General features: G+C 41.8%; 15 protein-coding genes, 2 long non-coding RNA genes, 2 other non-coding genes and 1 pseudogene across 23 annotated transcripts; 11 read left to right on the forward strand and 9 right to left on the reverse strand.

The window, feature by feature from the left end:
- Window positions 1-5946: 5946 nt before the first annotated feature.
- On the forward strand, window positions 5947-12040 carry LOC115674740 (transcription factor TGA2.3-like). The gene is made up of 11 exons (XM_030597235.2): window positions 5947-6460; window positions 7457-7560; window positions 8221-8294; window positions 8395-8589; window positions 8814-8891; window positions 8969-9028; window positions 9176-9253; window positions 9342-9393; window positions 10064-10335; window positions 10645-10893; window positions 11542-12040. Exons 1-11 carry the CDS (start codon window positions 6354-6356, stop codon window positions 11686-11688), a joined length of 1416 nt encoding a protein of 471 aa, XP_030453095.1. The 5' UTR covers window positions 5947-6353; the 3' UTR covers window positions 11689-12040.
- A 2346-nt stretch (window positions 12041-14386) lies between these two features.
- Window positions 14387-15847, forward strand: LOC115674590 (uncharacterized). Its single transcript, XR_008818939.1, has 2 exons — window positions 14387-14528; window positions 15463-15847. It is a non-coding gene; the product is annotated as an uncharacterized LOC115674590 (transcript).
- Window positions 15848-19441: 3594 nt separating this feature from the next.
- LOC115674736 (microtubule-associated protein 70-1-like) lies at window positions 19442-25614 on the forward strand. The gene is made up of 11 exons (XM_030597230.2): window positions 19442-19804; window positions 21040-21125; window positions 21880-21945; window positions 22047-22217; window positions 22568-22738; window positions 22842-22997; window positions 23106-23252; window positions 23906-23977; window positions 24058-24585; window positions 24683-24870; window positions 25285-25614. The coding sequence occupies exons 1-11, from the start codon at window positions 19585-19587 to the stop codon at window positions 25301-25303; spliced, it is 1824 nt and encodes a 607-aa protein (XP_030453090.1). The 5' UTR covers window positions 19442-19584; the 3' UTR covers window positions 25304-25614.
- Window positions 25615-28024: 2410 nt separating this feature from the next.
- Window positions 28025-30979, forward strand: LOC115674606 (UDP-glycosyltransferase 76E2-like). The gene is made up of 2 exons (XM_030597045.2): window positions 28025-28619; window positions 29729-30979. Exons 1-2 carry the CDS (start codon window positions 28133-28135, stop codon window positions 30688-30690), a joined length of 1449 nt encoding a protein of 482 aa, XP_030452905.1. The 5' UTR covers window positions 28025-28132; the 3' UTR covers window positions 30691-30979.
- Window positions 30980-35550: 4571 nt separating this feature from the next.
- On the forward strand, window positions 35551-45276 carry LOC115674765 (DNA gyrase subunit B, chloroplastic/mitochondrial-like). The gene is made up of 21 exons (XM_030597269.2): window positions 35551-35794; window positions 36148-36292; window positions 36524-36604; window positions 36718-36831; window positions 37561-37617; window positions 38092-38193; window positions 38896-39046; window positions 39163-39239; window positions 39451-39561; window positions 40575-40645; window positions 40970-41111; window positions 41222-41320; window positions 41448-41576; window positions 41714-41828; window positions 42648-42715; window positions 43601-43714; window positions 43812-43928; window positions 44024-44077; window positions 44163-44268; window positions 44436-44566; window positions 44928-45276. The coding sequence occupies exons 1-21, from the start codon at window positions 35670-35672 to the stop codon at window positions 44994-44996; spliced, it is 2178 nt and encodes a 725-aa protein (XP_030453129.1). The 5' UTR covers window positions 35551-35669; the 3' UTR covers window positions 44997-45276.
- Window positions 45277-46568: 1292 nt separating this feature from the next.
- LOC115674831 (uncharacterized) lies at window positions 46569-51151 on the forward strand. The gene is made up of 3 exons (XR_004004980.2): window positions 46569-46740; window positions 46843-46928; window positions 50775-51151. It is a non-coding gene; the product is annotated as an uncharacterized LOC115674831 (long non-coding RNA).
- On the reverse strand, window positions 47651-52552 carry LOC115674830 (uncharacterized). Its single transcript, XM_030597342.2, has 8 exons — window positions 51552-52552; window positions 51343-51475; window positions 50787-51002; window positions 50342-50497; window positions 49949-50201; window positions 48968-49362; window positions 48469-48585; window positions 47651-48240 (listed from the first exon to the last, which is right to left on the reverse strand). Exons 1-8 carry the CDS (start codon window positions 52550-52552, stop codon window positions 47905-47907), a joined length of 2607 nt encoding a protein of 868 aa, XP_030453202.2. The 3' UTR covers window positions 47651-47904.
- On the forward strand, window positions 51298-53782 carry LOC130140958 (uncharacterized). The gene is made up of 2 exons (XR_008818925.1): window positions 51298-51338; window positions 51434-53782. It is a non-coding gene; the product is annotated as an uncharacterized LOC130140958 (long non-coding RNA).
- A 3252-nt stretch (window positions 53783-57034) lies between these two features.
- On the reverse strand, window positions 57035-60121 carry LOC115674843 (pentatricopeptide repeat-containing protein At1g80270, mitochondrial-like; annotated as a pseudogene).
- Window positions 60122-67398: 7277 nt separating this feature from the next.
- Window positions 67399-70897, forward strand: LOC115674805 (F-box protein At2g26850-like). The gene is made up of 5 exons (XM_030597320.2): window positions 67399-68577; window positions 68755-68834; window positions 69210-69382; window positions 69513-69587; window positions 69842-70897. The coding sequence occupies exons 1-5, from the start codon at window positions 67912-67914 to the stop codon at window positions 70027-70029; spliced, it is 1182 nt and encodes a 393-aa protein (XP_030453180.2). The 5' UTR covers window positions 67399-67911; the 3' UTR covers window positions 70030-70897.
- Window positions 70898-71465: 568 nt separating this feature from the next.
- On the forward strand, window positions 71466-76958 carry LOC115674651 (rhomboid-like protein 20). Its single transcript, XM_030597111.2, has 8 exons — window positions 71466-71673; window positions 71783-71883; window positions 72292-72432; window positions 73232-73298; window positions 74268-74416; window positions 74518-74619; window positions 75642-75764; window positions 76620-76958. Exons 1-8 carry the CDS (start codon window positions 71649-71651, stop codon window positions 76785-76787), a joined length of 876 nt encoding a protein of 291 aa, XP_030452971.2. The 5' UTR covers window positions 71466-71648; the 3' UTR covers window positions 76788-76958.
- Window positions 76959-77212: 254 nt separating this feature from the next.
- LOC115674650 (uncharacterized) lies at window positions 77213-82820 on the reverse strand. Of its 2 annotated transcripts, none has more exons than XM_030597110.2 (7): window positions 82663-82820; window positions 81567-82057; window positions 80054-80106; window positions 79854-79918; window positions 79665-79743; window positions 78375-78680; window positions 77213-77864 (listed from the first exon to the last, which is right to left on the reverse strand). In XM_030597110.2, exons 2-7 carry the CDS (start codon window positions 82001-82003, stop codon window positions 77710-77712), a joined length of 1095 nt encoding a protein of 364 aa, XP_030452970.2. In that variant the 5' UTR covers window positions 82004-82057; window positions 82663-82820; the 3' UTR covers window positions 77213-77709. The 2 variants fall into 2 exon arrangements, with proteins under 2 accessions (XP_030452970.2, XP_056177517.1); XM_056321542.1 differs by lacking the exon at window positions 82663-82820 and adding an exon at window positions 82599-82619.
- Window positions 82821-88938: 6118 nt separating this feature from the next.
- Window positions 88939-90796, reverse strand: LOC115674715 (transcription factor bHLH106). The gene is made up of 2 exons (XM_030597200.2): window positions 90301-90796; window positions 88939-89606 (listed from the first exon to the last, which is right to left on the reverse strand). The coding sequence occupies exons 1-2, from the start codon at window positions 90634-90636 to the stop codon at window positions 89181-89183; spliced, it is 762 nt and encodes a 253-aa protein (XP_030453060.1). The 5' UTR covers window positions 90637-90796; the 3' UTR covers window positions 88939-89180.
- Window positions 90797-95373: 4577 nt separating this feature from the next.
- Window positions 95374-98840, reverse strand: LOC115674714 (probable auxin efflux carrier component 1b). The gene is made up of 6 exons (XM_030597199.2): window positions 97264-98840; window positions 96563-96839; window positions 96376-96461; window positions 96135-96292; window positions 95971-96047; window positions 95374-95802 (listed from the first exon to the last, which is right to left on the reverse strand). Exons 1-6 carry the CDS (start codon window positions 98393-98395, stop codon window positions 95736-95738), a joined length of 1797 nt encoding a protein of 598 aa, XP_030453059.1. The 5' UTR covers window positions 98396-98840; the 3' UTR covers window positions 95374-95735.
- A 19526-nt stretch (window positions 98841-118366) lies between these two features.
- LOC115665453 (hydroxymethylglutaryl-CoA lyase, mitochondrial-like) lies at window positions 118367-120201 on the reverse strand. Its single transcript, XM_056302352.1, has 3 exons — window positions 120007-120201; window positions 119756-119919; window positions 118367-118586 (listed from the first exon to the last, which is right to left on the reverse strand). Exons 1-3 carry the CDS (start codon window positions 120109-120111, stop codon window positions 118388-118390), a joined length of 468 nt encoding a protein of 155 aa, XP_056158327.1. The 5' UTR covers window positions 120112-120201; the 3' UTR covers window positions 118367-118387.
- Window positions 120202-122430: 2229 nt separating this feature from the next.
- LOC115665452 (uncharacterized) lies at window positions 122431-123296 on the reverse strand. The gene is made up of 2 exons (XM_056302485.1): window positions 123123-123296; window positions 122431-122866 (listed from the first exon to the last, which is right to left on the reverse strand). Exons 1-2 carry the CDS (start codon window positions 123270-123272, stop codon window positions 122573-122575), a joined length of 444 nt encoding a protein of 147 aa, XP_056158460.1. The 5' UTR covers window positions 123273-123296; the 3' UTR covers window positions 122431-122572.
- Window position 123297: 1 nt separating this feature from the next.
- LOC130134749 (uncharacterized) lies at window positions 123298-123847 on the reverse strand (the record flags this gene model as incomplete). Its single annotated transcript, XM_056302408.1, has 1 exon — window positions 123298-123847. A coding segment is annotated over exon 1 (534 nt), but the record flags the coding sequence as incomplete, so codon positions are not given.
- A 3252-nt stretch (window positions 123848-127099) lies between these two features.
- LOC115674873 (uncharacterized) lies at window positions 127100-129750 on the forward strand. The gene is made up of 3 exons (XM_030597392.2): window positions 127100-127530; window positions 128709-128938; window positions 129238-129750. Exons 1-3 carry the CDS (start codon window positions 127179-127181, stop codon window positions 129514-129516), a joined length of 861 nt encoding a protein of 286 aa, XP_030453252.2. The 5' UTR covers window positions 127100-127178; the 3' UTR covers window positions 129517-129750.
- A 677-nt stretch (window positions 129751-130427) lies between these two features.
- Window positions 130428-130530, reverse strand: LOC115674895 (U6 spliceosomal RNA). Its single transcript, XR_004004987.1, has one exon. It is a non-coding gene; the product is annotated as a U6 spliceosomal RNA (small nuclear RNA).
- A 236-nt stretch (window positions 130531-130766) lies between these two features.
- On the forward strand, window positions 130767-136700 carry LOC115674763 (uncharacterized). 4 transcript variants are annotated; one of them, XR_008814262.1, is made up of 10 exons: window positions 130767-130937; window positions 131087-131360; window positions 131804-131996; window positions 132144-132323; window positions 132774-132854; window positions 132943-133106; window positions 134290-134426; window positions 135369-135484; window positions 135588-135667; window positions 136347-136466. XR_008814262.1 is itself a non-coding variant. In XM_030597264.2 (9 exons), exons 2-9 carry the CDS (start codon window positions 131125-131127, stop codon window positions 136593-136595), a joined length of 1356 nt encoding a protein of 451 aa, XP_030453124.2. In that variant the 5' UTR covers window positions 130768-130937; window positions 131087-131124; the 3' UTR covers window positions 136596-136700. The 4 variants fall into 4 exon arrangements, 3 of the variants coding, with proteins under 3 accessions (XP_056158355.1, XP_030453124.2, XP_030453126.2); XM_030597264.2 differs by lacking the exon at window positions 135588-135667 and having other exon boundaries at window positions 130768-130937; window positions 136347-136700; XM_056302380.1 differs by lacking the exons at window positions 132774-132854; window positions 135588-135667 and having other exon boundaries at window positions 136347-136700.
- The last annotated feature ends 353 nt before the right edge of the window (window positions 136701-137053 follow it).

The following is a 137053-nucleotide window of genomic DNA, read 5'->3' on the forward strand; positions in this document are numbered from 1 at the left end:
CCAGTACATCGACTAATACCAAACTTCCTGGAACATCTCGATGCTCATTCCAAACACAAAAGATAAGGTGTTTAGTGCTCTTTCTTTTTCAAAAAAACTCAAAAATAAGAAGCTCGAAATTAGCCACTCTCTCTCTTTTTGTAGCTAATCGAATCCTTCTTAATGAAGAATAAAGCAGCTGTTCCTCTTGAGCATGAAAATAATTGTTTAGTCTTAAGTGATCATTAGGCTAATAGTTATACCACTGATATGAAATGGCATAAACTTTGTCTAGTGAACGCACGGATGTACATATGATTTTCGTGTTCGAAACTATAACTAAAGGGGCCGAAACATGTACCCAGAAAGCCCAGTGAAAACCTACGTAAGGACCGCTTGATTTGGATTTGGGCTGCACACCTCTTCATTGTCCAGTCACTCCCGCCTCAACACTTCTCAGCAGGGGCCTTTCTGGTGCGCCTCGTTACAAGACCCAAGCTTGCACCACACACAACCCTAATCGTGCTTTCCGGAATTGAAATATATCGGGCGCGAAAGATACCACAAGTATAGTGTGTTGGAGTTGGCGAATACTTCGGGGACCCTTGTTTCTTACACCAGGTACGCCCACGTGAGCTTAGGGAAACTAAAGTGTTATCCGACGACATATAACCCCTGCGTGCGGAATGCGGGGGTTCAGGGCAGTGCCCTCGACACGGGTGTCCCGCTGCCCGGTCAACGGGCGGGGGTTCGGGGGCAGCGCCCCCCGACGGGGGTTCCTGACGGCTGCCCCGCTCGCCGGTGAGCGGGCGGGGCTCGGGGGCAGCGCCCCCGAAACCTCAACGGGTTTGGGCTTTTATTTAAGCTGGCCCGTATGGTGCGAGATTAAGAGATTTCGTATAGGTTTAGGTTTTTGGGCCCGTTTGGGACACATATATATTTTGCTTGTTTTTCTAATCATTGTAACGAGTTGAGTGGCTGTAAACCGAAAATATAGTGAAATCTCTTTGCAGGACGTAGCCCTATTCGAGGGTGATCTAGGTAAATTCGTGCATTGTCTATTTTCTCTGATTTCTGCGTGATCGTTCTGTTTCGGTTCTCCATGGATCCCTTGATAGTGATTCGAACCCGAACAACGAGTGAGGAAAACGAGCACGCTTAGTGCTTGAATTAAGTCCTCGGAATTCCTTCGGGTGCCGCATTTCTCGTGCGCCAGAGAGAGATGGTACAAAAATGAACTCCCCCGACAGTAACGGCGGCAATGGCTAATGTCCGCATTTTTTAGTTTATTGAGATCCGGTTTTGTGGAAGTAGCTAAGGAAATTGAGATTTCTAATGCTAGCAAGTCGAGCTTTAAGTATGGCGAAAATAGGGATAATGGCACCATAAGTGTCATAACTTTTGTATGATGCTCACTTGAGTGCTATAACTTTTGATCAATTGAGTGTCATAACTTCTAAAAAACGTTCACTTAAGTGTCACGACTTTCAATTGATCACCGAAGTGCTACAAATTTTCAATAGCATTCACCCAAGTGCTGGGAGTCCGACGTGCCTACGCATTTAAAAAATTTATGACAATCAAGTGATCGATTGGAAAATTACATGACACTTAAGTGATTGGGAAAAAAGTTATAGCACTCAGGTGAGCTCCGTATATAAGTTATGATACTCAAGCGATCAAAAAATATATGGCTCACATATAAACGAGCGCTGTATGAAAATTATGACATTTGTAATGAAAATAATATGTATTTTCACTTTTCATTCTAAAAATTGCATAAAAAGTCTTGCCATGTGTATCCAATCAAGTATGCGCTGTGTAAAGTTGCGGTTTGGTTAGCTCATGTTGGGACGTCAACGTGGTCGAATTCCAGCTTTCCGCAGGAACCTCCCGCTAGGGTGTTGTTGTTTCCCTTTCCTTAGCTGACAAAAGTAGGTGTCTACTTTGTTCATATCTTGTCATGTCGTGAATCCTTGGCTAGATACCTCTTTTGTTTGACCATAATGATAATAATAATAATAATAATAATAATACTTGATAATAACTTTTTACTTTTTTTTTTCCAGCTTTTACTTTTAAAACTTCAAATTTAATGGCCTATTTGTTTTGAAATTAATGTTCCCAAAAAGGGCAAAAGCCACTAAAATTACTAAATTTATGTCTATTGTGACATATTAACTTAAATTTTTTTCTGCAATACTAAAAATCTCTAATTTATACTCGTGTGACACATTTACCTTTTGTAAAAATTTTATCAATAAAAATCGTTAAAAATCTATCTATATGGACGCTAGAAAGCAAAACAGTGGCGCCTACATGACTTAAGCGAAATAAAAAACGATGTTGTTATAACAGAAAAATCATCTTACTGAAACTTAACGAAGGGAGGATAAATGCGTTATATGGATACAAGTTTGGAATTTTTTACGTCACAAGAAAAAGTTTAGAGTAAATGTGTCACAATGGGTATAGTTTGGGGTTTTCGATGTCACAAAAAAAGTTAAAGGTGAAAGTGTTAGAGTGGGCATAAATTAGATTTTCTGTGGCTTTTTCCTTTAAAAAGCCATTTTTTAATGAAAATAATCGTTTGAAAATTCTTTTCAGCATGACGACCATTTATGCTGAAACGTTTTCGTTAATTATGAATATAATTTTCGTTATTTCATTTCCGTGAGCAATGTAAACGTTCATCTTTAGGGGAATACTTTTCGAATTATTTTATGGATGGCTTTTGAGTGCGAGAGTCTAATGCAATTGATATCTAAAATGAACTAGTATTCAGAAATATACGTGAATATCGAAACCTGAAAATCTGAGATAATTGGACATTTTCATGATTTGTAATTTTCTTTCACCGTTCCGCCACGTGTCCCGCGGCCCCACGTCTATCGCATGGTGGCGGCGGCGGCGCTGCATTTCGTACCATTTTCCACGCGAGTGAATTACCCCCATTTCGATCCGACCGAAGAAAAAAAATCTCCTCCTTTTTTTTTTCCTTTTTCTTTTTTGCAGAAAAGCCCATCGCCCCCCACCTTACGCGGTTTTATCCTTTTTTGCCCCCTCGTCTTTTCCGAATTTCTAATTACCTCCCCGAGATTCGCACCAACTTCCAGGAGTTGACTCGAATCTCCCCATGCGCCTCAAATTATTAACTTATCATTTCAGGTGCCCACTTGAATTTTCTTAATCATCATCAAATCAGTGCCCGGTCATGCATGGTACATGCTCCATTATTGCAATCAGAAAAAAAATATAAATATGCGGGTTAAATTTCTATATCGTGGAAATGATATAATAAAAAAATTATCTTTCCCGGGACGAAAGCAACCAGCGTATTTTTCATATTATTTTTATTATAGCCGTGACGATAGCCAATTTCATGAATTCTTCGGTACCCTTGGCATTTAAATATGAATTCGATTTTTCTTTATGCTGTTGGATTGCATGCGAGCATACTTTGTCCAATGGCTATGGACCGACTGATAGGACCTCTAGCGATTATGCTCAATTTTTTAGCTTATCGTGATCATTCCAGGCCCATTGCATGGCTAGCCAAAGCCTCATTCGATGCTCGTGAATCGAGAAATTTGCATATAATCGAGAAGAATAACTCACATACATCATTTCTTGAGAAAAGAAGTTGGATTTTTAACATGATAGAACTTCTCAACAAGTAATCTTAGTATATAAGTTAATAGAAAGTAGAAATAACGCTACTCAATACACTTTAAAAATAAGGAAAAAAGTTATAAAAAACTCTAAATTATGCACACTGTGACATAAAAAACCATAAACTATGCCCGTTATGACACATTTACCCTAAACATTTTCTTGTGATGTGAAATACGCTAAACTTGTGCTTTTGTGCCATGTTTTCCCTTCGCTAAAGTCGCCAGATAATTATTCAGTCAAAATAATATCGTTTTTATTTCTCTCAAGCCATGTAAGCGCCATGTTAATAACGTTTGCTTTTCGGCGTCAATGTGTACAAAAATTTTTAACGGTTCTCATTGACGGAAGGTAAATGTGTTACACAAGCACATGTAACATTACCAAGTTTAATTAAGTCACGAATCTTTGAAAACCCACGTACATATGAACTTTCGAGGTCATCTAAATCATTGCAAGCTGTCGTGCCTTTCAAAGTCGAATCAAGCAGGCTATCATTCCACTTTGACAAATTTTTTTGGTCGCTCAACAATGTGGGGGGATTGTCCACATCAATTCCTCGTCAGGAGCAAGAACCACCACAAAGAACCCGGAATTGCTCACACGACAAGAGAGTCAAAACAGAGACCGATCGGGGCACTGCCACGATAGCAGCAAAAGACAATCGCAACGAGAGCTGCAAAATTGTCTTTCCAAAGAGGCGAAAGTGGAAAAGGGTAGGAAGAACGACTGTCCATTTCCATCCGCTTTCGAGAAATCAGTATAGGGGGCGGTGGTGATGGCGGTGGTGATGGCGGTGGTGGTGGAGAGAAAGAAAAGAAAAAGGTGAAAAATTCGGAGGAGAAAAGGACGCGATGAAAAAGGAGATCGTCAATGCGCCAAAGCCTCACGCTTCTTAGGCTGCGCATGACAACGATTTTGTGCCCGGGAACAGATTCTGCTCAGAAATGATTTTTTTTGATTCTGTGCCCGGAATTGATTCTGAGCATTTTAAGGCGTTTGTTAACGGTCCAAAATTCCATCCCTAGAATAAAAAAAGAACAGAAATGCGTTTGGTAACGCAACAAAATTTCTTTTTATTAATAATATTTTTAAATATTTTAATATTTCTTTCTTTTTTTCTTTTCTTTTTTTCTTTTCCTCCTTCTTGGCCATGGCCTGCTCGCCGGCCATGACCGGTAAAATATTTTTTTATTAATAATATTTTTATTAAAAATATTTTTTCTTTTTTTTGGCCATGGCCTGGTCGCCGGTCATGACCGGTAAAATATTTTTTTTATTAATAATATTTTTTATTAAAATATTTTTATTAAAAATATATATATTTATTTTTTTTGGCCATGGCCTGGTCGCTGGCCATGGCCGGTAAAATATTTTTTTTATTAAAATATTTTTATTAAAAATATATATTTTCTTTTTTTGCCATGGCCTGGTCACCGGTCATGGCAGGTAAAATAATTTTTTATTAATAATTTTTTTATTAAAAATATATTTTTTTCTTTTTTTTGGCCATGGCCGGTAAAATATTTTTTATTAATAATATTTTATTCTCGTCAGATCCGGCGAGGGCGGTCCTCGGGCCGGACATTAGAAGCTACATTAAAGATCCGGCGAGGGCGGTCCTCGGGCCGGACATTAGAAGCTACATTAAAAACGAAGAAAAGGAAAACGAAAAAAATTGATTCTCAAAATTGTTCCCAGAATCAAGAAGCTACTTTTTTTTTATACTTGAAAACTGATTCTGGGAACAATTTTTGACAAAATTGTGTCCAGAATAAAAAAATTAAACAAACGCATTTCTGTTCCCAAACTGATTCTGAGAACAAAAGAACAGAAGCAAACACTGTTTGGCAAGTTGTCGTGCGCAGTCTTACCGACTCTCTCTGGCCTTTTGCGCTCGTTCTCCCTCTGCCCCTCTTCCCTTGTCCTTCCCTTTCACCAGCCCAAGAATCGCAGAGTCGAAGAGAACGAAAAGAGCTCGAACTTTCGCAGGCGGGTCTGCTGAAAATTTTGCAGAGCGAAAGGGAGGGAGATTTTTCCCCATTTTCGCTGCGTCCTTTAACCCCTCTAACCCCTCTCGTGCGCGGGAGTCAGTCTCGGAAAGATACGTCGTCCCCGCCGTGGACCCAAGAAAGTCAAAGGGAGCCCAGCAGCAGCAACAGCAACAGCGATGGGTGGTGGGTTCTGCTATTTATCTCTGAAATTAGGGTTTTCTTGATTTTCCCCGCCCCCCGAGATTTCTCAACTTTACTTTTTCTCCTCCCTCCCTCCCTCCCTCCCTCCCGGCACGCCTAGAAAAGCTACGAGGGCTCTGCGCCAGTTCCGTACGCGGGGGGGGCCGCTTCAGTGTGTAGCGCGGTACTGCTGTTTCTTTTTCAGGTGGTGTCTAGCTTCTTTGCGGGGATGCCCTAATCATAACCGTCGGCTGGCGGGGTGTTGCGGAGATTCGTGTAGCTCCCCCTGAGCTTGTCGTCCTGTTGGATTCGGTTGGGTCCGATCGCGAGGTCTCTTTCCGTTGAAAGTTGCGATTTTTATGTGGGGGCGAGGAAGCTTGGGCTGGTAAAGTTCGAAACTTTTTCCCGAGTTCGGCCTCCAGGGTTGCGTTTTTGGAGGGGATAGAGAGCTGATTGAGGCGGGACGGGTGCGTTCTGGTCCGGTCGGCGTGCGTTGACTCCGGGGGGTGGTCGTGGTGATGATGATTCATGGGTAGTAGAACTAGAGTTGGCGGCGGCGGCGGCGGCGGAGATGATGGCAGAGTTGTGAACGGCATGCCGAGCTTCGTCCCTCAACTACCCACTCCGAGTTCCATGTAAATTTTTTCCCTCGTTGCTTTGTTTTTCCAGAGATCTCGCGTTTTTCTGTTTGCCCCTGTTGAAATCGTGACTACACGTGACTGCTTGTGTTGAATTCGTGTGCCTTCTACCGTGAAGGGCTGGCTATGTTCTTTATATGGAGTGGTTTTCTGTATAACTAGAAGAAAATTCACCTTCCTTTTTAAAGTTGCTGGAAATGAACAAGATGAAATAGGAATCTGAGTTTGGGAATCGGAAAAGGGTAAGCAATAGCAATCCATGTCTTAGTTTCTTTTGCAGTTTTATCGGGTCTTTTGGGTTGGTGGGAGTGTGTTAAACTCGGCATTCTCTCTGCTTCTCCATGTTTAACTGCCACACAATCGGTAGTGATCTGTTTGCAATCAATTTCTCAAGTAAGTACGGGGTGTGATTTCCTTAGTCAAGTCAATGTTTCTGGTTCGTCTTTTGGATTGCTACTTCATTCGACTTCTCCAATTGTTGGAGGGGGATAAATTAGCCTGGCAAGTTCCTGTAAGCTCTATCCAGAGAATTCAAAGTGTTAATGGTTATGAACATATGGGAAAATAAAAAGGATATAGTAAAGTAGCTTGGCAGTGGAAGACTTTGCCTTATCTATATTCTGTTCCTATAGCTGTGGTGGACTGCAATTCGATTCTGTTCATCTTGAATCGATAAGGACGTTCTGTTTATTGCTTCCCTAAAAGAGAATGTGTATTCTTCTTTGAGCATTGCTCATTTAGAAATTCTGTATCTATCGTCTATGAAATGAGGAATCTCGATTCGCTCATATAAATGCAGAAATCTCTATCATTGGGTGTAGAATAAATGCTTTTTTGAGATAAGAAATTGCTCTGTCGCTGTGTTTTGCTTCTCTCCTGTCTGACAATAATTTTAATTGCCCTGGAGTGTGGCCTTCTGTTATTTCTTGTCATTCTATGAAATATCGTTTAGCTTTGAAAATCAATACTTAAGTGGGGGTTTATGAAATTTAGGGGACCGGAAGGAAACTCCATTCGTTCTTCTCGAATTACAGACTTTGGAACGCTTGAGCAGTCTCTTGGATTCCGCATAGAAGATGCAGTTGACCTCAGCAGAAGTATGTGCCTGTGCATATGTTTTATTATCCTCTGCTTCAATAAGTGCTTCTACAGATAGTCTAATACACAAGTTTACTTGAATGTCAAGAAGTTGATAATTTTACCAAATGGATGATGTGCAACAGCCATACAAATATCTCTCTTTACTTTCTGCTGCATTGAGCTCATGAACAATGAATCGAACTCTTGCTTTACGTCGGGCCTGCAGCACGTGATTGCATGTTCCCCACCATTTAGGTTAACTGCTGGTGGCTGATTTGCTGATCAATTCGTTTTGGTTCTGTATTTTTGTCCACATATTGCTTCCCAAGGCCATGGTCCTCTGAGGTGTCATTTGTCATTCGTCGGAGCTGAGGCTCTGCTACTATTATTAGCACTTTAAAACCTTATCTGCCAAGTTGTGCTCGAGTTTGCGCTAATTAGTATGAATTGACTAATTACAGGGTCTCATACTTTCAATTTGGCAGTTTGTTCCTGCGGACATTCTTTGTAGCCTGTCTTGAGAGTCAAATCATTGTTTTGTCTTAAATACCGATGATAGCACCTTGTTGTTGATTTGCAAATGAATAATAAGTTGCTAACACATGTAATTTTCGGGTTTATCGTCCCTCTGTGTTACTTGAGCTACATTTTCTATTGGGTGATTTTGTCGCCTGCAGATCCTGTCTTCAATCAGATGAAATCAAGTGCCCAGGCTCTTGGGGCTGATGTCCAATTTGGCTCTTTGAATAAGGTCAACTTCTCACTCCTGTTCATGCATTTTCTGCTATAGTTAACGAGAAGTGACTTATTTGTGTCTCTTCCTCTCTGTTCTTATAAATTGTGGGATTCAGTCCCTTTCATCCTCAGACAGAAATCTTTCTGCGAATATTGTGGGGTCTCAGACACTATCCATGCATAGAGAATCACAATCAAACCTAGTGTCAATGCCTGGTGCTCATCGTGAGAACTGGGGGGATTCCACGATGGCAGATTCCAGTCCAAGGACAGATACGTCAACAGACGACACAGGTGACAAGAATCAGAGGGTGACGTCTCCTACACCATCTCTATGATTTTTTAGCTTACATCACTCCATTTGCCAATTTCTTTTCAGAATGTTGCGGTATTTACTATTTTGATTTGACAAGTAACTAACATCTGGAGTTAATGGCACACAAAAAAAAGACAAACATATGGCTTCTTTCGGCAATATGGTGTGGTGCATGATTTTTGATTACTGTTTTTAAGTCTTGTGTACTCAATCATGCAGTTCGAAGGGGGTCAATTGGCTGTTGCAGCAGCTTCTGATTCCAGCGACAGATCAAAAGAAAAAGCCACAGATCAAAAGGTGCAAATTTCATTGTCTGTCTCAATATCATCTCAGATGGGGATTATGATTGCATGATTTACCATCAAATTCTGCAGACTTTACGCAGGCTTGCTCAAAACCGTGAAGCCGCCAGAAAAAGTAGATTAAGGAAAAAGGTAGTTCTCACATTTAGTTTTTTTGCCATTAGCGGAAAAGCTGAATTCTCATCCAGCTTCGTCAATCATTTTGTACTTAAAGTGTTTAGCAGCTTGGGTAATAGTTAGATCTATGTTTTCCCATTTCTATTTTCATCTGATTTGCAGGCATATGTCCAACAACTAGAGAGTAGCAGGCTGAAACTCACCCAACTAGAGCAAGAACTGCAGCGAGCCCGTCAGCAGGTTCAATTTTGTATTGCTCTGTTTGACTTATATAGGTAATGTGTATCCCCTTTTGTGTTTAAATCAACTTAATTGTCTATATATGTAGGGCATTTTCATTTCAAGTAGTGGAGACCAATCCCATTCAATGAGCGGAAATGGTACTTCAACATTTTCTCATTCTCTCTTCTCGTAATGAATTTAGTTTTCTTTGGTTGAAATTATAATGTGCTAGAAAACTATATGGTGGTGTTGTTTTTGTCATTGTGAAATGTGAAAATAGCGTGGAGTGGTTGCCAATCTTGTAGTGATGTACATAAATTTTCCAGAGCATAGGAAGCTGTAGACTTGAGAGTAGCAACATTCTGCTGGCAATGGAACTAAGCTGCGAAAATAGGAAGCACAATTCAACCCATCCTTACACAGGCTTTTTGCCTTTTTTATCCTCTTTGCAAAAGCCAATAAAGGGGTTGAGGCATTTTTGTTCATGATGTCTCAGTTGTGCTTTGATGACTGATCAACATCTTGAATGCTCAATATTTGCTGATTCTGGCTCCCTGAGGAACAAAATTAAAGCAACTAAATTTTTTTTCCTATCCCCTGCCATCTAAAGGTACAGGTTCATTCGCCAATTTTTCACAGAACTTCCATGTATCGCCTGATATTGGTGTTTTTTGCAGGATCCATGCGGTAGAATCTTAAGCAGTTTTCATGTGCTTAATAAGTAATTTGTTGGTCTTTTATTTCCTGGAATGATGATTCTTGGGATGCGATTCCCCAAGTTGCTTTTATCAGTAAAAGACCAGAGTTTTTGATTCCATCTATCCTCAGGTGCCCTGGCCTTTGATGTTGAATATGCACGTTGGCTAGAAGAGCAAAACAAGCTAGTTAATGAGCTGAGAAATGCGGTCAATTCTCACGCTGGAGACACTGAGCTACGGACAATTGTTGACAATGTCACCACACACTTTGATGAAATCTTTAAGCTGAAAGGCACTGCAGCAAAAGCTGATGTTTTCCACATTTTGTCTGGAATGTGGAAAACTCCAGCAGAGCGATGCTTTATGTGGATTGGTGGGTTTCGCTCATCTGAAGTCCTTAAGGTACGGGACATATTCCTTAAGCTCATTTCTCATTTTCACTCTTATACAGGAGAAGTAGATATATTCACGGTGTGGCCTTTTTATGTTGAGGGAACTTTTGACTGTTCGTAAACTGCATAAGGTTAGAACTTAATAGAGAATGTGAGCTGGTGCAGATGTGCCATTAGTGACAGAATTGGCTGTTTCTCTTGTGCCTTGAGTTCGACCCTTTGGATATTCTGAAAATTTTTCAGTGAAAGCTGGCTTCAATACAAACTGTGGATTTTCCGTTACCAAGTCCATCTTGTTAACCAATTCGCCGTTTTGCAGCTTCTTGTGAATCAATTGGAGCCTTTGACCGAGCAACAGATGGTGGGTATTGGCAACTTACAGCAGTCATCCCAACAGGCTGAAGATGCTCTGTCACAAGGGATGGAGGCATTGCAACAATCTCTTGCAGAGACATTAGCCAGCAGCTCACCTGCGACGGCAGGACCTTCCGGGAATGTGGCAAACTATATGGGCCAAATGGCCATGGCTATGGGCAAACTTGGAACTCTCGAGGGTTTCCTTCGTCAGGTATTAGTACTTCTAGTCTTCCTTCATTGCTCACTTCGGTGGGTCATCTTTTTGTTGGGGGAGGCATCAGGTATTTACCTAAACTCCCCTTTTCATCAGGAATTGCTTAATGTACAGACTAACAGGTTGGTTTGTGCTGGTTATGGGGAAGTCTTTCAAAATGATACTAATCTCTCTATCTGTCTATTACAGCTCTTGGTACAAGGCTTCGTTACAATTTAGCTTGCGGTGTCTATATTTGAATGCATTGTTTTGGTATCTAGTGATTGCCAAAATGGTGTACATCTAACTGAAAAATGAACAATGAGTTGTACGAGCGATCAAGAAATTGCCTAGCTAATAAATGCAGCTATTCCTACTATTTTTTTTTTTTTGGTCAGACAGCTATTCCTACTATGAGTCAGTACAACGGAGCAATTCCTTGCATGTTTTCATATGACTTGTATCTACTAAGAAAATGTCCAGACGTTAGCTGTTTCATGAAGGTGATATGTGTTAGCATTTGTTACTGCATTATGGTTCTACCTGTTTGCCTTTGTAGAAGAGACCTACTCCTGGATTGGACCCCTCCCGGGAGATGTTTTTTTTAGTGAGACTCCTGGGAGATGTTGATGCCCATTTATTTGCTCTTCTTTGTTTAACTTCCAGGCGGACAATTTGCGCCAACAAACTCTGCAGCAAATGCACCGAGTTCTGACAACGAGGCAATCCGCACGCGCTCTTCTTGCAATAAACGACTACTTTTCCCGCCTTCGAGCGCTCAGCTCTCTCTGGCTTGCCCGGCCTCGTGAGTGATAATCCCATGGAAGGCGAGGTCATATAGTATTAACCTGTTGAAATCCACTGCTGCCCCTACTACACGTCCTGACAGGAGACAATGCAGATCGCCTTTACTCTGCATAGGTCAAAGACCGTTGAATGTCCAAACTGCAATGCGACGATGATTAGCTGTTGTAATTATAGACTCATATGTCATAACACTATAACGATGTCAGTGTTCGTGCTGTTGTAACATTATAGCGATGTCCTGTTTGGTTCTTGTGGAAGTCCTACTGTATTCTGTTTAATATGCATTAACTTTGGGGAATAGAAGTGGGAGTTGTTTATGTCACAATGATACTGTTGAAAGATATCAGCAAGTTACAAACCGATGTCTGTGGTGTACTGGGGTTAGAATAATTTCTCAGGCTGCTTAATTAATCTGCTCCTTAATGAGTTCTTGATGCAGTCTGAACTGAAGTGAAATCTTTGTAGACTGATTCCTTCTCTTTCTTGTGGTCGTGTTAGTTCACAGCTTCCTCATTCATGATGACTTGATGAGAGCTCATATCAAGTAGACATTTGAGTTCAAAGTGCATGAAGTACCTCATTAATCCATAAACAATTAAGATGCCGAGTTAAATACCGAATGGAAAATACTCCGTTTGAGCCATGGACTGGCAATTCCTATTGTGTCGGGTCGAAACAGAAGTATAATACAAATATATGACTAATCAGAACACGATGCGTTAAATAATTTGACTTGAACATGACATGCCTAGAAGAGCAAGTTATAAGACACCGCACAAAACCCGGTAACCGAACGTGTCATCATGTGAGGTATCGACGTGCATGGTACACTAACAATACGAATACATATTAATGTGTGCACACGATAGCTTGTTTTAGCACATTTCTATAGTAGCTTTCATTTCACCTTATAACTAGAGTGTATTGTTAAGTTATTTTTTTTAATATATTTTATTACCTAATTGTATCTCTAAATATGTTTTTATCTTCACCTCTTGTTCCTTATCTTTAAGATAAATTTAAAAGGAATGAAAAAATCGCTTGATGCGTTAAAAGATTAACAGCGCCACGTCGTATCAGAACAGTGCAGTAATCTAACGTTTACATTTGTATTCAAATGGATTAAACAGATCAATTTGAGTCGGATCGCGATTTTTATCGCGACATTAACACTTATCGGTTTGTACAAACTCAAATATCATGTCATGTCGTTTGGTAGGGTATAAGTAGATGCAGCAAAAGAGCGTTGAAATGGAACAGCCCGGGCATTTTGTGACTCAAGACGGCCTACTCGATCATCGTTCTCGTTCGGCTCTTGGGGAGTGCGAAGAAACCGCAGAGCGAGCAGCAAGGAGACGGCATTCGCATCCCGATCTTCAGCCAGGTAAATGAGCCCGAGAGTGAGAAGAGAACCCTCCTCCTACCTGTTCATCAATGGCCGTTTTGGCGGGTATCCGTTTTCTTGTACCCAAGTAGAAATTTGTAAGACTGTCGGTGCAAGATGCTCATCAATCCCCAAAAAGAGAAAGACCCACTTGTTTTGATCAGACTAGAAACGCAGATTTTCCTTCAAAATGAATGCGGAATTTTGTTTCGAGTCTGACACAGCCTAGCCAGAAAGAATGCGTGAGGCGGGCAGCGGGCAAATGTGGTTTTTGACTTTCCCAGCTATGAGCTGTCCTGAGCAACCGAAGAGGATGGCGACCCGAAATTTCCGTAATGCGAAAAATTTCTTATTTGTGTGGCCTGTTCTTGATGATGTTTGTAGCGTTTCTATATAATCTAGGCTCGGGCGAAAGCGGTGAGGGTTGGTGATCCATCCGTTTGATGAAATGCGCATGAGAGTTATGCGTCCATCTTCTTTTCTTTTCTCTTTGGCACAACTTTTTTAGCATGGGGTTCTGTTGTCATTTGCTGGGGCTGGTACGGACTTGGGAGAACCATACTCAAAAGCTTGTTGTTGAGGCGGGAAAGATTGATACCGTGTAAATCTTGTATGGATGTCCCTTACAAAAATTACAATTTGGATCGTTGGATCAGCCATGCTTCCGTTGTCCTGGGGCTGGCAGTGAATAGCCTTAACTTGTCCCAAGGTGAACTCTGCGATGCTGGTGTCACTAAACTGCAACATGTGACTGCAATAGGGATTAGGGAATGCGCACGGTGAACAGCTTTGGTACCAATCGATATGACCCTTGGGAAGATGACACCATGATAGCTAGCTATACAGGTGGGATAGCTCGAAGGCCGCATAATACCATATCAACATGGGCCCCTTTGTTTGATCAAAGTGAAGTAGCATAACCTTGAAGACTCTGAATATATTTCTCATCAATGCCTCTCTGAATATATCTAACTCGATTTTCTACTCTTCCAATGCGACCCTACGATTTGCTAAGATTTTCGTCACTGGGGAACTGAGATTGTTGGTCATTTGTTCTATCAATTTACATGTTGGGGCTTGAGAGTGGAAGTCGTCGTATAAGTTCGATTCTCTAAAACTTGTCTCGTCATTGTCACGCCTCTTCTTATTCAATCATTTGTGTTTCTTCTATTCTGCGCACAACATAACAAACGGATGAAGGCTTATTTACTTTACACAGTCTGTTAATTATCCAAGGAGTGCGAAGTTAGATTAATTTGCATAAGTATCAATGGTTTCAGGTCTTAACCTGGAGTTTCAAATCATATTTTTGCAGAGAAGTATCTGATTACTTGGTATAATGCCGCATAAGACCCGCCCCATGACGGCGCTGTTATTGTTTACTGGAGTCAACGCAGTTTTGGTTTCAACTATAACTCCAGTCTATGACTTCGTCTGCTTTCTACCTTACTGGGAGAGAAGGGTATGGTCGTTTTTCATTCTCTTTTGCATTGACTCTATGGGATTGTTTGTGAAGAGGGGAGGGGAGAGAAAATTCTTTCACAAAAATTTCAAATTTTTAGCCATTTTCCTCATCCTCCTCCCATTTTCCCTCCCCTCCCCTCTTCCCAAGGAAAGCTATAGAAAAACTTATTATTGAGGATTGTGTAATAGCTGATATCTGATTGTTTGATAGAGAAGTTGATCTAGATGTGTCATTTCTGAGCCTTCTGCATGATGTCAGTACATGGTTTTATTTGGTAGAATGTATCCTGGTTCTGGTACATCATGGCCTTTTTTGGGAAAATAATTATATCAAAGGATCCATCCAATACAGCCTGGGCTTCAAGTTTTGTTTTCGTATACGCGCATCTAGCCTATCAAGTTCTTTGATATAATAGCGTGAACAGAAAATGTGGGATACAAGAGTTATGAGTGCTACTATTCATCTTGCTCACATAAATCTATTTAATCATCATAACTATCTGCTGGATCCAAATGAGTAATTAGGTTGCAATATACTCGTAATTTAGCTCCATTGACTATTTAGATGCTTTTCATAGAAGAAGATTATGTGTTCTGATTTTCCCTTCGTATTATGCGCTTCTGTCAAGAGTATTTCTAGCTTAGATGATGAAGCGGTCTCCATAGGCTGGATGGTGTTTACCATCCATTTAACATGAACACTGCTGCTGTAACAGTTGTATCATATTTCGAAAAAGTCGAGACATGTGACCGAGCCCTGATGATACGCTTGTGCTATTGTTTCCTGTGGCCTATGGGTGGACTATATACAAACTATTAAGATAAATGCAGAATAGTCCTGTTTATCTTGAAATTGCGATACATTGCAAAAGACGCCCAATATTGTATGTACATCTATTCATCGTAACATCCTAATTCTTTCCTTGTTTCAGAGAGAGCGTCGTCGTCAGGAACGCGAAGCTGCTCTAGCTAAGAATTCTGGTGCCGGATCGACATAGAATCAACTAGATGCCATGTCTCCCGTACTGGAGATTCTGTTCTTTTTATCTTGACCTATCCATACAAGACGTTCACATCATTACCAGGAGTTCTGATCGAAATCACCGAACATGCTCTCTCTTTACAAGGCACCGGTTGATTACCATTTCTTCCTGATTGAATGTGCAATTGCAGCTGTACATATAATTGTTGAATTCTATTGACATTTCACTATGGTAGGTTCTACTGATTCGATCGAACTGATTCTACCGATAGTACTAGTGCAGTCGATTTCTGTTACTCCATATGGGAGCTTTTACAGAGCTGTTTTTCAACAAATCTATTAATTTCTATCTCGAGTTGCCTTCTGCAGTATCTTTTTGTGGGCTGAACCTAACAAGCTTCCGAATGGCAAAAATCGTAATACCACGGGTCCGAGTGTCTCCTTCGTCAAGATAGGAACCTTCTCCGGTGCATAATAAAGTCGAAACGCACGACCCAACTGGTATTACATTAGGCTGTTCATCAGGATTGGCTCTTCTAGCAGCAAAAGTTTTGAGGAGTTCTCTGGAAGTAAGACTCGAATCTTGAACCGGTTGTGCTGACATGAAGTGCAAGGAAAGCAAAGGTACATGTGCCCCTGGAACGTGAGGATGCTGCTTTGTTAGGGCAAGTAGCACTAGCAGTAGCAGTGGGGGATCCTTAGTGGGTACAGCTCTGGTCTCTGACAAAATCAAGGAACTAGCATTTTGGTGAATTGGAGGTCACTGTATTGGGGAACCTACCAAACGTTGCCATTCTCCCCCCCCACCCACAGCAGCTGTACCCTCAGACTTGCAAAACTGGGATTATTCCAAGGGCGTGTCAGTGTTGGTTCAGAATCAGTGCGCCCCATAGCTTTCGAGTTCTTCGGCCCCTATCCAATGGTTGAAGGCTCGTTTATTTTGTAAAAAATAATCGCTTATATCAAAATAAACAGGCGAAAGTATTTTCATACAATATATATATATATATTGGTTGTCTATTGCTTATCATTGGGATGGACTTTATGAATGGGCCTTAGACAATACTGCTCTCCAGCGGACACGTGGCCACGTGAGAGACGATGCTGACGTGCCGGAGCAGCATAATAATTAAAAAAACCCCCCCACCCCAAAAAAGGGATCAGTGGAGCGCAGCAGGTGGGGGCCCACGGAGAATGTGAGCTGAAGCTTCCGTAGTAATCCGTTCATTTATCCCCCAATAATGCACCCACGCACGCACGCACGCTCGCATTGGCACGCACGTGCGCGGGCGGACGGACGGCTGACCCGCCGGGTTCGTGCCGTATTCGTACCGTATTCGTACCGGCTACTTGCGGTTGCGCCTCCTCCTGTAATTAACTACAAATCCGATTTCTCGTTTCATTAAAAACATAAAGAAGGAATTCATTTATGACCCAACGGGCTACTTACACGTCTCTCTGCTCTTAAAAGCATATCTACCTATTTTCGAGCTATACCAAGCATTGAAAACGCCGACTCGTTCTTTTCTTACAAATTTATTTTAGAACGTGGTTTTGGATTTTTAGGTGGTTTGATATATATATATCGGCTCAGGTGCTTTCGGATGGTGTGAGAATTTGAAGTCCCGGAGATGTGGTTTCGAATAGAAAACGGCATTTCCTTGAAACGAACGATGATACCAAATCGGGTAATCGAGAATGTTACTGCTTAGGGTCGGGTAGGATTTCCGATTGGGACGTCGGGGCGACCTTCGATTTGACGGTCGAGTTGGGTCGGAGTCTTCGACAGCAAATGATGACAGATAATATAGCCACGCACACAAAAAAAAAAAAAGAGAAAAAAGAGGATATCTATATGTTTTCCGACTAAAAACAGATGTGTCGGCCTTGGTCCTCACGTGACGTTCAAGCGGGAGCTTCTCTGAAGTGAAGGGACGCGCGGCCACGCGCGGGAGGGAGAATTGAGGGAGGAGCGCGTGCGATCTCCCCCCCCCCCACACCCCACCCGGCGCATGTGCGCCTGTCTTCCGGTGGTCCCCACCTCCCCCGCCAATTATTATTATTCCCGCTTTTTCCTCTTACCAATATTCTCCTGCCCCGCCGCCCCGCCGCTCTTATCGTGTTCCCTCGCTCCTCCCGCCCCTCTTTGATCATCGGACGGTCTCCTTTTCTTTAATCAGAGCCGTTGATCACGTGCTCAGAATGATCAACCCGATTAACGGTGATTTGCGGGTTCCTCCAGATAAGAATACGCTCTTTACTCTGTTTGTCCTCCCTCCGGATTTTTGCTAACCCTCGTGTGTTTTTTTTCTCCCCTCTTCCCTTTGGTAGAGAGAACGATGTTCTCACCGGTTTAACAAGAGACGCGACTAGCGTGGATACGTTTCTTTACTGGAAACAGCCTCGCTTTTAAATGGGGGTAAGCTTCGGCCGGATCTCGTGAATTGGTTCGGACGCGATGTTCGAATTCCAGACGGGCCCCACAACGGCGGCGGTTCTGGCTTCCGGGCTCGCCTCCGCATGGAAAAACTTTGCGAGCTGCCCGGAAACGGGAACGCGACCTTTATCATCTCCAACGCCCGCGTGTTATTTCGATGGAGGGATAATGACACAAATAGTCCCTAAACTTTGACTCAATGTGCAATTTGGTCCCTGAACTTTTAATTTGTTCAATGTAGTCCCTGAACTTTAATCTAACGTTCAATTTGGTCCCTGAACTTTTGATTTGTTCAATTTAGTCCCTGAATTAATGGAAGGATTATATTGAATATTTTCAAATAGTTCAGGGACTAAATTGAACATTAGGTTAAAGTTCAGGGACTATATTGAACAAATTAAAAGTTCAGGGATCAAATTACACATTGAGTCAAAGTTTAGGGACTATTTATGTCATTTTCCCTTCGGCGGACCACGTTGGCATTTTTTATATTTTATATTTTATTTCTCCCTGATCGAGGAGTGGGGCCCGCCGGGGCAGTCTCTTGTTTGTTGTTGTTGTTTTTTTTTTTTTTTTGCTTTTTTTTCCCACGAGGTGCGGACGGAAGATAAGAGAGATCATCATGATCGATGGAGATGATGATGCTGATTCGAGTAATTTAGCCGCGGTCGATTTCAATCAGACGGCCGCGATTAATCCCGCAGGGGGGGTGGTGGGGACCATCTCCCACCTGTCTCCCCCTCCTCCCCCAAGAGTCAATCGTTGGGTCCCCCCACCGTTTCGTTTTTGAAAATCAAAATCCCAAACCCCATCATCTCCCTCTCGTCTTAATCGTACATTACCATATGATGCCCACTATCCTTGTCTCCACACAAAACCATAGGACTTTAGTGCAAATTTGAAAACACGTACGTTCATCTTGAATGGTGACAGATTCTGAGTTCAAATCGAAATAGTCTACTGCTCTTGATGACTCGGGGGTGGGGGGGTGTTCATCCCGCTATTAGGCAAAATGACTTGCATTCTAAGAATCGGTGGAATTTAGTGATTTGGGTGAAACGAAAGATAAGCCTATTGGTAAGGTTTACCTTATTTCACTTTATTGGGTTACTCTAAGATTCTTGGTGTTTTGATAAGGTTTACCTCATCTAAGGTGGGTAGTGCTACCTATGCAGGTTATGACGCCTTGTTTTAAGAACTCAGGCTCCCGATTCTCTCCTTTGTTGTTTTCCTTTTTGGGAGATGACATGAATACGAAGAGAACTTACATGGAGATCCCTTTATCATATATGAGAGTTTCTTCTCCTATCTCTTTTCGAGCCTTTTTAACGTCGTGCTCGGGATCAAATCTTGAAAATTTATCTAAGCTGAGAAATTCAAATTATCGCAACCTAATAATAATGTTGATCTTAATCAATCGGTCAATCAAATCCCCCCCGCCTGAACATCCTTTTTAATTCTCAACTCTCTCTCTAACAAATCATGCAACTCTCTCTCTCTCTCTCTCTAGATACCAAAATCACATCACACCCAAATCTCTCTCTCTCTCTCTCTCTCTCTCTTCCTCTGTGCGACTGACTTTGGCATCTTCAGCTCCGGCTCCAGCCGTCGCGGCCGCGCACCGGAAGATCGCCGATGGCCGGCGCCCACATTGCCAACGGCGAGGCCGCCGAGCACCCCAGGCCGGCTGCCCTCGCCTCGTCCGCCTCCTTCAAGTCGGCCCGCCGGAAGCCGAACGGCGGCGCCCCCAACGCCCCGCCGCGAGCCGGCTCCGACGTCGACGACCTCATCACCCTCCTCCACGGCTCCGATCCCGTGCGCGTCGAGCTCAGCCGCCTCGAGAACGAAGTCCGAGGTCGGTCGCTCCGTGTTTAACTTCTCTTATAGGACCTCCCCCTCCCCCTTGTTGCGTTCGCGCGTCCCGTCGATCGTCCTCGAGCGTCCGTGTGTGGCGGCTTTTCATTTCTCATGCTGCATTTACTCGTGTTTAGCGGTAGTACCCGAATCACGCTGTCGAAACGGAGGTGTATTGATTCTCCGTTTCTTTTGACTCAATTTTGGAGGTAGTTTGAGCATTTTGAGTTTCTGGGTACTTACAGTGGGTGGGACTTGACAACTAGATTGGTCAAGCTGCGTATGTTTGAGTGCGGATGTGCAGCGAGCGAGCAATTCATCGGGGTTGATTTTCGCACGAATCGATGGTGCAATCTGTTCTAATCAAGCAATCGTATCAGTAGACTCGGTGGAGGGCCGGATTATGAAAAGAAATGTCTGGCTTTTTGCTGGCTTTTCTCCTCCAAAGATCTTGCAGCATTAGTCACTTCAGGAATGCAATCGTCGTTTACTTATGCTAGATTTGACCTGGCAAACATTTGTATAACTTATCCATGCGAATGTGATTCTTCTCACGCTAGGGTGTAATGCATTTTGTTCATCCGCGTTTGGATCGTTTTCTCCCTGTTACAATCTTACGAATGCTGATTCCTCTTAACCTTTTCCCCGCAGAGCACACCACGTACATATTCCTTTTTCTGCTCTTTAACATGTCATGTACTTCATTCTGCATTTGACCACGCGATGGCGATGAAATGCTTTGATCTCCCGGTCAGTGAACGTTTAATGTGCTGTGTTTTTTGGCTCTTTTCCACCTGCCAAACCCCATAATGAGGCATAATGGATGCCCTAGTCTAAGAGGCTTGCAGGAATGAGCCATCTCTAGAGATGTATTTCAATAAGCATTGGAGGTCAAATTTTTAGACTTGTTCAAGAAGGAGGTTGAGATTCATTGGACCCTCGCGTTATTAGGCTTTGCCCCCTCGATGTCCAGCTCTTTGTCAGAGCAGTGAATGGAGGAAATAAATAAATAGGCTTTCCTTGAAGTATATTTCTATAGTTCTTAAATTGCATTGTTTTGTCTAATGTTTGTTATGATTGCGTTTCATGGATTGGGCTTAACTCATTACCTTGGCTGAGCTTCTTAGAAAGATTAGAAGATGTCAAGGAAATTATATCCTTTTGATATTCTCACTGTTGACTGTTGAGCGCATCTGATGTGCAGCAATCTGATTAGTTTTTGTACTCTATTCACAGACAAAGATAGAGAACTGGGGGATGCACTTGCAGAAATTAAAGCTTTGAAGTATTCTGAACGTCTTAAGGAGAAAGCAGTTGAAGAGGTACTTACATACCCTTAATGCTCTACAATGTATCTTTTTTGTGAGATGACCTACTACATGCAATTATTGTATGAGCTGACCAGCTCGGGTCATTACCTCGTAGAAGAGTATTTTTGATTTTGGCTTGGTGAGAACCGAGAAGGAATCGTGGTTTCTTACAACGACGACTACTTTTCACTGAGTAGGGAAGGTGAAAAACGATTGAAGTATTGGGGCTAGACAAGTTGCCCTTGTAGATTTAATCCTCGGTTTCACCCTGAATTCGACTATGATTTAATTGTTGATCTTACCTAGGTTTCCGTTTAAAGGAAATCGAAATTCTTGATCTCGCATGATGGCTTGATGAAAAACATGCTTCTTCTTTGTATCTAAGAGTCTTATATCCCTTCTTTGGGCATTGGGAGACCAATATTGGTAAGCATGGTGGTCTTGGAAACTTTAGTTCTTCGGCACTTCTCTATAAAACCAAACTGGTGCCTCTGGTATGGCCTGGAGGATAAACCAGGCTGTCTGATGTTCTTTCTGGTGCTTTATTTGTTACGATCTGTAGCTTTGCTTTATTTTTCGTGTAACCTCATTCGTCTTAAACTTCTGATGTTGCTCGTGCTTATTCTGTGTAAAATTAGCTGAGGATCCTAGGCAGTTGCATCTTTCACCTCTTTTGCTCTTTGGGATGCTAGATGTTTTCATGTTTTTGAGCATTATCTAATGGTTGAAAATTTTTCTCATCGTCTTTTGCAATGATTGACATCAGTTGACTGACGAGCTGAACAAAGTGGACGGGAAGCTAAAAGTGACAGAAGCTCTTTTAGAAACCAAGGTATGAAATACTATTGTGACTTGTCGCTTGCTTGCAATTCTTTTCCATATCAGTTTAAGGACGTGACCATCGAGATGAACTAATGGGGATCGTGTTTACAGAACCTTGAGATTAAGAAGGTAAATGATGAGAAGAAAGAGGCCCTGGCTGGACAATTTGCTGCGGAAGCTACACTTAGAAGAGTTCATGCTGCCCAAAAAGATGATGAGATGCCTCCAATTGAGGCAATTATTGCTCCACTTGAGGCAGAGCTTAAGCTAGCTAGGCTTGAGGTATATGTGGGAATTTGATCAATTGCTTGCTATGTGCACTCCATCGTCTTTTGTGGTGTTACTCATGTTCTGTTCTGATGAGACATCCAGACATCCTGAGATCTTCTTTTCTGGTTGTTTAGAGAGAGAGAGAGAGAGACATCCAGACATCCTGAGATCTTCTTTTCTGGTTGTTTAGAGAGAGAGAGAGAGAGAGAGAGAGAGAGAGAGAGGGAGAGGGAGAGGGAGAGGGAGAGGGAGAGGGAGAGGGAGAGGGAGAGGGAGAGGGAGAGAGAGAGAGAGAGAGAGAGAGAGAGAGAGAGAGAGAGAGAATTAATTGTCTTACGTTGTAAGTCTTGCCTTCTTGCTAGGCTGCAAGGTTGCAAGAAGACAACAGAGCACTTGATCGGCTCACAAAGTCCAAGGAGGCTGCTCTACTTGACGCTGAAAGGACTATTGAGATTGCTTTAGCGAAAGCAGCACTGGTGGATGATCTGCAGAACAAGAATCAAGAACTAATGAAGCAAATTGAAATTTGCCAGGTGTTTTCTCTTTTGAGAATAATTCTTCTTCTTCATGAGATGATGTAGATCAAGGCTCTCTCCAAGTTTGCAATTATTGACTATATCTTGTGCTTTTTTGCAGGAGGAGAATAAAATTCTGGACAAGATGCATAGGCAAAAAGTTTCTGAGGTTGAAAAGCTAATGCAAACTGTTCGAGAGCTTGAGGAAGCTGTTTTGGCTGGTGGAGCTGCAGCTAATGCTGTTCGGGATTATCAGCGACGAGTTCAAGAGATGAATGTAATCTCTCTTTGAAGCTTCTTCTTTCCGTCTAAAATGTCGTTGAATGCTTTTCCATATTCAGTCACGAACATATGAAGCTTTTTCTGACACTGAATCTTCACATAGGAGGAGAGAAAGACCTTGGAAAGGGAAGTGGCCCGTGCAAAGGTTTCTGCAAACCGAGTTGCAACTGTTGTTGCTAATGAATGGAAAGATGGCAATGACAAAGTTATGCCTGTAAAGCAATGGCTCGAAGAAAGAAGATTTTTTCAGGCAAGTAAATGGCATTATTCCATCTTTAGCAAGCACCGTGTTCTTCTTAATCTTTTTCTGTTCATCCCCTGATTAACTTAAGCCGCTGAACATCAAATGCAACAACTTCTTTTTTTTTTGTCTTACCTTATGCTGCCAAAGAAGCAGCAAATGTCTCAACAACTAGGGACTGTTAATGATATAGTGGTCAGACTCTTTGCGCTTGCCGCATTACCATATGGTCTTGAAAGGGTACCTAGGACACCCACGTACAGAGCCATGTAGGTGTTAACGTTGAGAATGCTGGATTGATTACATAGTCCAGATATTAAGGACCTTTTAAATGCCCCTTTAATGCAATGCTTTTGTCAAAATGGCGAAAAAAGCTGCTGTGCTTGAAATTTTGAAAGCATCAAACAGCTCTTCAATTTTTAAGCCTCGAAAAGTTCTTGATCTTTAGTAGGTTTCTAACTTGCATTTCTCAATTCAAGTGCATCTAGAAAGCTCTTTTTTGGCAGAGATCTTTTGCTAAGTAGACGGAAGAAACTTCTTTAACGACATTGACTCGCGTTCTTGGAACTTCTTTTATTCCGAGCATCTCGAATCATCTGAAGGGTAATCAGGGGAATTTAATTTATAAAGCAGGATTTACTGATATCTTCTTATATCAATAGGGTGAAATGCAACAGCTTCGGGATAAACTTGCTGTAGCCGAGCGCGCTGCAAAGGCAGAAGCCCAAATGAAGGTGCAAAAATCATCAATTATAGCGATAGATTCCTTTTTGGGCAATTAATCTTGATGGCAGGCTGGTTCAATGATGCTTAGGAAAAATACCAACTGCGATTCAAGGTTTTGGAGGAAAAGATTAAAGGATCTAATAATGGCAGTGCTCGGACGCACTCAGAAGGAAAGAGTACTAGTGGACATTCAAGGCGGCTGTCTCTTAGTGGATTGGAGCAGCTGTCCAGACAGCACTCCAACGGCTCTTTACAAAAGAAAGCGTCAAATGCACCGACTAGCCTGCTACGATCCAACAGTGCCAGTATACTGTTGAGACATGCAAGAGTGTCATCTTCATTTGATGGTGGCAGCAAGTCCCTGGATAAACTGATGCCAAATTCAACTGATAGTGACAATGCCACAAATAGCGCAGGAGAACAGATCAAGAGCAACGAGATGATAGGTAGAGTCGAAGAGATTGCAAATGGGAATCATAATGGAAAAGCGCAACCAGAAGATGAGGACTTTGTATCGGGAACTTTGTACGATATCTTGCAAAAAGAGGTTATAGCCCTGAGAAAAGCTTGTCATGACAAAGATCAGAGCCTTAAAGAGAAGGATGACGCTATAGAGGTTGATGGATTTGCCTCCTATACTATGATTATTTATGCTTTCCTCATCACTGGTTTTGTCTCTGAGTATTTGATATTTGCTGTTGTTGAATAAGCAGATGTTGGCAAAGAAGGTTGATACTTTAAACAAAGCAATGGAAATTGAAGCGAAAAGAATGCGTAGAGAAGTAGCTTCCATGGAAAAGGAGGTTGCTGCTATGCGTGACAGCAAAGAGCACAATAGTAGGACGAGACGCCTCAGTGCTCCCAGAGGGGCTGTGAATTGCACTCAATCAATTTCTGCAAGGTAACTGATTGTAAGCAAGAGAGATGAGCTATTATCTTTTCTGATTATTTAACAGTTGAAATCATAAAACAGTTGTTATGCCTTGATAAATACTAAATGCACTTTGTGACTTCAGAAAACAGTGCTTCTTCAACTAAATGAAATGTTGGGACTTCAAAATAAGATGCTACTAGATGTTGAAGTCGCAAGGAGAAAAGTTTTTCAACTTGTGCTGGTCTCATCAATTTTAAAGATGGAATTATACTATAGTTTACTGAGTCGGAAGGTCAATTTGCTTAAGAATTTCGCTTAGTTTCTGATCAATGCATGCACCTGACCTCTACCTCTTGTATGGCCAATATAGAATCGGATATTTCACTTTGGAGGTGAAAAGTGGTCTTCTGAATTACTTCATCCATCATGTTCTGATTACAGGAATGCGCGGAACTTGTAGGCTATATGGTTGGCATTTCCACTGAGTTCCTGCCGAGATAACTGTCGAGCAATTTACGAATTAGTGTGGTTTTGGTGTGATCATCCATGTTTGTCGTCCCTTCTCCAGCCAGCCAGTCAATTTGCAATGGCCCGACTTCTCTTTCCGATTGAGGATTCAAGAATCTTGTACATGTTTGTATCTATATAGCTAAGGTCAAAGCTGACTCGCTCAATTCGCGGGAGCCAGATGGAGGCCCGCCCAAAATATTGTGGTAACTCAACTCCAACTATATAAAAATATAGCACAAGTGCCTTTTCTGTTTGGTTAAATGCTCCTCCAGCGATGTAATGCAAATTGATTGCAGATCGGGAGAAAGATAAAAAAGAGATGCTCCTCTTATGTTCATGTTGTTTTTTTGAGTTCTTTTTTTCCTTCTTTTCGAGACGAGGCTGCTAATATGGTAAAGAACCGTCGTAGTTAAATTAAGACGGTCTTTCCAAGGATTAAACTGAGAATCTGGTATTCGCCCACCGGAATTTCTTCGTAAAGCATCTTTTATGCAAGGTGTGCAAACTGCTAAGAGCATGCACGGGGATATACCAGACTACATTCCAGCATATCTAGACCGTCGTCACACATATCCGAGGGATTTAAGCATACGGTTTTCGAAACCCAAGTCAAAAGATGTCCTTGTTTTGCTAGTGACCACATCGAGGGCTCTGCATTTATAATTTGTTGAAATCAGCGCATGTTACCGGTGATTCCCGTCACGACCGAAAGCATTGCATTTCGAGAAGCGATGCGATCTAACGTTCTGAACCACACAGAAAGATGCGGGTCTCGTATCTTCTGTATTGTAATAAGGATTGTCCACATCCACCGAAGGCGTATCTGTGCATATGCGTTTATACCCAAAAATGATCCCTTTTTTTGTTGTTGTTGTCATAATCGAGAAATGATAAACTTAGTCGACATTAGAAGAGTTTAGTGAACAACAGAGGTCATGTACATCAATATCGACGTGTAACCGATGGGTAGCAATATTTTTGGGCTCTTTTAGACAAGTGTTACTGGATATCAGTTATCTGGGATGAAGTTATCGACATTGATATTGACGTGCGATTGATGAGAGCAATTATCAATTATTTGAAGATGAAGTCATCGAGATCAACGTCAACGTGCTGCTATCAGTTGTTTGGGGATGAAGTCATTGACATCGGCGGGTAACTGATGAATAGCGATATTTTCGAGCTCAAGTGTTTCTAGATATTAGGATATTGAGAAGTCATTTATTTATTTGAATTGTCTAACCTCTGTCTGCAATCGTCGATTGTAGGCTTTGAATAGTACTCTTTGTAAACCCCCGATCAATCAACAAAAAATCCGTTATGTTTTATTGTTATCTTTCAATTCCCGTAATTGAGCAAGTTGTAGTTTCAGATCTTCGTCATCGATCAAATTCCGGCGTTGTATTTCTCTATCACCTTATCTTGTCGCTGATTAAATTCTGGCAAAGTGTCATGTACTTTGTCGTCGATTAAATTCCAATGAAACATATTTGTTCCTATTGATTCATCGAGTCTCTCATCCAAAATCTCCATAAAACCTGTCTCTTTTTTATAAAAACTGAAGAAAGTTATTTCATCAACGATACAATCTTGGCAAACGTCGATTTTCGTTGGAGACTTTGACACTGCTCCTCGTCATGGATCGAGTAGAGGCCTTAAAGGGCCATTCTATTTCGAACTACTCTGCGATGCTTCTAACTTTGGCTATCATGCATCTTATTCACCCATAACTGAAGTCACAATCAAAAGAGAAATGAAAGAAAGAGAGAACAGACAACCGAATCAGAAATTGAACTTAAATGAATCGCTTGCCCTTAGTTTTCACGAAGAGACCCCGACCAAGTGGACCCAAAACACCACGCCCGGGAAGCGCTGGATGTGGTGGCGGAAGAGCCAAATTTGTCCCCAACCATGTGGCCCTGCAAGGCTCCAATATGGGTTGCCACGTGAAAAGCATATGAACTGCAAAGGCAACAACGTGCAATTTGACTGTGATGTTGACGGAGGAGAGCCCATGATCTTTCTGCGTGGTCCCTGACCTCCTTTAATGCTGAGTTAGCTCCAAATGCAGACGCGAAACTCAAAGAGGGATCCTAGGTAGGTGCAATTGATTAATTTCTCTGTCCAATTCTTTAGTCCATTACGCGACAGGTGAGGTTTTGGGTCTTTTGAGGGGCCATCCTCGGAAAGACCAAATTTTTTTTCTTTATTTGAATTATATTCACTTCGTCAGATTACTTCCTATCGATCTTTGCAGACATTTAGTAGATGGCAGAAGACGTGATGTCCAAAAGGGTCCTAGAAATGATGTGAATGTGACTTCGTTTTCAGTTACACAAGACAGTTTCTCTGTTCATGAATCTGTCTTTCATTACAGTTCTTCCCTGGGATAATGGAATGGGGGTTTGGGTACCATTTTGTAGAGATACAGCTGCCGTAAATGTCACGAAGCGCATCCCACACGATCCGCATATGCGACACTGTGTTTTATTCTCTACACGAATTATAGTCGAGCATCCGGAAGATTATGCAACCGTCGAACGTTCTTCTAAGGTCGAAGGCCACGGCTTTACATCGAGCGGAACTTCTGGATCTTCTTTGATGATAGATACAAACACTGTCGCAGCTGTGCTTTAATTTTCAAAAGGTTCCTACCAAGAACTTGTCAATCATCTTCACATCAAGCATTTGGCCCTTCCTCTTGACAAAAGACACTACCAAAGGTTTCTACGAGAGGAACTACTTTTTTGGGAAAGAGCATCGGTTTACTTTCCAAGACATGGACGAGAATAGAAAGAGAGATGGAAAGCATCATCTTGTCCTCGTTCCATGTCCTCTGCAAGGGCACTTGAACCCGATGCTCAATCTAGCCAGCATTTTCCGCTCCAAGGGTTTCGCGATAACCCTAGTTCTCGTGCAGTCGGCCTCTCCTCTCGTCGCAACTTCTCGGGTATCCGATGACTTCTTCCTTGAATCACTGGGTGGGTCTGCCGACGACATCTCGGATGCTCGCGGCTTGGATCTCATGCGCTTTCTGAATGAGGTCAACTCGAAGTGTAAATTGCCGTTTCGAGATTGCTTAACGCGACTGCGGATGAATCGGCTGAGAGATTGTAAGCTGTGCGTCGTCCATGATGCCATCATGTATTTTTCGGGAGAAGTCGGTGACGAAATGGAGATCCCTAGAGTGGTCCTGAGGACCAGTACTGCAGCTAATTTTCTTGGCCTTTCAATGCTCAATCAGAAGGCCTGCCTTCCAGCTCAAGGTAAGCGATGGATTTTGTCTTGTCTGTTAGTATTTGGCTCGTTAAAAACCACATAACTAGTTGCAAAGAGTGACATACGGACCATCGTAAACTTCTAAGTTATATGATTTGTTTTCATGCTAATTTTTGAGGAAGACTTTCATGCGAAAGTTTAAACTTTTGACTGAGAGACGAGAATGCGCATGTATACGAGTATAATATGCTCATTTTCACTCCACAGCTTCTAACAAATTTGGTTGCCAATAAAGTTGTTAAGATATTTCACAAGATCTATAAATGATGGATTACGACTATTTATGTGAAAATCGTTAGATATGTGTTGTTTAGAAGAGTAATTATGTTTTCAATTTTACCAATGTTTCAGAAAAGTAGTAATGTGACTATATATGGATCTTTAAAGCTAGAATGGTAAGTAAAGTCTTCATTTCTATATGCTAAAATTTTAAAATCTAGAAATTTCTAGTTTAATCATTTTAAACTTAATTATCTACTATTGGAATCTTTTCTATCACTTAAATAAGCTTAAAAGAAAAATTCGAATCTCGAAATATCTTTCTCGTTCGACGCGTGTAAATAATTTCTTCCATTAATCAATAACCCAAATACTTTGTAATAAACAAAAATTGGAAAAATCTTTCAACAGTCAAATTTCAAATTTCTCAGCACACACAATGCGTGTCAACTTTTGCCATAAAATGAGAATTAAATTGATACTTATGATATGTCAAGTCGCACTGATGATATGATTTTATTGTTCTGGACTGGAACTCTCTAAAGATCCTAACACATTAAGATCTCTCATAAGATTGATCCGTTTTTTTTTTAATTTTTCAATTCAGATTCTTGAGATTTTAAGATTTGAATTGGGATGTTAACACTCAATAGGTTTAGTGCTTCTGAAATTGAGTATTTCGAGTCACCTGAAATCATGTGATCGAAACTTTCTTGTTCATTTTGTGGGCTTAACTTCATGCATAGTTTGTCCAACTTTGGACAGATTTCACATTATGATTCAGTCTTATATGTCTGTAATCTCTGGTGGGTGCAAGCATCATAGCTCTAGCAATTTCTCATCTCTGATAATCAACTCCCACGCGTGTGGAATGCAGAAGACGGAGCAGAAAAGGCCATCCAAGAACTGATCCCATCAATAAGAGCGAGGGACATGCCGGTCTTTGACAAGTTCTGCCCAGAAACCACAGAGCGAGTCCTTGCCCAGATCCATGAATCCACAAGCACAGCCTCAGGAATCATATGGAACACTCTGCACACTCTTGAGCAGACCCTCCTCCACCGCATCCAGTCCTCTCCCTCCCCTCCCATCTTCCCCATTGGCCCTCTCCACAAGTACCAAACCCATGACCCTCATCATCATCATCGCTCTCTCTTCACCACCGAGACTAGTGCTCATCATGAGGAAGATCGAATCAAGTGCATGTCCTTCCTGGACACCCACCCCCCGGGCTCGGTCGTCTACGTGAGCACTGGGAGCCTCGTCAGGCTGAGCCGGTCCGAGCTGGCCGAGATTGCCTGGGGCCTAGCCAACTGTGGCCAGCCCTTCCTGTGGGTGGTTGGGCCGAGCTCGGAGCACAACGATGACATCGCACAGCTCATCCCTAGCGGGGAAGGGGTGTTGGGCGCTGCCACACATTGTGATCATCGTGCTCCGTCGAAGCGGGGGCTCGCGGTCGCATGGGCCCCGCAGAAGGAAGTATTGGCACACAAGTCAGTTGGGTGCTTTTGGACACACAACGGGTGGAACTCGACCCTGGAGAGCATGACTGAGGGGGTGCCAATGCTGTGCTGGCCTAGGGTTGGGGACCAGAGGATCATCGCCGGGTTTGTGAGCCGGGTCTGGAGGGTCGGCTTGGAGTTGGAGTGCGATGGCGATGGCGGGTTGGAGAGAGAGAGGATTTCAAGGGCCATCGAGAGGGTGATGGTGGGGGAGGAAGGGAGGGAGATCAAGAAGAGGGCGTTGGAGATGAAGGAGATGGTGGAGCTTGCTTTGAGCGATGGCGGCTGCTCTTCTCAGTTCCTAGGCAAGCTGGTGGATTTTATCCACCTCCTCTAATGTAATCAAAGCATATGTGTCCTCAATTACGAACTGAAAGAGTTGAATTTTGCAAGGGATAGGCAGCGACAACGTGTGGTTTTGGAGCTGCGGAGCTTATTTACCGTCATCGCTCGGAAAATAGATCAGAAATTCCCATACACGACGGTCGTGTTGTGTCTGTCATCCGTGCATAATACAATTTTTCGGTGCAAACAGATATCAAAATAGATGATGTTGGTCCATATGATCCATCAGACTATGTAATAATTTTTTGTTGTTACAATACTATTATGTACCTTGGCGTGTTCCTAGGTTGTCTTCAGGCGTCTATTTCCTCTTAGTTTCGTCTCTGTCGCTAGAGAAGATACTAAACAGTGGCCTTTGCATAAAATAGAGTTAGTTGTATCTTCACTCCAACTCAAAACTCATATCTAACCATACCTGCATTTCTTAGGAAGCATCCTAGACCTTTGAATCTAAATAAACTAATTCAAGACTATCTCACGTACTTTCCACCCAATTTCTTCAAACGCGTTTAGCGGATTGACTTGGAAAAGATACAGAAGGAGTTAGTAGCCAACAATTAGGTATATTCAAACCGGAAAGACAAGATTTCGGGTGTGTTGATGATATCTCGAATCTAACTTATTAAATTACATTTTCACTGTGGTCAAGAACGATCATCCGCATTTCAAAGTTTAGAACCAAATAACGGAATGAGAGAACAGTATATCCTCCGCCCAATTCAAACGCTTTTGAGACATGATATTGTACTTATGTTCTTTTCTTTTTGGGGGAAGAACAGCATTGGTGCCAAAACTTGTGTACGGAGGCCACTTTGGTGCCAAAACTTTCAATCGGATTACTTAAGTGCTAAAAGTTGTGAAAAACGATCACTTAAGTGCCACTTCACGGAAATCCGACGTGGCATTTTTTATTAATTTCTCAGGCGATGTGGCTCATGGCACGGAAGTGATGTGACACTTCTTTTTTTTTTTTTCTTTTTCTTTCTTTTTTCCTTTCTTTTCTTTTTTTTTCTTTTCTTTCTTCTTATTTCCAATGGCCGGCGTCCGGCCACCGGCCATGGCCGGCCTCGCCGGGCCTCACCTTCCTCCGGGCGAGGCCGCCGTGGCCTCGGCGAGGGCCGGCCTCGCCGAGGCCACGGCCGCCTCGCCGAGGCCACGGCCGCCTCGCCGGCCCTCCGGCCTCGCCGGAGGAAGGCGAGGCAGCCGTGGCCTCGGCGAGGGCCGGCCTCGCCGGATCTAGCGAGGCAAGCCCTCGCTGGGCTCGCCCTACCTGTGCGAGGGTCGAGGTCGCCCGGGAGGCGAGCCTCGGCGGGGCTCGCCTCGCCAGATCCGGCGAGGCAGGCCCTTGCCGAGGCCACGGCTGCCTCGCCGGGCCTCGCCCGGAGGAAGGCGATGCCCGGCGAGGCCGGCCATGGCCGGTGGCCAGACGCTGGCCATCGGAAATAAGAAGAAAGAAAAGAAAAAAAAAGAAAAGAAAGAAGAAAATCAGAAAAAAAATATTTAAAAAATTGAATTATACACATGAAAATGCCACGTGTCATTAAAATTTAAATATAAAAGCCACGTATTAAATTTGATCGGAATTTCTCGCCGTTGGCACTTAAGTGATCCAAATGAAAGTTTTGGCACCAAAATGACCTCCGTACACAAGTTTTGTCACTAATGCTGTTCTTCCCCCTTTTCTTTTTGGATATTATAGATATGATTGGATGGTTTTTCAAGTCAGTATTCGCACAAGACAAAATTCATATTTTTCTGATAAGGCTAAAGGCAAGCCGTTCAAGTTGAGATTAAAGTATCAAGTAACATGACCCCAGGATGTTGTCTTGAGCAAGAATTAAACCCTAGATGTGACACCTCACGCTTCTTTGACGCGTAAAGTGCTGGCTTTTACCACTCAAATACCCGTTGATCAGTTAGTTTCTTGATTAATAATCAAATGCATGAATTGACCCTGTCCAAGCTTCATCTCTCTATATAATAGTCTGCTTACACTGTACCATCTTCTTCCAAGTTGTCCAAATACACACAATTCAATGGCTACCCCAACTTTGAGCAATCCCAGAAAACCCTTCTTCAACCTCTTCCGCTACGGCCAGATACAGGTCTCGCCAGCGGAAGCCCGGATCACGCTGCTGCTTTTGGTCGCCGTGACCCTGATCGCGTTGCTCACGCTCTTCCCAGTCGGAGTACTAAATCCTCCTGGTGCTGTACGATGGCAGGACGCCGCCAATCATCATAACAACGGCAATTATCCAGGGCGTGTGATGTATTACTATCTCAAGAACGCCTTGTACGTATTCATGGTCTTGTTCAACACGATGGCGATGGAGCTAATCCGGAGCACCGTCGTGCTTCTGTTCACATCAATGTTCGCAATCAGTTTATTCCTCACCTGCACGTCCTCTTTTCGCTCGGCGGAGATATTTGGCGAGACAGATTCCGTGATGCTGACATGCGCAGCTTCTTCGGTTTTTGCCGTTACGCCCCTCGAAGTCGGCAAGTTTCACTGTGTTCTGTTCGTAGCATTTTTCCCAGGTGTTGTACGTAATGTGATCCAGGTATTCTGCAGAGTGTAGAGGTCACGAATTGGGTCCTTCTGTTTTCTCTTTTAAGGGTTAGAAGAAGACTTTGGCAAATTTGTCGAGCAGGTTGAACTTGTTCACTTCGGCTCCCGTTTTGTGCCAAACTTAGCTTTAATTTTTTGCGACCTCGAGCCACTGTAAATATTTGTCTCGATGCATCAATCACCACAGAACCGATCCATCGGGGCATGCCGGGAAGCCGATGGGCGCGAGGATGAATTGGCTGATATCAGTAAGCAGAAAAGTGGAGAGACTTCATGATCTGCTGTCGGTCAACACTAACCAGCAGTTTATTTCTGGGTAGGAGAGTCTTAGGAGACCCACTTTCGATATGTTTGTTCATTTTAATGCATATAATGGAACATTTACCTTATATTTTCTGCTGTGTAAAGTTAAATTTCGCAGGTTACTATTTCAGAGAATCAGATATCTTCGCAAAGTGTCCTTACATAATAGTTATCTTTTTGTAAATGTGCTATGCATAAATACTGAGTCAAATTTAGTTGAGAGTTGTAGAGAATACCATAGATGTTCTAAATTTCAAAAACGATCACATGAGGTACAAATTCTTTTGCATTTCACATCCTCGCAATGTCACAAAAACAGGACGTTTGGTCGAAGTTGTTAACTCAAGAAGCATATAAATTACTTAAGAACGAGAAAAAAAAATTTCAATAACTTAATTTGTAGGGGTTGATGTACAGTAATTTTATTGATAAAAATTGAAACAATACACCAATAGAATGCGTCGAGTATCAAAAGCATTAGCTCTTGGGTCTGTAATTGACATAAATGTATAGATTGTTTATTTTTATGACAAGAAGTCCATCTCAAAAAGGTATATCGTACCATAAATTGGTGACCAGGGACGGATCTATAATGCTTTCTTAATGAGGCAGATACGATCCACTATTGCAAAGAAATTAAATACTTTGATTTAGAAATAGAAGTAGTGTAACTTATGCCTTAAAAATCAGATAAGAATAAAGATGTAATTTCTCTATAATGATGGCATTTTACATTTTTTTATTGACTTTTATCGATTTGCAAGGGCAATTGCTCTTAATATGACTTATCTATATATATATATATATATATATTCCTTTGAGACATTTAATGGAACAAACTTTAATTCGAAGGCCACAACATTACTTAGAAGCCTCCAAAATCAAATATTTTGTCATGAGTTCAAAAAAGTGAGCGGCGGCCACACAGAGCGCATAAATCCGTCCATGTAATTGTGGAATTATCTTGCATTTGATTGTGTGAAAAATCGAATCCGTGTCGTGCGCATGAACCGCAAATATAAATACATATTTTTTCAAGAATATATCAATAATAGCCGTCTCTAAACTCTGAATTAATCCAAAATTGCACCCCAATTTAGTAAATAATTAAATAAAAAATATGAGCACCACGAATTGTCACCGGTGAAAGAGTAGGGGTGATTGATTTCTTGGTGGTCCGGTTCCTGGGTGGGCTAACAGATTTCTTTTTTATCTTTTCAATGTTGAAACAAGGCATAGGAATGAAAGAAAATGAAAACCAATGGCCGAATCTCTCAGGAAATGGCCAAGCGCTACATTCCCTTAATGCTTCATAAAAAAGACGAATTGGGTAACGAGGCATGAACGAGATGTATGAAGACTATTGAGGCAAACACTCGACCAAGCCGCGAGAACAAAGAGAGAGCGAGAGTCGATGAGATGCGAGTCAGAGAACAACCAAAAAAAATTCGTAGACGAGATAAAAAGAATTCGAAATGGTGGACAAAGAGCAGCACGAAAATAAAAAAAAACAGAGCATTTACGTCAATGAGATGCGAGACAATGAGTGAGAGTTGAGCGGCCAAAAGCAGAGCAAGAGAGGTAGGTGAGAGCCGAGCGAGAGAGAGATTGAGATCGCGAGAGGGAGGCGAGTTGTGACAGCCAAGCTAGAGGGACGTAAGGTGAGCAACACAGATTAGGGTTTTGTTTAGATTTGAGAAAGGGAACGGCTCAGGCTGCGTGCGAGAGAGTGCGAGAGGCTTGATGGGTTCTTACTTATTTTCTAGTTTTTACAGATTTTCAAGAATAAAAAAAGAAAAATAGCAGGTCCGGTCCGGATGGGCAGTTCCACGCATGAAATCGGGAACCGGACCGGTGCTCTCGAGAATTGGCCAGAACCGATTAGTTCGGGCGATTCCCGGTCCGGTCAGTCCGTTTGGCTCGCTCTTTACAAAGGAGAGCCGGTAAGGGTTTTACGGCGAGGGAGGAGGGAAAAACGAAACAATTCGGACAGACAAAAGAGAGCGCGACGAGGTTTTGTCTTCGTCCTCACGAAAAAAGAACATCATCAGTTGGTTTATAAAAACTCGGACAAGGCTTCTTATGGTTCGGAATCTCCAATGGCGCTTCTCCTGAGACCGCCTCGTCACCTCAGCTTCCGGACCATGGCTTCTCGCTTCCTCGCTCGCTCTCCTCTCCACTCTCATGCTCCCGCGTCTCGCTCCTCCGTCTTCTTCAGACCCAGGTCGGTCCTCCCTCCCTCCCTCCTCTTTACCCTTTCTCGCGTGTTCGCGTCTAGAGACTTTTCTTCTGCGCGCGAAGTAAAGCCGCGAGCTTTCGGTTGGAGCGATCCATCTCGCGATGCTGTTCGGGGCTTGCAGTTGATGGGGGAGCTTGGCAGGGTAGTGCTCGGTGATGTGTTGGGTCGTCTCGCTGGAAAGTCTCTGCATTTCGGCCTTCGAGTACCGATTGTGCTGGATTACCAAGTGTCGTTTGCTTTAGAAGTTCGTCTTTTTCGTGGCCGTGGAGCAAGCATTTTTTGCTCTTCCCCTGTTCATTGGATTTTGAATCGTTGTGTTCGTGTGTTTTTCGATGCAGAAATGGCTATCCATTGAGGAGAGTAATCATTCAATTGTCGAGCCGTCAGGCAGGTTTTGTGAGGGCGTTCATGTCGACCAGCGCTGTGACTGAAGGTTTTCAAGGGAGCGCAACCTCAAAAACTTATGGGTCTGAGCAAATTCAGGTTATCCATACGCTATAAACTTCCCCAAATCGGTTCACGTGCTTACATTACTGTGCTGAGCTATTCGATTATTGGCTTTAAAAGTTGTATAAGTTTTGACAGTTATATCCTGGTTCTTTTTTGTCATGGATGAACTAGCGCGTGTTGTATTTTTTATGTTTTGGTTTGCTTATTCATCTTTGTCATTGATGCCTGCATCGTCAACTGAGCATTGTGTACTGACTTGTTTAGGTATTGGAGGGCTTAGACCCTGTTAGAAAGAGGCCAGGGATGTATATTGGAAGCACCGGACCGCGTGGTTTGCATCATTTGGTATGGCCATTTTTCCCTTTTCGTCTGCAGTTGTTGTACTAGTACTAGCGAATCAATTTAGTGGATACAAATTGTCGATATATGACAATTCTCTTGTTTTTGCGGTCTATCAGGTCTATGAAATACTGGATAACGCGGTTGATGAAGCTCAGGCGGGATTTGCTTCCAACATAGATGTTGTTTTATATGCAAATGGCTCTGTGAGCATCACTGATGATGGGCGTGGGGTATGGATCCTATCTGTGTAATTTCAGTAGATACCTTTCATATCATGCAACTGAATTAGAGCTTTTGGACTGTCTACTTTCTTGAGGACGCACGGTGGACATGTTATTTTTACTGCTTGATAGTTGCTTGCCCTCACGAGGACAATACCGTCTCCATTGTTGATAAATAAGCTAATTGAATGTGGGAGCATCTTATTAAAACGTTTTTTGTTACTTGCTTCTTGACATAATCTTGATCCACGTTTTTATGGTCCAGTTAAGAACCTCTTGCAAGAAACTCTGATACTCAGTGTTACTTTGCTCTAATATTGAATCGGAGATGTCATTTGAGCTCATGTTCATTGACCAACTTGAGTTCCAATTGTGACCATTCTCAAAAGGATTATGTTCACAAGTACCCCTGGGGCACTTCTTAAGCAATTAATTAAGGAGACTTCGCAGTTTTAATGCATTGATTGTCTTGTGTATGTGTAACCACTGCACTGAAAGTGAATCATTCATTATTTAGTATGCTTAACAAGTGCACCTGGGGAACTAGTTAACAGGATCCTTTTCAAAATGGACTGTACAATAAACTTTCTCTTGGTGCTTTGGCTGGTCACTCAACCAATAGAGTTCTAGACCGTGTAATTTATAAGGAGCTGCAGAAGTTTGAATTAAGAAACTAGTCATTTCACTTTTATTGGATAATTTGTTCTGCTAAATTGATAGCATTTCTCAATATTGCAGATTCCGATAGACTTGCATCCTGTGACCAAGAAATCTGCATTGGAGACTGTGCTAACGGTAATTTCTCATGAACCAATATATAATCTTAAGCTGTTTAAGAAGATATGGATTGTCAAGAAGATGCCTGAATTGAGAAGGACGAATATATTCTAAAGCATATATAAATGGTTTTTTTTTTCAAACGATTAATGAGTCAGATATTTGCCCGATAGTATGCTAAAAAGTTCTATTGTGAGATTAATTTTTATGTGAATTATGTATTCCTGCATGTTGTGCTTGCACATGCATTCACACGTGTGCAGGCTTCTTGTTTGGGACGTGTTATTGATATGCTTTTTGTTTCATGCTCTGATTATTTCATATTTTGATTCAAGCCTTTTGGCATGGATCTATCTGTATGGGCAGAGGTTTAGGTGGTTTGGAATTTTCTGATATTTGTCATTAGCAAGGGCTATTCAGCAATTTCTAACATCCTTTATCATTGAAATAGTAACAGAGTATAATGTATCTCACTTTTATTACAATCTGCAGGTCCTACACGCAGGAGGTAAATTTGGTGGTTCTAGTAGTGGCTATAGTGTCTCAGGTGGTTTGCACGGAGTTGGCTTGTCAGTGGTTAATGCGCTGTCTGAGGTGAGCCTTCTCTTTTCTGTCAACTGATCCGCCTCTTTGTTGCTAGAGGAGATGCTTCCTAAACATTTATGAGGTTATCTGGCAGAGAAGATTAAGATGTTATCTTGTTTCTATTATTGGTAAACAAATTGTTGGTCATAGGCCTTACGGGGGAACTGACCCAGGCACCTAGACATAGGTAGTGCAAGTCATATCTAGAAATGGTAGCTTGGCTCAAGGGAGGTGTGTGAGATCTATTGTAGCCCGTGTAATTGAAGTATAGCCTCGCTGAATTACTGAGCATTTCTCTAGAAAATCACGTAAGTTTTCCTACTCCACTCCCGATATAGGTTTCAAAACATGGACCGGGAAATGAAGGAGAAAGGGGGATCTATTTAGTACTTAAATCTCAGGATCTATAAGGAACAATCACAAACAATGTGGATAAAGGCTATGCCTTGTACTTCCTCCACTGAAATACAGGTTTAGCGTTCTCTAAAGAGTGTTAAAAAAGATGGTAGAGAATACTCACAGGCTCAGAAATTTCTCTTTGAGCCTACAATATGGTACTCTTCAAGGTTCTAGTTTTGTGGGATTGATAGAATTTTTGTCCAAAATAGCTCAATGATCTTTCTGACAATCTCTGACATGCATTCTATCTAGGTTTGCATACTATTTTTTGTTTTATCTTAAAAGTTTAATCCTGTAACTTGCTGGTGTCAGGCATTGGAAGTTACTGTTTGGCGTGACGGAATGGAATACGAACAGAAATATTCTCGTGGGAAACCTATGACAACTTTAACGTGTCATGTGCTTCCACTTGAATCAAAGGATCGTCAGGGGACACGCATACAGTTTTGGCCAGACAAAGAAGGTAATTCTTGACAACACAGCATGCCTACAGGATTACCTTGTTGGAATTTATTTATACTTTTCATGCTTTATATGTGCTGACACATGCTCCTTTGTCTACTTTCTTCACTGCTACAGTGTTTACGACAGAAATTCAATTTGATTACAATACTCTAGCTGGGCGAATCAGGGAGCTGGCTTTTCTAAACCCTAATGTATGGTTTTGCAAAACTTTGCTTCATAACATTGAGTATGTATTATGTTAGCATGCATGTACTCAGCGGTTATGGCCAATTTTCTAGGTGATGCATTTGGGTAGGCAATATTTTTCTGGTTCTTTGTGTAGCTCGCATGACTATATGTGAAAATCTTAAGGTTTTTATGTTATCTTTTGCTCAACTATGTATTGTGATTTGGGCTTTGCAGCTCAGGATTACTTTCAAAAAAGAAGATGATGATCCGGAGAAGATTCAGCACAATGAGTACTTCTACGCAGGAGGATTGGTTGAGTATGTGAGCTGGCTAAACAATGACAAGGTATGCCTGCCTTTTTTACTCTCCCTTCTGCTTGCCAAGAAATGATGGTAATATGTAGATTGTTTATCGTTCTTGATCTTGCTTTCAAATCGTCTTCTTGAAGAGGTTAACTTCAATTACTAAAGTTACTGAAGAAAATTCTACCTTTGTCTGGATCTTTATGAGTGAGTTAAATAGAAATTCTCCTCTAGTGCCCCAATGGGTGGGGCGGGGTGGGAGCAGGGTTGCGTCCTCTAACACCTGCCCCGTGATAAGTTAGATGGCCCTATATCCACTTCATGCCCCGGCAGGGCAAGGTTGTGTGCCCCATCCCAACCCCTCGGAGCATTCAGGTTTCACCAGCCCATCTGTCTCACTCCATGTTTATGTTGAACTTAACTCTAATTAATAGAAGAATGAAAAAAGAATGATTATCAATAAGTAGACCAATGAAAAAAGACGACAAAGGCCTATAATTTGTAACCATGTAATATAAAACACTAAATACTATTATTTAAAATAATTAAGGTGTGGGCTGGGGCGGTTCATGGGGCAAAGATGACTAAATCGATCCACGCTCCATCCAATATGTGGGGTAAGAGATTTGACCCGATCACCCCCCTTTAAAACCCACTTGTTGCGGGTTTTCTCTGCCCCATTAGGGCAGGGCAATTCGGGTATCTGATGGGGCGGGTTAAATTGCCATCGCTAGCCAGTGCTCTTCAGCTAACAGAGCTGTTGAAAAGTCAGACTGTTTGAATTGGCAAACCTTAGTCGGAGATGATTGGATCAGCTGAACATTCATTGAGCTGTCTGTGTCACTTCTTAATTTTGGTTGACACTGTCAACTTACTTCTCTGTAATCTGCAGTTCTTCAATGCTGATTTACCTCTGATGTGCTCAAATTAGTGCCTTAACTAAAACCATTTGAAGGTCCTACATGAAAATCCTTCTTGCTTCATGTTAATGTATGTGCACCTCTATTTTTTTTAAGTCGTGTCTACTGAGAAGTCCCTGACAGTTTCTTGACGCAGAAACCACTTCATGATGTCGTGGGTTTCAGGAAAGAAATAGACGGAGTCACAGTTGACGTTGCTTTTCAGTGGTATGCTTCCTTTCCTCTTCTTATACTGATTTAAGGATTCAATTGTCAAACATGTAATTTGGGATTACATTAACTTTCCTATTGCCATCTGTTGGTGCATTTTATTAATACTTGGAACTTTTATCTAGTAAATATATTCTCACTACTGCACTGTACAACAACATTTTGGTTACCACAAGATAGTTTGACATAAGATGATTTTGGTTACCATAAGAGTGGTGATGTTGTCATATTCAACAAACTGAGAGTCCCTTGTATTCCTTCCAACCGTGAGTAGAACAATAACAATAGTTAACCTTGTTGTTTTCATGCATTGTTGGTTAGGTGTTCAGATGCATATTCCGATACAATGCTTGGATATGCCAACAGTATACGGACGGTTGATGGTGGGACTCATATTGATGGTTTAAAGGCTTCATTAACACGAACACTCAATAACCTTGGGAAGAAGTCAAAGGTTATCAAGGTGTGCGCCTTCTCTGGCTGGTTTTTTTTTAATAAGCATATGAGATATGTGTGGAAGAGGAAAATAAATGTATTTGTCACATCTAAATGGACAAATTCGTTTGTATTCAGGACAAAGACATCAATTTGAGCGGTGAGCATGTAAGGGAGGGTCTGACATGTGTTATCTCAGTCAAAGTTCCAAATCCAGAGTTTGAAGGACAAACGAAGGTATTGTCTACTGCGATATTCACTTGAAAGTTCATATGGTTTTTTCACCAGAAGTTCTCTATCAATGTTTCAACTTGGCAGTTGTTTGTATCAGTTATACTTAGCTGACTGCTTTTTCTTCCTTTAGACAAGGTTAGGGAACCCAGAAGTACGCAAATTGGTTGATCAATCTGTGCAAGAGTATCTTACTGAATACTTAGAGTTGCATCCAGATGTGCTTGATTTGATACTTTCCAAATCGTTGAATGCCCTCAAGGTGCAGTTACACTTACTTTGCTGGAAAAATGTTATGTTTTGTTAATTGTTGTTAAGTGCACAGACTGTGGAAACAGTTACCAGTATCTGTGAGCTTGAAGTTTGTCTGATTTCCCTTGTGTTGCTTTTCTTATTTAGGCAGCTTTGGCAGCCAAGAGAGCCCGAGAGTTGGTGAGACAAAAGAGTGTTCTGAGATCTTCATCTCTTCCTGGGAAGCTAGCAGATTGCTCAACTACAAATCCAGAAGAATCTGGTAAATTGTATTTCTCATGTAAAGCTTTTCATAACTTATGATTGTGACAATATTATTTGATGTCAGATATTCCAGTTCTTTCTTTTTGTCTTTCACATTAAGCTGCCTAAGTTTTATTTCTCCATGAGTTATTAAAATGAATAACGGCTGTTCTTAAAGATGAGGAAGATAAATTACTTGTTCCTTATCTCTGCATATGTATTAATATAAATCCCAAGGATGATGTATCAGGGCATAAATGTTATCATTCAGCAATCTTTCATCTATAATTGTTTCCTTCGGAAAAGATTTCTCTAGGGTTGTGATGAGTGGTTGGGTATTTGGAATTATCAGCAATGGATATAGAAGTTTGTCTTGATATATGATCGTGCAAAAGCAAAGGTCGGAGTTCATTGGAGATCCTTTGTAGCATACAGTATGCTGTTTGCATCAGTTTTGCAGTTACTGTGAAGCTCGAGATATGTACTTGAAAATCCCACATTTGGTAGATGATAACATTTATGGAAGCGTCTTATTGGCACTTCCTTATGAGAGGATGCTTTAATTATTCATTGGAAGTAGTTTGCAGCCTTTCTTCACTGTGGAAGTCCATTCACTGCAATTACAATTTCTTGACTTGTCACAATCAACTATGGCATTCTCCGATCTTTTTTTTTTAGGTTGCATTCCTCTTTAAAAATCATGTTAAAGCAAAGAATCTCTAATCCTTATCCACAAGGATATTGGGATGCTCTGGGAGGACTTGAAGTTGAAAAAACACCTTCAAGATTATGTTGAAACGTGTAAAAATTTGATGTCTGAATGCTCGACTTTCTACAGAAATTTTTATAGTTGAAGGGGATTCAGCTGGTGGAAGTGCAAAGCAGGGCCGGGATAGACGCTTCCAGGTAAGATTTTGGTTCATGTGACCTATTTTGTGTCGGATTTTTTTGTATGTTAACTTGTCAATACTTGTCAGTTTTTGCCATTGTGAGCTTTTAGAATAGCGGCTAACTCTGGTGATATATATTTTGGATGATTTTTATTTGGAGTGCTGAAGCTGATTCAGTAGAGGTTCTATAGCATTAGCTTGGTGACAAATGCTCTCACCTTTGGAAACAGAGAACCTGAGTGACTGTTGCTTGTCGGATATTTGGGGTTGGAGAAGTTCTAACAGCAGTGTGCCTTAGAAATGTGAAATGATTTGTCCTTACAGAGAAGAACTGATCGTAGAATTTTTATATTTTCCATAATTAACAAGATGTGTAGTTCTACTGTCTTACTATTGATCATTGATTGGAGAAGTTGTTTAATGGAAACTTGATTAGAAAAATCCAACCACAATGGAAATAGGTGTCCTTTAGGTTTATAATCTCTCTCCTTTCAGTATGCTGATTTTCCCGGTGTGGTCAAGAATGTCGAATCTTTCTTTGGAGGATTGTACACCTTTGGCAGGGTTGTGGACTGTCTTGATGATTGGAGTGTCTTTGCAACAGGCAGTCAAGTATTTTGAGGCATTGTCACCTCTTGAAAGCTGTGCAGTTTGTTTCTAAACGTCTTTTATGTTGTGTTTATTACAACTGTGTTCTGGCTGTTGGTCTAGCCTGATCTCTGAGTTCGTTAGTTTTGGAATTGCTACATCATTCTTTTTGTTCTTTTGCTATAACCTGTCATCAGCAAGATGCTGTAGTTATCTGGAAAATCTGCATCTTAATTTGCTCTAACATGCTCACTGTAGTTTACTAAAATGCAGCTTTAATTTTCGTGTTTACTATATAAATATGTTTTATCAGGCTATCCTTCCTCTAAGGGGAAAGATTTTGAATATTGAAAGAAAAGACGAGGCAGCAATGTACAAGAATGAGGAGATACAAAATCTGATCCTTGCTCTTGGACTTGGAGTGAAGGTCATAAAATTTCTTGTCTCTATCGACACATTTTCTTTCCTTTCTCATTTCTTGAACTGAAAAGCTTACTCTGTCTACTTGATTTACTTGATTAAAGGGAGAGGACTTCAATAAGGATTCTTTACGGTATCATAAGATCATCATTCTGACAGATGCTGATGTAGATGGTGCTCACATTAGAACGCTGTTATTGACCTTTTTCTTCAGATATCAGGTGATTATTCCTTTAAATTTGTTTCACTTGAAAAACCAAACCGCAGAGATGTTAAATTTACTCCCAACATACTGAACCGGCCTTTTTGTCTGCAGAGATCCCTTTTTGATGAAGGTTGCATCTATGTTGGAGTCCCGCCATTTTACAAGGTTTCACTTATTTGTAATCCATCTTGATACAGTGTATCCAAAGTGGACCGTTGCTAGCTTTAATTTGCTTCTATTGAAATGTCAGGTTGAGAGGGGGAAGCAAGTTTACTATTGCTACGACGATGCAGAACTTAAGAAGCTTCAGAATTCCTTCCCTCCTAATGCATCCTACAACATTCAGAGATTTAAAGGTGAGAAAAGTCATGGTAAAAGTCGCAATTAGGGGCATGATGATGTAAATGAGAGCCACTATTGGGTTTCATCTTTGCATTTCAGTCTGATTCCACTCAGTGAGTCTTGAACTTAAATCTTGCTTGGAGGACAATGCTTGTTCACATTTCCACTGATGCTGATGTAGGTTTGGGAGAGATGATGCCTTTGCAGCTTTGGGAAACGACAATGGATCCTGAACGAAGGCTTCTGAAGCAGTTGGTGGTGGAGGATGCTGCTGAAGCTAATGTGGTCTTCTCCTCTCTCATGGGTGCCCGGGTATGTGGTCATGTGTTCGTAGTTGGTTCTGCTTACCCTTAATAATGATCTCGCTTATAATTTTTCATGTGTAGAATAAGGCTTCAGTTACTGTAAATCCTTGAAAGATTATCGTCTTGCAATTACTGAAAATTTTTTTGCGAATACTGACTGGAGATAAGCTTTGGGATATTATTCACTTCCCTGATGGAGCCTTGCTGAAAAGCAGTCTATCCAATGTGAAAAGTTAAGAAGCTTAGGACAACTACAAGGGCTGGTCGAACCCTTTTTTCGGGCTCTGAGGGCCAAGCATACGTAAACTCATTCACTGCTATAATATTTGTCCTTTGTGACTGTTTTAATCCATAATTTTCCATATCAGGTGGATGTCCGTAAGGAACTTATTCAGAAATCTGCAGCTATGGTCGATGTTGATCAGCTGGACATTTAGAGCCTCAACGGTAGATGGCAGATTGCTTCAGTCCAATACATTGTACGAAGCTAACAAGCAAATTTTAGGCTTCACCTTTTGCATCTTGGCACATTGGGGCATCGAATCTATGATCATCAGCTTTCGACTATAGCACTTCTTTGTTGTATTCTAAGGAAGAGGGATAGGGCTTTGCATTCTTGTGTAAATTCTTAATTGTTCTATACTATAGGTACATCGAAAATGTGCTTTTTTGAGCGAGACATCTTTTAAACTTTGGTGCACGTCATGATTTCTCCAACCATCGTCCGTGCTTTGACGGAGTGACGCGTGCATTGGGTTCATATGCTTCAACTTCGGAAGTCTCGAGACTCCAATTTTGCCAACTCCTTGGCTCAATGCCCTTGGCGGGTGATTTTTATATCTTACTTCCACGGCCATTAGGTGGCGACTTTGTATCTTATATCGAGTCAAGCGTAAAGCTTGTTACCCTCTCAAAAACATATGGGCCAACCTTAGGGCTTAGATGATGCTCTGTGATGAATTCCAAACTGTGGTTGTGCTCTAGTAGCTCGAAACGCGTGACTTGGTCTGGTTGCCTTGCTGTTTAATGTTGGCATTCGCTTATGATGGAACGGGCCGGTTTCTTGATCAAATCCCAACGAAGCGAAGCATTTTCGTTTTCTGTAAAGAGGGATCGCATTAACAAAAAGGCCCATTACATGGAAAAGTTTCTAAAGAGTCATTGTTGTCCTTCTTGGCGAGCTTCTGAAGAGTCATCCTAGGAGAAATTGCAGGGTTTTTTCCTCCTCCTTTAGAGAAAATACCAACAACATTCATGAGATTTCATTAATCGTTGCTCTACTTTTGAAAATTATCAGGTACGTGCCCGAGATTCATCCTTGGAAGTCACTTTGCACCTTCGCATTAATCATTCTCTATGTAATGCTATTTTCTTTTCGGTAACGACCATCCTACAAATGTCAAGTCCTCGCACTCATCCAGTACATTCAAAACCAAACTGCCTAAACCCACCAGCAAAATGCCAAAAAATGTATGTAAGGGGGCCATTGGTCATTGTAACACGGGAGTTTTGCTTAGAGCCACGTGGATGCTATTTGTGAGAACGGAGGTATGTAATTGGTCATTGAGCCAAAAGTGAGGTGTGGTTTTCGCATTGTCCGAAACCCATATCCGGCACTAAAATCTACAATCCGTCATATGTAAATTATCTTCTAGAAGAACATAAGCTAATTCTTAGGGAAAGCATAGCTTTATCACGGTTAACAAACCGACGGGCGTTTTGGTTCTTGTCACAAACAATCCCACTTACCAACATCTTGGATTGGGAAAATCCTCTCAAATCTGCTAATGTTGATATAAGAGCTCCCACAAGTTTCAAAAATCTGCTGAAATTTTTCTGACTTTTGCCCCCAATTTTATCCAAAGATTTTGATGCGGAAATTGTACCAGGTCGGGATTTCTCGAGCGTACCAATTTGAGGTTTCCGACAATATTAATTGGTCAGAACAATATATATCTAATCATTTTCCTAGTCCCTTAAAGAAGAGAGAGAGAGAGAATATTCCGTGGTCGTATCCGGATCCACGTAAAAGAGGCAGAACAGAGCATCAAAATTCATCTGGCTTTGTCCTTTCCATATGTATATTTCTCTCACCTGGAAAACCGCCATGGTTGGTCACTTCCACGAGCTCTTCTTCCTCCTCCTCCTTCCTCCTAGATCCCGGACCTTCGCTGCTGCCCTGTAAGCTCTTCGTCCCTCGATTTGTTCGTTTGAACTTGAACTGAAAACGAACGGCCGTGTCAAGTTTTTTCGTCCATTGACTTTTCTGGTTGTTGATGCCAGGCTATTGCCTCCCCTGATGTTGCGCTGCTTCTGTTCGTGTTCGATTCCGTGGAATGACCAGAAGTCGTGATCATTGGATGATGTGGGTACGTAATTGTCGGACTTTTTGAGCTGCCACTGATTGTCAAGAGCTTAAAGTGAGCATTTTTCATGGCTGAGATTTGATCCTTGGAGCATTTTGGCTTTTTTTTTAATCTTTGAAGTCGGTTCGGGACTATGGGTCTTGTTCAAAAAAATGGGAACTAATCAATCTGAATAATGCACCGCGTGCGCATGACATTGTGATCAACAGTTACGATCTCGAGAGCATGTAGGAAGCCTTGTGGGCGACTGTAGTCTCATTAATTTCTGCCGTTTATGAGCAATGTAGATTTCTTAATCGGGGTACAGTTTGCTAATGCTTGCCAATTAGTTAACTAATGAAGGATTGCCGATGCAGACTTGGCAAGTTCCTAGAGAAAAAGCTTTTATTTGGAGATTGTGTTTGCGGTTTTCTCTACAATAATTCATCGACCGTGTAGTGTGTTGATCAAATGGTACTTTCGGGTAGACAGTGCAAACTTGTATGGCAAGGAAACTCAAATGTGGCAACTAGAGTTTTGGTCGGAGTACTTACCAATTTCTTCAAAATTAAACTATTGCATCCCATGTTTGTGATTTTGTGATGGAAATTAGCATTGAGTTATGTCGTGCATCTCCTGGATTATATCATGATGGTGTAGAACACACCGGATCTTCATTGTGGGTGGGTTTTATGCGGAACAAAGGTATTAACATATCATAAGGAAAACATATTTGACTTGAAGGATGCTACAGGCATACTAACTATCCAATTATTGCACTTTGAACCCCTCTGGATGACAATTTGATTAGGTTATTTCAGCCAATGTCTGAATGATGGAAGTAGAGAAAAGATTTTGATCATACATGATTTTCTACAAATTGGCTTTATCATGAACATGTACAGGATTTAGCAAAGAATGGCGAACATTTCACTTTTCTTTCCTCCTCCTCCTCCTATCTCTCTCCTTCCTGAATCAGAGGCTGTTGGCTTTCGTCTCTTCAAAATATGTTCAAGTTTCTTAGGTTCTTTAGAAAGGTCTCCCCAACTAATGAGCCAGCCTTAACAAATACAGCAGGCTGGCCAATTGGAGATTCTACCCAGGATTCAGAACCTTGATTTGTATATAACTTTCCTGTCCAGATATGTTGCCATGGACTACTTTCTCCAACCGGAAAGTATGCTTTGACATTATTCTTGCCTTTGTCAAGCACGGGAACTACAAGAATCTCTGTACCTACCAAGAACTGCTGATAAGTTAACTTATGTACATTGTCGTCCTCAGGATAGTGGAGGAATAGGTGCCGGCAAACAGGTAAGCCCTTTTGAGCTGCTTCCTGGTTTAGAAAAAAGTGAGGGTTTCAGTGAAAGTATGAGGTTTTGGACAGTGTATCCATAACTAAGAGAAGACATAATATCAGTTAAGCAGGAACGTATTTTACTGATGTTTCATTAACTAGAATATAAACTATTGTGAGTGGTGAAATCATTTCAACATTTGCTAATATCTATTTACCAGTCATAACCATTAAGATGTGAAGTTTGAGCTGAGTTCCAGATAATACCTTGATGAGTTGGATTCTGTAGAACTTCCAAGCACTGTATAGTTTGGCAAAGCGTGCAAAATGTGAGAAGGTTTTATGGTTTGAGTAGAACTGGCTGTTACAGGATGGCTTGTTTCCCTGCTTGCAAAGATAGATTGAACTTAATACCTGTTTCCCAGGGGACATTAAGAGGATAATATATGAAGAACTAATACTTTTCATTATTTAAATGAATATTGGTTATTTTGGCATTATATACCCGACAAGTTGTAGTTCCATGTTTTTTAAGTGATTCTCTTTATGTGCTCAATGAAGTTGAAAGAGCATCACTCTTTTCTGGAAGTAGTCTCCTAAGAAGTGCCTGCATGTTCTTGGATGGTTGGGGGAAGAGGGAGTGGAAAGCTGCCTGATATGTAGGTTATCCTTGACAGAACATATTCATCTCTCTTCTTTATGCATAAGTGGCAGTGCAATATCCACACAATCATATAGATGAATTCAGGAAGCAAATAATACTTACTTCATGGGTCCGGAATACAGTGGTAAAAGCATTCAACTCCATCCAGCGCAATAGCAGCTCTTCACTTCTTTGATACCTGATTAGGGGTAAGCTTACTGCACAATAGCCTCCGGTATCACTATGGTTAAAAGCATATCCAGAGAGTCCGCTGCTCAATAGGCCGACAACTGCACTCTTGATGCCATCATTAACTTGCCAGCTGACCATTTGGTCTCCTTCCCAAAACAGCATTCCCCATTTAGGACTATCTCTGAATCCAGCCCTCATAAAGAAAACCAATGCATCTTCTGGGTCTTCTCCCTCTTCGTGGTTGCTCTTCCATTCGTCCACAAATTCTCGGTTTATTTTGGCCCATAATTCTGGATATCTATTATGAGCCACTATTGGATCTTCACCTGAAAACATTAATTCCATGGGTGTTGTGGAAATTAAATATAAATATAGCTAGTTACAACATCCTGTAATAGTAGCGTTATCACCCTCATGTCTATGCTTTGCTATGTTTGCAACAAGGGTTTCTGACTCTAGTTCCCTTCCATCGGTCGGGTTGTGAAAGGGAGGACGTGCATTGAGGAATCAGGGGATTAGAGTATTCAAAATACTTGCATATTGTTGTGAGTATAATCAATTTGTGATGCTTCATACTATTTACCACGGAACAGTCTGAGGTTTTGGGTCAGAAAGATTGGAATGGAGATTGATGGTGATATCTTATCTGTGTTCTTACATGAAGAAATTAGTTCGGAGAGTGAGTGAAGCCTGCGACTTGCTGAAATTCCATTTCCAAAAGTAGGTTATTGAGCTTTCAAGGGGGAGACGAATTGGTATTAGCTGTCCAATCACAGTGTTGCCTTCTGGTAAATTATCCCAATGGGAAGAATATTGGATTGAATATAGAAGTTTAGAGTGAAGTTAGGGGTCACATGAATGCGATAAAAGATCTAGACTATTTTTTTCAAAAAAAAGCTGGCAGTTAAGAACCTGAATAGAGTTTGGCATCCACTGGAAGGCCTTCGCCAAAATCTGCCATCCATCCTCTGATTCCGTCGTCCACCATATCTTGTAAAATTTGTTTAAACCAACTATCTGTATCTGGGTGAGTCAAATCCAGCATTCCAACATTGAAAGCTGTATTTGGAACCATGTATGGTTCCCCATTCTTATCTCTCACCAAGATGCCCAGTCTTTTTGCCTCCTCAAACATATTCTTCCTCCTGTTTGGGTTCTCATCGGTCTGCAAGCAGGAGAGAAAGCTTCTTGATAAGTTCACAAGCTGAAAATCTATTATGAGTGGTTGGTGATATAACGAAGATCTTGATTCCCCATTGAGATAGAGGAAGAAGTATGCTTAACAGAAGGTGAAGGGTTACGTACCGGAGCCAGACAGGGGTTGCAGTATGTCATCACTCTAATGTGCTGAGCATCTAGATCTTTAATTAATTGTTGCCATCCCCAGTACCTTGTTGAATCCACTTCCCAGTTCCACCAGAGTTGCGATCCGATGAATGTCTCTCTATGCCCAACCCAATCCTGAGGAACGCTACTGAGTCATTACATTTGGATGGAGGGAGCTTTATGTGTGTTAAATTGTATTGTGTATTGATGATGGTTGGCGCTGGAGTCCATGTTTTCTTCATCATCTTAATTATACATTATAGTCATGGTGTTCAACTTCACTATCTGTTAAAATCCTCGTGTTAAGGTTGTTATCATCAAATGGAAAGTGACCACTAAAGTCAGTGACATCGTCTTTGATTTACTGAAATTGGATAAGTCTTTACTGTTTTTTGCTAATTTCTTTGTCCAGCCATGGCATTACCTGCAACCAGAAGGCAGAAATGGGAACATCATAAGCCCTCAGTTCATCCCACACATGGCGAACCATATGTGTGCCACCCTGCATGCCAACTACAGCTCCAGATATAATCCATTCAGGCAGTTCAGGGGGCCTCCCAATAGTCCCTGTGAAGTGCTTGAGGAGCTCAGTGGGTGAGTTGCCGTGCACTAGACTTCCTTGGATTGAATTATCATGTATCTGCCAGCCCAGTAAAAGAGAGGATGAAATTAGACGGGTTCAGGACGGTGTATAATCTCCACTGTACACTTAATTTACTGGACCATTCGCCTGTGCCTATACAAAGTACGTGACTCTTACCCAAAAAAACAAGTACGGACATTTTTTTCTCTTTCTTCCGTCTATTCTTCTAAAACAAACTTTAGTTTATCTTGACGGCGGCACAAAATAATGTTGATAGTCATTGAAGACAGCATTGTAAAAGAACCCACAAGTTATTTATCGCTCTAGTGTGTGCAGGTTTCGAGCTAAAGTTAAGTGGTGAAGGAGAAAGAGGCAAACATCGGTTATCAAGAGGTACCTGTATCTGGACTCTATCATGTCTTGTTAGATCAAAAATGGAATAGTTGTATCCTTCAAGATAAAGAGATCTCATCTTTGATGTCATGTAGAACGGTGAAGGAGCATAAGTTGTACTCCAATCACCCCCAGCCCTGCAACAGAAGTGAAATGTTCCAATTATTTCCATGTGTGATCAGTCAATTCACGACAGAGCTTTATGCTACCAACCTGTGGCTAACCAAATTAGCTGCGAAAGTTATTGGCTGATCACCTCGTCCAATGCCCTGTTCTTGTACGAAAATTGGCACCCTTCGGCCTTTAAAATTCATGTGAGAGAACTGCTCCCCGAAACCGTAGAATTTCTCACTTTTTTCACTGGAATAAGTGAGAAAAATCCTATTGAATTCTGTGGACTCTGGAGGCTTCATTCCAACTAATTCGTCCTCAGCAGAGGAAACCGCAACATGGTTTCTTGGCCTTGGAAAGAACCAACACCATCCGAGTTTCTTCTTCCGAAGCTGGCCCAGCTTCTGCCTCATGACCCGACGCCTTCTCAGACCAGCCGGAGAAATACTCTGGCTGTGGCCGAAGTTGGGTTTGCCCAGCCTCACCTGAAACCCAACTTGGTTACTGCTTTTCTGATCAAATAACACCCAGTATCTTGCATAAGTGCAATCCTTTGTCAGCGTCATGTTCTTACTCAAGGTGGAGTCTTGAGGCTGCTTCTTTTTCTTACTGAAGATCCTGCCACTTATTATCAGGACAGGAAAGTCTTTTTTTTTCACATCAATGTGATCAAATCCTACACATCCCAAAGGGAAATCAGGATCGGTGGCGTCCAAGAAACGGTCAAAATGATCGATCACCCTTATGTCTTCGACGGTCTGATGATCACAGACCAATCGGACTTCCCTGTTCTTGACAACAAATGATCCTCTGCTTTCTTGAATCTCTGTTTCGGCCAGAGCCGCAGAAACAAAGGCTTGTCCGGGGATGGTGGACCATAAAGACTTGTCAGGCTGCGATCGGTGAGAAACCGAGAGAAGCCCGCCATTCCTTGACTGCCAAGTGAGCTGAAAATCTTTCCCAATTGGGAAGAGCTGGTGCGACGTCAATGTTAGCGACTCACAGAACAGAGTCCCCTGAATGAAAGGCAGAGACTTTGGAGCAGAAGGGAAGGGGTTGTTGAGGTGCCTGTGGTGCTTCTTGGTGATTTTGAGGCTTGACATTTTCTAGGGAAGTCGAACAAACAGGATATAGAATCGATGGATTCTCGAGTGCTTATTTATACAGACTAGGGAAGGAAAATTCAACCAAGATTCGTATTTTCAGTTGCCGAGCGAATTTTTATTTTATATGGGATTTTGTCCGATCTTCTTTTCTTGGTTCCACAGTGGGGACAAAAGTGCCTTCTCTGGATGTGGATGAGCTCTTAGAGACGAAAGCGAAAAAGTCGATTTTGACTCTGGGGCGCACGCCAGTAAATGCGCCAGCTGACTTTCCTCTTGAATGGCTCTCTCTGCCCCGAATTTACTTGCAATTATTCCCCTGCCTGTTTTCATTCTTTGCCCCAGCTGGTGGACTCTTGATGCTAGAGAGAGACAGATAGACAGCTAGACAGACAGACAGACATCGTCGTCTCTGTGGAGGATGAATGGATTGGGATGGTTGATCTTATGCCTTAAATTTTACCGAGAAAATGATGCTGGAGATGCTAAATGGGTGTCTGTGGAACGACGCTGCAGGCTTTTGTAGGTGTTTGAACAGAACATATTTTGTGTTGAGTAAAGGGTGAAGGGTCTATCAATTAGCAAATCGAGAGTTATTCCTTCTCCGATATTCCATGAGAAAAGCCGAAATTGCGTGCAGGGTCTCTCTCGTCCACAAGTTTAGATTTTCTTGGTGCCGCCGACCACCTGCACCGATAACTCCTTGTCTTATCTCCAGCGTCGGACATTGGATCTAATGCTTATGTTTAAGGCAATCGTAATAGCAAAAATCCTGATTTTCATGGAGGAGATAGCTGGGGGAGGTTCACAGGCCACCTCGTTTCTTGGGAAAATCAAGAATTCTCTGGAAATCTCATATTTACCAATGCATCAGCGGACTGTGACCTGGAATTGTGCTTGGACCTGGTCGGCCTGTGGACTGTCGAAATGGCCTGCAGAAACGCGTTCACTAGAAGGTCAAACGGAGGTTGCGATTGTAAAGCAACTGAAGAGGCCTTTTCTAGTGTTAGGTCATATTCATATTCTAGAAAGTTAATTTCTAATGAGTCTTGGTTAAAGGTGAGCGATTTCAGATTCCGTACAAATTTTAACTAGAACCTAAAACTTATTATGCATACTCTGGAACTTGAAACTTATCATGTCACAAGTTCCAGGGTCGGTTTCAAGTTTTACCCAGGTTCATCTATAATATTAATTGAACGAGCAGTGAATCATTATTTTTAATGATCATCACTTGTTGTTACAATTCATGACTACAAATTATATTTAGACACAAAAAAATATGAAATATTAACAAAGTAAAAATTTCAGTCACAAAATGGAAGCTCATTATCGGACGCTATGAAATACTGCAGGATCACGTGAATACGTAAACCAAGAAAAACACAAAAACTTGTTTTAGGTTTCACCAATCTGGAATTTATCCGTCGAAATAGGTTCCTCAATTTTTGGAATCTAGAACTTATCATGCATACCTTGGAACCTGAAACCAAATAAATTCCTATCGGTCTGATTATTCAGTTTCAAGTTCTACTCTAGAATCATACTTACCCCTAGTCTTGACTAGAGATAGGCACGTGGAAAACACGAGCGGGGCGCATTTTTACTCTAACGGGTTTCATTAAAAAGTGCCCAAATCAAAACATTTCTCGTTGGGTCTATTTAACAAGTGCCTTCGGGACGTCCTTAACGAAACCCTTGTGCACTTCTTGCTTTGTTCGATGAGTATGTGCGGGTGTTAAGTTCTCCGTTCTTACTATTTTTTTTCTTCTTTCTTTTCTCTCTTCTCCAATTTCTTTTTCTTGTTCTTATTCAATCTTCCGATTTCTCTTTCATAATTTGCCAGATTCCACATTAGTCGGTCCCTTCTGACATATATTGGCCGGTGAATCTCGACGTTTTTCGAGGCATCATTCGCCCTCACGTGGGGCAGCAATGAAAATCCCCTCTTTTTTGGGTCTGAATCTGCTTTTGCATGCTGAAAGTGAACCTGGACATCAACTGGGGTCTCATTCGCTTGTGGGTCTGTTGCTGTTTTTGGGGTCTGTCTAGGTTTTTACTTTTCTTCAATGTCGTAAACTTCTTTCTCTGAGGCTATTTTCCCTTTTAGTCAATTCAAAATTGGTTGACTATATGTAGAAGTTCAAATTATTATTTTATCATTGTCTCTGGTTTAGAAAATTCAACAAATTAACCACAAAATGAACTACTCATTTTCCCTTTTTCTGCTTCCCTTCCATTACTGGCTCAAAAGCAATAAGATCCGGTCAAAAATGAGCCCCTCGAGTCGGGTTCTAATAATTCATGAAAGAGATATCATATTCAGAGTAATCTTCTTTTGGCACAAAAGCAAACACCTAGTCTAATTCATATATTGATATATGAAGTGACGGTCTTTTAGACTATGGTCAAATGTCGAATGTAACTAATTCATTTAAATGCCGACTTACTATTAGTCATGTCGCTCTAATTATTATGAACTTTTTTTAGATCGGTTTAGTACGCTCCATATTACCGATTCCATGAAAAACTCTCGACTCGAGTATAAAGTCACGGTCACAATCTCAAAAAACTCAATAGGATGACGCTAATCACTGGATTTCGTGTATCTTTAGCATTGGTCGAGCTAATTTATTGTTACTGTGCACAGGGCTCTCGTGGATGTAATGCATCTAACCAGGTTCGCGTCAAGATTCACTCTTCCTGAATTGCATGTAGCGATGTTAACGGGCCACGTTCATTCCTTTCTTCACGTCACCGAAGTCCCAATGCTTGCAAGTCTGGTGCTTGAATCTGACCGTGATCGAGTGCATGGTGCAGAAGATGTCTTCGATTCGGAGTGTACAACGTCCATTCTGACGTCCCAAAACATAAAATCAAGCCCCATGGATGTGACCAAGTTCTGTCCATCGCTTGTTGTTGAGGAGGGACAAAGCTTTGTCGGAACACGCATCATCCACCCAAGTCAGTACACTTTCTCAGAGGAAACAAGAAATAATAACTACGTGGATGGTTTCGAGTAGAGAGCTAATTTCGATTTCAGGATGATTGCTATTCATTATGTCTCTGAAAAATTAAATGCGTGATCCGGGATTGCAAGAAAATATGGAATTGCTAGGGAACGACATGGTATATACGTTATACTATGAATGTTTTCACAAGCGAATATGAATGAACCTGTACAAAAAGTCGAAAAAAACGAATGTCGAAGTCTCCTTTTTGTGAATATTTGTCTTCGCCGCGAAAAAGAGCGAAAATGCACTGATGGGAAGTAAGGAAGAAATCAATCAATAAATTCCCCCGTGTTTTCTGTTTATAGATTTGGTTGGCACCTGTTAACCCAAGTCATTCAATAGATTACACCACTGCTGCATATCTCTTAACACTGGAAAAGAGTTGCTACCAAAAGATTTTGAAGTAGCACCAACGTTGGTGCTCGTCTTCCATGTATTTGGCAATTGCCAAATGGCTCAACCGTCCCATTTCATTAAGCGTCATGTGTAGCCTCCTCGATCATCCGTCGAAATTGCCATTCAAAAATTCATCAGAATGAACACGAACACCTCCATAAATGAATGACCAAAGCCATGAAGATTGTTAGTACAATTTATGAGCCTCTCGATCAAATACCCACAAGCTGGATGGACATTTGAACTTTTTATTATACCTGGAGAGACTCGACAACGAGTCAGGTTCGTTTGTTCTTTCAAAATTTATACAACTAATTCGACAAAGTGGAAGCATCAGGATTCAGGACTCACAGGAAAAACTAGCAAAACTTCAGCAGAATCCAATAATGTTAAGATACCAATGAAGAAACAGTGGCGACATCAACCCCTTCCGGAAGGTGTCGGGAGTTGGGGTTTTGATGAATTTATTGGACGTCGCGATAGGCTCGAGATGGGATTTTCCGTCTTATCCTAGGTTGATCAAATACATGATGAGATATTCCACAATGCGGAAGGCTTTTAATCCAACCTTATTCGATCATATCTTAATCCATATCCAGACAACTAAACACAGTCTTAATGAATTGGATTTCAGTTTTATACAACAAGCTTATTATTTATGCTTTACCTGCCTTTTCGCGAAGCCACAGCAAGTGCTCCGCACTCGAAAGCTATTTTGTTGCAGTGTGTATAAGCAACGCCTTTAAGCGGTCTCATCTGTGAACAGTCATGGGTCTTCTATTTTTCCAATTAATGCACCGTGTAGATATGTTTTCTTTCCATCCTGTTACCAAGGCTAAAGTCCGATGCATTCCGAAAATGTGACATGGGCCTAGAGTTTCGCTTTCTGAAACCTAAAGAATACTATAATATACTGGCGTCTTCATCCATCTTGAGCGAGTCACACATTGCTTGAACCTCAGTGCAGAGGATATGGCAGAATAAAGAGGTGCGCGAGGTTGTCGTCAAAAGCAAGACGAGCTATCTTTCCATGCAGATATGACGATTGAAGAACATTACCGAATCCGGTCTGAGCACAAAGACGAGTCCACTTTGTATCGTTCTTACAATTCATCTTGAAAACTAAAAGCTCCAAAAATATGCTTAGATTCAACATGCCGAGTGCTCCATCGAGAGGAGACCAAAGTAGAAAATCGGAGAGGCAGAAGAGGCTCATCTCCAGATACAACTCGTTAGCTTGTTCCTCTCAATCGGTAAAAAAGCAGAAGTTAGATGAACAAATTTAGGCGGCCCAGGAAACATCAGTCCAACAAATTCGAGTCACTCGTGCTTTTAAATGGATTAACCCAAGCCAACTGCCTCGCCAAGTTTTTATCTGGAAATATATCATCTGCTTCCATCCTCTCCCGAAGCCCATAAGCTGGAGCTTTTGCATTTATATAAGCCGTAATTAGGAATCTAAAGAGCCGTGCTCGACCAACATAACCAGCCTGCCTTGTTTGGTGAAAGATCTTCTCAGACTTGTGGACGTCGCCCCTTTTCGCATACTCCTCCATGATGGCCATCATAGATGAGTACATTGGCTTCTGCGGGTTCTTCTTAACCGCCTTCTGCAAGAAAGAATCGGCCTTTTCAACTTCGCCCGCTTCTACGTAGAGCCTCACGAGAGCATCCCAAATCAACGGCCCAATATCATACCCGCTATCTGACATGCGTCTAACCAGATCTTTTGCTTCGTTCGGCATCTTATTGTCTACATACATCTTTAGGAGGACCAAGTAAGTCTTCCAAGGGATCCTATATCCTGTTTCCATCATTAAATTGAAAATCGCTTCTGCTTCTTTGATATCCTTCAACTTACCCCAAGCTTCCATTGCGGCACCAGACACTGATAGCGTTGGCTTTGGCATGCAAATTGCCCAAACTCTTCTCACTTCATCCGCTTTTCCAAGCCCTGCGTATAGAGGAAGCACGTATTTGCAAGCTGGCCTGTGTCTTTTCAAATCCCCACCTTCCATCTCCTTCACGATAGCCTCCACTTTCTCCTTCTTTCCACCAGATAAATAATGCCGAGCCAAGCTAGCTTTTGTTACGAGGTCAAATTCCATACCTTCAGCCTTCATCGTTTCAACAATTTGATCCATGCCTTTCAGATCATTTGTTTGGCCTTTGACATTTATTAAGAGCCTGTAGGTGAAGGGAGAGGGCTTAACATTTTCCTTCTCCATCAGCAACAATACATCAGTGATCTTCTTCTTGTCATGCCTACTGTAAAGCAGGAGCAACTGGTCGCAAGCAAATGATGTCAGAGCAAATTCTCGATCCCTCATTTTATTGAAAACTTCCTCAGCTTTTCTGATGTTGTTCGCCACGACACAGTTTGCCAACAATGTCCTGTGGACTCTTTCTCCCCGGAAGGATTCTGGAATATTCTCGACGTAGTTCTCTGCCTCTTCTAATCCATGCACCTTGGCAATTAAATCAACTTGAGATGCATAATCTCTCTCAGCAAAAGGGAAATGGCTCTTCAACCACTCTGAAAGCTGCAAACCGACATTGTGTTAACAGGTATCTAATGAGCAGCAAATTCAAAATCATGCCCGCAATGAGATTCAGGAATACAGAGTAGGGGGGCACTAGTGACTTAGAAAAACCGTAGGCTAAACTACAATGTGGAAAAAAACCTAAATTAAAAAACAAATAACCCTTAGAAGAAAAGCAGAGCAAATCAAACCACCTGCAAGGCCCTCCCATACATTCGCCGGGAACGAAGGTTACTCATGGTCAATGATATCTCATCCCTGCCCAAATCTTTCCCTTCTTCTAACCACTTATCAAGGACAGTCCGCAAGGAATGACTTGAAGCGCCAACGATGGCCTTGAAGAGCGCTGAAGAAGCTCCTCCCAATGATGCTCCCTTTGTAGTACCAGTCTTTCTTTCCAGTTTTTCCAAACTACTTCCAGAAGACTCTTCATCATCATAATCAGAAACCTCCACCTCTGAAATCAACTCATCATCGACGTCTTCTTTGCTCACTGAGATGGACTTGGTACTAATTGATGCTCCAGGTTCAGCTTTATAGTCATCTTCCTCTACACAGCTTCTTCCATGAGTTTTTGAAGAAAAACTCAAAACCCTCACAGATGGTTGTGAAGAAATATCGCCTGCATGGTAGAAACTCTCTAACATGGTGAGCCTGAAAATGCCTGCGACATCATCCGCGTAGCTTCCTGATTTAAGAGAACTGGATCGCGCTAGTGCCACCCCAAAACTGCAGTTTCTGCATATTCGAGGAGCAAATCACACAGTCATTCCAGCGTGCATGGAGACACAAAAATTCTCCAGATAAAAACTTCCAAATAGGAGCGAGTTCAAGAGAATAAAAAGAACGAAGAAATCCTGAGATGCCAGGAGTAGCTGCCTGGGACAAGTTGTGCCATTGGCCGCTGCCTCTTAGCGTCCATAAATCTCTCGAACGCGACATACGCAACATTCGAAAAAATGTTTCGGACCACAGTTCTAACAATAACTTCATTGTCCAAGCACGAAAAAGACGGCACCTAAACGAGGATGTACACGACCAAGATGGCCTCCAATCCACAGGGGAAGTACTGAAACGAGTAGGACGATCATGCGACTAAACTAAAAACGCCTTCCCATCGTCCATTTCCATAGTTACAGTCCATTTTCCGCAAGCACGCCTAATTTACACCTCAAAAGACGTCAACCCATTTGATTGTTCCACTCTCTGATCCTGATTAACCCAGCATCCTAACGACAACGCAGGAAAAAGGGCTCTCTTTGATTGCTCCGAAAAACCCACAAAAACAAAGAAAATTGTCGTCTCTCTAGCAAACGAGTGTAAGAAGTTAACTTCAACCCCAACCGAGCCAAACAGCAGCAAGCTCATTCAGTCCATAGCTTTAGCAAATGACCCATTACATCGGATGAGACTAAATAAATGAACAGACACGGATCGAAAAGGAGCACAACAGAGAAGCAACGAGATGAGAGAAAGGTGGCTACTTGAGAGGACCAGAGGCTCGGCGAAGCGCCCACATGCTGACCCGGAAGCTTTGTTGCTGGTCATCAGCTACATCATCTCCTTCGGAATCGAAAGAGGGTTTCTTGAACCAAGTGATAAGGAACTGAATCCATCAAAACATGTTACCAGCATTTGGCGATTAGCAGTTCATTTCACAGGCAAGGTCTTAAACCCTAACGCCCTTTTCGTTTTCACTCCTTTTTTGGGTTTTTTTCCGGTTGCAATAACAAGGGAAAATGATACAAATGATCCCTTATTAGGTCCTTAAATTTTTAGTTTATTTATCATGAATCCTGAACTTTAGCCTAATATACAATATCGTCCTTGAATTTTGAATTTGTTCAATGCGGTTTTTGGACTTTTGATACATATTCAATTTAGTCTTTAGATTATATGAAAATGTTCAATGTTGATCTTGAATTACATTATACATTTTCCACATATTTTAAGGACTAAATTGAACATAAACCAAAATTTTAGGGATAATATTGAACAAATTAAGAGTTTCGGGACTATATTACATATTGGAATAAAATTCATGAACCATATTGAATAAATTAAAAGTTTAGAGACCACATTAGATCAAAGTTCAATGACATTTTGTATCGTTATACCCAACAATAAAGACAATATACACAATTCAACATTATTTCTCTAGTAAAAAAGAATTTCAATGTTTTCCAAGCTCATTTCCAATGATCATAATAATTTTTCGTTAAAATAAGACTTGGCCGTGATTCAATTTAAATTATTAACTTTCAGAAATAAATGTATCAAAAATCCTACGACTCGATCACCTTTTCGTGATAAATTTCAAAATTTATGGTGACACTGCTCCCATTTTGGAGGGTTATTTTAAGAATCAATCATTTTTGCCTTCATTCCACAATGGAAAGCTTGCAACTGCCAAGCACAATATCTGGTTCAAATCTCTATCACTTTACTCTTGCCAAAAAATTACCAACATCTATTTTCGAAGTTAACTTTGAAACATTTTCTTTTGCATATAAAAAATGTAAACCTTTTAAGTGATAATACCTATTCTATCGAAACTTGTATTAGTGAAAAAAAAAACAAATTGTACAAACGTGTAGCGCATATTTGAGGTCTAGCATCAATAAATTAAACATCGATGAATTTTGAATTCCAAACCAACTTAATTTTTTTTTTTTTTTTTGGTAAGGTGAAACCAACTTAAAGTTCATAGATACTAAATTGAGAAAGTGCTTTCATATTTATTAGATTACTTTCCTGAAATGACATGAGGGTCTCTCGTCGCAATAAATCAAATTATCAATATCCCTAAATTGAGAAGATCCAAATATCCCTAGTTACGACCATACTTATCATCTCATAATACGCGTTGTGTCTTGAAAAATATAGAATTACTCTTACCCATTATTTCGTAATATAAATTATACGGTATATACGAGGGAATTATGAGGTGAGCGTGTATTTTATTTTAAAATCAATGTTAGCACGAACATCTAATAATTTTTTTCCAGCACCTAATAATTTCTGCCGTGTGAAGAAAATTAATTTCGCATCTTCCAGCATATATGGGCCGAAGTGGCTTGGGCCTAGGCCCAGCCCATCTCTTCGGTGATATTGGTATGTAGTTATTTGCTGACTCGTAATACAGATACAATTATCCGCCTTCTACTATTTCATGGGCCCAAAAGAAAAAAAAATAACAAATTGAAACTTTATTATTGCATAAACACCTCTGATACATCAAATTATATGTAATGATCGATTGCATAATTTATATGAATTCACATAGGGTAACTTATCCAAAAAATGTGATGGCAAAAAACTTGGAAACACATCGATCCTGCATATCTCTACGGATATTGTTTGGAATACCTGTCGAATTAATAAAAAAAAAATTTATATGAATCGAATCCGCTAATTGTGAACACTGCAAATTAAGGATCGGTCATATTAGAATTCGAGCATATGACTATTGTGTAATAATAATGATGACATTAATAATAGTCATTTTCTGTGAAATGAACGGATGATAGACATGAAATCGGCTTCTTTTTTTTTAACAATAAATTTCGAGATCGGGAATATTTAATTTCGCTATTGAAATCACAAAACAAGAAAAAGAGCGAGAATTGGCTTTTTAACGCTGAAATTCCAAGCATGCTGCATCATCATTTACTATTCACCACCCGATCGCTTTGATATATACAGAATTAGAAAGATTTAATTTGCTCAACCCAAAAAAAAAAAAAATTCGACCACCCGAGGCAACGGCCGAGCGGTACGGATTGAAAAGCCCCGAACGACAATGTCACGAGCTAGCTCAATACCCACTTATCGTAGCTAGGGCGTGCTTTTTGTCACTTCGATCAACGCCCTCCAAATCTCGAGCACCTCCGTGCAGCTATGGTAACGAGGCTCGTGTACCTCGAACTTCGAGAAAATGAATCGACCGCAAGAAATGATTAGTAAACCTCTAAACATGAACCCGACCCGAACCGACCCGACCCGAACACAACCCGATTGTGCGACTATATCATGTTCGGGTCTTGTTTCGGGTCGGGCCAAACACATATATTCATTGTTTCGGGTCGGGTCGGGTATCATGAAAACTCGACCCGACCCGACCCATTGGCACCCCTACCTCGAAGTAATGGGTCCCGGTGTGGTTGAGTAACGACCCATTTCGCAATCCTACATTCCAACGCTCCGCGACAGGTCACGTAACTCTCATTGAAATTTCGGAGGAAGTAGGCTGCATTAGTTGCCCCTCAACGTCCAAGACGACTTTTCTTACAAATGAAATGGACGTTCTTCGTGGAAGGCAAGCATCAAACGTAGGAAAAGAAATGTCGGGGAAAGATCATAGGAAGAGGAATGTTCTTTCCATTTCGTTATGTTCCATTCCAAACTAATGCAATTTAATACTTGCGTGATTTCTTTTTCATAGCAAATCGTTTTCTTTAAGACACATTTCATTTTCAAGGACCATTGGAATATATAGATGTCGAGTGACGCTATATATATATACATCGTTGTTGCTTTAGAGGCCATGCCACATGACTATCGATGACATCGACGAGCGCTCATTCCGTAACACGGTCTAAATCAAACTTGCTCATGATGTGTAGGCAAATATGCTTATACAGAAACACCCACGATGCATGCGATTGTGTCCGTTATTTTCTTCGATTTCTTTTACATGATACGACCGCGTCGATTGTTCAGGCCATGAATTACCAGCAATAGGCACGAGTCGCATTGCTATCGTGCCATGCAATCCGGTCGGTATTCTTTGCATTTCTAAGGCAATTATACATTCGTAAAATTGTTAATCTCACTCCGAATTTCGCATGCCTTTTGCGTCAATCAACTTCAAAAGTTTTCATTGCCCCCTCTCCTTATAGATTTTTCGGTTCAATAAAGGAAAAGTTGTCGGGTGGTTGACCGATCGAGCTTAGACCAATACTGAACATCGACCGTGGACCACGGTCTGTCCAAGCACTACAAGAGAGCCCACAATCCCCATCTGATACTGAGAACCTGGCCGGTCGATTAATGCATCAGTCCCCTATAGTACAGGCAATGCAAGCTAGGCAAGAGGCCCCATAACATTCATCAGACCCTAATTTGTCTCAGCCATAAAAAAAAAATGCTACATGGACCGGTTTTGTTCGAGAGCTAACTCGTGCTTGTCTCTCATTCAAGGGAGAAAATTACCCAATCAGTCCCAAAACCTATTAAACAAATGCTAAACCGTTCCTAAAACTTTTCGATTTTGCCAATTTAGTATTAAACCTTTGCGCGAAATTCCAATGCAGCCCTCCTGGCCGATTTTGCGCGTTCTAGCCATCGTCGGTCGTCCTACGCAGCACACCGCCACGTTAGCGGTTTTAGACGAAAATTGGTCAAAAGGACTACATTGGAATTTCGCGTAAAAGGTTAGGACTAAATTGGCAAAATTATAAAGTTCAGGACTGTATTAGCGTTCGTATAATAGGTTTATGACTGATTGGATAACTTTTTCTTCTTATTCGGGCCCGTGTGTTGATAATACCCCGGATACGGTTCCCATTCCTTTCTGCCCAAACAGTGGAAGATCCTTCATGTATTATTGTATACACATGAGATGAGCCAAGGAGTTGTTAAATCAGCAAATTTGCCACTACACCAAGCAGTGAATCAAAAGATTTGGATGATATTCTCTCAACACTTTTGGGCAAGATCTGGATTCCATCAATTGTTTCATGGGTGTCGCGTATCATCATACACCACACACACCACCCAATTGAATAACACAAAGCAAAATTTGAAAGCGATGTAGCTTGTGCTAGGTGTCTTAAGTTCTAAAGACCCTTTTATGCTTCTAGACTATTGTGAAGAGTGGAGATTAGTAGTAGAGGGTCCCAGATTTTCAATTCCAATCCCACTCATTTTGCAATATGCTCTTTTCGCCTCTTTTGCGGGTCAATTTCGCATTTTCTTAGCCATTTGGCAGCCCGATGTGGACGCGCCAACCGGCCTCAATCGGAAAGCTCAACCAATGGCCTTAAATTAGAACCAAACTTGAATCGTGGGTCATTTCGATTTCAAGACAAATCTCGGATGATCTTATCTCTTCTTAGACAATTGAGCAGTGCGATCGATAACAGCCAGATGGGCTAAGGCATGAATAGTTAGCAAGAGGAAGAAGGGTACTGCACGAAAGGTAATTCTCGGCATGATTAGATCCCGAATACATCGATAACCCTTTCCATTCAACGAATATTATAGGAAGTTAATTTCGGCACGTCAAGCATTATTGCCGAATATCTAGGCATGGAACTTTGATACCACGTGCACAAGCCGAGGGAATCGCATAAATTCGAGTACATTTGGTCGACCACAGGCCATTGTCTCTAGATCTGGTTCACGCAATTGTTTTATGGCTATGATTTGATGGATCCTATGAAGGTTTTCCTCTTTGTAAACAACAAACACGTAGGAATCATAGGCAAATCACATGGCCCTTTTCTCATCCAACCGCCCACCCACTTATTCCAAGAAAATAGTACTTTAAAGTTCATTCTCTAAGAGTAAGATAACCATGGGTTATCGAAATTTGCATATTTAGTTTGGGAGCTAAAAAAGATTTACCAATCGCATACCAGAAAAGAAAGAAAGAGTACATGAAAAGGATTCACCGAAAATTCTAAAGAAGTTAGTTTGTCCCCGTCGATGCGTGAATTCTAGGATCAATCGAAATGATTTCCAATTTGGGTTTCGACTTTTTGTAGGATAAAATAATCATATTTACCGATTTATCGACGAGTGCTACCTATACCAGAACGGTGGTTAAGATAGGTGCTACGGGGTCACGATTTTTCCGAGGTCTATGACGAGCTGGGTGCACAAGAATGAATGTTCTTTTGTGAGATGTATCTGTGAGAAACCATGAAATCGATCTACCTACCTTCGTATTGTAAAAGGAGTTCCCAATTCGCGTGCGCATGCAGTTATTTGTTTCTCCTTCCCGTGTTAAATTTTCCCTCCATGCCCTGTCGTGGGAAGAGGCTGGAGAGACTGACCAAAACTCTGATTTCCAAGTGAAAATGTACATAAAATTAGGCAACCACATCCAACTATTGTGTCTCTTTACTTAAAAACCATTCGATAAACCAACAAGGTTGGCCAACTGTATAATCTAAGATCCTTTATTATTGGTGGGTGATGAAGTGGCCCATTGTAGGTACATGATTATCAATAATACCGACGTTGTGTAGTTCAACTAAACATCTTTTAAGAGCATCATTGGTGAATAGGACTTGACAAACTATTCGAAGGGAGAGACACCTTGTCTTGTGGGAATGGGAAACCGAAAGGATCTTTCCATGTGATATCACAACCATAAAAACTAATCCTTCCCATTTAAGTTTTATCTCGTTCGGCTTTCGGTTCACGTGAACTTTTCATCGGAGCGATTTCATTTCAACCAATCTATGCGGAAGTGGATAACCATTAACCGATCAGTCGCTTAGCTTCGTTAACCACGTCGATTGGCTGTGACACTATTCATTTGGCAAGGTGCTATTTGTCATTAGACTTGGGAATATCCACAAGCATAATGCAAGATGCGTCCTCATTCTTTCAACATTCAAGCGTCGTGTATGGTCATTAATTAGTTAATTATGCATCCTCATTATCCTCTCTGTTCATCACATCCTTCTTGACTAATAATAATTGAGGGACAAAAGCCCATGATAATGTGAGAAAAAAGGTAAGAGAGAGAAGGGCAAAAGTTGAGGAGGACAAAGGGAGATGCAAAGAAAAGTTGAACCAAACGGTAATTGTGGCTCTGTCCATAAAGGCTTCTGTCCCCCATGAAAGAGATCATGGGTCTCTATTTAATCCGAAGAAAAAGAAAGTAAACAAGAAAAGGGATTGAAGTGGATTCATAAGCTGGTCCCGGTGGTTGAAGGAAACAACTTAGGATAACATAGGAAACATCATATGAAACGAGGCCAAACAGAGGGGAGTTCCCAATATATTTTGTGATGACCAATGGCATGCTTGGACACAAGATTTGAGAAGATGTCACAATCCCATTTTTACATTGGTGGGGGTGATTGGAAAAGGGGGCAACTTTCATGGTTGTGGTAAAGAATAAGGACAAGTGGTGTTGGAGTTTGGTGGAAGTTAGGCCAAAGATCAGGTGGTGTTTTTATGGCGTTGTGACAGATCGCTTTTGACCCCCACCTAAAGAAAATTTAAAGACAGGTCCCCTTCAGTGCTTTAAACCCCCAAAAGCCCATCAATCAGATAGCTGTCCTTTCCTTTTGCTTTGGAGTGAGTGTGTTTTGAAAAATCATGGGTTGTCATGAATTGAGAAGGACCCACTTCTTGTTCATTGCCATTTTGTTCCTGCTCCATTTCTCTAGCTTGGTGAGAGCAAACATTGAAACTATCGAACATATCATTAACAACGGCAATTCACAGGCATTTCCCTGTTGATGGGAAAGAAAAAAGATCTAAGGCCCAATTTCTTTTCCCCACTCAAGTCTTGTAAACCTTGACTAGTGCTCTCTCTCTCTCTCTCTCTCTCTCTCTCTCTCTCTCTCTCTCTCTCTCTCTCATTCAAGAACATTTGTTTTTCCATAGAAAGCTCTCATATTTTGAGGTGGGGTCTATACACATGTTCACTCCATTCTTCACGGTGGCTCTGTTGGGATCTCACAAGTGCAATCTGACAGAAGCTGATCTTTGGATTCCATTCTCATAATACTTTTGCCTTTAATAATGCTAAGTTTATTGATATGAATCTGTGAAACTTAATTTATAATGTGAAGTACTGCGATTTGAATATTGAATGACTTTCTTGTTTAAAATATGTTTGCTGTTTATTACATCATTTTTATCTATTGGTATTGTTCAACATTACTCTTCTTTCTCTCTCCGAGCGCATCATGAACCGACAGGTGTCCCCTCAAACTCCTCACAGTTTGGACCATAACCGGTAGGGAGGAATTAAATTCGGTGTATTGGATGCAATGGATATAATCGCATATGCGTGTGCCTCATATCTCAAACCAGTCTGAGAAAGAAAGCATTGCTTTGTTCCTCCTTGTTGGCTCCCCTTTTCTCTGTTTTTCTGTGGTATTCTAACCACCCAGCAATCAAACCTTGTCGGTTGCAGTGTCCTGTGCATGTCCCTTGGGTTGTTATCAAAGCCCTCGTTCTCACTCCACCACAACCTCGATTTTGCCAATGAACGCAGACCTTGGCCCATCTTTTTTTGTCACCATACAAAACAGGACTTGCTCATCATACTTTTCCGTCGATCCTTTACATAGTATAAATAAATCCCATTGCTTCCATCTGTTTCAGCTTCAGTTCATGCCTACCCTGCAACTTTAGCCATTTCCACAACTTTCAGATGCTTCTGTTCTTTGTCTCATGCTTCTCATTCATCCTAATCTCTAGATCCATGTCTTGCAAGCCACTCTTGCCCATGAGAAACCAGTTGACCCTATTGTCTCCCTTCTTGTCTTGGGGACAGTTTTCAAGCTTCCTCATGTCTTTCTTTCACAGAATCAAGCTGAACCAGGTCCTCATGATGAAGCCACTCAAGAAGATGACGACTGGTCCATCTCAAGTTCAAGACTTTCCTGGGGAGGAAAAGGCTTCCCTGTTGGACTTGCCTGAACTGACCTTGGACTGCATACTGGAGAGGCTCTCACCGGCTGGGCTGTGTAGTATGGCTGAGGTTTGTAGCTCAATGAGGGAAAAGTGCAGGAGTGACCATCTGTGGGAAAAACACATGAAGCAAAAATGGAACAGATTGATTGGTGATGCTGCTACAAGAGAGTGGCAATGCCAGCTCGCCTCAAGAAAGAGGCCTAGCCTCTATGGCCTGGACAGGAGAAAAGGGTTCAAGAAAGATTTGCTTTTTAGGGTTTGGCCCTTTACTTGGATGAGGCCAAATTTGGAATGTGGCACTAATGAACCAAGAGGTGCTTTTCCTGTTGATTCCATCATGGGTTTGTATCTGTCACTTGAGAATGGCAAGTTTTGGTTCCCAGCTCAGGTGTACAATCGCGAGGTAAACTTGGTTTTGATCATATTTTTTCTTCTAATTTCTGGTTTAGGAAATTGAAACTCACTGCTCAGGTGGCTCAATTACTTCTGAGCTGTCTTGATTGGTTTCAAATGAACTGCACTTTCTTCTCCTGAAAATGTGGAATTGTATATTGAATTTCATTGCTTTTCTGGATTGCAGAATGGGCATTCTGGGTTCATGCTTTCATGCTACGATGCTCATGTCAGCTATGATTCTCAGACAGACACTTTTCAGGCAAGGTATGCAGACAGTGACCTCCTATGGAACTTCTTCAATCTTTCTTTCTTTCCATTCTGGAACACAAGAATCTTTAAGACAACAGGTTTCTTTCCTATTCTTTTTTGGGTATCTGCTTCACCAAGTAGACAAACTCCACTTTTCTGAGCTCAGATCTATGATCTCCCAATCTCCTATTAATCAACTCGTGCTCTGCATCCTATGCCCTGGTGATATAGATACCCACTTGGAAATCATCTCATCTGGTTAATAATTTTGAAAGGGATTCTATATTATCAGAAAAATTGATTAGGAAAATTGCATTTTGCTTTCTAAATACTGGATCGCATCTTTTATTCCTAAATCCTAAAAATGTAATATGTTGATTTTCGTTACAGGTATTTGTCACATGGACGGCGAACGGTGGAAGAGAACATACCGTGGGATAGACTCAGAGCACCCCCTATTAATACTCCACCGCACGAGCTTCATAACTCAGATTGTCTAAATGACCTGAGACCTGGCGACCATATCGAAATCCAATGGAGAAAATCCAAAGAGTTTCCCTATGGTGAGCGCCTGCATGATGGACTTAAATTTTTACTCCCCCCCTTAATTCGGCAATACCATATTCATGCGCTTAACGAAATTCACCTTTTGTCGATTGTCGATTGATATGATCTATTCAATGTGGTTTGCAGGTTGGTGGTATGGTATTGTTGGCCATCAGGAGTCCTGTGACGGAAATGAAGATCATTGCCGATGCCATTATAGTGGTGAGAAACCAGGCCAGATTTCGGCTTTTATTTATGATACAGATGATTACTGATGTTGCTACATTCTGAAAATTGAGCAAAAAGATGGTCAAGATCTCCAGGCTGAAGTTAGTATTAGACCTCCTTTCTAGGAAAAGCATTAATCAGGCTCCCACATTCTTCATTATCCCCTTAATTATAGGGTTTCCCCACAACTTGAGTCAGTGCTTGACATGTAATGCTACTGGAATCTCACGATAAAGCCCTTTTCGCAGATAATGTGATGTTAGAGTTCAACCAGTACCCAGCTGACTCGAGATGGAGAAGAACGGTCATAAACCGAAAGGAACACCGAGAAGCTGGAACCGAAGGTAATGGCTTTTATGGAGGGGTTAGAAAGCTTTACACGAACGAGGAAGTCTCAATGTGGAAGAAGCTCCGGCCATCTCATGTAATGGAATAGTCCTTAGCAGCAATGCATCCTTGCACTCGACAACTCTGTACATAGACCATCTCTACCTTTTTGCTCGACTCGACCAGTCCGAAACATGATTGGTTTTTCGAGCCTAGGATTTCTAGGGTGAGAAGATGGACATCGGGCTTCATTTTTCTTTAATGTGTAGAGGCCTCGTACGACGAATGTCCATGTCTAGCATTTGAGCTAGGGGATGTAAATGATTTGTTGAAGGAAAACTCCCATTTGTAATCCAGGGTTGCTGATTCAGTACATATCTGTATCAATTGAGCTGAAAAGCATCCTGGTCTTTTCAGGTGCATCTTTCGGTGCATTTACATTCACTGAAATCTCTATCAAACAGAAATGCCTTTGACATATGCAGTTATCATTATAACATTAGGACTTACAATTGTGGATATTAAACACCAGAAATGATGGTATTGCTGGTACGTCTGAACACGCTTAGCGGAATATCCAGCTCCCAAGCTCATCGCAGATGACAGTCGAAGGAAGATTTCATTTCGGCCCTGTTTACAGACTCGCGATCGTCTCAAAGTCGATGGATGCCGTTAATCACAGAATTCGCCGCAATTTGCCCGCGCGATCAGACACTGATAGGAAATGGCCAAGAAAAGAAAGCTTGTGTCACTACTAGATGAGAGTGGCATCCGTCTCCAAGGCAGAGAATTCATTCACCAAAACATGCACTGTACATGGACAAATGCGTCCATCTTTTGGTGCTTTCTGTTGCCCCGGATTAAATGTTGATTCATTGGGTCTTTTGCTCTTCTTTGAGGGGCCTTGGGCCTAATCCTAGTTTCAGGCCAGCATTTTCCTTTACACCATGATGATCAATTTGCGTTTTTTTATGGTCTTTCTAGTAGCCATTAGGAGTAACCATAGTAATGGGACAACAAATTCACTCAGAACTAGAAGAAGGGTGCTAAAATCTTTGCCAAGAATCAATTTTTTCCGCTTCCCATTGAACCGAAAAAGAACTTGCTTTTGCCATCAATACATGAGATCTTTCTAGTAGCCATTAGGAGAACCATAGTGATGGGACAACAAATTCACTCGGAACTAGAATAAGGGTGCTAAAATCTTTTCCAAGAATCATTTTTTCCGTATCCCATGAAACCGAAAAAGAACAAAATTCATTGCTTTCGCCATCAATACATTCGTGCGCGAGAGAAAAGAAAAAAAAGATCGCTACAAAAGATTGAAAGTATACTATGAATGTTCTGAAATGCGACAAATCTGATATTCGAATCAGATATCACACACAGCCATGGACAGATCAATTTAGGTGATGTCCCAAACATTATCCGATACTATAATGTTTCATTAAAAAAAGAAAAAAAAGGTATGTCTGATGTTTTTCCTACTTGGGAATTCCAATGAATTCGTTTTCTCGCGTTGAGCGCTAGTAAGTCCAATTTCTTTCTTTCTTCCTTCCTTCCTTCCTTTCTTCGCTTTTCTCGAGCGAGTCTCTGTACATCGCCGCTCGCGAACGCATCGAGAACGAAGCGCGCTCCCGTCAATGCTCATCGACGGAGGCGGCGCCGGGGAAGAGAACTGATCCGAACAGAACGCCCCGCCGAAGCGCGCCGACCACCGCCGGGAAGATGAATGGCGGCCCCTCTGGTTTCAGTACGCACCTTCTCTAGCATCTCTCTGCTTTTTGCGTGTTGTGGCGCACGCGATTGTAATCCGTCGATCGGAGCACGTGATCTGGGTGTTCCGTTTTCGTTTGTTGTAGATAATGCTCCGGTCACCAGACCATTCATCGTTGCTTCCGCGATCTTCACCGTCTTCTCCGGCATCCAGGGTCGTGCGCACAAGCTCGGATTGTCTTACCAGGTGCCTCAAGTTTTGTTTTTTTCTCTCTCCTACGTCTCGATTTGAGTGGTTCTTTCTGCCCGTTTTTATAATTTTGCATTTCGTTCAATTGAGTTTTTAATTCTCCTGTAACACCAGTTGATGTCAGAAAGCTGGTGTTTTGCTGATCATTCACATGATTTTGCTTAGTTTGAAGCAGGATCGGATGTTGAATAGCAGTATGACTGTATTTATAATGAGCATTCTAGTTGAATTGGCGACTTTATGCTTATATTGGGGCTGTCTGTCTTCCATTTTAGTTGATGGGAACTTTGCCTAGGAAAGGGACTTACTGTTTGCATATTAGATGTTAATACTGCTTGTACTAATAGCATAGGGTGTTGCTTGCTTTAAATTTTTTTCTTTTTTCTTTTCTCATCTCGATGGCAGGATGTATACCAAAAAGCTAATTTCTGGAAGATAGTAGAGTCGGCATTCGCCTTCTCATCTACACCGGAGCTAATGTTCGGGCTCTACATGCTATACTACTTTCGGGTTTTTGAAAGACAAATTGGTTCCAATAAGTACTCGGTGAGTCACCTTTGCTTGATTTTTGTCCTCGTGAAAAGTATGTTACGTGTCTGTTTTCTGCTGAAGGTTAGCAGGAAAGTTGAAACAGATATCTCATTTCATACGTACATTATGAAAATCTAAGCAACTTACAAAAAGTGCACTTTGAGATGTAGTATGACACATTCATGACCTTCAATTAAGTACATCGCATTCAACTAAAGAAAAAAATAAAGTTTTGAGGACATGCTCTATTAAGAGAGGAAATGAAGTGCCTGTCCAATTCATAAAATTGGCTTGCCTTTTTTTCTTGTCCATGTGCTTTCTTCTTGAATTTCATTGAGTAGTCATTTTTGCTATAGTTAGAGAAAGACTCTAATTTTGTGCTAATATGGTGTAATGCCTCCCACTGAGGTAATATCTTTCTAAGAAGTGGACAATAAACAAAGAGAAAAGAGAGTGCTTGTAGAAGACAACACAAGACAACTCCTCTCTTGTAAGAGGAAAGTTAGACCATTGAGCTTTGCATTGTTGTTGCAATTATACTGTTTTGTGAAGAGTGTGGTAGGCTTATTGGAATCACAACGTTAGTGAGTTATGGGAGGGAAAAATGAATAGAAATATGCTTTTTGAATATCTTACTTACTTTCGGAAGGTATAGTGTTTTGGAAGGCTTAAGTCGTAGAAGACAAGTTCCTTTCTTTTTGTTGGTAGAATACTGGCATGGACACTTCTGCCAAGATTTGCTAACTTCGATGACCTTGACTACTGTACGTGTGTCATCAAGTAGATGTCTTACATTTACCCCGTCGTATTGTAGGTCTTTATCTTGTTCTCCTCCATAACATCGATTTTATGTGAAGTGCTTGCACTTGCACTCCTTAAAGGTATGCACCAAAAAATATCAAGGTCAATATTTCTTCCAATATTCTTTTTAGTCTGCTTCATCCCCCAGGCATTTAAGGTGCTTATAGATGTTTGGAAGAATGAGCAAAGAACATTACTTTTGGCACTTTGCTGGGTGAGAGAAAACTATTATGTACTAAAGTTTTTGGTACTTTAATATTAAGTGCTCTTTTATGCATATTCTTCATTTAACAGGTGCTTTCAATTCCAATTTTCAAAAGATAATGTTTGAAGCCTTTAATTGGAACTGATTGTCATTCTTTTTCTCATTTCTTAGGAGTTTTATCGGCTTATGCTCTTGGTCGGCCAAAAAGAATCCACTTATACTCTTGATTGGGATGAATCATGATCCGCTAGTGCTTTTTTATTTTTTTATTTTTGAAGAAGATAATTTAGTTAAATAACAGAGATGTCATGAAATATTGCATGTAACACAATTTTTTCTGATGCTTAAAGATATATTACTCAGAAGTCAATTTTACTTTGAAACTATTGTTGTTTTCAGAAATGACTTTGATTCATTACATAGAGAACTTTAAACGTTATGTACTGGCATATTCTGGACTTGACGGATTTAGACAATGAAATCATGTGCGCACTTTTGATCGATGAAAATGTAATCTGAAAAATGCTGCTTGAAGAATTAGGTTGTTTGAAGAGCATAAGAGAAGAATTCTTTTGGAGTGATGACATGTTAAAGGCCTCATTCTCTTGAAGAGGTTTCAGGGCAGTGCTGCTACCCATTTCTTGTTTAAAGTGCTAAAGCTGTTATTATTAATTCTCTAACCATCTTCTGAGAATTAATATGCAACACTGGATTTTTACTCATGTTACTTTTAGACAGTTGCATTCATGGGCCATTATTTTTTAAATTTGGAAGAAGTTGCGATATCTGACGTTATGTTGCTGTCAATTTTGGTTGAAGTATTTATTCCCGTTTTTCCTCGCAGATACCTCCTTAAAATTTACTCCTGGACCTTATGGTCTTATATTCGCATCATTCATACCCTTTTACTTGGACATTCCGGTATCGACGAAAATTAGGGTATTTGGTGTCCAATTCTCAGATAAATCTTTCATTTATCTAGCTGGTCTGCAGGTAAAGTTTGGTCTTTGTCGTACCTTTTTAATCCCCTTTTTATCTTGCTCTGTATGCCTCTTTTTTCTGCTGCAAACATTTAAAGAGTTTGTGTCTTTCAGCTTCTGCTATCATCTTGGAAAAGATCTATCTTCCCAGGGATTTGTGGCTTTGTAGCTGGTTCGTTGTATCGCTTGAACTTCTTTTACATCAGAAAGGCAAAGGTTGTACTCTAACATTGTTGGTGAACAATTATTTACTATGCATCTCTGAAATTTTTACATTTAGGAAATTCAGAAGTGAGCATATCAATGAACTGTGAGCTTGTAAATGCATCATCTTAGTTTTTTAGGATGCTTGATATTCTCCATATACTTGATAGTAGTGCACTGACCCTGATGAAGTGCTGTGCTAACAAAAGATGAACAACCTCCTCACCCATCCTCACTCCCAAGTCATTTTTGGAGGCGAGAAGCTCTGCCCGATGTATGTATGATGATTTAGCAATACTCGCCTATATTCTCCATATACTTGATAGTAGTGCACTGGCCCTGATGAAGTGCTGTGCTAACAAAAGATGAACAACCTCCTCGCCCGCCCATCATCACTCCCAAGTCATCTTTACACAAGCAGTCTTTCAAAGAAGATGAAAAGCCAAAAGGGAAAAGAAAGCTCAGTTCCCTTGCTTCTCTTTCTTGTGAGATAAAGGGTGATGTGAGGATGGTAAGAGTATAAGCAGAACATAAGGCTTGTGAGAGATATCTTCTGTCCACGCTCTTCGAGTATTGTCTTTTACCTGTCTCTTTTTTCCACTCAGACTTCTCTTAACAATTGGTGGAACTACATGTAACTGCGAAATTTTTCCAAGAATCTTTAAATCATTGGATAAATGTTATTGCAAAAGATTCTGCTGGCAGCACATCATATTTTTTCTTCTTTGGCTTTGTCAAGGCATGGGGACGAAAAGGGCTCAGTTAATGTTCTTTGATGTGCCAATCTTGTGGATGCCATGTTGGGAGTCATTGGGGCGTATTTTCTCCATCCATGTATAGCGATGTCAATGTCTTTCATTAATAACTGAAATGCAGAGTCAATAGCTCTATAGCCCAGTCTGTGGCGTTGCTTACTAAATGTAAATTTTTCAGTGAAATTTCACAATTGTCAAATTTATGAAAGCTCATATGGCTTAGCCATTTGCTCCTTATAATACTGACTTTGGTTGGTGCCTGTCTCGTAAATTTCTCAGTTTCCAGAGTTCATTTCTTCATTCTTTGTGCGGCTTTCATGGCCGTCTATTGGAAGCATGCCTGCAACATATACTAGGAATGTCATGGGAAGTTTGCCATCCCGTGCAGTTCGCCCAGTAGAGGTGAGTAAGCTTTAAATGGTTTTTTAATGTATTAAGATTTCCTCTGTGAAACTTATATGGCCAATTCGTTTAAATGTTCTGACTCAGCTTATCTGCTTGATCTCATCATTTATCGTGCATCTCCTTGGAGTCTGTCGTTGAATTTTCTTTTGTGTTAAGTTGCACTTAATTGCACCCTAGTTTACTAGTTAGATGAAGTTGATTAGACACTGCTAGTGCAATTTTAGTAATCGTAGTTTCAAAATGCCTACTACGGTTCTTTGAGAATAATAGTGGCCCTCTTAAATGGTGACCGTATCAAATTGTCATATTCCAATTTAAAGTGGCAGATTTAGAAATTTGATTAGTATGCTTTTGTGTTCCCGTTTTAAGGGACTTTTGGGTGTGGTTTTAATGGCATCACCTCTTTGTTTTATCTTGGTGCATTCAAAAGCCAGCAATCCCAAAAACCAGGAAGGGGAAACTTCAAGCTAGGTTTGTGCGAGTCTGAAGTTTCTAGTCATTAAATATTTCAGCTCAAGTTATTAAATTACCTCTAGGGCAGAGTCATACTTACCGGAAGCTTAGAAGTCACGGCTTCCAGAACGCTGATGAAACAGGATGCTAAGTAAATCATAAGTCTGTAAACCCAAAGAAGCTCTCAGTGTGTAGGAGGCAGTGAATGGTAACTCCATTAGCTTAGAAACTAGTGGAACAGCTTGAAAATCAGAGTCTGCCTTTCACTTCCCTCCTCCTCCCTCTTGGGGCAGGTAGACATATACTTCTCTCCCATGGCAGGGAGCAGTGTTCGTTCTTTTTGTTTCTACCTAGTTCGACTCTCCTACAACAGCATCTGACCCTTTTCTTTGTGTTTAGCCAAACTATCCCGCTCCAGTGCCTTCCACCCCAGAGCCATCAGAGGCATCGATTGCCACACTTGTTTCGATGGGATTTGACCGGAGCTCTGCCAGACAAGCGCTCATCCGAGGAAGAAACGATGTCAATGCGGCAACGAATATCCTTCTTGAATCCCAATCCCAGTAATAACATCTGTGGAGAATTTCTTGTGACATGGGGAAGGTTACTCTTGTTCTTATTAGTTGACTGAGCTTTTTAGTTGGCCCATCGATGGGCTTATACAATTGCTGCCCTCTTTAATGTTGTTTGTCTCTGCTCGTCCCGTTTTAGTCAAAAGCTCAATTTTTTCGCCACCAATTACTTTGGGACCCTTTTGAGAGAGAATTCCTTTGTACAGCGGCACCCCGACAAATGCGGGCTGTTTAGGTGAATGTGGCTGAGGGATGCTGTCTTCTGAAATCGTCACGGTGCTACGAGGGCATTCACTTAATAAATCAAATAAGAAAAGTTTGCCGATGTATTTCTCTTTTGGTGTAATTATGATCAAATATTGGAAAACCAAAACAAAATCGGGGAGCAAAGACTGCATGGAGAAATGGAGAAATGGCTAATAATATGGAATGCCAGTCTTTCATTACAGCCACTCTTTCCTTAAGCGGCTTAAGCCAGCCACGATATATGAATTATGAAAAGTTCGTTTCTCAAGCACCAGTTGAGATTAACTACACAGCAAAGACTCTCAGCAATCGTTTTCTCCGGAATGCTCGACGGCTCAAGTCGTTAAAAAGAATCACAAATAGACAAGTAATGACCATCAACTCTCCAAAGGCCAAAAAGCCTGAAAGGGAATCCCCATGCTCATCCTACTCTCGTTACAATTCCGCAAAGACTCGGAAAAACCAGGCCATCGCCTGTAGATGAACTCGAGCTTTATCTCCAGTCATGATTCGTAAATGCCCATCTTATCAGAATAGCAAAATCCATGAAGCGGTATTGACATTGTGTACTATACTTTGAGCTGCCTAATTGAGGTCTAGATTTATTATTGGCAGTATATTTGACACAGGAAGTACGAGCAAGATAGCCTCCCTCTCTTGACCTCTTAGCATCACACAGTGCTGATATCAACTCGGCTTCTATGGAGCTGAAAAGCAGGAGTGATCCAACTCCCACAACTGCACTGGATACCTGACCAATTGAAGTAACCAAGGCGACCATCGCAATGGGCACAAGATAACTTGCCCTCCAGTGCCCCTTCTTCAACTGCATGGCATAAAAGCATCGACAATTTCAAGTATGAGCCCATGTGCCATTACAGGGAAGAAATGACATCAATTTTCTGAATAAGCACTAATATCAAGGTATGCAAGAGATAGTTTTACATGTTTGTTTTTAAGCTAATTCTGGGTCTCGAGTGGACGAAATGCTTGGTAACTTCACATGTTCCCAGGCAAAGGGAAAAGATTTCGCTTTTGGAATCATTGTTCCGCAGCTTATGACGATGCCAAACTCGGAGAAAAGGGGTACGCCACATGTTGTCATACTTCTAGTGAAATCTATGGAGCCTGAATTTCTTGGCTAAAATTGAGAACGGAGAAAAGCTTAAAAGTTCTACTTCTAATCAGATAATTATTTCCCTCTTGGTCTACTCCAAGGAGCGAAGGAAGAAAACTTCAGACATACTCAATTTTAAATGTTTCATTTTCAAATGCGGCTTCATTAATTCCTTAAAGGAAGATACTTTAGAAGAATAAGTTGCGGGACATAGTTTACCAGCTGTCATCCATCGCAAAGGCTCGATAAATATAGAAGAACACTCGAAATCATCAGATTTGTTAAAAGGGTTGCCGCCTCTTCTCTTGTTCCACCCAAAGGATGATTCGCCCTCTCCTGGAACATGATCCACAACATTCTCTTGAGAAGCCACAATCCTTCTGCACTTCTTGCAACGGTAGGCAATCTTGCGATCAACTGGTCCATTTTGAGATGCTTTGACTTCAGATGGAGCTTCTGTTGGCAAGCCAGGATCTGCCGCAAACTTGGAACTGTCTATTTTCTCCCCACGGTTGTAAGAATCGCCTGAACCATGGAACCGAATTAAATTCAGTAAATACATCTAAAAAGAAATTGCAAGATACCATCAAACCAGCACTCTTTCCTCATAATCCCTACAAAAGCTTGGTAAAGCAAGCATTCCAAGATATCATCACACCAACACTCTTTCTCATAGTCCATAAAAAAGCTTGGTAAAGCGAGCATTACGTACTGACATTTGTGGCTCACTTCTAATAGAAGTTAGCATAGAGGCAGTGGCGGATGCAGAAAGGGACAGATGGTGGAGACAATGAATGAGAGGAGAATAAAGTTATCAGCAATATGACTCTTCGAGTCGAAAATAGTATTGCCTTCAATTTGAGTAGGTCAATATAAACAAAATTTATTTTAGTCAAAAGATGATCTCCTTAAGCACCAAGGAAAACTTCATGGTTGACCATAAAAACACAATATTATATAATTTGGTACACTATCACTAAGAGACCTTTTCCGCATACATGACAGTATAGTTAGATGAAATGCCTTGCCAGCTTTATGAATTCTAATACCAACTGACCAAACTCCAATAAAATCTAGCCCAGCCAAATTTACAATTCTATGGTTCGCTAGATTATTACCTATTTGAGACAGTCAATTGAAACTATGAAAGGGAATCTACGGCAACTTCAAACTTGAAGACATCTACTGAATTTTACAGAAGTAACAAGCAATTAACTGAGTGTGCCTAATGAGCAGACATTCAAGTCTCAAAGCCCAGTCATTAGGCTACGAGGAAGGTCACTCGCCATATAGCATTAATCAGAGATAAAATTGACAGACCTTACAAAACCATATATATTCAGTTCGATAGAAGTCGCAGCAGCAGATTTTCCTTGAACAATTTCTTGGCTTCTATGTCCGTGAACCAAAATAAAAAGTACCTCTTACATACGAGAAAAAAACAGGAAAGGGAATCTCCTCTTATTACTATAAGCCCCACCAGAATCTAGGGAAGACAAATGAAATTACCCAGAACTCTCAGTCGAAACTTCTTGTAGATGGGGCTGTCTCGATTGACTTTGAAGCCCATTTCCTCAAACATTTGTAACTGCAATGCAAATGTATTTAGGAATTGATGACTGGAGAAACAAAAGAAATACTAACATTTTTGTCCTCCAATTATGTCTTAAGAGTTATCAGAGTATGACAGCATATTACCTGCTCTATAAAACCATCATTTGGGCAAACAAACTCGCAACTTTGCCGCAGGGATTCAAGTGCGTCTGCAAGATTCCGCAAAAAGATTACAGTCATATATTCATGATCAAGAGAATGACGTGAAGATATCTTCTCACATTTTTCAAGCACGAAGACTTTCAGAACGTTTCAATCCAAATAAAGAAGGAAATAAGTTGTACCTTCTGCAGATAGTTGCTCTGATCTCATCAGATATGCTGTGATAATAGCTGCACTGCAACGGACACATGGAAAGAAGGGAAAAACTCCTTAGGACTTTGATTAAACAGATAGCGGAGAAGCTACTACACAATGTAGGCCACCTCTGGAATATTTCTTACACATATTAGGAACCTCACGAGAAAAGAAATTCAGAAAATTTCTTACAAAGGACATACAAAAACATACATATGGACATTAAAAGTCATGATTTGCTGGTGGCACACACATTCGAATTACTCCAACCTGGCCTTGAGCTGAAATGTACAATTGGAAGATGGGCATCCCAAACGAGGGCACTTTTGAGGCTAGAATTGCCACAAGTGGCAACCAAGACAAAATGACGCGACCCGGACAAAACAAATTACAAAGGAAAGGGGCCAGAATTAAGTTAATATAACAAAAACATACTTATTCAGATGATAGGAGTTTGAGAAAGAAAAGAAGGAAAAAGAAATGCTACATGCATGAGTGTTTTGGATTTGTGACTACAAATCTAATTCAATAGAGTACTCAAACCATCTGTTCATCAATAGACGAGGTATTAAGACCAGCTGCTAAAGCAAAATATCCGCTATTAAATAGGACTGGTTCCTGTGACCTTATATAGAATAATCAGCGTCAGAGGAAAATTCATTCAGCACTGAGATGCTGCTTCAACACCAAGCGTAACTAATCAACTTATGTACTAATGTTACATGACAATGACTATCATCATCCAAACATATGCCACAACTATGAGGCAATCATCACATGGCATTGGCAAACTTAATAGAAGCAGAACATATTTCAAGCAGCTCCTTTGATAGCTCAAGGTTAATCTTCATCCTCTAATGCTATCTTCACACATCAGGTTGATTCTGAAGGGAGGAAATAGCAATCCTGTCACATCAATCCACTTTTGATTTACCTCATAAACATGGTAGGAGAAAATGGAAGCTGCAGTGCATCTGATTCTGTCATAGGAGGACTTGTACATACATTTAACAGAACTCAGACTGAAACACCGCACACTGTTGACATTTTTTTCCATGCGTTTCAATTATGACAAAATTAATTGCCATGCCATCAATAAACTACACACCTAAGTTTTCATTGACTCATTTAAGATTTGACCATACTCTGAATATTGAACGACAAGGCAAAGGATTGACGTGTATAGCCACAGGCAACTATTACAATGAAATTAGTTATATCGTACGGCTAGTCTTAGGTAGCAATACAAATACGCTCCTTTACCATTACATGATTCACATGCATCACTCACTTAAGTAGCTATAGCCCATGCAATCTGTCTCCAAATGCCAAAAAGATGTGGATTCTGGCACATGTGCTGTAACTCAAAGACAAAAGGTAGCCATGTAACTTAATTAAGAGGTGAGAGAAAAATAAACTAATTGTATGCAAGCATCATTCATGTAAAACCACTCCAGGATATATAATAATGGTAAATTAAACACTAGAAAAAAGCTACACCTTCTAGACACTCCAGCGAAGCAATGTACCAAGACCGACCCCTCTTTCCGACTCTTTTCAATGAATTCCAAGCATGGATCTAAATAGTCCAACAAGACCTCACTCTCCGTATCCCTAACCGGCACCGCCATTCTCACGAACTTCAAATCCTTCCCTGCATGCTCCAGGGAATACAAGAGCTTCTCAGGCGACAAACAACTCTTGGACCCATCAACCCTGACATCTTCAGAATCCACAGCGCCACCCGAACCTCCAACATAGACCTTCTTGATTTCTTTACTGGGTATCGTTAAACTGCTACGCCACTCAGAGAAAAACGATATGGAGGCAGAGCTCAGCACTGACAGAAGATGAGTAACCTCGGCGCTGCCATTTTGGAGGACTTCTGCTGCATCTGAAATATTCCCAATGAACAGATTTTCACGAACAAGGTGCATCACAGCTGAATAAAGTCGGTTTCCTCCCCCCTAAAAGCCAAGACTTTCTCTCACCTGCAAAGAGATTAAATGCATCATTCCTTCTGATCACCATTAATCCGAGAAATTTCATATCAACGGCCATCTAATCTAGAAATCAAGCACATATAGCACATGGGTATAAACAAACACTGTCCCAACGGTAGAGAAGGCCCCAAAAAAGGCGCGCAACCAACGTCCACGACCAGATCAGTTTCAGCTGATCAGGGAGTAACATGAACACCACCTGGTAAGACAGATTCTCGCTAGCTAAGGCCGCGCGCCGCACTTCCCCTTTGTATATATATTCACAAACCATACATTACCCAAAACGTCTCCGCGTGACTCGACCGACCGAGCTTCGATCCGTACGGACAGTATCGCTTCTCACTTCAGCCAGCAGAACAGCGGAAATCAACTCAACTCGACGAAACAAGAACATCAACGCCGCCAAAATTCCAAGTTTCGAGCTCCCCAGAAGATAAAAAAAATTTAAAAACCACGAAATCTCTCCCTCGACGCTCCATCAACATGCGACCTAGAACCACACGAATGGAGTACTCGATCGTTGCCATACCTCGAACGATTGGATTAACAACAGAGAGCGAGAGAGAGATAGAGAGAGAACGTAGAAGACGGACCTGAAGAATCGGAATATTCCGGCGAGGGAAACGACACTTTGTTCTCTCTCTCTCTCTCTCTGTCCGCTGATACCCCGTCCTCACGTTGTACGCTGTATAGTTCGGATGCCGAAGTGCTCGGACACACGTATGATGCAGGGCTTGCCGCGCGTGCGGTCGGCGCAAAATGTTTTCCTATTTTTCGTTGATTTATATAGCCGGGAAAATGGCACCAAGAGCCTATGAACTTTTGAGCGAAACGGTCCATGTCGCACTGAAACTTATAACTTGAACGATGTGCGATGCATTTCTTGAATTTTTAATTTATTCAAGAGGATCTCTAAATTTTTTATATATGTTTAATTTGTAGTCACTAAAAATATTCAATATTATCCCTGAACATGGATTAAGAGAAAGATAACATTGGATATTTTCATATGATTTAGGGACTATATTGAACATTTATAGTTGTTTATAGTTCAAAGGTAAATATGATCGGACCTAAATCGCATCGATACCGTAGAGATCGAAATAGATGCTTAAATATATGGTATCAAATTTGGATTAAAGACCAAGTAACAACGGATCAATATCGCACTTACATCGACAGAATCGGTCATTTGAATGCATTCCACAGAATATCAATAAGTAATATGATTAAGCGACGGATTTTTTTCCCCTTTTAAACGCCACATCAATTACAATCGTGTAGCAAGCCGATCAACCGACGGATCTAAACATGCCAGACCCAACACGGGATTTGGAAGTCTTTTTTGTCAAGCGCGCCAATCATTTAGAAAATCCTGCGAGTCTTGCTCATGAAACGACCGAACCCCCGACAGACCCAAGTGAGCCAATGCAGGCGGCCGGAGCGGCTGAGCATGAGAAGGAAATTGCTTGTCCAAACTAGTTCGATTTATGCTCCGAATCATGTTGGCTCGGCTGGCAGATGCCATTAGTTCCAAGTTCCTTTTGCCGTGTGGGGGGGGGGGGGGGGGGGGGGGGGGGACCTGCGATGACGTGGCGAAATCAGGAGCGTTGAAGGTGCATTTTGTCGAGCCTTTCGGTTCACGATCGTGGGAGCGCTCTTTTGTTCTTTTTCGCTTTATATGGTTTTATGCGACTTTTGCTTCCTTAGGATATTTTTTTCTTCTCTGACAAAATATCGAGCCAATGCTTTGTCAATAGATTCTTTTTATGCCTTCAAAGATGCTCGAGAATTTGTACCCATCTCGATTTGAAATTGGAATACGACATCTAATACGCTTGATATTTTGTTTGACAAGTAGCTCGTGAAGATCGTACGGCTTATCATTTTGGACGCGGACTTATTTATGCGGATATAATTATGTTTTAACTGAGGCAACCCATTAATATACACGTAATGAATATGTCTCGAGTAAGTCGACTTCTTTTGATTTGCTTGCGACATATTTTGACAGATCTGGTTAAGTAGATTGACATCCTATTTGTGTCGGTGCTGTCTATTTTACATGTGTCTGAGCAAGTTATATATATTTGAATATGCTCTTCAAGTAATTATATGTAATAGGCCATATATTTAAGCAATGTCTAAGTTTAAGACATAGATGTGCAAATTATCGACTCGTTGTTGTTACCTTTGGCAAGATTTCGATGTGGATCCATGAAGCTAAAAGGCGGTCGATGACTATCGTTTGAGGGTTTTCATTGGTAAAAAGAGCAGGGAGCGCGACCGGGAGTTCCACGCCGCGCATATTCGAAATACCTTATTAATCAATCCTCTTTGAATTATAGCAATTTCCGAATCAATGCGGATCAAGGAATTATCGAAGTACCACGACGGGCGTGATGGACAAAAAGAGTTGAAGTGGTCTTTTGTAGTCTAGGCTCTCTAGTCAACGAGTTTGATGGGCTCTCGGCCCATTTGAATAAAGGCCACAAAAGTCTATCATTTGGATCCGGCAAGGCCTCTTGAGGCCTCCGAGCTACGGCCCAGTGGCCTTGGAGGGAAACATATTGGAGGAGACTCGAGTTCGAATCGCGGGCCCTCTCTAATTTGAAGTCGATCTTGCCGGAGAACTTATCCCGCCGCGGACCTGGCGTGCGCGACGCCTCCGGCCGACATTCCGTACCGTGAAGTTCGCAATGTATCAGAACGAGACTTGTTTGCCTCAAAGCTAGAGCGAACATAGAAGAGAGCAACTAATTCATGGAAAGAAGTAGCTCGACATTTTTTGGGTTGGAAAGAAGCCCGAGTAGTTGGTTATAGCGGGCTTTTGTAATTAGCAGCTCTAGATATCCAATGGGCTTCCCTCTCCTCTGTCACAGCCCGACTCTACAAGTGCAAGAGAAACGACATGGCCATGCAGTCTCGTCCTAGCCAACATTAACCTATTGCTTCAAACCTCATTTTTTTACAATATCAAGAGTTCTGGCGATATGTTTACATAGTTAATATATCTTTTGGGTCCTTCTAATTTGTGAAGTCGGCCCTCCAAACATAAGTTCTTGCGTTTAATATCCACAAATTTACAAAATCAATTAGGCTCGTATAAAGAACGTAAGCGAGAGAATTTAACGACCCATGCGCAATTCAAAAACGGGCACGAAAGGCAAATCCGAAAAGGGTAACGACTTTCACACATCTTTCTTCTTCTTCTTCTTCTTTAGCTTTCTCCGCTGGGGAGAAGGGGCAGGGCATCGGATTCGAGTACGCAAGAAAGGCGGGCAAAGGACACACCCTTTTGGCCAAAACCTCATTAGGACCGGTTCCAAAAGAGCTTCCAACACTTAAAAACCCAGCATCACATTCACAACAAGAAGATAGAAGAATCAAACTGCAAAAGGGGAGAGAGTAAAAAACAGTGGACAAAGCGCAATGATAGTGTCACGCACACGGCAATCAAATCGGAGCAACAGAGGGGAGTAAAAATGCGAAGGGAATTTTTTGGGGGAAGAGCGCGACGGAAGAGGGGAAGGGGAAGGGGAAGGAGGGGGTAGGGTAATGATTGCCGAGGAAGAAAAAGGCGGGTCGTGGGAAGAGCAAAAGGCGGGGCCCGAGAGAGACAGAGAATATGTTTCGCTGTCGAGACGGAGAGAGAGAGAGAGATCAGAGAGTAGACGTGTAGGCAAAAGGCAACAAAGTTGTGGAAGCAGCGGTCGTTCACGCCTGCAGCGAGAAGGAGGCAGAGTTGCCAGAGTCAAAGGCGCTGGGACAGTCGCGGACAGTCCCCCCCACCCCCCTCCTCCTCATTTCTTGAGAGCGACAGCCATCCACGCCCCTCCGACACGGCGGTGCTTCGACCGATGCAGCTGTCGGGAGGGGAGGGGAGGGGGTAGATGATCGTTCATCGCCACCCCTGCCCCACGCCCTCCTCAAGTCGACGTTGAAAAACCCAATTACTTTATTGATTCACATCCATATTCTTTTCGGCATTATTGCCGATATTGGTAGTTGTTAAGATCCATCTGTGTAGTAGTGTTAGAAAATTTCTAAATTGAAAAATTGACGTGGTGCTGAGCGGTTAACATATCCTAATTAACCCATAATTTATTGACTCAAGCATTTGAGTGAAGGTGAGTCCAACCAAATATATTGACATGCTCAGACTCAGATTCCCTTTTGGCGATCTCTCGAGACTTATCGGACTTATGTTGCGCTTTCCCAACACTCATCTTATTGTTCTATACACGTGAGACTGGTCTGACTCGAGTCAATGATGCAAGTCATGAACGAAGTCTTGCAATCAATGACCGTATATTATAAATGATTCGCAGACTCGAGTTTTCATTTCATCACGGCACTGGTTAAACATACTTTTTTATGGAATAGTGTAGTCGATGACGATATTTGATCGAATGGTCTAAGATTATGGATGCTTCGCGGAACTTGCCGAAGGACTAGAAAAGGGAACCTCACGATTTACGGTCATCATCTAATTATTCTAGTGAAATGTTTCATTAATCTAATAAGAATGAAACTACCCTTACACTTACGGCCAAGGAAGAAAGAAGAAATTCACATGCACATGCTTTGATAAGAAGTTCTCAACTCTCGTTACAAAGAATCCTTTGTTTTTTTAATCGCTCGGCCCTTTTAATTTTAAAAGTCATGGCTATCGTCTCATGCTTTTTTCCTATAAATGCCCATCATTGGCCCCCTACCCTTTTGCCAGCCACCTTTTCGCACGCTCTCCCTCTTTCTCTCACTCTCTCGATCGACACAAGAAGACACATGCCAAGGACATTCCCGGATACGAAAACCTTATAATAATTTGCCCGGTTCGGTCCCTTCGATATGCAATCGAATCTTACGAGCTCCACTTGAGATCCACATAATTAAACATATTACATGCGCTAGACTTCTATAATTCGGTGCGGCCTAATACTTTCCGTGTGGTTGACAGTCCCCGTCATCTTTTTGCCCAAGCACAAAGTGGCCAGCTCGGAATGAGTATCGTGACGTACATAATCGGGTCATGCTTATGCACTCCGTCCTTATGCAGGAAGCGCCACAAGAAGAAAAGCACCTTCCCTTTGTTCCACGGGTAAAAATACATCCTCTGCTCGACCATATCTATCTTTGTACTATCATGCACGGGGAACAGTCGGACTATATATGTACTGGTCTTTGACGGCGGTCCACCGATTAGGGTTTTTAGACGACAAACTTTCGAGCGGTGAATGCGTCTAAAACAGCGATCGTTCGAGCTTCGCATCCCTTCGGTTCGCTGGGTAGGTTTAGTTTAGGAGCAAGGAACCCTTGATCTTAGGTCAACCTTCGTTAATCGTCCTTGAGAACTGGAAAAAGAAAAGTAAATCTTTGTGAGAGATCGATTTCTTTCCTCCTCTCCATACTTGTCTAGCCAATCGATCGTTTGGAACAAATCAATTCCAGAAAAAGAGAGACACCTTGTATGGTGAGGTGACCTCACTGAAAATGTGACGTCATTTACTTCAGGTATCAGGTCAAAAAGCTTATTCGTAGTAAATCGTACTCATTGAAGGTAAATGGGACCTCATCTTTAGTAAATTCTTTAATTTTCTAAAGGGAAAATAAAATTTCTTAGTCAAGTTGTTTTTGACATAATATATTTTGTACTGTACCACATTCATTAAGACAAGTTGTTTTTGATATACGTGAGTCGTTCTAAGTATATAGAAGTTGTTCATGGTAAGCGGCATGATGGTAAATGCAACTTGGTCTTAGTAAATACTATTCGTTCTTTGTGAATATGAGTTGTTTGTTGTAAAAATTACTTAATTCCTAGTAAATTAACTATGTGAAAAGAATGAACAAGGTTTACCACTATTGATCGTAGACATAACCTGTTGTTGGTAAGCACAAATCATTCTTAGTCAATGCAAGTCGGTCCTAATAGACCAACTATCAATGTGGTCAACTAAGTGAGAGTAATCATTACTATCGATCTAGATTATATACTAATGATAAGTCGTACTACCATAGGGGTGATTTTCCACCGGAAAATAGTCAAATTTACTGCATATTAGATTCTTTTACCAAGTAAAAGATTGAATTATGACAAGATCGGTTGACCGAGAGTGCAACTCGGTTGACCTAACTTTGAAATATAGGCAAACCGGTTCATCAGGTGGAAGAATGGACGGCTCGGATCTTTTTTGTCGTTCTATCTAACGGTCAAAGATTCAACGTGACCAAGAGGTGATATGACCGTCGAAGGCCCGGTTCTTGAATTACTGCCGCTCCTCGTGAAATGAGCTTGTGAGATTCTTTCTTGTTTTGGATAATTTGTGATGAACAGTCGTAATCGTTTGCTTGCAGATCAGAGCTTGAAAAGATTTTAAAATTGAAAAGTATATTTCAGTGGAATGATTCAGACAAATATCTTTTCACTCGGGTGAAATCTGCTCGAGGCAAGAGCTGGGAGATGAGAGCTCAAAATGAACAAAGCTTTCGATTCTTGCGCTGTGTCCGGATCTTCACTGTCTGATACTGTTCTCAACTAGAACTCTATCTTCTTCACGCCTCGAGCACAAGCAGCTCTCATTCCTGTATCACGCATCATCAAAGTCAGTGTAGATGCTTCACAGACGAACCGGGATCGGTGTGCTCAGATTCGATAAATCTATGCACATAGGAAAAAAACAGACGATGCTGTACCATCTTGAGCTTTGGAAACACACACACTGAGTTTGCTTTTTGCAGACTTCGTAATCGCATCGCGATATCTTCCTTATTCGCACAAGTTCAGAGTCTTTAAGAAGTTTCATCCGTACATGCAAGAAAGGAGAGATCTCATGCAGGAAAAAGATAAACCCTAGATTACTTGAATCTTGATCAAGAAAAATGTAATAATCCACATACTCAAATCAATCCCTCCGTTCCTCTTGAGCTAATGTTTTTTTGGCTCCAAACCTTTTGTGGCTATCAACATTTCGATACACCCAGAAGAAAAAAGAAAACGTAGCAAGCTCTCTCACTCAATATATATTTTGAGTAGAATTACAACCAAAGACTAGAATTATAGAACATGCACTTGATGTGAAATTCAATGCGGTTTATGTTCCATTAATTATCATGACATGATGATTTTACGGTCCAACACGCGCCTCCTCTTCGACCTCTCGGCAGAACTCGACCGCTCGAGTAGCGACTTCAGCGCGTTTTGCAGGAAATGGATTGACTCGATGCTGTGATCCTTGTCAGCAGCCACGACGAGGACATTGCGGACTCTCCCTCCGAGGGTTGCCATCTCCGCTTTCTGGACCTTCAGGTGGAGGGATTTCAGGATCTCAATCAGGTCGGGCAGGAGATCGGACCGATCCTCGCAGCACAAAGAGGCCTTGAATATGAGCTTGCCGTCGCTCGAACAGTCGCTCGAGAGCACTGATATCTCGTCGGACTCCGAAGGGAACATGTCGAGAGCGGTTATGTCGGACGCCTGCTGTTTCAGTTCCCTCACGCGTTGGACTACCATTGCAAGCAGCGTGGCTTTATCTGTCTAGAGAAAGGAAGAGAGAAAGAAAGAAACTATCGTAGTGAGACCAATGTGCATGCTTGGAAAAACCCTAAGGGCTAAAAAGCATTAGCTGACTTAGCCGAGCACCCAGCAACCCTAACACACAGAAGTCTTTGCAATCTCCTTTTTTTTCAGACAGAGTGCGTGTCTAAAGAGGTTGAATATTCAAAAAAGCTGAAAAGGGGCGCACGCACGCAGGTCCAAAGTTTCGGAATCAAAATGTGTAAAAGAGATTGCTAGCTTAGGAACTTGGCTCAACCAAGAAATTGAGGAAGAGAAAAACAGAAAAAGAAAGAAGAAAAAAGACGGACAAATCTATTCCAAAGGACGCTTTCTTTGACTCAGCTTGTTCAAACGAGTGGAATTTAATTTCACTGCGTGTCAGGCGAAGCATATATGCCGGTCAACTAACGGGGGTTTTCACACTTGGCCTCCTGGGGAGTAAAGTTTGGAGCTCTCTCTCACTTCTCATGGCGTTGTACAGACTCGAATTCATGACTCGCGTGGAACGATGGACACAGCCAATTGGACAAGAACCCTCGAGGGTCGTCCCGAGTTCATCGGACGACATCAAAACATCTCATTCGCGACTGTAATTTTCAGCTGAATGAGCCGGAGAAAAGCATATAAGGTTCCTAACAAACATAGGATTCCGATGCTTATTAGGGAATTATACCTTGGAGTTGCAAGGAAGGAGGCTCCTGAGCTTATCGAGATGAGAGTTGATCCGAGCCCTCCGCCTCTTCTCGGCCTCCTTGTGATTCTTCAGCGCGGCGATCGTCCGGTCCTCCGGGGCCGCCGCGTCCGACAGGAAGTTCGCGGAGGCCTCGAAAGGGCCGTAGCTGAAATTCGAGGAGCTGCTGCAGAAGCTCTGCTGGATGAGCCCCGTGGGGAGGAGCTGGTGCTGCTCGCACCCCACCGGGAAGCCGCCGTAGGAGGCGACGTTGATGAGGCCCGCCCCGGCGAGGAGCTGGTAGAGGGACGGGCTCTCCGGCGAGCTCTCCTGCTGCATGACGGCGGCGTCGAGTGGTGGTGGTGGTGGTGGTGGTGGGGGTGGTTGTAGTTCGATGAGCGTTTGACTGAAGAAGGAAGAGGAGGAGGAGGAGGAGGAGGAGGATATAGGAGAGTGTGAATGATGGGGAAGTGAAAGTGGTGTTGCAAAGTGCTTTCGGTGGTTGGCTTTTCTTTTTGTCTGCAAGGGTTTTATTTATCTGTCAATATCTGATTTACCTTTTCATTTTATTTTTTGGGTAGTGTTTACGTCGTTTTCTGATAAAGATTTCCACATATAAAGTGCTTTCAATTTTGTCATGAGTTAATTGGTGTTAAATAATTATTATCGTCCAATATACCGGAATCAATAGTTGAATTGTGTGATCGCGCGTGATTGACTCACTGGTAAAATTCTTTTGCACGACCTTGTTGTCGTGGCACTCGCGATATCACGATCCACCCAAGACGAACCTGGGGATGAACTTAACAGAGTGCTAGGCAGGATAGTATAATCCTCTTGCCAGATGACAGCTTACGCTTCAAATACCCTCTCCCAAGTCTTATCGATCGCGAGTTTGTTTCTTGCGTATTATCGATCGAATGAGAATAGAGTCGCCACTAATCTATTCTATGCCTTTTAGGAGCCAAGAGCTTGGGAGGTCGCCTTACTTCTATAAATCGGGGATTTCGGGTTAGAGGATTTGGTTACACTAGTTTGGTTGATTTGCACAAATAAGTTGTGTTAGAGAAATCTCACATCTGAGAATTGTGTATAGTGTAGAGCAGTTAATATAGTTGGCCCATAAGTTGTTGTCCTAAGTTTTTCTGTGAAGATGAATTCAACCAGATATGTTGACGGGCTCGGAATGAAACTCACTCTTGGCAATCTCCCGGGCAAAGGTATCAAATTTCTACAGCACGCTCTTCACAAATGCTATCAAAGCCCACGGTAGATTGAATCCTGTGACTGACCCGAGTAGAAACATGGGTCTGATAGCAAATTTCATGGTTCGGTTTGGAGAAAGAAACCAGGAATGAAGTTGTTTGGTGAATATCTCAATGAAGAAATTTGCTAACCAATGCGATTTTCGGGCAGTAGGCGTTGTAGTGTAGCAACGCAAGCTTGATAGCAGACTTCATGGTTCAGTCTAGAGAAAGAGACCAGGGATGAAGTTGGGCATTGAAAATTCAAATTGAGATAAGTTGATGCTGATGAATACCTAAATTAAGGGGGAGAAAACCTAACACTGAACTCACACGCGAGGGGGAGATTGTTGAGTTGCACGCGTGAGTTGTATTAGAAAAATTGTATATTGGAGGATTGGTTTAGCATGGTGTGGAGCAGTAAATATATCCTATGAGCTCATAACTCATTGGTTTAAGCTTTTAAATAAATGTGAGTTTAACTGGATATGTTGATGGGCTCGGAATTGAGCTCTCTCTTGGCGATTTCTTCTGGCAAAGGGTATCGGATTTTTACTATGCGCTTCCAACAAGTTTTACCTAACACCTGCTACCAATACCTTTCCTCTTTTAGCTAAACATTGATTCATGCAACACTTTACGATCTATTTAATTCCTAATCATGTAATTCGAAAAGTCCATGAGTAAGTGCGCAATCAATAAATTAAATAAATCGATAATACTAATAACTTCGAAATGAGTAAACGTAAAAAGAAAGTGATTCGAGCCATATTGGCCAAAATTAACACACGGATCTCGTTATAAAGCTCTGAACGCGACCCCCATGAGCTACGTGTGAAAAATTAATGTGCATTGTTTAGACCGAGGGAAAGGCGTGGGCGATCTGTACCTCGACGACCCTAGGATGACCGTACACCGACCACTATCGAGATTTGTAAATGGATGAATGCAAGCACGGATTAAGAGGGATATAAACGAACGAAACCAAACAAATACGTTCACGAAATATTTACTTCCCCTAATGGTAATGCCAAGGCAAAAGACCTAATTGTATTCACGCCAAAGCACGATTCAACACATGCCAGACCCAAGGCAATAAATAGAGAGTTCAATTCAAATGGGAAAACATTTGATCGGGGTGTAAGTCTCACTTGAGGAGTTAGACGATACTCACGATAGATTTCGCCTTTCGTGCCGCAAGTATTCGGAGAAAAAGGCAAAAAACTGTCAATCGGCTCACAACACGAGGTAATTTGAAACATGAAAGTTTAAAAGTGAATTGATCGCCCTAACGAAGAAGGCGTAAATTTTTGTATCCCAGGGCACAATATATTTATTTCTCGTTAGCCATATGACCTGACAACTTTTCACAAGGAAGAAGGGTATGGTGGGTAAATTCCAAAAAAAAAAAAAAAAAGGGGCCTTACGAGTGGGTTTCACAGAGTCAAACAAGCTTCTAATCTTCACCGAGTAGTCAATATAAGCCAAGGTAAAGATGGAACGCATGAAACATTCCCTAAGCTGAACAACAAAGCTCGACTCTCATATAAAAGCAAAGACACGTGTGCTTGCACATGAACTCCCTAAGCTGAACAGCAAAAGATATGACCTAGCCTAGTTTTTTGTAAGATAAAGCTTCTCCTCTTCACCTCCTAAGTAAGGAAGTAATAAATTTTTGAAGTGCAAGTCGGAAGCCATTAAAATTAAAATCGAAATGCGTAAGGAACCCACGTCAGCTAAAGGCTCGAACTGGTTAAAACTGATGTAGATCCGGGCTGAAGCATCCTTAAAGGTTCAACATAGGGCTTCAAGGCCCATTCAGAGCCCATTGTCTTCTTCTTGTGTTTGCTGACCGGTGGTTTGCCCCCAAGCCCAATTGCACATTTTAAGTCTCGGTCCATACGTGATAAATTGTTCATATGCATTGTGTGTTTTCCCACTTTTCCAGTCATATGATGCGAAGGATAACAATCGACTGATCCGGCCCCCGTTCGACGTTCCCGTTATGCGTTAGTCCTCCTGTATCGTAGCGTCAATCGTTTTGGATGGTGATAATACTAACTTCGGTTTGATTGTAATCGACAGGGACCGATGTTTGATATAAGAAGTCTCGAGTAATCAATCGGCGTTGTATGTTGTCAATCACGTATGTATATTTAAATAGGAGAAGTATCACCTGTAATGGAATACCGCATACTCATCACTGCCTTTGCTTTGACAAAAAATTTGTTGTACGTGGCTGGTTCTATGAGCTCTATCTTTCTGATTCTGAGCAAGCATTCAGCTCCCAGATTCGCTCATATCGACCCTGCACGTTCATTCTTCGGCCCGAAATCACATCGAGTCGCGTCTTTTTTTATTATCTAGAAGAACATAAAGAAACCGACGGGAACTTTTCATAGGGCAGCGAGCTGAAAAGTAAGAAAGGGCATCGCGAGGGAGACGATATACAATTCAGACCAAACCCATCTTTTCACCTATTCATTGCCTTTGTGCGGGCATTAGAAGTGCTCTCATCATACCTTTACAACTAGTGATGGGATTAAACAATAATGATCCTTAATGCTAATACAGGTCACATGGGTCACCCGACAATGAGTTGAGCGGACCTTTTGCATTTGGGTCACGCCCAAAGTAGCAAGTACATCACTTTTGAGCTGAAAATATGAATCAAAACCCACCCCCCCGCCCCCCCACACAAAGCAAAAAAAGCCCAGATCCTCACTGAGAACTAAGCTCTATGGCTAGTGACTTATCAGTGGCTCATGTGCTGCACATTTGTTTTCGGCCCCCCCTTTGAGTTTGCAGACACAAAGAGCTGGTGATAACACCAAATTTTATTCAGTCACTTCACGCTTTTTGGCACTGTTTTCTGCTTATAAAATGTCCAGATGGGTGTGTACTCTGTGAACTTGGAGGTTTTAGTAAGAGAAATGGTGGACACTTACGGGACACGACCGGATTAAACTAAGGGGAAAGGAGGGACAAGCTCATTTGTCTACTTTGATTGAGAGTAGTGGCACTTTGCTCATAAAGATGGCATTGGGCACTTGGTGGGACATGTTGACATATTCCCCAGGTACGTTTTAGTGATCAGTATTTTAATGCCATATACTATGGTCATTGCCCCCGAGATTCAGCAGGGTTTGGCGGACGATACGGCTTTTGATGGGGGAATGAAATGATGGAGCATCATCATCATCTTTTTTTTATCCTTTTTTCAACTTTCGTTTTCCAATTTGTCCAAGTCCCGTCAATTCATTTGTGTTCTTTCCTGTGTTTTTTTTTGTACCTCGTTCTTGTCTAAAACCTAACTTCGATGCCTCAGGACCACTCGCAGCGTTTCACCAGATGAACACACCACAGGTCGGAATGGTATCGTATCTCTCCGAATGATCACACAAATCCCTTGGAAACATTACGACAAACTCCAGATAAACAGAGCCTTCTTTAGAAGGAAGGCTATGGTAATTTTATTAATTTTACAAAAAGATTACAATGATATTTGAAGGGGCCGTTCATTTTCAAAAATCCGAAATACCCATCTCTCGGTACACTGGAAACTTTATTTTTTTAATATATTTTTTCAGTCGAATTTGGGATGCGTCCATTTTGAGAGAATTTTTGCAAAGCTTGGTGTTTTCATTGATGCGTCTGGCCCTGCTCGGCAAAGAGCCAACATGTGTCAGGATTCGCCGTCTTTTTGACAGTCGCAAAAGGATACGCTAAAGCTTAGCTCTTATGATTAGACCAGCTGAGGCATTATGGCATTAGCTGGTCACAACTCACACAGCTCAGGACCATTCATATCTCAACGGGAAAGTGCAGAAAGTTGAGCCCCGACCATGAACAATCTTCACTTTCTTCATCAAAAAGAACACAGCCCGAGTTCACCAAAAAGATCAGAGAGGGATTTCAAGTCGAGAACAACAAAAAGGACCCAAAAGAAAATTAGTCCTAGGCCTAATGATGCCCAATGAACTCGTCCCTCTTTGCTCTGCAAAAAGACCACCTCCTTTTACTCTGTCAACTGTCTTTCTCCTCCTTGGATTCTTCTCCGATGTTTTCTTTCTTCTGGTTTAGATGAGAAGGGCAAAGCCACAAAAAAAAAGAAATAGAAAACCCAGTCAATATGGAGGCATTTCCTTTTAGCTCGAGTCCATTTCAATTGGAGAGCTTTTTGCTCCAGTGTTTTCACAGTCCCAGCAAGATGTAGTAGACCAGAGTGATGGGAAGAGCAATTAGCATCCCAAAGATAACCCTGCAAAAATGAAACATTGAAAGAGTTCATTCAAAGATTGAACGAATAGAACGACACACATGCATACACACATAAGGTTGCATAGGAGATTTTAGCAAAAAAAGGGTTGCAGAGGAGTTCAACCAGCTGGATAACTGGAATTAGAATTGATCAAGAATGAGAACAGACCCTGTGCTTAGAATGTCCGGATGAACATTATACTCCTTAGCAAATACGAAGGGCACAATCCCTTGGGGAAGAGCAGCCTGGAAGATTGAGAATATAAAATGTCATCAAAAGAAATTGAAGAGCAACTCTTTGGATCAAGAACTTGGTAAAATTGCCGAGTTGACCTGCACGATGGCTATGTGTAACAGGACACCTCGTAGACCAACGGCAATAGATGCGGCCGCCATGACAGCCGGACCAGTGAGAAACCGCACGGCCATCGAAAAGGCCGCTACCGAGCTCCCACAAGCGATTATCCTCGGTTGTAATGCCATGAACAAACCTGTTAGGCAAAATTCAGGTGATCAAATACAGCGAGCTTTAACGGTAAAACAAGTCGTTACTATGCATTAGGAAATTACGTACCAAGACTGAACATTGCCATTCCAAGACCTGCATCTGACAATATAGAAATCGACTTTGCAATTATCGCTGGCATAACCAAATTCCACCTGGAAAGGAATGCCATCGAAGATTTCATTAGCTGAATGAGGATAGATATATGATGAACATTGTGTCTTGAGGTATCTTAAAAGCAGTAAATTTGGCGTACTTGAACGAAACCAAGGACCAAGTGAGGCCAAAGAGACTGGAGTATGTGTTGGGGTTCCTGATGAGTTTCCTCCACACCATGATGAGGATGAGCCTGGTCATCACGCTGGCTGGAGGCATGGAAGTCGGCTTGGCCTCGCCGTCCACAGCCGCCTTCGGATGGAGCTCCGCCGTGGAGCTCGACCCCAGTTTGGACAGCACCGGCCCATCACGATCGACCCCATTTGGGACCTGCCTGTTCCCAAAACTGAACTCGTCCCTCCCAAACTCGTCGTAATCTGACCAAGGCAAAAACAACATGGGGGGTTCTTATTTTCTCAACACAAACAGTGGAAAATGACAATGTTTCAGAAACCAAACCAGAGCATGGACGCGCAACTTGTAGGGACAAAAACAGAGCAAATCGGCCAAACCAGAGGAAAGAAACAAAAAAGAGAAACCAAACCAACCCCACACAAACCCACAACAGCAGAGCAAAAACACAGAAAAGTAGAATCAATGATGACCTCATTCAAGGGCTCAAAGGGACAAATACAGTTGCCACCACCACCCCACAAAACACAAAACTCCAACGACAGTGCACAGTGAATTGTCGCATTGCACGCTCAACATCGACATGTTTTGAATAAACCAAAAGACAACCGCAACACACGACTAAAGAATTACTATTTCTGCATAAAAAGGGGTCAACAAAGTCCGAACCTTTCTGGTGAGCCACCCCACCCCCACCACCAACGCCGAGCTCATTCCCGTAATCGCCCCCGCCTCGGAAGACGTGAAGGCCGCCCTCCGACACCGGCGAGGCGCTGGAGCTCCAAACGAACATGTGCAGGTCCTTCCCATCGCCTCCCTTCTTCTTTGCGGCCGCCGCCACGGGCGAGAAAATCCCGGCATTTGGCGGCGCGGGGTACGCTCCACCGCCATTGGCCCTCGCCCCGTTCCCGTACACCGGAGCGACCCCGGTCTCCTCGTCGAAGCCCAGGCCCCCGAAGTTGGACTGCCTCGGGCTAACGCCGCTCATGCCCTTGCAGTTCACCATGGAGTAGAAGTCGGTGTGGTTGAAGCTCGACCCCCTCGGCGTCGGGTTCCGCGACGACTGGAGGGAGTAAATCTCGGCATTGGTCAGGTTCGACGGCCTCGGGGTGAGGGAGAGGCCCGAGTTGGGGCCGTGGGAGCGGCGGGAGAAGACCTCGGAGCGGGAGCTGGTGGACTTGCGGACGGTGACGTGGAGCTTGCCGTCGTCGCCGACCGCGGCCTCGGTCTGGAGGGGCTCCTTGCCGTCGAGGGAGATGATGTCGGAGTCGACGCGGAAGGAGATGATGGAGGCGGCGGTGTCGGGGAATTGTTCGGCGATGAGGAGCCTCGCGCCCCTGTACTCGAACAGGAAGAGCATGAGGGTGTACCAGATGATGCACTGGAGGACGACGATCTGGACCATGAGGCTCCCGGAGTCGGTGCCGTACATGCCTTTCAGTAAGGGAATGCCCATGACGAGGGTGTTGGGGAGGGTGGAGAGGGAGAACAGGGTGATGGACCACTCCAGGGAGCCGCGGCGGCTGGCGCGGGACCAGACAGTGAGGACGGCGAGGACGATGAGCTTCTGGAGGGTGTCGGCGGCGATGAAGCGGTAGTTCATGGCGTAGGGGTTGTTGGCGGCGATGAAGTGGAAGGAGAGGAGGGGGACGGCGAAGAGGGCCACGAAGCGGTTGATCCCGGAGCATTGGTCGGGGCTGAAGATCTTCCACCACTTGACGGAGCCGTAGGCCAGGATCATGGCCACGTACAGGGGCACCACCGCCGTCAGCACGTGGTACAGGTCCGTCGCCGTAATCATCTCCGGAGGCTCTCTGTTTCTTTCCCCTGTTCTTGGGTTTTGAAGAGCGAAGTGACTAAATGCCGGTGAAGCCCGCTCAGCTGGGTCGCCGGTGTCTTCAGCAGGGAAGCTTTCTCGGGTGGAAATGGAGGGACTTTGGGAAGAAGGAAGAAAGGTCAATGCTTGAAGGGAGCGTAGTGAGGATCAAGAATCAACCCATCACCGGAGAGACAGACACCCTGAGAGCCTTGGCTTTGGCCGGAGCTTTCAGCTTCGAGGTGGCTCGGCGAGAGAGAGGGGGAGAGATGGAGGACAGTGTGAAGGGCGTTTTGTGAGTTTCTGGGTTGCAGACAGCGGAAATAGAAAAGCAGAGGGACAAAAGAGAGAGAGTGAGCTCCGTTCTGCTATGCAAGAGTAGAGAGAGAGAGAGGGAAGATGAAATGAATGTCGTCGCACTTATAGAAACTAGAAAAGGGAGGGAATGAGGGAGGGAGGGAGAGGGAGGAGTGTTGGGGGATTATCACGGAATTTAAAGGCTCAAAAGGAGAGAGATGGTAAGAAAGAGGGAGGGAGGGAGGGAGGGAGGGACAAAGGACCAAACAGTATCGCCAAGAGACAGAGAAAAAGAAGGGTAACCAAAGTTCAATTATTATCTATGTTATGATCTCATTTTGTGAAGGAGTAATCTTAGGACATGATTTGGTTACAATTGAATACATAAAAGATTATAATTTGCATGGCACTACAAGAAGTTTTTATGCTTATTTGTGAACTCTTTGTGATGAGTAATCTTGGACATTTGATGAATTGGCACTACAAAGTATGCTTGAAAAGCGTCGTGAAAATGCTCGTTATCGTAACTCATAGCAAATCGTCGTGTTTCGGTTGACAGATGGACCTAAATAACTTACTTTTTGTTTATCGAAAAGAAAAATATTGCATGTTGTCACACGAGAATACAAACCAAAGTTTAGTTATGGATTTATAGAAAAAGATGCTAACTAGGGACGGGACGAGAGTAGCTCTATTTAAGTGAAATTTACGATTTATTCGGATTGGAGTGACTTTTAATAAAATCGATAAAGCTTAATATATTGAAAAAGGGCGAAAATTTTGTTGCAGGAAAATAGACATATTGGGAGCGTATTTTTCAAATCGAATATGAGACGAAAACAATTTTCCGAAAATTTCAACTTAAATTAGAAATGAAACACTCTCTAAAATTCAATGCCCCTGAGCGAGCATCTCTTTCATTCTCTCGTGCCGGTCTTTCCCCCTTCTCGTCTTGATAATTATTTTTCATTTAACTCTTCAATTAGCGAAGCAAGAAATTATCAGTGCGGGTCAAAAGAATTAATTTCATCTCTCATAATCGGAAGACATTATAATAATGTTAATTATTTTGTTGGCAGCTGCCTCTGCTTGCTAGGGTCGGGCATGCATTATTTATCGTCCCTCCATTCTAGGGGTTGACTTATCCGAGCTAGGGTCAACATTTTTTTGCCTTTGATACCATGGACTACTACTACTTACTACTAACTACTCGTACTAGCACTAGTATAATACTAGTCACACGGCGTGGAAAGATGGCGGAGCACGAATTCCGAGGATACATTCCGTTATGGTTCGAAGATGAAAGAGTAACGTGAATTGTCGTGGATATGAAAGTCTGATTGGCCAAACGATACGGTAAACATTCAAGAAAGATCGTCGAGCAATAACGTGACGTCTTCAAACGACCCTGATTTGTTTTCGCCAAGGTGGGTTATGAACTTATTGAAATAGGTTAGTCCGCCTATCTATCGCATTAGTCGTGGTAGCTCGCGCTATGATGAAATTCCGGATAATCGTGGAATGGAAAAGATGTCTCCCCTGACATCCAACGGCTCAAGATCCATCTTGGTTAGCCTTTCGTCACGCGACTTGCTACGACCCCGACAAATCGAAAAATGTCGAAACCATATGATCTCCCGGCAACCGTGTCTTCGTCTCTAACATTAGGCGCCTTGTATACCTGCTTGATTAGGACTACAAGTTTTAATTTGTCCACGAAATAAAAGGGAATTTTTGGACCGACGGAGGGAAATAGAGTCCAATACCTTAAGGACAAGAACACTTCATCTTTCTTGTTATGTATATTTTGGGAAGGGGGGGATGGGATCAAAAGAATCCTCAGATGCAGGAATGATTGCGGCATATCGGGGAATACAAATCCACGATATCACGCGCAACTATCCACCACGTGTCACGTACCACCCCTCTCATCATTGACCATCATGCTTATGTGGATGTGGGCCCCCCCCTTGTCTCGTGTCGGTTTTTTTCTTTTTTTCTCTCGTGTCGGATTTAGGGCATATGTTTACTACCAGTTCGCCCGAGCAAACGGACACTGTCGAAGATTTATTTCAGTTTTTTTTGAAATCACAATCGATTTTTCGATTTTTTAATTTTTTTTTTTTTGAATTTTTTGGTGTGCGCGTGTGGGAGTTTACGATAAATGGGGGGTGGCAGATATAGAGAAAAAACAAAGCCACAACGACGAGCACGACAGAATTTTTACGTAAGACTATTTTAGACCGATGGAGTGATTTGCGGATACATTAATATAGGGCTAACATGTGGTGTGAACCGGCACGCGAAGCAATTGCATGGAGCTGTAATGGAAACCAGTTTGGGGGGTTCGTTTTGCTCGGACGCAAACTGTTTTTCGGGAAATTATTTTCTGACTTTTAGGGTGTTTGGACGACGGAAAATTAGTTGATCCATGGAAAACGTTTCCCATAGACTGAAAACAAGAATATTAGACCGAGGAAAACGACTTCCCTTTCTAGTAAGAAGATAATCATTTTCCCTGAATCATTAAACAAATGAATAAGTGCGTTAGAAATCTCAAAACACGTCGCGAAAGCGCAACTGTATTATAAAACTTTCAAAAAGTGCAATCAAGTTCTTTTCTTAACACAATCAATTTGGCTAGCGAAAAATGATGACGTGGCATTTAAAAATTATTTTCTCTCTTCTATTTGTCAATTTTTATTATTTTCTTCTCTGAATCTTATTTAAATTAAAATGAAAAAACTAAAAAAGGCCAAAATTATATTTGAAAAAAAAAACTAAACTAAAAAAAAATAAGCAGCGGCCTCTTCGGTGGGTGCTGCCCATTACTGGTCGTCGGCCGTGGGCGAGGGTGGCTAACTTGGCAATTTGAAGCAAGGCCTCACTCGTCCCAGGTGGTCCTTGCCAGCATTAGGTGAAGGCCGGCAACCCTTGCTATGCCGGGGCAAGGCTCACCAGATATGGTTTGAGGGCATCTAGATCTATGCGACGCTGGCCCTCGCTCGTGCCTATTTAGAGTTGCTAGCCCTCTCATGGGGTCAGCGAGGGTCGGCATTGCCCAAATTGGGGCAAGCCTTGCTTAGGGTTGGGTTGAGTCGGCCGCCCCCGCCTAGGGCTGACAACCTCCATGAGCCCCTCCAGCGATGGGCAGCGGTGGCGTTGATGCCCCACCACAGAGGCCCTCCCTATGTGTTTATTTTTTTCCCAGTTTTTTTTTTTTTGAAATAAAATTTTAGAATTTTTGTAGTGTTTAATTTAATTAAAATAAAATTTGGAAAAATAATAAAAATGACAAGTAAGAGAGAGAAAATAAATAAAAAAATGTCACATCAATATTTTCCGTTAGCCAAATTGACGGTTTTAACGGAATGACTTGATTTTACTTTTTGAAAATTTTAGAATTCAATTGCACTTTCGCAACAAGTTTTAGGATTTCTGATATTCTTATCCCTTGAACAAATGTTCCTTTTTCTTTTATTAAGAAGTTTTTAGTAGAACAAATGCACCTTGGAAACGATTGAGTAAAAGGAGAAATGTGAAATTAAACATGTGCTTAGTCAAACTAAAAATGATTGAAAAACTAGGTGATATAATAAATAAAATTTGTGTGAAAATAGCTCATAGTATATAGGAATGGAAATAATGAGGTTGGAATATCGAAAGATATATTCATTGCTTTTACAAAATGAACGAGTCTTTTTCATTAATGACATTCATCCGAATAATTATATCGATTCTTTAATAGCGTACCGAACACCATAGATGAAATTTAAAGTTGGAAATACCCGATTTCATTTGTTCTTATTTCGGGCGCACCGGACATATTGCCACGGAAGAGTTTAGTTCCCGAGCTTACCAGAAAGATCACCACACCCCATCAAAAGAAGGGCATCTAGGCCTACAAAGGTCGCCTCAGTACAATAACTCATTTTCGTCCTCGAAACGAAGTCTAGAGGTCAAGGGTTGTTAGGTAGACATCCACCGAAACAAGTCAAGATATCTATATCAAATCCGAATCTGTGTCGACACTTGAACTTTCTATTTCATCACCATGGCATCGTTATTCCTTCCCTCTCAACGACTTCCAGAACGGGGAATTCCTTAGAGAACAGTCCAACCCAGATGCGGTCATCTCATTCACTCACTCGAAGCTTCGAAACTCCTCGACCCTCGAATCAAATCTCTGCAAAATAACCTAAATGTGTCTCAGCATGAGATCACGCAAGCAGGGCAGAAGGAACGATACATGGTCGTCCATTGCAGCGAATGAATTGCATGGCCACAAAAGGACAGCGAGTCACCCTCTTCCTCCGTCGTTCTTTTACCTTGTCGGGACGGCAAAAACAGATTTGAAAGCAACCTATGCAAGCGAGTCAAAGTGGAACCTCACAGGTATTTGTCTCGCCACTAACTTCAAATCTATATCATTGGGAAATGATCATATGCCCTTTGTTTTTTCCTTCTCTTTTTGAGCTGGTTCAATCGTGTTGGATTGCCTTCCCACTGATTCTGATAAAGAGAGAGAGATAGAGAGAGTCAAATTCAAAGCAGGCGAGTTTTTCTAATGTGGCATGTAGACGCTGTTGATCGCTTTCTCTTCGTGTTTTGGCTCTAGCATCTCGCGCCCTTTGGAGCGTGGTTTTTTCTATGGACGTGCGTGTGAATGCGGCCCGTAGGATGCCACTATGCATTGCGGTTGCGTTTGAAATGAATAACGTCGTTTTCATGCATGTCGAGCTCTGTAAAGCGAGCAATCTGGTGTGCTAAATCTGCTCCAGATAATGACGTAGAATGTGTTGAAAGATCGTGGTCGGTTCATCACATTTAGTTTAATACTTGTTAACGATCGGAGTTTTGAAGTGGGGCGGATAGAATTTGCACTCTTATTGAACGATGGATTCCAAATTCGACGGCATAAAAGATTTTAAGAAAATTCAAACAAAAGGGATGAAATCAACGGGAAAATGTTGTTTTGAATTTAAAAATTGACGGTCATTAACATGATCTCGATGCGTGTAAAGTTTAATAAGTGAGAGGTTCCTAGGAAGAAATCCCACAAACACATTGGAGGGCATGCAAGCTGGATTGCTTTACACTAACGCATCTTTATTCTTATATCAAATTCCAATATCGGCAATATCATCTTCCACGAGATGCAAAGTTTTGCAAACACATGCGAATATTACACCTTAAGGATGCTGGTGCTGGTGCTGGTTGGACATCCTGCATGGTGCTCGCTTCATCTCACGCGGCTCGAACACCACCGGACGATCTTAATGGCGCACTTTCCCACGTCGGTTTGGTGTATTCGGGATTTTATTGCTCTCGGAAATACTTGAACTCGAGAGAATAAGGAGCAGAGCAAAAACTCCCATGCCATTTAAGTCAATACCTTGTTAGAGATAAAGTATCATTTTATCAAGAGGGTCCTCACATGCACTATCTAAATTAAAAATACATGTATAAATGAACGGGGAAAGAATTTTGCAATACCTTAAATCCCACGTTAATTAGATGGGAGGGAGGCTGTTATCTTAAACAAATGGTCATCTTATAAACGGTCATGTCTATACACTCTTTCTAAGATTTGGACTCATCGGGCATGCGACATCGTTATAGATAGGGAAAATGACACACACAATCCCTCAACTTTTGTTGAATGTATAATATAGTCAATGAACTTTTAATTTATTCAATATCAATCTCGTTCTGCTTCATTGAGTATAACTCATATCATATTACCTCCCGAAGTTTTATTTCATTTCTATCATATCATATCACAAATTCCCTCGAAATACAAATTTAACTATACTCCAGTGTGTGACTTGAAGATAGACAACGGACTTTCAGGGCAATCTGCCTACCAATTTCAAATACAAATTGTGATCATCATTTTGGCAATTCATTCAAACCATACGATATCAACTCAAATGACACGTTACGTGTTATTTTATGAGTAGAACTGAATAGCCAATACGAAGAGACGGACGAAACTCAAATTGAAGATCAAATTGAACGAAACTCGAATTTAAGGAGCAAATTAAATATTGGTCCCCCAAGAATATGTAGATTTTTATTAATATTGTCGAAAAAGAAGAAATGCGAATATTCAGATTTGGGGAATATGGGGATAAGAAAAGAAAGGAAAGGGCGGGGTTGGAGGGGACCAAATTCCGTACGAATGGCTCGAGGTCGCGTGACGGGACGCCATCATTTGCAGCGCGTGATCCATCGTCCTTCCCAGATGCGTGCGGCGAAATTTCTTCCGAAAGGGAGAGAGAAAAAAAAAAACAGAAGGGAAAAATCCAGAATTAGTTTTTTACTTATTTATTTATTTTTGGGCGAAAAATCCAGAATTATTTAATGCCCAACTTTTTATAAATTCTCGCTGTCAAAAACAGGCGGCGCCGCTGTAAAAAAAGTTAAGTCGCGGCAGCGAAGAGAGAGAGAAAGAGTGAGAGCGTGCGCGCGTGAGTTTCGCGCGTGAAAAACCTCAAGACTCCTCTCCCTCCAGCCCTCCCCACCACGCGCGTCCTGTCATCCGTCACTTGCACTCGCGCCCCGATCCGTCATGACGTCAGCGGGACCCCCGCATCGACGGCTCCCGCGGCGAGTGTCGGACACGCGATTTTCGTAGCCTCGGGCGGGGTCGGGGGAATTTCGAGGTTCCGAGATTGCCCTTTCTGCTACGGAAAAACAGAGCGTGTCGAGCTCGGGAACACGGCACGCCATTGAGAAATAAAAAAAAAGAAAACTGGCTTTACATCTTCTTTATCTTTTACTTTATTTTTTTTTTTAAAAAGTTAAAGCTACATAAAAAAATTTAAAAATTAATACCATGAAAAACCCAGTACTTCTGTAACAAATTTACCCTCCGTTAATTTTCGGCTAATTAAACTATCAAATTGCTGAGTTAAAATAATATGTAACAGTTGACGGGTGTACCAACTCCATTTATCACGTGGATATCATTTTTTTGATTTTTCTAGATATTAATCTAATTTAACGGAAACGAAAAGACGATAAGTTTATCATAAATGTATTAGTTTTGAGTTAAAAAATTAGTTTATGATAAATTTATCATAAATGTACCAGTTTGAAGTTTTTTATGATCAAAAAATGAATTTAAAATAAATTTATCACATATATATCGGTATGGAGTTTTTCGTACTATTAATTTAAAATTCAATGTCGTTAATTTTTTTTGGTCGAAAAACGTCGCACATCTATTATTCTTTTTTATCACTTAATAAAACACGAAATAATTCCCCAGAAGGTAATGAAAAAGAGAAGTCGATGCTATGATTGGCAAGTCAGTCACGGAAGCAATTTCATTCCCGATTTTCTTCTCAAAAGCCTTTTCATTTTTATTTTCAAAAAGACGGTACAGGACAAAAGTTTAAAAAAAAAAAACAGGCACGTCCTTCTTTTCTTTTTTCTTTTCGTTTTTTTTTTAATCATCATTTTCGGTGGAATCGAGGAAGGGAGGGGGGGTGGGGATTGATGGGGAGCGTGATAAAGCGATGGCGTGCAAAGGGAGGTTGGCCCCGTTTGTCTCCTAAATTGCCAGCACCGCCGGCTTGAGCGTTGAGCCGTCTACAAGTTCGTGAATTCAATGACCTCCTTCCCGACCCTTACCCATCTTCCATTCTTTGTCCCCGAACAGACAACCAATTAATCATCCGTATCGAAAATAATTTCCATGCAATTCCTAGGTCGAGGCCATATCTAGTATGATCTAATGTAACGGGATTTTGTTCACTAACTCGTTTTGGTCTGCCGTCTGTTATTCGCTCCGGAGGGCGTCGCGATCGGCGCCTTATCTTGTCCCCCGCGACTCGTTCGTATGTAGGGGGCAATCGCGACTTCGAAAGCCGGAGGGGTCAATTCGCGGGCCACTCGGCACTTCGAGCGGGAAGTGGGGGTAGAGATTGCGATCGCAATGGGGACCTAAAGCCGGTAGTACGGCGTTGACCATATTTTTGAAACCCGTCTACTACGGAAAAGTCTTTGGCTCTTCCCATTTCCCCGATCGATGATACTATTCAATCCAGGTCCGTTGTGACTTGTTTTTATGGAGATAGATTATGTCTAATTTTTAAAAAAAAAACACCAACTTTATATTGAATGACAATTCTGGTTCGAGCAATTTGAAAATTTCACAACACGGAGGATTATAGTAAAATTTTGTTGATTTTATTGTGACAAAAAAAAGTTCGGATCAGAATTGTCACTCAAGGTAAAATTAAATTTTTTTTTTGAAATTAGCCGAGACAAATTATATTCGTTGTTAGAATTTTGTTCGCCAACCAAAGTGCATCTAGAGACCTTTCCATTCCCTCGTTTTCTATTTACACGAAAGAAAATGACCTCCTCTTTTTGGTCGCTTTTTGACAGCTTTCGAGCAAAATGGCTCCGTCTTTCGGCCCTCTTTATGCATTTTCCTTTTGCATCCCCAACAGCTAATCACCAATTTTCAAGCATCGGTCGAGGAAAAAGTGACATTTGTGTCCGCATCATATTCTCTAAATCCACCCTCGCGTTGCACCTGCAACCACCCCCATTTTTCTTGTTAACATTAACGTTCTCTAGGGACAACCTTCTAATTGAATGGTCGTGCGTAGCGCGTGCCTTTGCTCCGGCAACCGATTAGCGAAGATCCTGTCACTTTTTAGAAAAAAAAATATATGTTCGACCTATCTCACCCGAGTGCGTAATTGACATTTTATAAAATGAAAATATTTTCAATAAAAATGAGGGATAATGACACAAATGGTCCATGAATTTTAGTCCAATTTGTAATGTCGTACATGAACTTTTAATTTGTTCAATGTGGTCTCCGGACTTTTGATACATATTCAAGTTGGTCCTTGAACTATATGAAAATATTCAATGCCATCCTTCCATTAATTTAAGTTCATGCACAATATTAAACATGCAGTAGAAATTCATGGACCATATTGAATAAATCAAAAGTTTAGGGATCTAATTATTTATTGGGTCAAAGTTCAGGGACCGGTCGTATCATTTTCCCTTAAATTTACTTATCAAACACAACCGTAACATGAAATATTCGCTCGAGGTTGATGCCATCATTTTTCAAGGGGAAAAAACACAAAACTTTTGCAGGCATTCCTTCCCCCGTACATTCTCTGGTCTCCTCTTTGCCGCGCATGTTTCTGATCTGTCCATTCCCCTTTTGCTCGTTCATCGCCCTCCTCCCATCTCTGTTCATCGGCTTTTCTCGTATGCAAGAAAACCATCGAAGGCTGCAACAAGTTGGGGGTCGATTCCGAGAAATTCTCCATCAACGTTAATATTCCTTCTGCTCCTGCAAACACAAAAGAAAAAGAAAACCAGAAATTGCTGGCCTCAAATCAAACCCTCTTCGAAGCATCTTGATCGCACAATGCCCCAGATTTTCTCGTTTTCAATGATACGTCGTTTCGATCTGTAGAACGTGGGATTCGCAGGGCGCCTTTTCGAGGCCCATCTTAGTCGTTTTTTACGCTTGTGGCGGTGGTCATGTTTTGGAGGTGGAATGGATCCGCCTGTGTTGCAATAGCTCGAGGCCCATGAAACCATGGGCTTCGTTTTGATGGTCGGTGTTCAGCCACTTGGACTCTAGTTCGAGTTACTTGGGAATCGGGGAACCGGGGCCCGGTAATGCTGGACACGATCTGTTTCCACGACTCGGGGTGCCATGAGATACGACGCGAATTTTTGGAATGAAAAAATCCGTTTCGAAACACGGCATGCGGATCAACACGTCTTCATTGTATCCGATTATTCGGCACGTGGAATCGGGAGTCAAAATGTTTCGAGGCAACTTGAATTACAGTCGCGATTACGACACGTCGATGGGAATTGCCAGCTCTAATTGAGCCCCCCTTCGCTGCGACGGGTCAAATCCAACGCACATTAGCCTCCAGGAGCAACTCGACTCTGGCCTCCGTGGGAGGCATTTTAAGGGCCCGTTTGGTAATCGGTCGATTCTATTCTTTTGTTCCTGGGAATAAAAAAGAACAGGAATCCGTTTAGTAAATTTTTTGTTCCCGAGCACGAATTGTTCCCAGAATTAGTTCTGGAACAAAATCAAGAATAGAAAAAAAGTTGATTCTTGATTCTGAGAACAAGAATCAGAAATAGAAGAGAATTTTTTTTTCTTTTTCTTCTTTCCTTCCTGGCTGTGGCCGATGGCAGGCGACCGGCCACAGGCTAGGGCCGGCGAGGGCGTCGCGGCCCTCGCCGGCCACTCGGCCATGGGCCAAGGAAGGAGAAGAAGTAAAAAAGAAAAGAAAAAAAGAAGAAAAAAAAGAAAGAAATATTGAAAAATTCAAAATATTATTAATAAAAAGAAATTTTGTGCGATTAGCAAACTCATTTCTGTTCTTTTTCTATTCCAAGAATAAAAATTTTGGGCCATTACCAAGCGCTTTCAAATGCACAGAAATTATTTCCGGAAACAGAATAAAAAAAAATCATTTCTGAGCATAAATTGTTTTCGGGAACAGAATTGTTACTAAACGCACCCTAAACGGCCTAGCCGATGGATGGTCAGGTGTTGCTTGCTCGACAGGTTATTGCAATTCTCTCGAGGCCGAGCTATGGACGGTTAGCATACTCCCTTGGTGTGAATTGGTCGACTGTGGGAGTTGATACGTAGACTGCAGTTTCACTTCGTCTCAAAAGAACAAATGGAAGAGCAAAAACTTCCATGCCATTTAAGTCAATATCTTATTAGAGATAAAGTATCATTTTGTAAAGAGGGGTCATTATATGTGCTATTTGAATTGAACATATATGTATAACTGAATAGGGAAAGAATTTGCGGTGCCTTTAATCCCGCATTAATTAGATGGGAGGGAGGCTGTTATCTTAAACAAAGGGTCATCTTATAAATGGTCATTGAGTATACACTCTTTGTAAGATCTTGACTACGAGTAGGCGACATTGTTATAAATGACATCAAAGCACAGGACGCCCTTCGATAAAGGTTTTATATGAGGATGAACTTGACAAGAAGCCTCCATTCAGTGGTGACAAGGAGCGACCGATTGCACAAGAGGACTCACTTTATGTACGATCCTCAACTATACTTCTTTTTTGGGCTTGACCCATATGGATTGGGTTGCGTGGTTATAGAGTTCATGCCATACTTTCGGGAAGCCAATTGTGGCGATTCATATCTTCTCATGGTCAAAGAACCTATACTGGACCATGTCAATCTCGTTTTGCTTCATTGAGTTTAATTGATATCATATTATTTCCCGAAGTTTTATTTTATTTCTCTCATATCATACCACAATGTTCTCGAAATACAAATTTAACTATAATTTAGTACGTGACTTGAAGATAGATAACAAACTTTCAGGGCAATATGCCAATGCCAAATGCAGATTGTGACTGTCATTTTCTGTAATTCATTCGAACCATATGATGTAATCCCAAATTACACGCAATGTGTTCTTTCATTAGTAGAAGTAAATAGTCGACACGAAGAATGGTGACTTTGTCTTTTTGACAACTTTTGAGCAAACTGACTCTGTCTTTCGTCCCTCTTATGTATTTCGTTTGACAACGCATCGGATCATACATAGTATCATGCTTCTAATAATGGTGACTCGATCAAGCATCATGTAAGTCGCTTCAATTGTCTTGTAATGAATATTTACTTGAAGTCGAGCACTACAGGGATGAATATCGTTTAGTATAGCAACGCACTTTCAAGGTATTTGATTCAAGACATGTAGTCATAGCCTAGGACTTTCCAGTCTTGAATTCATAGTTTTGCAAAGAATGTAATTTGAATTATAATATTGACTATCTCTAGCTTCAAAATCACATGAGAGTCAAACTTTCGAAATGGATACTCCGTGTATTTTGCCGTGTTAGGTCCATATTCAAAGCCCAAATTCATTCGCACCATGTATTCCACTTCAAGGGAAACTTGGATTGTGCGGAGAGACATTAGCCCTTCACGTTCACTGGGAGCTGCCAAGTGGCGATTAATGATTCCTCGTCGCTAACAATATTATGATATAGAATTGAGTCAAGTAGCTCGGCAGTAAGGCAATTGACGTGCGCATTGTGGAAGTCGGCGATGGCCTCCTAGAGAGCTTGATGCCGTCCGCGGCATCTATCGAGCAAGACGGTGAGGCGGTTAAGTGGAGATGGCCATATTTCAAATTTCTCAAATGAGTTTATTGGAAGAAAAGAGAGAGTGTTTCCGCGGGAGAGAGAGTAGAACTATAAATATTAGGGGTGTCAACGGTTCGGGTTTCCCGAAAACCCAAATCGAACCGAACCGTTAAAGATAGTGGCTGAGCCGAACCGAATCGCATCCGAACTGAAAACGAGCCAAATCGAAAACTCAAATTCGGTTCGGTTTGATTCGGTTTGGTTCGGTTCGGATTTTCGGTTTTCCCTTTTTTTGGCCTGCTTCGATTTTCTTATTTTGTTTTCACAATTGTGTGACACACACTCTCCTCCCCTCGCTCTCTTTTGCCTTGCCTCCATCACACCGCCGCTCGACCCCACCATCTCCGGCGACTCCAAAGCCAAACTCCACGAGCGACCACCACCATACCTTCCACTTCAGAGTCTTAACCAGCAAAACCTCCAATCTCAGGCTATATGACATTGAACTCCCACTTCCCCCATCGTCCACAGCTCGGGTCCATGAGCCCGCCTCCGCTCTTCGGCCATTGCGGACCCAATCAACCTCGATTCGGCGTCGAACGAGCCCAAAATCCCGAGATCTAGGGCTTGGGCGACCCTAGATCCGAGATTAGGGCTCTGGTCAAGCACAGCCGAGTACGAGAGTTAAAGATCGTGCAAAATTTCGAGAGTCGATGGTGGCGGCAACCAAAGCAGAGGGTGAGTAGAGAAGGAAAGAAAGAGAAGACTAAGCGTCGCGACCCAGCTTTGGATGATGCCATATGGGGCCTCGCTCGAGGAGGCGGACGCTTGGCTGGCGGTGCTTGTGTCCGTGGTCGGGTTTGGTGGTTGACTGGCGATCGTGCACAATGCGGCTGGTGGTGGGAGGTGGTGGTGGTGGTGGAGAATCTGGAGATGAAGTTGCAAGGGAAGTAGAGAAAAGGCAAGTACAGTTATATTAGGGTTTGAGAAGTAAGCGTGTAAGCATGAAGGGTTTCTCAATATCGGTTCAGTTCGGTTTATGGGCCGAACTGAATCGATACAACCCGAACTGGTATAAAAATATTGGTTATTTTCATTAACCGAACCGAAACCCGAACTGAATCGAAAATTCACGAATTTTTGTTCGGTTCGGTTCGGTTCGTATCTTGGTCCGATTTTTCGGTTCGGTTCTGACACCCCTAGTGTATATATAGAGTGAAAGACCATGGAAGAAGCGTGTAAAAAGGACAACAACGCTTTCTCCATCGAAACCTCACTTCCCTGTGATGGAGAAGACATGGAAGAAGTGTGCAAAAAGGACGCTGCATTGAGATTCCATTCTGCATTGAGGTAGTTGGACACTCCCTGTGAAGGAGAAGACACAGAAGAAGTGTGTAAAAAGGACGCTACATTGAGATACGATTCTGCATTGAGGTAGTTGGACAACGCTTTCTCCGTTGAAGCCGTGGCGAGAGGAGAGGCTTGAGCGAGCGTACAAATTAGGGGGCAAGCGTGAGTCTGTGTGCGGCGTAGGGTTGTGAACGATTAGGGCATTTTTTAGAGATTTGTAAGAAATTTAAATAATAAAAAAATTAGTCAATGATGCTTACAGTGTTGAGGTTGATGTCTTGTATTCCGTTATCCGAGAGATTATGAAGCGGTTCCGAAAGGCCCCCTGACGACTGGACAGCATAGGGGTCCCGCTCTCCGGTGAGTGGGGCAGGGGTCCGGGGGGGCCGCCCCGGCGGGGGTCGCTGGGGCAGCGCCCCCGGGCCACCAGAGGCGTTTTATGTTTAGTCATAAAAGGATTTATATGGGAAAGCTAAATATTTTAGGCTATGTGAGCAATTTTGTAATTTGTGCCATGTAGGGTTTCGCTATATATATTTAGGGCGAAACGGGTTTTTAGAATAGAGGCAAGGGGTGAGAAAGAGTGGCTGTACACTTTTCTACGTTATTAGTGAAATGGATCTCTTCTCCCCGTGGACATAGGTAGGCGGAACATCTCCCCTGCTGAACCACATAAATTCTTGTGTTGTGCGAATTTTCATTACTTTTTTGCATCGTTAATAGGATCGAATTTAGATATTTGATATACGGAAAATAAACGTTTGCGTTTCTCGGGACGCTGGGTTATGTTCCACACGTCTCTTACTGGCCACCCATGTTGTGTTATGTGGGCCGAGGCCCAAACTTATTTGTCTTGTGTTTTTATGGCCTTGCATTTCCACTATATTTATTAGGGGTGTCAGAACCGAACCGAAAAATCGAATCGAGATACAAACTGAAACGAACCGAACAAAAAATTTGTGAATTTTCGGTTCAGTTCGGGTTTCGGTTTGGTTTATGAAAATAACCAATTTTTTTATACCAGTTAGGGTTGTATTGGTTCAGTTCGGCCCATAAACCGAACTGAACCGATATTGAGAAACCCTTCATGCTTACACGCTTACTTCTCAAATCCTAATATAAATTTTGTCTCTGTACTTGCCTTTTCTCTACTTCCCTTGCAACTTCATCTCCATATTCTCCACCACCACCACCACCTCCCACCAGCAGCCGCATTGTGCACGATCGCCAATCAACCACCAAACCCGACCACGGACACAAGCATCGCCAGCCAAGCCTCCGCCTCCTCGAGCGAGGCCCCATATGGCGTCATCCGAAGCTGGGTCGCGACGCTCAGTCTTCTCTTTCTTTCCTTCTCTACTCACCCTCTGCTTTGGTTGCCGCCACCATCGACTCTCGAAATTTTGCACGAGCTTTGACTCTTGTACTCGGCTGCGCTTGACCAGAGCCCTAATCTCGGATCTAGGGTCGCCCAAGCCCTAGATCTCGGGATTTTGGGCTCGTTCGACGCCGAATCGAGGTTGATTAGGTCCGCAATGGCCGAAGAGCGGAGGCGGGCTCATGGACCCGAGCTGTGGACAATGGGGGAGGTGGGAGTTCATTGTCATATAGCCTGAGATTGGAGGTTTTGCTGGTTAAGACTCTGAAGTGGAAGGTATGGTGGTGGTCGCTCGTGGAGTTTGGCTTTGGAGTCGCCGGAGATGGTGGGGTCGAGCGGCAGTGCAGTGGAGGTAAGGCAAAGGAGAGCGAGGGGAGGAGAGTGTGTGTCACACAATTGTGAAGACAAAATAGGAAAATCGAAGCAGGCCAAAAAAAGGGAAAAATAGAAAATCCGAACCGAACCGAACCAACCCGAATCAAACCGAACCGAATTTGAGTTTTCGGTTTGGTTCGTATTAAGTTCGGATGCGATTCGGTTCGGCTCAGCCACTATCTTTAACGGTTCGGTTCGGATTTTCGGGAAACCCGAATCGAACCGAACCTTTGACACCCATAATATACACATCTCTTCTTTCTTCTCCATCACCCTGTTCTTCTCCACTTCTCTCTCTTCTCAATAGCCCACCATGGAGCGCGCCACCACCCTCCGGATCAGATTCGATGCCTTCAACCACGCTCAAAAGCAATGGAGGAATAATGAATTTAGAGACACTCTATCGTGAGTCTACTATTATTATTATTATTTTTTATCTGAAATCGTTTCTTTTGAGGTTTTTATGTATGTTTCTTATGGTTTTCAGAGATGGAGAGCGTGAGGCTTTTCGTCTTGCGTTTGAGCAAGCCCGAACTGAACTTGAGGCAATCATTATGGAGATTAAGCTGCATTCGGTTTATGGGTCGAACTGAACCGATACAACCCGAACTGGTATAAAAATATTGGTTATTTTCATTAATCGAACCGAAACCCGAATTGAACCGAAAATTCACAAATTTTTGGTTCGGTTCGATTCGGTTCGTATCTTGATTCGGTTTTTTGGTTCGGTTCTGACACCTCTAATAAATATAGTGGAAATGCAAGGCCATAAAAACACAGGACAGATAGGTTTGGGCCTCGGCCCTCATAACACAACATGGGTGGCCAGTAAGAGACGTGTGGAACATAACCCAGCGTCCCAAGAAACGCAAACGTTTATTTTCCGTATGTCGAATATCTAAATTCGATCCTATTAACGATGCAAGAAAGTAATGAAAATTCGCACAACACAAGAATTTATGTGGTTCAGCAGGGGAGATGTTTCGCCTACCTACGTCCACGGGGAGAAGAGATTCCTTTCACTAATAACGTAGAAAAGTGTACAACCACTCTTTCTCACCCCCTGCCTCTATTCTAGAAACTCGTTTCGCCCTAAATATATATAGCGAAACCCTACATGGCACAAATTACAAAATTGCCCACATAGCCTAAAATATTTAGCTTTCCCATATAAATCTTTCTATGACTGAACATAAAACGCCTCTGGCGTCCCGGGGGCGCTGCCCCAGCGACCCCTGCCGGGGCGGCCCCCCGGACCCCCGCCCCCTCACCGGGGAGCGGAACCCCCATGCTGTCCAGTCGTTAGGAGGCCTTTCGGAACCGCCTCATAATCTCTCGGATAACGGAATACAAGACATCAATCTCAACACTGTAAGCATCATTGACTAATTTTTTTATTATTTAAATTTCTTACAAATCTCTAAAAAATGCCCTAATCGTTCACAACCCTACGCCGCACACAGACTCACGCTTGCCCCCTAATTCGTACGCTCGCTCAAGCCTCTCCTCTCGCCACGGCTTCAACGGAGAAAGCGTTGTCCAACTACCTCAATGCAGAATCGTATCTCAATGCAGCGTCCTTTTTACACACTTCTTCCGTGTCTTCTCCATCACGGGGAGTGTCCAACTACCTCAATTCAGAATGGAATCCCAATGCAGAGTCCTTTTTACACACTTCTTCCATGTCTTCTCCATCACAGGGAGGTGAGGTTTCGATGGAGAAAGTGTTGTTGTCCTTTTTACACGCTTCTTCCATGCCCTTTAACTCTATATATACACTAGGGGTGTCAGAACCAAACCGAAAAATCGAACCGAACCAAAAATTTGTGAATTTTCGGTTCAGTTCGGGTTTCGGTTCGGTTAATGAAAATAACCAATATTTTTATACTAGTTCGGGCTGTATCGGTTCAGTTCGGCTCATAAACCGAACTGAACCGATATTGAGAAACCCTTCATGCTTACACGCTTACTTCTCAAACCCTAATATAAATTTTGTCTCTGTACTTGCTTTTTCTTTACTTCCCTTGCAACTTCATCTCCAGATTCTCCACCACCACCACCACCACCACCTCCCACCAGCAGCCGCATTGTGCACGATCGCCAGTCAACCACCAAACCCGACCACGGACACAAGCACCGCCAGCCAAGCCTCCGCCTCCTCGAGCGAGGCCCCATATGGCGTCATCCGAAGCTGGGTCGCGACGCTCAGTCTTCTCTTTCTTTCCTTCTCTACTCACCCTCTGCTTTGGTTGCCGCCACCATCGACTCTCAAAATTTTTCACGAGCTTTGACTCTCGTACTCGGCTGCGCTTGACCAGAGCCCTAATCTCGGATCTAGGGTCGCCCAAGCCCTAGATCTCGGGATTTTGGGCTCGTTCGACGCCGAATCGAGGTTGATTGGGTCCGCAATGGCCGAAGAGTGGAGGCGGGCTCATGGACCCGAGCTGTGGACGATGGGGGAGGTGGGAGTTCATTGTCATATAGCCTGAGATTGGAGGTTTTGCTGGTTAAGACTCTGAAGTGGAAGGTATGGTGGTGGTCGCTCGTGGAGTTTGGCTTTGGAGTCGCCGGAGATGGTGGGGTCGAGCGGCGGTGTGGTGGAGGCAAGGCAAAGGAGAGCGAGGTGAGGAGAGTGTGTGTCACACAATTGTGAAGACAAAATAGGAAAATCGAAGCAGGCCAAAAAAAGGGGAAAACCGAAAATCCGAACCGAACCAAACCGAATCAAACCGAACAGAATTTGAGTTTTCGGTTTGATTCGTTTTCAGTTCGGATGCGATTCGGTTCGGCTCAGCCATTATCTTTAACGGTTTGGTTCGGGTTTTCAAGAAACCCGAATCGAACCGAACTGTTGACACCTCTAATATACACATCTCTTCTTTCTTCTCCATCACCCCGCTCTTCTCCACTTCTCTCCTCAATAGCCCTCCACTTCTCTCTCTTCTCAATAGCCCACCATGGAGCGCGCCACCACCCTCCGAATTAGATTCGATGCCTTCAACCACGCTCAAAAGCAATGGAGGAATAATGAATTTAGAGACACTCTATCGTGAGTCTACTATTTTTATTATTTTTGTTATCTGAAATCGTTTTGTTTTTTAGGTTTTTATGTATGTTTCTTATGGTTTTCAGAGGTGGAGAGCCTGAGGCTTTTCGTCTTGCGTTTGAGCAAGCCCGAACTGAACTTGAGGCGATCATTACGGAGATTAAGCAGCATCCGGTTTTGGTGCTGCATTCCTTGAGCGAAGCTAAAGCCTTCCTTTTCTTAAGAATGCGATATTTTGAAAATCGTGGCACCCTCTGTCGAATATCTAAATTCGATCCTATCAACGATGCAAAAAAGTAATGGAAATTCGCACAACACAAGAATTTACGTAATTCAGCAGGGGAGATGTTCCGCCTACCTACGTTCACGGGGAGAAGAGATCTGTTTAACTAATAACGTAGAAAAGTGTACAGTCACTCTTTCTCACCCCCTGCCTCTATTCTAGAGACCCGTTTCGCTCTAAATATATATAGCGAAACCCTACATGGCACAAATTACAAAATTGCCTACATAGCCTAAAATATTTAGCTTTTCCATATAAATCCTTCTATGACTGAACATAAAACGCCTTTGGCGGCTCAGGGGCGCTGCCCCCGCGACCCCCACCGGGGCAGCCCCTTCGGACCGTCGCTCGCTTACCGGGGAGCGGGACCCCGTGCTGTCCAGTCGTCAGGGGGCCTTTCGAAATCGCCTCATAATCTCTTGGATAACAGAATACAAGACATCAACCTCAACACCCTCAATGATCTGGAAATCGACAATGATGTTGTCACCGCAACAAAAAATAAGATGATTAGAGCTCTGCAAGAAGGAGGAATGACATTGGAGGAACCCCGCACAATCTTCCGATTTCCAGCTCCAGCTCCAGCTCCAGCTCAGAACTAAGTAGTAACTTTCAGGCTTTTTATCCTAGGTCTTTTTTCATCTTTTTTCTTTCGAGCGTCTAGGTTTAAGTAAAATGTTCAGTTTAGGTTTTTTTTTTTTTCGAAAGCCCAAGAATTTAGGCGTGATGTGTCTGAAAAATCATGAAATTTTTATGATATGGATGCAATTTTTAAAACGAAGGGTTAAAAAAAGAGAAAATATTCGGTGGTATCGTTTCGAGAAATAACGTGATCCCGCTATTGCTGGAACTAGAGCATAAGCAGAGTCATAGAGATGCTCGCTGATCATTCAGACGCGACAATCTCAGCCTCCAAATTATTTAGATGTATGAAATGTCATTGATCAGGCCCTTCACTTTTCATCTAAACAAAGATTCGAAAATGCTAATCGACAGTTCTACAGAATATATAAAAACAAGAAAGCTCATCTTTTGTTCCACTGAAAGAAAATAGAGATGATAACAACTCCTCTGTGATGGCCAATAAAAGTTGTCACGCATGAGTTAGAATATTAGAATGTTCCAAAAGTTCAATAGCAAAAATAGAGCAGACAAATTAAGTATTACCAGGAGTACCGACACCGATCGTATCTCCAAGAGATATTTCAGAGCAACCCATATCATAAAGCTTTTCTGCCACACATGCGACTTTCGTTGGAGGTACCTTTCCTTCCACTGGACACCCACAACACATGATATGTATCTGAAAAAGAAATATTAAATCAGTCACATCCTGTTTGCTAACGAAGAAACTGCAAAACCAGTATATTGAAAAACTTGGACCATATATCTGTGAGAAAGAATTATTGATTGCGATTCTCAAAATTTGACAAGGTATTCCCTACTTTTAATAAATTACTGTGTCATATTATTAGTTGGCACACCAAGCAACAGTATGCATCTTCCTTCATATCTGTTAGGATAATCACTGTTCACAGTAGTGGAATTTAGTATGTTGATCGCTCAAAAGTACTCTTACAAACTGTTGGAGGCCTCACCCGATCTTTCTCGACTCACTCTCTCCTTCGCACACAATCTCCATCTTTCATGACTTTACCATTCCCTCTCTTCTACATGTCTTTGAGAGTCAACCAACGTTGTGAATGAGGATAATGGGTAGTCTCATCAATCCAAGGATGTCCGGAGTGATTTTTCAAAAGTAGCTACAAAGTGTTATTTTCCATGTAACTCTCTTGAATCAACACATTTTATCCTATATAGGTAGCAGAATTGTTCTTTAGAATTCCATCTTACCCTCGTAGGAGAAATTAATTTAGCCAAAATGAGAAGGTTGTTTTGTGATGCAGTATATATCACAAGCTTGAAAAGAGAGTTTATCCAGTCTAAGGCAGAGAAATAAGATAACTGTACATAACTATGAAGCGTGATCACTAACATAGATACTGCACAACCAAAATGGTCAACAATGAGAAGAGAAGTACTTCTAGCCATGCCTATGTGTAGGCCAAGATCAAGACTGTGTAGAGAAGTTCAAATATAATATGTAACTGTTATAAATCCATAAATTCATCGGTCTCCATCTACAATATCAAAAGCAGTTCCAACAATTTTCTCACACACCCAACGCCGCCACAAGATGTGTTGTTTATGTGACTAGACTTGTGCCTAAGTTACATAACAATTGCACTATGTCCTCGAACAAACAATCGTTTCCTAAAAGCAACATGAATGAGAGCAGATCTCTCTTCAATTTCTTCCAGTAGGCTCAAAATGCTTGAACCATATCGACATCCTATCACTCTGGTTTTGAGTTCCAAAAGAGATCATTATAATAGACAATATTCACTTGGACCAGAAAGATAAGACGACTTCTCTTCTCCGCATATCAGTAGTCTAAGTCAAAAGACCTACCCACGGATAGGAAGTGAGGCCTTCTTAGCTGCAAGCGAAACATCATGGTAACGTTTAAGACTCTCCCTTATGCTGCAATTTATATTTGACTCGGAAAAAGATTCCGAAGCGGAAGCGAAGACCGCCACTTCCTTGGCTCCTGCTGCAACTGCAGCTTCAAATCCCTGAAAGAATGTGAAATTTTTCATCATGCCAGATGATCGCATATGCTGAGACATAAACTTTGTTACTAAATACTCAACTATACTTACTTTAAGATTAGGAGTTAATACAGGAAATCTAGCACCTTCAACATTTCGAATTGGTTCCATAACATCCTTTGCATCTCCTAGCTGTTCAGTTGCAATACAGTTCATGATGGCAGCACTTTATATTGGCAATATGGTCTAATTAATGAAACATAGTAAAATTTAGCGAAAAAACCAGAAATATTTACTAAGCATTAAAGGAATCGGTGATGGAAGTTATCATGTGCCTAAGACGGAAATCACCTTCCCGATTTAGTCACTCTCGGGGAAACACCATTCCCTTCGCCGGTGATTCAGTAGGTGGTGGTGTTTGTTGACGTTGGCGGTAGGTGGCGATGGCTGGAGAAGGAAATTCCGGCGAGCTCGAAATAGTTTCGGTGTTCAAGGTGGTCTCGGGAAGAAGAGCAACGGAAAAAGAAAATAAAAAATTGGAAAAAGAAAAATAGAAAAGAAAAAAGAAAAATAGAAAATCAAAATAATATTCTAAAGAATATAATCAATAGGTGGGGTCGGATCTGGTTAATTGAATCGGGTCGGGTTAAGTGTTTGGGCCAGTTTTGGTGTATTTGAACCCAACCTGGACCCTATTGGTCCGGGTTAGACCTACATATTCGGATTTGGGTCCCCTGACTTGATCCAACACCCATTTTAGAATAAAAAAAATAAAAATAGTAAAAAATAAAAATAAAAAATTCCAAAAATTTAAAAAACTAGGAAAAAGCTTAGAAATTAGATTTTGACTAGTTTTATTATATTTTTAGTGATAGTTCCGGTTTAGAATTAGTTTTAGAGTTTCCAAAATTTTAATTCAACTAGTTTAGGGATTTTAATAAATATTTTAGGTTTAAAGAAAATTTGTTTCAAAATTGAATAAGCTCTTAAGGCTTTATTATACGGATTTTTGAATGTCGTTTTCTTTAAGGGACAATGCTAGGTCGCTATTTGTGCCTTTCCATTTTGGATAATGACACAAACAATCCCTGAACTTTGGCTCAATGTGCAATTTGATCTCTGAACTTTTAATTTGTTCAATGTAATCCCTAAACTTTAGCATAATGCTCAATGTGATCCTTGAACTTTTAATTTGTTCAATGTGATATCCGGACTTTTGGTACATATTCAAGTTGGTCCCTAAATATATGAAAATATTCAATGCCATCCTTCCATTAATTTAAGTTCATGCACAATATTGAACATTGTTATATATGTCATGAACTCGATTGGACGTGTAGTAGAAGTTCAGAGACCACATTGAACAAATTAAAAATTTAAAAATTTAATTACTTATTAGTCCAAAGTTCATGGATCATTTACATCATTTTCCCTTAAATTTACTTATCAAACACAACTGTAACGTGAAATATTCGCTCGAGGTTGATGCCTTCATTTTTCAAGGGGAAAAGAAACAAAACTTTTGCAGGCATTCCTTCCCCCGTACATTCTCTGGTCTCCTCTTTGCCGCGCATGTTTCTGATCTGTCCATTCCCTTTTTGCTCGTTCATCGCCCTCCTCCCATCTCTGCTCATCGGCTTTTCTCGTATGCAAGAAAACCATCGAAGGCTGCAACAAGTTGGGGGTCGATTCAGAGAAATTCTCCATCAAACAAAAGAAAAAAACCAGAAATTGATGGCCTCAAATCAAAGCCTCTTCGAAGCATATTGATCGCACAATGCCCTAGATTTTCTCGTTTTCAATGATACGTCATTTCGATCCGTGGAACGCGGGATTCGCAGTACGCCTAATAGCTCTTTTACGCTGTTTGGTATGCGGATCTTGTTGACGTTTCGAGGCCCATCTTAGTCGTTTTTTACGCTTGTTTTGGAGCTGGACTGAATCCACCTGTGTTGCAGTAGCTGGAGGCCCATGAAACCATGGGCTTCGATTTGCTGGTCGGTGTTCAGCCACTTGGACTCTAGTTCGAGTTACTTGGGAATCAGACCGGGGCCGGTAATGTTGGACACAATCCGTTTCCACGACTCGGCGTGCCACGAGATATGATGCGAATTTTCGGAATGAAAAAATCAGTTTCGAAACACGGCATGCGGATTAACACGTCTTCATTGTATCCGATTATTTGGCACACGAAATCGGAGTCAAAATGTTTCGAGGCAACTCGAATTACAGATGCGATTATGACACGCCGATGCGAATTGCCAGTTCTAAGTGAGCCCCCTTTCGCTGCGACGGATCAAATTGAACACACATGGTCCGGCCTCTGGGAGTTGATTCGTAGACTGCAATCTCACTTTGTCTCGAAAAGATGGAAGCTATAAGTCAGAAGTTTTGAGTGGCAACTTCACGGTGGTGCAATCTCACTTTGTCTCGACCATATGATATGCTCATGTTATCAGAATTCTACGAATGACCCGCTTAAGCCGGTCACAGTGGCCAAGTGAAATACACAACTTATAAATCCGACCAAAAAAATCAGGAGCAACAAATAATTAATAAACGAACATATATAGTCGAAAAAATTAACTTTAAAGAGGGGAAGAGGAATTTGCTACGGAATCAAAGCCATCCATCATAACAGCTCTGTGGATGCCGCGCTAATGATGCTCGGGTTTCGTTAATTAATCACCAGCTCGATTCTATAAGGTAACTTTCCCTTGAGCTGTTGCAGAGCACGTTCTCTAGGTTCCTTCACTCTTTTCCTCCCATCCGAGAAATAAGCTTCGTCACAGGGACTCACCACTAACTTCTCCAGAGCAACGGCATTCTCGATAAGGTAATTCACTAGTTCGTGATCACACGGTCGACCATAATAATTGCAAAATTCAACCTCCTTCAGGTACCGATGGGGAGTTCTGATGACTCTTTCCAGTTTTCTCGGCCTGCATAGCATGTTTGATGGGAACGTGAGCTGCGGAAAAAGAAGAATGCCGTGTGTTATTAATCACTACAAGATATCGATGCATTGGAGAAAGAACTCGCAGAAGAAAGTATGTCTGTGTAGATTGTCACATCAAGCAAATACTAATCACATGATGACCCAACAACTCACTCATAAGCAGAGACTCGAATAGGATTCAACAATGACTTGGATTATTATATTTGATCCTACTACATCTGTCTAATGCCTAAATAGATGAAGATTTGAAAGAGGCCCAAAAACCCACCTCAAACACAAAACTTCGCAAGCAGGGACATGCCTCGACCACGAGAGTCAATGGTAGTAGACTCGCATCTCCAGATCCTTTAACTCTCAATTTTAATTGCTTGACACTTGTCAATTTAGGTAGTTGACGGATCAGCTGGTTTTCCTGCATATGAGAGAGAGAGAGAGAGAGAGTCAAAGACAATAAAGATTGTAGAGAAGAAAACCTTATGAATATCGGTCAGTGCTCTTACATCAGGTGAAGTAAAAAATTCAAGTTTGAGAACCTGCAGACAAGAAAGACTCGAAAGATGAGACAAGGTCTCATGCACAAGCTGCAACATAGATCCTCTAATAGACATCTCAGACAGCTGGGGGAGCTTGTCCAAACACAATGTAATTTGCAGTCCCAAGAAAGCGAACGACACGAGGTCCGTGTCATAAATCTCAACACAGTCAAGATAGTCACAACATTCTATGAGCAAGTATTTCAACTTCAATGATCGGCCAGAAACTCTAAGCCTACTCATAGTACGAGCATCAAACAAAGTCAATCGCTCTAAAACTGGACAATTGGCAAGCAATTGCTCAATGAGTTCTCCCTTCACAGTGACTCCATTTAAGGTGAGCTCTTCGAGATACCTCAAGCCAACATGCCAAGAACTAGAAGGGCTCAAGCCAAAATTACTTAGAGATGAAGTCCGTTGTGAGCACCCTGCATCAACATCCATAAGTGTCTCCTGTCCTAAGAAATATGGCAAGCTACTAGGGTCACAATCATTAATAAAATCCCCTGAAGACGCCGGCTCGAAAATTAGTTAGAGAACTTTAACTCGTTTTGCCAATGCAAAACTAATCCATATTGATGTAAGACTGATATGAGATATTCAGGTCGAACCATAACGCAAATCTACCTAAATTGTATCCTCTATTTTGATGATGCAAGACATTGTCCACCCATTCCACATATCTCGCCCTCTCCTTTTCTGCCAACTCGGGGTTATTTTTCATCCTGGCCAACAAGTCGGACCGGTCGAAATCAAGGTTGGTGACCCGACAAGTAGACAAATGCCTCCACCTTCGGGAAAGAAGACAAGTCGCTTGTGCTTCTCTGGATGTCAGAAGAGACAATATGAAGCCTATGACATCTTCGGGCAAACAGCTGATCCGATCCTTCGGGTCGAGTTGCACCGAGAGAGAAACAAAGCAAGGTTAGAAAAATCTCAAAACATAAGCAAAAGACTCAACTTCCTGTCAAGAACATGCATTTCCATGAACCCAACCAAGAAAAAAGCACAGCTTTTGCTCTATCAGATGATACATTCAACTGAGAATCCTCCATGGTAATCTGAGACGTGTGTATGCAACGTTGGCTTAGCGAGCAGAGAGAGAGAGAGAGTCTTGTTGCGACTGGTTCCAAGCTCAAAAACGAAAAGTTACCTTGCCGGCAGGTTCGTCGGCTTCGGAATCAGAGGGGAGCCTCTTTGGAGATGGAGAAGCCATGAACGCCGGCACCAGTTCACCTTGCAGTTCGTTTTCTTCTTCTAGCTTGACCCGATCACATACCGTGTCCTCAGGTAAAATTCCTAAAACACCCTCCGATTGGATATCTTTTTCAAATTTCCTGATCAGATATCTTTTTTCAAACCATGTATACAGGGATTCTGGCCAAAAAAAAAAAAGAATAAAAAAACCATGTACGAGGATTAACATTGTGAAAATTATATTACCACCAAAAAAAAGTCGTGAGAAATATATTATCGCTAATGGCATGTCTTAAATAATTTTTATTTTTTCACTTTGACTTTTTTCAATACGAGATACTCCAAAATATCATATTGAGATTTTAAAATGAGCAATGAAATATGATAATCTAATTGTTATCGTGAGATTCAAAATTTTTACCTAATTTGCGTTGTACTCATCCGCCCGAATCGCTTTTCAATCTCGAGCCGAACCACGGATCAGAGGCTTAATCCATCGTTCATATGATATAATTGTACTTTTAAAAAAAAAAATTTAAGATCCGATTGCATGTTTATAGATTACACCCAAGAAAAAGATGGCTTAGATCACGACCTTCAATCAAAGAAAAACCCCTAACAAACAGTACGACCTGTTCGCCAATTGCTAACCAAATTCTCGAGCATTTGCGTTATCATCTAAAATCAGCTTCAACTGAAATTTCCCTTTCCTATAGAAGAGCTCGTCATCTTCCGACCTGACGAACAATCTCAGGTTTTAGGCAAAATTCCTAAAACGCCCTCCGATTGGATATCATTTTCAAATTTCTTAATGAGCGATATCTTTTTTAACCATGTGAAGGGATTCCGACAAAAAAAATAATCATGTATGAGGAAAAACACCCTCCGATTGGCCATCGCCGGTGGTCGGTGGTTGGCTACTAGTGAAAAGAAAAGCAAAAAAAAAAAAAGAGAAAGAGAAAGAAAAAGAAAAAAAATGAGAAAATTTTATTTATAAAATTGTTCACGTTAGCAATGGTCATGCCACGTAAAGGAGCTGGCATCTATTTTGACGATTTCTGGTTATAATTGGCCGAATGAATTAGATCGACAAATCGTTAAAAATTTTAGGATTCAATTGGCCAAATTATAATATTTATGATTGAATTGGCACAAAAACAATATTAATTTCCCCTATTAGCACACACATATGACTTCTTTTTTTTTTTGGTCTCACACACATATGACTTGAGTGCATATGATATTCATAGCCAAATATATGGAAAAAGTACAACAAAAGTCTTAAACCTATTGCACTTGTGCTAATTCAATCATAAATTTTTCAATTGTGCCAATTGAGTCTTAAAATTTTTCACATTTTTCCAATTGAGTACAAAATATTTAGGACTAAATTGTTAAAAGGTTTAAAAATCAATTAGTACAATTGAAGAATTTAAGACTGAATTGATATAAATGCAATAAGTTGAGGACTTTTTCGGTACTCTTCCCTCGTATACATGGCACTTATCTATAACGAGCAATAAAGAATTTAATTTGGTTTGTTTACATTCCAGCTATGTCATTTGTCATGGAATCAATCGGCCACACGTTTCTTTGGCGTCCAGATAAATGATTTTTTTTCTGGAGGTCGTTTGATTGATCTCGGAAATTTCTCATTTTTGGATAGATTACTTGTTAGATTGATCTAATAAAGGTCACACATATGTGGACTAGGCTTGTCCACACGTCCACCTTTGCCCCATTCGCACATGTGACACGACCCAATGACACCTATGTAACCTCAATGTGATACTTCAATAATTTGCATAATTTGGGGGAGCAAAAGATTAAATGCATGGGGGAACCTAGTTATACCCGACCTCTTCGAGATAGACATTCAAAATGTTTTGAGTCGACACGAATTGCAAACGCGATTATGATATGCCGATGTGAATTGCCAGCTCTAATCTGAACTCGTCTTTCGCCACGACGGGTCAAATCGAACGCGCACGGGCCTCCAGGAATGACCCGACTTTGGCTTTTGGGAGCTGATTCGGAGACTACAATTTCACTTCGTCTCGAAAAAAGATGGAAGTTGAGTTCAAGTTTTGAGTGGCTCTGGCTTTGCAAATTCTTAAGATGATTAGCGGAGTGAGAGATTCCATCGCGGTTAGTCATGAAGAATATGTTCATCATCGATAATAATTGATTCCTAAATGTTTTCACGAATAATGAAAACGTTTATCGTTTATTCATTTTTGTAGGCAAATCTTTAGAGTTTCTCTTTTTGATGTAGAGCACACGAGCTGTTTATTTATAGTCAAATTTAAACGGGAACGGCCCATTTATATACTTATTGCGGACGTGCAACATACAAATTGATCATTTTAATCCGTTTATGATAAACTTAGGTATTATAATAAACATGTTATCGTCATCTACAGTCCATGCACTAAATTTTTTTTTTTTTTTTCAAAAAAGAGCAGCAGCTTCTCAATAATTGCAGCCGAACACAAGTCAAACCTATCCCTCCACATCCTAGTCAACCACATCCGCGAACGACTGCCCCTTTGTCTTTCGTCACAGATTCTGTTACGGAAGATCTCCCTCGAGAAATGGGATCTCCGGCGGCCGACCACCTCGAGCCGTGGCGCGACCTCCGCGGCAAGGTGGTGATGGTGACCGGCGCCTCCTCCGGCCTCGGCCGCGAGTTCTGCCTCGACCTGGCGCGCGCCGGCTGCCGCGTCGTCGCCGCCGCGCGCCGCGTCGATCGGCTCAAGTCCCTCTGCGACGAGATCGACGGCCTCGGCTCGCCGCCGGGCGCCGAGGCCGGGTCGGGCGGCCGGCGAGCCATGGCGGCGGAGCTCGACATCGCGGCCGGCGGGGCCGCCATCGAGAGGTCCGTGGGGAGGGCTTGGGATGCGTTCGGGCGTATCGATGCGCTGATTAACAACGCCGGGGTTCGCGGTAAAACTCTTCCTGCTTAACTTGTTTCGAATTCCAGTTTCTCCATATCTATTTTGTGCTAATAGTTGCTGAAATGGAGGAGGAGGCTGACATGATACTGGCTTGTCGTGTCGTTACGTGTTTGAGGAATTTCACCTGAGCTCAATTTTCAGTTTTACTTGCATTAGTTGATGGCTGCATTGGTTTACGCCATAATTTGAATCAGTGTGTTTGATTTGACATCGTGCCTTTCGATGTTGAAGCTGTCCGAGTACTCCAATTCGAACTTTAGACCGAATGGGTATTTGATTTGCGAGTAGAGAATAAGGAAATTATCTGACTGCCTGTTAATTCTCTGCGTCGCGTTCAACCAGAAAACTACATTCGGTTGTGCTTTCATGATCTTTAGACAGCGATCATACGGTGGTGGATGTCTAAGCAAAAGAAAGATCCGATCTTACCTGGGATGTCATTATCATGATAATGTATGTTCCGGTATCACAGAGTCCTTTAGAAAGATCTCTCTGTGAATCTCTTCCTTTTGCAATCGACTGGCTCATGTGAGTCCTCAGTCACCACACCATCGTGTAAGCATTTAGAGGAGAACGTATGTCGTATCGCGCGGCTGCGTATCAAGCACAAGATTCCATTGAAAGCAGAGAAATTGATGCTTATTCTTTTCCACATACCACCTAGACTGATGACTCATGGTCCTTTGGAGTATTGCGGATACACATACGAACTAGTGCAAATTAAACGACCTTTGATTCTGATTGAGTATGCCGGTTTTTTAATACGTTCAGCTCAGATATGGCCTTTTACCTGCGTCTGGATTCAATCAACCGAACTTCTTTGCTCAATAAGTGTTAATGACTGTTGTCTCTTTCTTTCCTTGTTTTTGACTCGTCAGCAACACCTTCATTTTCTTAAGTCCACTGCAGGCATCTTTGTGGGATTTACATGCTTCACACGCTCCTTTTGCCAATTGAAGTTTGCATCTATAAGCGAAATTTTTTTTTTTTTGTATTTTGCTATGGGGCCGGTACATACTTGCAATTCAGCACGATCACTGCATACTCGCCCTTGCTTGTTCCATTCTCCTAATTATATGCCTTTTTCTTTAGATGTGCTTCTTTAGGCAATTAATCATCCAAATTCTGGAATAGCACATGAAATGATCGTTCTTTCTTGCGACCCAGGATCTGTAAAATCTCCACTAGATTTGTCTGAGGAGGAATGGAATCATATTTTCAAGACAAACCTGACAGGATCATGGCTGGTGTCAAAATATGTGTGCATACGCATGCGTGATGCTCACCAGGGTGGATCCATTATCAATATTTCCTCTATTGCTGGTCTGAATCGAGGACAACTTCCTGGGGGCATTGCATATGCTTCTTCAAAGGCAGGCCTAAATACTATGACAAAGGTATAGATAACTTTAACATGGCAGGCAGTCAAGTCATTTGCTTTCCGATCGAATAATTTTCCGCTATACATGTGGAAAAGCAAGTTTTCCCTTTCAAAATAGAATCACTGGCTGCAAAAACTTCCTTTAAGCTTTTAGCAAACATGGTTTTGCCTTGGAATACAGTTATAGGACTCCTTTATGGATCCTATCAACTTTCTATTGCTTTGAGCTTGGTTTGCGGGTTTCACATGGTTGTCTAGATTCCATGAGACAACGGGAACAAAGTTTTGACCAAATGATGATATCATTGATAACAGGTCATGGCCCTGGAACTTGGGGCACACAAAATCAGAGTGAACTCAATTTCGCCCGGACTTTTTAAATCTGAGATCACGGAGGGTCTCATGCAAAGGGACTGGCTGAATAATGTGGCTGAGAGAACCGTCCCCCTGAGAACATTTGGGACCTCTGATCCGGCTTTGACGACGCTCATCCGCTACTTAATTCACGACTCCTCGGAGTACGTCACGGGCAACATTTTCATCGTCGATGCGGGGGCCACCTTGCCAGGAGTCCCTATCTTCTCTTCGCTATGAAGGGTATGACACCGGTACTTTTCCATGTGGCGAGGCAATCCCAAACAAATTATCAGAGTTCCTTTGCTGCGGGATCTTAAGTGTTCTTAGTTCTACTATGTTTACTTGGATCTAAGTGTTGCTAATATATGTGTTGATAATGAATAATCTGGCTTCAGCCATTTGAATTCCACCGGTACTGCAATCAAACATTATTAGGTTGTGATTCTAAGAAGATGAGCACAACCCTGACTATATATATATATGTCCTTTTGGTCTCTGCAGTTGAATGAATGAACTTCGATCCTGGCCTGGCATGGAAAACGGGGTATGTCTTCATGAAAACAGAGTAGACCGATTATGAAGAAGATATATAGATGTAGAGGCCTGTCTTTCATGGTTAGTCACCGCGAAGGAGATGAACTGTAAAATTAGAATTAGCCACATTTCAGTTGAGCAAGCAATATATCCTCCTTATCTCTCAACATTGGCAATTTTATCGGCAAGTCGTAGCCATCCAAACCCAAACGGGAATTAGTTTCGATGTTACCATCGTTTTGCCGATCAACATGGAAGAAAGGGAAGCCAAAACCACTCTTCAAATCAAAAATCGAAGTCAAATTAGAGAGAGGAGTAAGAGAAAGAGAAGCCAAAATCAATCGTAAATTGAAAATCGATGCCCAACTAGATAAATAAGCGAAAATCACTCTTAAAAATGAGAATCAAAGCCAAATTAGAGAAAGAAGTAAGAGAAAGAGAAGCTAAAATCACTCTTAAAAATAAAAATCGAAGCCGAATCAGAGAAAGAAGTAGGAGAAAGAAAAGCCAAAATCAATCTTAAAAAAGAAAATCGAAGCCGAATAATTAAAAAAGAAAAGCCAAAATCAATCTTAAAAAAGAAAATCTTAGTCGAATTATTAAAAAAAATAAAAAAAAATTTGGACCATTTCTCGATTTGTGCGTGTCATCCTTGCGCAGGGGCCATGCTAATCTTCTCTGTATCGTTCCAATTTTATCGGATGTCTCCGAAGAGACAACGTCTCTGGCGCCTTCCTCCCAATAAAAACTGTTCGGTTTTTCCTGACGACGGCGATGTGGGACTTCTTATGGTTCCAAAGCCCACACTCGGCTTATTGGGCCGGGCCTTTCCTTGTCGCTCACGGCCCATATGAATTTTCTTAATCTTTCGAATCCATTTCTCTCTCTTACGTTATCATCACTCGCCATCTTACTCCTGCAACATCGTCGCTGACGTCCGACACTCTTCTTCTTCTTCTTCTTCTTCGCCTCCTCGGCGACATCATCGTCCTCGAATCACCCGAACTTCTCTCCGCTGTTTATGCTTCGGACGGATCGTCGGGACATGTCGTGTGGGGAATCTGATTCGCGCGCGTAGCATTTAGAGACGAGATTTCTTCCAGGAAGAAGCTTCCATCAATCAGGTCGGTGCGCCTCTGATGAACTCAAAAAGCTCGCGTCTTCACGCTCCATTTGATCATCGGATTCGGAGTCCCTAGTTTGATTTTCGTTCGGTGGTGCTAATCTGCTTCGATCGTTGATGAACTGCTGCTGGCTGCTCCGTTTGAATCAGGTCCCTCTCGTGGAGTTGGCCATTGTTGCTGCGATTCGATGCTGACGCAGAGGGCTTTGGATAAGATTCCGCGGCGTGGCGCGCTCTTCGGTCGCGAGGTTGTTTCGCTGAAGGGCAACATGAGAGGAGCTTCTGCGTTTGTCAGTGCATCGGGCACTCAAGGTGGTGTGCCGGAGAGGCTTTCTTCCGGCTCCCGCGCATCCATGGCTGATGAAGAAGGAGCTGACGATTGTTCTCCCGAGGGTAGCGTTCGCTATTCGCGGCACAGGAGCGAGTATGTGACCAGTAGACTTCGTCTAATTCGGAAGATTGTTTTATCTGTCTGAGATTGCTGCTTAATGATTTGGTTTTGCATAAAAAAGTTTACGATCACGTCAAGAAATCAAATTGCCTCTGAAATTTGTTTGTTTTGTTGATTTTTTTTGAACATCTGGTTTATTCTATTTCCGTGGAACTTTGTCTTTTAGACATTGGATAATTCTGGTTCTAGTTTGTTTTTTTGGGTTGGTGTGCAAATGGGTTGGCGGGTCGGCGTTTCTTTCTACTGTGACTGATTGTCGGCTGGATAAATGGTTAGTTTAAATGATAAAAAGATGGATCTGTCTGATTGATAAAGCATTAATTGCTGCCACTTTCTTACGTTGTTTTGGAGATCATCAGGCTAGTTTAATGAATCGATCATCTTCATGCTTATACGAGACACTTGCATTTCTGCAGTCAGGGATACTCAGTACCTTGGAGTCGGTACTCAAGCAATAGGTATCGGGATACATTATTCAATCAAACATGTGGAAGTTTGGGTTGGTATCTTAAGGCCACAAATAACGTCAATGTTTGTGATGCTCGGTGTTTCTCAACTCGTGATTATACCAGCCATTGTGTTGAGAAGAATACAAGGGAGGGCGGTAAGGTGCAATCGTGCAAAAAATTGTATCTTTTAGCTTTTTGATTTGTTGCCCCGGCATGTTATCTTTGTGTTTATATGATTTTGTTGACGCGTGTCCTGTTTGGTCTCCTTGTTATAATAAGTCATGACATCAATCTTTTCGTATTGCAGCTTTTAGGAAGCATTCCAAGGTATGTGAAGATCGTAGAAGTTGGTCCGAGGGATGGATTGCAAAATGAGAAGGACATTGTGCCTACTAAAGTAAAGGTTGAGTTGATAAAAATGCTAGTCTCTTCAGGTTTGCCTGTTGTTGAGGCCACGAGTTTTGTCTCACCAAAATGGGTGCCGCAGGTAGTCAACCTATCTCGTAGAAATCTGGAGCCCTTTTCTGTTATGAAGTTTCCTTATTAATAGTTGTTTTCAATCTCTTTCCCATGCAATGAATTTCCTCTGTCTGTGATATTTTTGTAAATTATCATCCTACTTTTAAATAATTGGATGAGAAAAATTATACATATCCTTCAGATAGAGAAATAATAAAATACATAACGTTTAGAAATAGTGAGGATGTGTGCTACATTGAGTGAAGGGTTGTCTTGTTCCATATTATCATATCCACTTTCTTAGTCTTGGTTGATGAGGTAGAGCGAGTTTAATCAAATTTTCTTGTTGTCCTGTTAGTTGGAATTTTTGTATTCCTTTAATGCTTAGCCTTTTCGCTAAATTTTACCATGTTTCATTAGTTAGACCATATTGCCAATATAAAGTGCTGCCATCATGAACTTTATTGCGACTGAACAGCTAGGAGATGCAAAGGATGTTATGGAAGCAATTCGAAATGTTGAAGGTGCTAGATTTCCTGTATTAACTCCTAATCTTAAAGTAAGTATAGTTGAGTATTTAGTAACAAAGTTTATGTCTCCAGCATATGGGATCATCTGGGATGATGAAAAATTTCACATTCTTTCAGGGATTTGAAGCTGCAGTTGCAGCAGGAGCCAAGGAAGTGGCTGTCTTTGCTTCCGCTTCAGAATCGTTTTCCAAGTCAAATATAAATTGCAGCATAGAGGAGAGTCTTAAACGTTACCATGATGTTTCTCTTGCAGCTGAGAAGGCCTCAGTTCCTATCCGCGGGTAGCTCTTTTGACTTAGACTACTAATATGCAAAGAAGAGAAGTCGTCTTATCATTCTGGTCCAAGTGAATATTGTCTATTAAAATGATCTCTTTTGGAAGTGAAAACCAGAGAGATAGGATGTCGATATGATTCAAGTATTTTGAGCCTACTGGAAGAAATTGAAGAGAGATCTGCTCTCATTCATGTTGGTTTTAGGAAACAATTGTTTTTTCAAGGACACAGTGCAATTGTTATGTAACTTAGGCACAAGTCTAGTCACATAAACAACACATCTTGTGGTGGCGTTGGGTATGTGAGAAAATTGTTGGAACTGCTTTTGATATTGTAGATGGAGACCAATGAATTTATGGATTTATAACAGTTAGATATTATAATTGAACTTCTCTACACAGTGTCATTGTTGGTCTTGATCTTGGCCCACACATAGGCATGGCTAGAAGTACTATTCTTCTCCTTGTCGACCATTTTGGTTGTACAGCATCTATGTTAGTGATCACACTTTGTAGTTACGTACAGTTATCTTATTTCTCTGCTTCAGACGGGATAAACTTTCTTTTCATGCTTGTGATATATATTGCGTCACAAAACAACCTTCTCATTTTGGGTAAATTAATTTCTCCTACGAGGGCAAGACAGAATTCTAAAGAACGATTCTGCTACCTATATAGGATAAAATGTGTTGGCTCAAGAGAATTACATGGCAAATAACACTTTGTAGCTACTTTTCAAAAATCACTCTGGACATGCTTGGATTGATGAGACTAAGTACCCGTTATCCTCATTCACAACATTGGTTGACTCTCAAAGACATGTAGAAGAGGGGGAATGGTAAAGTCATGAAAGATGGAGATTGTGTGTGAAGGAGAGAGTGAGTCAAGAAGGATAGGGTGAGGCCTCCAACAGTTTGTAAGAGTAATTTTGAGCGATCAACATACTAAATTCCACTACTGTGAACAGTGATTATCCTAACAGATATGAGGAGGATGCATACTGTTACTTGGTGTGCCAACTAATAATATGAGACGTAATTTATTAAAAGTAGGGAATACCTTGTCAAATTATGAGAATCGCAAACAATAATTCTTACTAGCAAACATACGGTCCAAGTTTTCCAATATACTGGTTTTGCTGTTTCTTCTTTTGCAAATAGGATGTGACTGATTTAATATTTCATCTTCAGATACATATCATGTGTTGTGGGGTGTCCAGTGGAAGGAAAGGTACCTCCAACGAAAGTCGCATATGTGGCAGAAAAGCTATATGATATGGGTTGCTCTGAAATATCTCTTGGAGATACAATCGGTGTCGGTACTCCTGGTAATACTTAATTTATCTGCTCTATTTTTGCTATAGAACTTTTGGAACATTCTAATATTCTAACTCGTGCGACACCTTTTATTGGCCATCATAGATGAGTTGTTATCATCTCTATTTTCTTTCAGTGGAACAAAAGATGAGCTTTCTTGTTTTTATATATTCTGTAGAACTGTCGATTAGCATTTTTGAATCTTTGTTTAGTAAGTAACATGTGAATGGAAAGAGAAGGGGCTGATCAGAGACATTTCATCCATCTAAATCTGTATTAAATTCGGAGGCTGAGATTGTCATGTCTGAATGATCAGGGAGCATCTCTATGACTCTGCTTATGCCCTAGTTCCAGCAATAGTGGGATCGCATTATTTCTCAAAATGAATGCACATTGTTACATATTTTCTGTCTGTGCGAAATGCTGCTGATGTCCGCATCCTTACTTTTAAGCCTTGTGAAAAGTCTGACATGTTGTGCCGGTAGTTTGGGCATATAATGTTAAGTGTCGATCGGAGTGTGGTTAAACCAACATGCAGCATTGGGGTTTTAGGAAAGTATTATTTTTTTTTTTTACTTGACTACCTGAGCCATTGGTTAGATATACCACTCTAGAATAGTGAGATTATAAATTTGTGCTGGGACCAATGGGTGAAGGGACAGTTAATATGGAGGATGGTTAGATTTAGAAAAAGGACCTGCTAGGTGACTAGAATGTTGAACTGCTATTAATGCGATATTTGTGAAATAATGGGGGAAAAGAAGATTTAGAAGGAAAGTTCTGTAAAATTCAAATTTTAGCGAGTAAGAAGAGGTGGGAAAATTTAAGATAAGGGGTATTTCTTTGCATTTTGTCCCCATGGGGTCCCTCCATGGAGGGCTTAAATTATTCTTATTCCTATGTTCTACTTACTTTGACCTCTTACTTAGTTTTGATCTTCTTTGACAATGTAGGTTCTGTGGTCCCAATGCTTGAAGCTGTTATGAATGTTGTCCCTGTTGATAAGCTAGCTGTTCATTTTCACGATACTTATGGACAGGCTCTTTCAAATATTTTAGTATCCTTACAAGTAAGCAACTTTTTTAATAAATTGAGTTCAGGACGTCTTCTTGCATTTTTTCAGAAACTTAGGAGGTTGAGTGTGATTTAACAAATGTCCGCATTCCTGTCAGTGAAATCATCAGCAAACCACTTTTTCTCCATTCAACTTCATAATAGCTTGGTGACTGATAGTTCGAACAAGTTGTGAAAGGTAGCATCTTTGAAAGCTGCTATAATGTCTTTCATTTTTCAAGTGAGGAAATTCAGTACTTTCGAGTGCAGTCGGCTAATTTTTTCTGCCTTGCCCGTGATAATTGTTCAATACCAAAACCGTGTTCAAGTTTATGAAACTTGATAGTAAGGTAAGCCAACATAAGAATGAAATAAATTTGCACTAACTTTTAGGATGAAATAGTTATGAATCAACAAAAAATTAAACAATTCAAGTCACTTGACTTCTTACTTGAGGGCATCTGTATGTGCTTACTATTTGAAATTCAAAAGTTTGTTTAAGGCAGGTAAAATTATGCAGTCAAGCTCAAATTTCTCCCTTTTCTCATCAGTGTGTGCCTGCAAAGGCATCATGTTTACATTTCACCATCTTTTGGAGCAATCACTTTTATGCATAGTTCAATATGGTGTTATGGTTCGGAGGTCCTCGTGTTTGATTCCTCATACTTGCATTTCTTATACTCTAATTTAGAGTTTAGATGTGATAGGTTTTAATATTCATTGTCCTATCAGTCTTTCTTGGAGGGAGAGTTTAAAATACACAAATTGTGCATCCAGTTTAATGGAAATACGTCATGTGTTTTTTTACTCCACTGTATTTCTTAGCTGTCGTTTCAGAAATAGGGATAGATTGATCATCTTTTTCCATTTATGCACAGATGGGTATTGCAACAGTAGATTCATCAGTCGCTGGCCTTGGGGGTTGTCCATACGCTAAAGGTGCATCTGGGAATGTTGCAACGGAGGATGTTGTTTACATGCTAAATGGACTTGGAGTGAAGACCAATGTGGACCTCAGGAAGGTCATGTTAGCTGGGGATTTCATCTGTAAGCATCTGGGACGTCCGTCACGTTCGAACACCGCAACTGCCCTTAGCACAAGCACAGCTCATGTGTCTAAGCTTTAAGGTACTTGAGAGAGCCATAACATTTCTTGCTTACTTTCAAGTTTTAAGCTGTGGTAACTGTACTGCGACACATAAAGCAGGGGCAAATTCCCCGTTTCATTTAAATTTCTACTTTGGCCTGGACTGTTTCCCCAAGACCTCTCTCTGTTGTATGATTTAACATACTCTGACTAGTCTGCTTTGAGCTTGAATTGGGGGGAGAGAGAGAGAGAGAGAGAGAGAGAGAGAGAGAGAGAGAGAGAGAGAGAGAGAGAGAGCTCCTGGAAAGTGCACATTTTGGTGCCTCAGATGTCCCACGAGACCCTTCGTAAGCAGCAAAAGGTGTTCTTGTGGAAAGGAGCGAGTATTGATGAGAATGTCGGATGGGTTGGTGGGTCGGAGAAGGGTTGGTGATCTGCAATATGAGACATAGACCGAAAACGAAGACTGCATTAAATACCTCTTTTAAAGCTCTGAGA

Source organism: Syzygium oleosum, unplaced genomic scaffold, assembly GCF_021117445.2.
Source record: "Syzygium oleosum isolate NSW1041296 unplaced genomic scaffold, Sole_v2.1 Sole_v2.23, whole genome shotgun sequence".
In the NCBI taxonomy this organism is placed as follows: Eukaryota; Viridiplantae; Streptophyta; class Magnoliopsida; order Myrtales; family Myrtaceae; genus Syzygium; species Syzygium oleosum.

What these genes read in the sequence shown, in the direction of transcription:
- LOC115674740 (XM_030597235.2), top strand. Translation starts at nt 6,354, where the DNA reads ATGGGTAGTAGAACTAGAGTTGGCGGCGGCGGCGGCGGCGGAGATGAT. An exon ending in AAAAAGCCACAGATCAAAAG is followed by an intron (nt 8,892 to 8,968) that starts GTGCAAATTTCA and finishes CAAATTCTGCAG; the next exon opens with ACTTTACGCAGGCTTGCTCA. An exon ending in TCGAGGGTTTCCTTCGTCAG is followed by an intron (nt 10,894 to 11,541) that starts GTATTAGTACTT and finishes TTTAACTTCCAG; the next exon opens with GCGGACAATTTGCGCCAACA.
- LOC115665452 (XM_056302485.1), bottom strand. Translation starts at nt 123,272, where the DNA reads ATGCAGGAAAACCAGCTGATCCGTCAACTACCTAAATTGACAAGTGTC. An exon ending in TGCGAAGTTTTGTGTTTGAG is followed by an intron (nt 122,867 to 123,122) that starts GTGGGTTTTTGG and finishes CTTTTTCCGCAG; the next exon opens with CTCACGTTCCCATCAAACAT.
- LOC115674830 (XM_030597342.2), bottom strand. Translation starts at nt 52,552, where the DNA reads ATGTCAAGCCTCAAAATCACCAAGAAGCACCACAGGCACCTCAACAAC. An exon ending in TTTCTGCCTTCTGGTTGCAG is followed by an intron (nt 50,498 to 50,786) that starts GTAATGCCATGG and finishes AGCGTTCCTCAG; the next exon opens with GATTGGGTTGGGCATAGAGA. An exon ending in GCAACCCCTGTCTGGCTCCG is followed by an intron (nt 50,202 to 50,341) that starts GTACGTAACCCT and finishes TCCTGCTTGCAG; the next exon opens with ACCGATGAGAACCCAAACAG.
- LOC115665453 (XM_056302352.1), bottom strand. Translation starts at nt 120,111, where the DNA reads ATGAACTGTATTGCAACTGAACAGCTAGGAGATGCAAAGGATGTTATG. An exon ending in TATTAACTCCTAATCTTAAA is followed by an intron (nt 119,920 to 120,006) that starts GTAAGTATAGTT and finishes ACATTCTTTCAG; the next exon opens with GGATTTGAAGCTGCAGTTGC. An exon ending in GCCTCACTTCCTATCCGTGG is followed by an intron (nt 118,587 to 119,755) that starts GTAGGTCTTTTG and finishes TTTCTTTTTCAG; the next exon opens with ATACATATCATGTGTTGTGG.
- LOC115674765 (XM_030597269.2), top strand. Translation starts at nt 35,670, where the DNA reads ATGGCGCTTCTCCTGAGACCGCCTCGTCACCTCAGCTTCCGGACCATG. An exon ending in TGGTTAATGCGCTGTCTGAG is followed by an intron (nt 38,194 to 38,895) that starts GTGAGCCTTCTC and finishes TGCTGGTGTCAG; the next exon opens with GCATTGGAAGTTACTGTTTG. An exon ending in CCTTTTTCTTCAGATATCAG is followed by an intron (nt 43,929 to 44,023) that starts GTGATTATTCCT and finishes TTTTGTCTGCAG; the next exon opens with AGATCCCTTTTTGATGAAGG.
- LOC115674714 (XM_030597199.2), bottom strand. Translation starts at nt 98,395, where the DNA reads ATGATTACGGCGACGGACCTGTACCACGTGCTGACGGCGGTGGTGCCC. An exon ending in TGGTCCTTGGTTTCGTTCAA is followed by an intron (nt 96,462 to 96,562) that starts GTACGCCAAATT and finishes ATTCCTTTCCAG; the next exon opens with GTGGAATTTGGTTATGCCAG. An exon ending in CCGGACATTCTAAGCACAGG is followed by an intron (nt 95,803 to 95,970) that starts GTCTGTTCTCAT and finishes TCATTTTTGCAG; the next exon opens with GGTTATCTTTGGGATGCTAA.
- LOC115674606 (XM_030597045.2), top strand. Translation starts at nt 28,133, where the DNA reads ATGGACGAGAATAGAAAGAGAGATGGAAAGCATCATCTTGTCCTCGTT. An exon ending in GGCCTGCCTTCCAGCTCAAG is followed by an intron (nt 28,620 to 29,728) that starts GTAAGCGATGGA and finishes TGTGGAATGCAG; the next exon opens with AAGACGGAGCAGAAAAGGCC.
- LOC115674805 (XM_030597320.2), top strand. Translation starts at nt 67,912, where the DNA reads ATGCTTCTGTTCTTTGTCTCATGCTTCTCATTCATCCTAATCTCTAGA. An exon ending in ATCCAAAGAGTTTCCCTATG is followed by an intron (nt 69,383 to 69,512) that starts GTGAGCGCCTGC and finishes TGTGGTTTGCAG; the next exon opens with GTTGGTGGTATGGTATTGTT. An exon ending in TTGCCGATGCCATTATAGTG is followed by an intron (nt 69,588 to 69,841) that starts GTGAGAAACCAG and finishes CCCTTTTCGCAG; the next exon opens with ATAATGTGATGTTAGAGTTC.
- LOC115674736 (XM_030597230.2), top strand. Translation starts at nt 19,585, where the DNA reads ATGGCCGGCGCCCACATTGCCAACGGCGAGGCCGCCGAGCACCCCAGG. An exon ending in AGCAAATTGAAATTTGCCAG is followed by an intron (nt 22,739 to 22,841) that starts GTGTTTTCTCTT and finishes GCTTTTTTGCAG; the next exon opens with GAGGAGAATAAAATTCTGGA. An exon ending in AGGCAGAAGCCCAAATGAAG is followed by an intron (nt 23,978 to 24,057) that starts GTGCAAAAATCA and finishes AATGATGCTTAG; the next exon opens with GAAAAATACCAACTGCGATT.
- LOC115674650 (XM_030597110.2), bottom strand. Translation starts at nt 82,003, where the DNA reads ATGCACCTTGTTCGTGAAAATCTGTTCATTGGGAATATTTCAGATGCA. An exon ending in TTCGCTGGAGTGTCTAGAAG is followed by an intron (nt 80,107 to 81,566) that starts GTGTAGCTTTTT and finishes TGTCCGTTGCAG; the next exon opens with TGCAGCTATTATCACAGCAT. An exon ending in AGAGCAACTATCTGCAGAAG is followed by an intron (nt 79,919 to 80,053) that starts GTACAACTTATT and finishes GGAATCTTGCAG; the next exon opens with ACGCACTTGAATCCCTGCGG.
- LOC115674651 (XM_030597111.2), top strand. Translation starts at nt 71,649, where the DNA reads ATGAATGGCGGCCCCTCTGGTTTCA. An exon ending in TGGCGGCCCCTCTGGTTTCA is followed by an intron (nt 71,674 to 71,782) that starts GTACGCACCTTC and finishes CGTTTGTTGTAG; the next exon opens with ATAATGCTCCGGTCACCAGA. An exon ending in GTGCAGTTCGCCCAGTAGAG is followed by an intron (nt 75,765 to 76,619) that starts GTGAGTAAGCTT and finishes CTTTGTGTTTAG; the next exon opens with CCAAACTATCCCGCTCCAGT.
- LOC115674763 (XM_030597264.2), top strand. Translation starts at nt 131,125, where the DNA reads ATGCTGACGCAGAGGGCTTTGGATAAGATTCCGCGGCGTGGCGCGCTC. An exon ending in ATACAAGGGAGGGCGGTAAG is followed by an intron (nt 131,997 to 132,143) that starts GTGCAATCGTGC and finishes TTCGTATTGCAG; the next exon opens with CTTTTAGGAAGCATTCCAAG. An exon ending in TATTAACTCCTAATCTTAAA is followed by an intron (nt 132,855 to 132,942) that starts GTAAGTATAGTT and finishes ACATTCTTTCAG; the next exon opens with GGATTTGAAGCTGCAGTTGC.
- LOC115674715 (XM_030597200.2), bottom strand. Translation starts at nt 90,636, where the DNA reads ATGCAGCAGGAGAGCTCGCCGGAGAGCCCGTCCCTCTACCAGCTCCTC. An exon ending in TCCTTCCTTGCAACTCCAAG is followed by an intron (nt 89,607 to 90,300) that starts GTATAATTCCCT and finishes TCCTTTCTCTAG; the next exon opens with ACAGATAAAGCCACGCTGCT.
- LOC115674873 (XM_030597392.2), top strand. Translation starts at nt 127,179, where the DNA reads ATGGGATCTCCGGCGGCCGACCACCTCGAGCCGTGGCGCGACCTCCGC. An exon ending in TAACAACGCCGGGGTTCGCG is followed by an intron (nt 127,531 to 128,708) that starts GTAAAACTCTTC and finishes CTTGCGACCCAG; the next exon opens with GATCTGTAAAATCTCCACTA. An exon ending in GCCTAAATACTATGACAAAG is followed by an intron (nt 128,939 to 129,237) that starts GTATAGATAACT and finishes CATTGATAACAG; the next exon opens with GTCATGGCCCTGGAACTTGG.